Source organism: Grammomys surdaster, unplaced genomic scaffold, assembly GCF_004785775.1.
Source record: "Grammomys surdaster isolate TR1022 unplaced genomic scaffold, NIH_TR_1.0 193, whole genome shotgun sequence".
NCBI classification, from domain to species: domain Eukaryota; kingdom Metazoa; phylum Chordata; class Mammalia; order Rodentia; family Muridae; genus Grammomys; species Grammomys surdaster.
Genome location: NW_021604638.1, coordinates 11,669,527 through 11,774,668, shown reverse-complemented (window position 1 = coordinate 11,774,668; position 105,142 = coordinate 11,669,527). Strand labels below are relative to the sequence as shown.

The 105,142-nt window shown below is 46.3% G+C and overlaps 4 protein-coding genes across 7 annotated transcripts; 3 read left to right on the top strand and 1 right to left on the bottom strand.

Moving 5' to 3' along the window:
- The first annotated feature begins 7,720 nt into the window (after positions 1-7,720).
- Sgk2 (serum/glucocorticoid regulated kinase 2) lies at positions 7,721-30,985 on the top strand. 3 transcript variants are annotated; one of them, XM_028769594.1, is made up of 14 exons: positions 7,721-7,986; positions 12,329-12,572; positions 13,804-13,863; positions 14,362-14,411; positions 14,904-14,961; positions 15,126-15,209; positions 16,167-16,298; positions 18,240-18,352; positions 18,634-18,670; positions 19,690-19,776; positions 23,386-23,481; positions 24,357-24,512; positions 26,121-26,210; positions 29,795-30,985. In XM_028769594.1, exons 3-14 carry the CDS (start codon positions 13,828-13,830, stop codon positions 29,957-29,959), a joined length of 1,104 nt encoding a protein of 367 aa, XP_028625427.1. In that variant the 5' UTR covers positions 7,721-7,986; positions 12,329-12,572; positions 13,804-13,827; the 3' UTR covers positions 29,960-30,985. The 3 variants fall into 3 exon arrangements, with proteins under 3 accessions (XP_028625427.1, XP_028625428.1, XP_028625429.1); XM_028769595.1 differs by having other exon boundaries at positions 7,906-7,986; positions 16,170-16,298; XM_028769596.1 differs by lacking the exon at positions 24,357-24,512 and having other exon boundaries at positions 7,906-7,986.
- A 3,051-nt stretch (positions 30,986-34,036) lies between these two features.
- Ift52 (intraflagellar transport 52) lies at positions 34,037-59,125 on the top strand. 2 transcript variants are annotated; one of them, XM_028769738.1, is made up of 13 exons: positions 34,037-34,340; positions 36,040-36,164; positions 36,981-37,068; positions 38,033-38,162; positions 38,609-38,684; positions 41,207-41,278; positions 42,952-43,078; positions 44,252-44,341; positions 46,375-46,443; positions 49,529-49,683; positions 53,987-54,074; positions 55,752-55,860; positions 58,198-59,125. In XM_028769738.1, the coding sequence occupies exons 2-13, from the start codon at positions 36,046-36,048 to the stop codon at positions 58,353-58,355; spliced, it is 1,281 nt and encodes a 426-aa protein (XP_028625571.1). In that variant the 5' UTR covers positions 34,037-34,340; positions 36,040-36,045; the 3' UTR covers positions 58,356-59,125. The 2 variants fall into 2 exon arrangements, with proteins under 2 accessions (XP_028625571.1, XP_028625570.1); XM_028769737.1 differs by having other exon boundaries at positions 34,043-34,217.
- Positions 59,126-67,107: 7,982 nt separating this feature from the next.
- Mybl2 (MYB proto-oncogene like 2) lies at positions 67,108-92,523 on the top strand. The gene is made up of 14 exons (XM_028769721.1): positions 67,108-67,129; positions 71,113-71,206; positions 73,243-73,314; positions 74,765-74,857; positions 76,332-76,552; positions 80,392-80,551; positions 81,885-82,178; positions 83,628-84,053; positions 84,895-85,034; positions 86,921-87,020; positions 88,713-88,826; positions 89,630-89,719; positions 91,343-91,492; positions 92,010-92,523. The coding sequence occupies exons 1-14, from the start codon at positions 67,110-67,112 to the stop codon at positions 92,136-92,138; spliced, it is 2,103 nt and encodes a 700-aa protein (XP_028625554.1). The 5' UTR covers positions 67,108-67,109; the 3' UTR covers positions 92,139-92,523.
- A 3,857-nt stretch (positions 92,524-96,380) lies between these two features.
- Gtsf1l (gametocyte specific factor 1 like) lies at positions 96,381-97,195 on the bottom strand. Its single transcript, XM_028769486.1, has one exon. It carries the CDS (start codon positions 96,904-96,906, stop codon positions 96,451-96,453), a length of 456 nt encoding a protein of 151 aa, XP_028625319.1. The 5' UTR covers positions 96,907-97,195; the 3' UTR covers positions 96,381-96,450.
- Positions 97,196-105,142: the final 7,947 nt, after the last annotated feature.

The window sequence follows — 105,142 nt, the reverse complement described above, 5'->3', positions numbered from 1 at the left end:
CCAGAAGGAGGCCTTGAGTGGCCACTGTATGAATCAATAAGGGTGAACGAACCCCAAGTTACAATGAAGACATCAAAATTTTTGAGATGCCAGGACTTTGGGGTCTCCTCCAAGGAACGCTGCAGGTCTGGAGTAGAACTAGGCTAAGTTAGGTTATCTGGGTCCCAGGAGGCAGAGCGGGAGATGCGGGGTACTGAAGGCTCTGAGAGCCCAGGTAGTTCCACCAAGAGCTCCAGATGCCGGATGCGGAGCTTTGGGATTTGGTGTTAGCTGAGAGTGAGCTGTTTACTGGAGCGCTTGCCTAGCACACAGGAAGTAGAGCGCTTGCCTAGCACACGGAAGCCTGGGGTTGATCCCCAACACCCAGTGAGCCAGGCCTGGGGGTGTGCCTCCACAGTCCCAGCACTCAGGCCATTTTGCTACGTCGTGAGTAAGCCTGGGGGTATGCCTCCACAGTTCCAGCACTGAGGCCATTTTGCTACGCCGTGAGTTTGAGGTAGGTTCTCATGAAATGATATCTCTAAGGAGAAAAGAGAAAAAAAACTGTATAACTACATACCTGCTTGTCTTAAAATTGTAATCCAGAGAAAGATCCTGAGTTCAACTCCCAGCAACCACATGGTGGCTCACAACCATCTGTGATGGGATCCGATGCCCTCTCCTGGTGTGTCTGAAGACCACGACAGTGTACTCAAATATATAAAATAAACTTTTTTTTTTTTTTTTTTTTTTTTTTTTAGAAAAGTGTAATCAACTGGGGATGAGAGTTTCCTTGGTGGTTAAGAACCTGACTGTTCTTGCAAAGGACCCAGATTCAATTCCCAGCATGCACATGGCAGCTCCCAACTGTTTATACCTCCAGGTCTAGGTGAGCTGACACCTCCAGGCACCAGGCATGCACTCACCGTACAGATATACATGCCAGAAAAATCACTACATGGCACAGAGGTGTGTATGCTCAATAAATATCTGTTGAACAATTAAATCCGGGCTGGGAGATGACTCGGTCCGTAAAGTGCCTGCCTAGCAAGGTGAAGATCGAAGCTCAGATTCCTGGAAGCTTATCGGCCAGCTGGTCTAGCCTATTTGATGAGGACCTAAGGCCTCAGAACCAACACAGGATTTTTCTTTGACTATCCATCCCAGATATGTGCACCCATACACGTACAAATAAGCACACGCAGACACACATTTTTTAAAAAAATTAAAAGCATAAGCAGTAAGAACTCCTGGGGTCTAATAATGATGTTTTATATAAATAGTCAAGGCCAGAAAATTCAATGGTGCCTCCAATTTTAAAATTAGCGTGAAGCTTTCTGGTGTTGAAATGTCAACCTGGAGGACTCGACTTTATGGTTACCAGTCATACACAGTCATTGTAACCGTCTCATCAAAATCTTTAACTCCTTTGCTCTTTGCCCTTCCAAACCACGTGACTAAGAGAACACCAACCATGGAGCTATCCAAGAGCTCGACATCATCCTCTAGAGCAGGAATGTCCCAGACTGGACAGATTAGCGTCAAGGTGGACTGGTGGCCCCAGGCTTCTACAAATGGAACTCCCATGGCTATCAGGGACAGCTGCGCTTTAAGGGGCTTGGCCTCACTTCCCTTTACATGGTCCTAGAGCCTCCTCGCCATGACATTTCCCATCATCTCCTGTATGGCCTCCGCTATTGATGTCACAGGAAACAGAGCTTACTCCTCCCTGCCCCCATCTCTTTTCCTCCTCTTCTATCTCTGTGTAAAAGTTGATTCTTCTTCCTGGAAGCTAATCCTTGACCAGCTAGCTGCAATAAAAGAAACACTGACATGTAAGGAAAGGCTTTGGAACATTCCAATGTGATTGCAGAAATAAAATTTTAATACACGGGTCAAAAGATAAAGCACAGGACACTCTTAGAAAGAATATGGGATTAGAGGGTGCCTGCAATCCTGGTAGCCAGTGATCCTCACCCTCAGGAGGCAGAGGCAGGAAGATTGCACACGTTCAAGGATAGTCTGTCTCCAAGCACACAAAAACAATGAGATGAAAATAGAAAAAAATATTTGAAAATAGATGAGTCAAGCATTGAGTTTTATATTAATAAACTCGGAGCTGGAGCGATGGATCAGCAGTTAAGACACAGAGGACCTGTGTTCAAGCTCACAAGCATCTGTAACTAGTTCCAGAGCATCCGACACTCTCTTCTGGCCTCCTTGGGGCACCAGGTATGCATGTGGTACACAGACCTTCATGCAGGCAAAACATCCACACACACACACATAAAAAAATAAAACTAAGGAAAAAAGGAACTATTCTAGAATTGAGATCTGTTAGTGTCCAAACTGAAAGGTCACACTGAGAGTGTCAGGACAGGGAGCAATAGCATCCTGCAATACTGTAAAATATCAGGAATTAAAAGAAGATATATAAAAAGAAGATAGGAAAGCTTCCAGGGAGAATAAAGCTAAGGAATAATGTGAGTGATAACGTCATTGGGTTTCTCTCCAACAATTGCTGAAACAACAGTAGAACTGTATCTTAACTAGTTTAAAGGAGAAGAGATAATGGAGTAGTTAAGTGGGTAGGATGTGTGTCTATCTCTCAGGCACCCAAGTTATAGCTGTATACCCAAATGTATATCTAAGAGTATAGTTGTACCCAAGGTGAGGTTGTCAATCAATCACAAGGGCAGAAGAACATTGACAAGCATACAACTCTTCAGACTTTTACTCCTGTGCACCTGTCCTCATGCTCTTCATTAAAATTTGAAAGTAGCTGGCCAAGGTGGCACCTGCCTTTAATCCCAAGCACTTGGGAAGTAGAAGTAGGCAGAGCTCTGTGAGTTTGAGGCCAGCCTGGTTTACATAAAAAGTTTCATGCCTGCCAGAGTTACCTGGTAAGAACCTATCTCAAAGGCTCCCCACCTCAAAAAGGAGAAAGAGAGAAAAAATATGTAGGTTTTTTTTTTTTTGAAACAAGGTTTCTTTGTGTAGCTCTGGCTGTCCTGGAACTCACTCTGTGGACCAGGTTGGCCTTGAATTCACAGAGATCCATCTGCCTCTGCCTCCAGAGTCTCAAAAAACCAAAAAGATAATCTAGGTGATAATACATTAATAAAACATGAGAGAAACAAGTAATAATCTCAAATGACACAAAAAAGCATCTGACAAAATTCAACATTCTCTCATGAGAAAAATGTTCAGAAAAACATGAAGTAAACGTATACCATATGACAAAGGGAATCTGCACAGAGTCCACAGCAAGTACCACACTCGGTGAGGAAAGCCAAACGTTTCTGTCAAAGGTCAAGAACAAGACCAGGACTCCTGCTTTCTCCACTGCTATTCTGCCTCATAGTAGATGTTTCGGCTAGAGAAACTAGATAAGAAAAATAAATTTAAAAAATCCAAGTCAAAAAATAAGTAAAATTATGTTCAGAAATAATACGATCTTCTCTCCAGAAAAGTCCCAAATCAATGAACCCATTAGGCTGCAGAACTATCAAACTAGTTCATCGGAGAAAGAAGATCAACAGGCAAAAAACAGTTGCATTTTTATCCACCTGCAATGACCAGGCCAAAAATGTGTCAACATCTCACAGCTGTACTAATTATCCCACAGCAAAGCACAGAGGGAGCACTTTCCAAAGTCAGTGGCTCTTAATGTCACTCAGTTGCACATTAGGGATGGTTAGAATGGTAAATACCACCTAATATATATTTACCACTGTGAGGCCCAACCAACTCCATTTTTGAGAAGAAGCTCTGTTTTGTGCAAAGGAGCTAAACTCCAAGTTCAGGAAGAAAACTACAAAGGCCACTTGAGCAAACATCCTATGGCAACCTCCACCCTCCCTTAGCAACACCCAGTCAGGCTACAGCAGCAGGGCCAAGGTACATAGAGATAACCTAAGACATCCCGCAGAGAATAGATAACCTAGCCATCCTGTGTGTCAGGTGGGTTTGCCCCCATGTTTGGTTCCTGCAGATTACACCAGAAATGCAGCTTTTAAAATATTAACTTGCTGACCCGTATGGAAATTCTCCAAGCTTGCTGTAGCCACAATAAATACCGTGCACCCCTAGACTCAGACTGTCACCTCTGACCCACTGTGACAATGATAGTGAGAGTTCTTGCTCATTAGCTCGTAATAAAGACCCTTTTGTGTTTGCATCGGTGGTCTTTGGGGTCCCTGCGACTTGGGCATAACATCCACAATAAAGTAATTTCTGTATGTGAGTGTGGGTATGCACATGCCTCTTGGAGTGTGTGTCGGAAGGTCAGAGGACAGTCCTGGATGTCGATCCTCACCTTCCACCGTGTTTGAGATAGGATATCTCTTGTTCACCACTTTGTACACTGTACACTGTACACTGAACTAGCCGGCCTGGGAGCTTCTGGTTATCCAGTCTCCAGTTCAGCCTCCTAGTAGGGCCTCATTGGGATGACAGATACTTGAGTTACTTTATCCAGCTTTTACTTAGTTTGGGGGACCAGACCTGACTCCACAGGCTTATCAAGCCATGACCTCACCCATGGAGCCATCTCCCTGGTTCACAATAAGATAATTGGTAAGGGGAGTACATAGGCTCCATTGAGCAGGCATTATATGAAGGGAATGCATAGGCTCCATTGAGCAGGCTCTTAAACAAGAGAGGTACAGTGGTGGGAAAGGAAGAGCCAGGATGATACCAGACACTGTGTGTGACAAACAGGAGAATGAAAAGGACCAGAAAGGATGGGAAAGGTCTGAATAAACTGACTGACAAATTAAGAATATGCTATTTTTTTATCAGAATTATGTATGGTAATGCATAATTCTGGGTAAGGATGTTCGATATGTAGTCATGCACCACACAGTGATATCATGGTCAATAATTCTACCATAATTAGGACAATTGATCATATAACATTAACTCTAGTAACAAACACTATGTCTATCTTAGTTTATGGAGGATACTCTATGATCCTCATAGAAGAACATCTAATAATACACAGATCATATACCCATCATCAAGCAATCTGAGATATATGTATATTCTTTCTACGTATACATATATATATATATATATATATATATATATATATATATATATTCTGCACACATAGGCAATTTTTCAAGCCATTTATCTCAAGGGTTCTTCCTCTTCTTCCTCCTCCTCTTCCTCCTCCTCCTCTTCCTTCCTCCTCTTTTTCCTCTTCTTCTTCCCCCTCTTCTTCATCCTCTTCTTTTTTGTTTTTTTTTTTAGACAGGGTTTCTCTGTGCAGCCCTGGCTGTCCTAGAACTCACACTATAGATCAGAATACTCTCAAACTTGAGATCTGTCCACCAAAAGTAAGTTGGGAAGGAAGGACTTACTTCATCTTATACTTCCAGATAACAGTCCATCACTGAGGGAAGTCAGCAGAGATCATGAAGAAACACTCTTTTCTGGCTTGCTGCCCATGACTTCTGAAATCTTCTTACTTGTAACATTCAGGACCACTAGCTCAGGGGTGGCACCACCCATGATGAGCTAGACCTTCCTACATCAACCACTAGTCAAGACAATACCCACAGACTTGCCTAGAGGCCAAACTTATAGAGGCATTTTATCAGTTAAAATTTCCCCTTTTTAGATACATGTAGGTTTGTGTCCAATTGATAAAAAAAACAACCAGCAGCTGAAGCAACCATAGGTTAATTTGTGGAAAGAATCAGAAATATGTGTTTGGATGGAGAAAACCTAAACATTCATTCTCAGGAGCTGAGAGGAAACCACCTGATGACATACCGAACTAAAAGACAGAGGAAAAATATATGCCAATTATTTAGACACATGGGAGTGACCACTGCATGAGGTATGAGAAAGGAAGATATACTTCATTATTTCCCTAATAGGCCTGTTTTATTGTGTGTAAGCCTGCTCTCTCAAGAGTTCTGTTTCCAGCTCATGTGGGTTGCAGTTTTCTGGGCTGACTGGGTAGAAGTTTTCTGGACTTGTGTGTGAACATGTGGTTCACTCTGCCTGTGGATGGGTCTGCAGGCAGCCATAGTGGAGGGTGGAGAAGTCAAGCCAAAGGCCCAAGTATATCAAGTTAGGGAGAGTATTCATGGAGATACATCTGCACTGGTTCAGTGTCATGTGTCCTCGTCTTCGTCCCCAAGAAGATATCTTTTTGTTAAATTTATTTTCACTCTATTCATGGGAGTGTTTTGCATGTATGTAAGTGCACCAAGAAAAGAGTGTCCTCCAGAACTGAAGTTTCAGATGTTTGAAGCTGCCACATGGGTGCTGGGAACTGATCTTAGGTCTGTGTAAGAGCAGCCAGGGCTTTTAACCACTGAGCCATCCAGCCCCAAGAATGTATCTTTGACCTTTATACCCACACAACAGAGTTCATGCAAGAAGGAGGGAAGGGAAAGGAAGAAGGAAGGGAGCTGGGAGAAGGTGTGTACGGCAACACAGGAGAGATCTTGGCTATTTTCTACAGGTCACAGAGAAAGAAGGACAAGTTCGACCGTGGCGGGGAGCCATGTTGATTGTTATAGTAAGTTGGTAGATGGGTTAATAATTCCCAGTTATAGGACATACAGAACTGTTAGTAGAGGACCACAGCTGTTCTCTGAGGATCTTGTTTAAAGTATCATAAAATTAGTAACACCACAAATGCTCAATGACAAAGAACTGAGAAAGGATGGTGAACTAAGGCCACCTGAGGGCTCTGCAGGGCATGGGAGCAGTGGTTTTTATAAGGCACTAAGCTTGACCATTGAGTTGTTGGTGTTTTGTTTGGTTTGGTTTTTAAACAGAGTCGATGGTGACCAGCTGTGGAAGTCGCTTGTACAGAGTACTCCCTTAGCATATGCAGAGTGCTGGCTTTGATCTCCAGCATTACATAAATTCTGGACATGATAGTACTACCGGTAATCCCAGTACTTGAGAGGTAGAGTGGGGGAACCAGAAGTTTGAAATCGATCTCAGTTTTATAGAGAGTTCCAGGCCAACCTAGAATACGTGGCACACCGTTTTAAACAGAGTGAAATCAAACTCTAAACACTGAAATCAAAATCAAACACTGTAGAGAGGTCACTTGGAATATCTTGTTCCCACCTGCCCAGTTGCCTGACCCTGCCCCCTCCCTGAGGCAGAATGCCTGGCCTGGCAGCTTCTCATCATTCACAGAAAATTCCTTCAGTTGAAGCTGAGCCCGGTGTGGTGTCTGACCCTCAGGTTCCTAACATTCAGTTCAGGACCTCGACTCCACCCCATTCGCATTCTTCTCCTAACATAGTGTCAGGGTAGCTGAACCTTGGGTGGTTAGGCAGCAGCTCAATGCAAGAGAGAATGAGAGGTGTCTGGCAATCCAGCGAGACACTGCAGGAACCAGCTGCCTAGTCCCGAAAGCTATCAAGGAAGAAGGCTGTACGCAGAGCAGGCAGCCCTCCTCAAGGAAACGGTGTAAGGGAGTTGGAGGAAACAGGACTTTTTATTGTCCGTTCTCCATGTTCCAGAAAAGGGAAGTGACTCAGATGGTGGCGTCTGGGAGGGTTAAGTGGACAAGCCTAACTTCAGCTGGGCCATGGAAAGAGGGTGATTTCAAGAATGAAATCGTTAAAGTGTCTCAAGAGACTTAGGAGAGACTTCGTGGAGGCTCAGGAAGTCATGTAAGGCTCTGGGAGCTGGAGTCGTTTGCCCAAGGTCACACAGCTTAAGTTTGCAGTTTTTAACTGTTTGGAGGGTCCTCAGGGCACAGCTGTCTGGGAGCCAGTGGTGCAGTAACCATGGTGATTCAATCCAGCAGTTAATTAGTAACCAGAAGGTCCTGAAGTTGGCTCGCAGCTGGCAGGGCTAGGAGGCTGGACCTGTGCTGGTTTGAGAGTCAGGCGAGTGGGTGACAGGTCACTCCTACTTGGGAAGGTTGTAGGGTGAGTCAGGATTGGGTTTCAGGTCAGAAGGACGGTGCAGAGGGAGAGAGAATAATTCTTCAGGACCTGCGCTGGAACCTGGGGTTTCCAGGTGAGGAGCTTCCCTGTGTTTACTCTTGGTTTACAGCAGGATCTGATTTCTTCCAGCCTAGGCTAGATTCTTACCAAACTACACACCTTCTTTTTCATACTCTTCTCCCCCTTTTCCTCCCTAACTTCATCTCTCTGTTCCTTCTTTTCTTCTATCCAAGTTTTCTTCCTCCCTAACTCCTCTCCCCTTTCTGAAGTAAGAATTTTGGTTTCTTTAAAAACATAGGAATATCATAAGAATGTGTCTTCATTTTATTTTATTTTATTTTATTTTTGGTTTTTCGAGACATGGTTTCTCTGTGTAGCCCTGGCTGTCCTGAAACTCACTCTGTAGACCAGGCTAGCCTCGAACTCTCGAACTCAGAAATCCGCCTGCCTCTGCCTCCCAAGTGCTGAGATTAAAAAGGCGTGCGCCACCACCGCCCGGCTGTGTTTTCATTTTAATCCCGGGTGTGAGATGAGATTGTCCACAGCAGCTGACTATGATTTGCCTCATGCTCTAGCAGGGGCATGGTTTTGCCAGTTGCAGAGTTTCTTTTGTGACTGTGTGATGTTTGGAATTCTGGGGACTTTTCCAAGGATGCTAGGGCCCCAGAGGCTCTGTGCATTGTGTGTTGGTTCCTGTTGCTTGCTGCAGTTTGTCAAGTAGTTGTGCACAAAGAAGAAACAACAAGACGAAATTAGCTATCCTGACTGTGAAGATCAAACTTACCCCACGGAAGTCAATGCCCCAATCAACAGGAAGTAGTCTATAGAAAATGTCACCCCCGTTTTCCTTCTGTCCTTTTTTCTCTTCTTTCAAGTGTTGGGGTTGAAAGGGTGGAAGAAGAGGGGTGGAGAAGGGTGGAAGAGAAAAGAACCCACAAAGTAGAGTAAGTCTGGCTCTGGCTTTCTTCTCAGCCAACTGACTTCCTGATTTCTTCTTTCTTAATGAACCAGCCCATCGCAGACTCACTTCTCCCCTTTCATTTATTTCCATTTATAGCTGTCTAAACTCTTCTGGAGATTCTAGGCTGTGTGTTCTGGGGTCAGCTTGCCTGGGTTCAAACCCAATTTATATCATTTATTAACATGGCATCTCGCTCACATCATTTCTATATGCCTTGGTTTCCTCATTTAAACAGTGATGATAGGGCTGGGGGTGGAGCTTAGAGGCAGAGAACTTGGTTAGCAGTGCTGGATTCAATCTTCACACACGCACAAACACACACTTATACACAGGCACACACAGAGCATGGATGGTGATAGTTCCTATCCTATGGGGTTTGTGAGAACAAAAGAAGGCCAATCTAGCCCTTGAGCTAGGAAGGCAGGTAAATGACATTCCAATGGAGTGAAGGCAGGTTCAATGACAAGCAGATAGGAGGAGGGAACACTATACAAAGTTCTTAGAGGTGGAAAATACGAACCACGAATGGGTTAGGCAGGCAGGGCATGTGGGTTAGGGGATGTTCTCAAGAGAGAGAACTGTTGTTGTTCCTGCCTAGTTCATCATGCAGGCCTAGGGATGTTGAAGCAAGCCTACCAAACACGGCCAGAGGAAAGCAAGTATAAGCAGCAGCGGTGATGGGAGGGATCATACTAAGGGCTCATGGATAAGAGAAGGCCTGGTGACATTACTCCCTGGGTAAAGACACTTGCCACCAAGCCTGACGACCTGAGTTCAATCTCAGGGACCCTGGTGGTGGGAAAAGAGAATTGACTCCTGCAAGTTGTACACACACACACACACACACACACACACTGATTCCAATTTTGGTCAGGTTGTATCACAAGACAGTAATGCAGGATCAACTTGGCGGGAGTGGGGTAGGGTGGGTCTTAGTCAAGGGGACAGGGAGAGTGGGGAGTGAACATTCTGAAGGGCCGCTGAAGCTTGGTACTTTAGTAATTAAACAGTGACACTGTGAGAAATTTTCTGCAATAGTTCAAAAATAAAACCAAATAGCCTAACTTAACCACACTGCTCGTGGCTTCCTGCCTCTGTTCTAGCTATCCATACAAATACCTGTTGTCTTTTTTTTTCTCACTTTAATAAAATGATTGCCCCAGTGCACCCACCATTCTTAAAATGTGTTTTCTCCTTGAAAATCGTATCAGCTGTGTGACCCCATTTTGATCCGTGTAGGCATCTGTAGACAGAGGTTTGGGTGATATAATTTTTCATTTTCTATGTGTACCACGATCCATCGTTCCATTCCTTGACTCCATGAGTCAAATGTGTCATGAAAACCGCCTATATCTCAGGCCTGTTCTAGACGTAGAGAATTCAATTCCAGAAGAGTCTGCCTTCATGAGCAGATCCTCTAGTTTGAGCACTTGACCAGTGACACAGTTGGAGAGCAAAAGTGACAAGGAAACAAAGCCAGGGGACAGGACAGCTGCCATGGAGGGCTGGGGGTTTGCTCAGGTCTGCAGAGGCTCAGCACCGGAAGCCCTAAACCCCAGATAGACCAAGACAACCCATCACTTGACATCAGTCAACACAGGTGCCTCTGGGATCAAGGCCTCTGCCATGTTATTAGAAGTCAGCCATGTGATGTCTGGGGCCATTGAACTAGTTATGGGTGTAGGAAATAAATGGAGACCCAAGGACTGAGCCAGGGTTGAAGGAGAAGAGGAGGAGAGTTCAATGAGGGGACTGAGCCAGAAGGGACCACAGAACATCTCAGAGTAGAGTGGGTAAAGGGAGAGTGATAGGTAGATTGTCAAAGCCTCAGCTGGCTGAGCAATGAGGACACTGGTGTCACCATTGGCACATGAGTGGACAGTCATCCACTGTTCACTGATCTCTAAGGAGGTAGGATGAAACCTGAGATGAGCACAGGAACAGAACAGAAAAGGAGTGATCTGAGGAAGGCAGACGACTCTTCAGAGGAGTTTAATGAAGAAAGAGAGAAATGGAAATGGACGGTCAACCAGGATGCAAAGTGAGGAGCAGAGCTGGCATGTCTTGGGGTGTTCCTACGTGCCAAGTGGGGATACCTAAGCTGTCCTTGGCTTCTGCCCAGAGAAGACCCCATGGGGTTCTCGTTACTGAAATGTTCTTGGAAGGTCATGTGTTTTGTCAACACATCACCTTGCAGACTTGTGTATTGGTTCAACATTTCTACTGGTGGGAAAACAAAAGGCTTTAATACTGTTTACTGCAGTATTCTTGGGTCAACATCTCCAGGTCCCTTGAAGTGTAGAGTCTCTAAGAATATCTGACCCACCTACTCTCTGTCTGTTCTGTTCCCTCACCTAAACTGATTGAATAGCCACAGAAATCTCTAGAAGACAGTGTTGACATCATCCATTTCTTCCTTCCTCAGAACACCTGTCCACCCATCTTGATCCCTGTGAGGATCAGGACTCTGTGGGAACTTTATTGTCACACCTAACAGCAATACCTTTGTGAGCTCCTGGCATGTGAGCCCTCACACAGCAAAAGAGCTGTGAGTCAGCCAGGCCTGCTTTAGGGACAGTGGGCCAGAGCTCTTGAAGAGCCTGTGGGGAAGACCTAGGTGGTCAAGGGCTCAGTAGTCCAAATCAAAAGAGCCAGCTCCAGCTTTCCTGAAGCATCTACAGGATTTTTTCAGGTGGGTTGTTCTCCATGGCCATAGCTCAGGCAGGTCCCTGGACCTCTCCTCTAGATCACATAGTCTTAGATATGATGCCCAGATAGGCACCTGGTTCTAACAGATGGGAGATATATATGCACATATTTACACACACACACACACACATACACACACACACACACACACACACACACACAGAGAGAGAGAGAGAGAGAGAGAGAGAGAGAGAGAGAGAGAGAGAATGAATAAGGGAGAGAGCAAGATTATGCAACACACATCAATATGGACACAGACACACAGTCGCACAGTGGACCTATACATACATTTGGTTACATAGTCAATGTGCACATATTACTAGACACATTTCTTTTCTGAAGACAGACACATAGATGCTCAAAAGCAGACTCACACAAACATAGCAAATAGACTATATACACATATAAAAATAGATGCTGAGACATACTATACAGTGACACACTAAATATCTGGGGATACTCCATCCACTGCACACACAGCAAAACAATGATGAACTCAGCATAGGTGCACACACTCACATGCACACATGCTGTCACAGCAGCACACGTACACACACACACACACTGACACAAATATCTGAGTTCCGGGGCCACAGTGACACACCAGACACGACAAAGCACATCTATGCACAAAGCTCTCGCAGAGAGCACATACTCTGAGCTACACAGTTACACATACATTTCTTACAGTCCTTAGTGGTCTCCACGTTCTTCTGTGACTTCTGTGTAATCCTTCATTTCTTAGGGAGAAATGGTGACCCTGGGGGAACAGAGGTCTCCCGTCCCATCCTAAGAGCTGCTGGATCCTGTGTGACATCACCAGTTCCCTCACTTGTCACTGCTAGAAGCTCTGAGCTCTGTGCTGGGGGCACCAGGCACTAACACTTGGCTCTTGTTGGGAGAACAGAGAGAGTCTCTCTTGTCCACAGCCTGTGCTCTGCTCCAACTGCTGCGTCTCCCAGAGGCTCTGCTCTGCCCAGGCTGCATAGGTATGTGGGGCCTGGGGGGCCAGGGCCAGGCACAGGACCCATGGGGGACCACCTGGAGAGGGGTAGTAGTGTCACAGCCTGGTGTGCATCAGAGAGGCTGGAATGCACCCCCTCTGGTGGAATTAATTCTACAGCTGTATAGTTTGACAGTGCTGAACCGCTAGATCAGCCTAGCTGGGGCTGCCTTCCCCTGCCTTCCCCTGAAGCTACTTTCTCTGCTGGTGGTGGCCTCAGACCTGATGAAGTTTCTGGCCACAGGAACGGATTTCAGTGTCCCACCCAGTTACAAGAGTAGTGCCTCTAAGACCTTCCCTGGAAAGCCAGTGATCTAAGAGATACCATGCTATATAGCCCAGGTCCCACAGCAACCAAAACTGGGATCTTTTAGATGAACAATTTGCTCCTACCCCTGTGGGAGGGGTAGGGTCTTTGAGGTTCCCAGGCCCTGAACCAAATCCTAGGCAGTCAGCTACTTCCACTGTGCTGCCCACTGCTTCTACCATTTGACTTCATGTAGACACTGGCTACTCGGGGAATTCCATGATTCTGGTCCAAAGTCCCCAGTGCAGCTGTTGTTACTGGACACTGGAGAAAGTACAGGGGCCAGAAGGTTGTCTTCAACACAGAGCTTAGCCTGAGAGTACCCACAAGAATTCAGGATTGCCAACATGCTTAGGTGGGAGTCTGGAGAGCCCAGTCTACCTACAAAAGGTGGGACCCTAGAATGTCCTTTTCTAAATCAAGTGTGGTAACCCATTTCTGCATTCTCACCATCTGCAAGGCTAAGGCAGTTCTAGGCCAGCCTAGGATATATAGCAAGCTCAAGACCAGCATGGGCTCCAGCGTAAGACTCTGTCTAAAACAATAGAAAAACAAAACCACATAAGGCCTTTTAAAAGATTTCGGCTCCCTCACTGAGAAGTACAGAGAAGTACTCAGCTTTAGGCTTGCAAAGGTCCTTCCTGCTCTGGCCAACTTGAAGTTCTGGAATTTCTATGAACCACAAGGGTCTTCTTGTCCTTGGTGTCCCCAACCTTTGCAGAGACCACACCAGGCAGGGGCCACCCTATCTGTCCCTGTCTACCCCACTGAATTGTTTGGTGAGAAAGGCTGGGCTGGCAAATGTCGTTTGTCCTGACCATCCATGGACTGCTGGCCTTTGGGGTGAGAGATACTAAGGCTGTATTAGAAGGGCAAACTCCTGCACTCCTGTTCTTCCCTGTGTCCCCAGAGCCTACTTGATCACAGCTACAGAATGGCCTCTAGCCCAGTTGGAGTTCCTAGCCCACAGGTAAGTGGCCCTCCTCCCTATACCCAGCACCCTGCACCAGGGACTCACTTTCTCCCAAGGCTGAGGAAATCTGTAGAGATCCTGGCCAGCCTGTGAGTTCACTGGGATGGCCATTTGCAGGGAAAATTGAAGAGAGATTTAGCTGGGGGTTATAAGAAGTAGATTTGGTAAGAAAAAAATTATGACATTGTCTTTGAAAATACATAGGTTCAAGTCCCACCCTGGGTGCCTATAAGGCCTTGAGCAACAACTGTCTGGCTTCAGTTTTCTTTCTTTATAATTGTCATAATTTGTTAGGAGAAGCAAGTTTGACGTGAGTGATTAGATGGAAGAGTGGGTGGGCACAAGGGACAAAAAAAAACAAAAGAGGAATGGGGGGGATGGGGAGGGTGGGGGAGGGGATAAGCTAGTACTGATGTTGGCAGAACTGGGGCCTAGGTCAAAGGCAGGAGAGGGAGCTTGCCAATCTTCATTCCTTTTTTCTTTATATGTCTTCAGCCCTCTAGGGCCAATGGGAACATCAACCTGGGGCCGTCAGCCAACCCAAAGTGAGTTCTAGTTTTGAAGACAAAATTCCTTTGTCCCACGGCTGGTTCTCTTTAGAAGTAAAATCTAAGGTCTCCAGTGTACTCAAACCTTTGCCAGCTGGCCCAGAATCCCTCTTGCCCGACGTCCACTCACTTCATCTCTCATTAACTTCCCTGCTTTGACCCAGGTCGAGCCTTCTGCCTAGAATGGTCCCAAACAACTGCGCTGTCAGCAACTCTCCAGGCCCCTTCTCCAACTCTCGTGGTGGGGAGGGGGGTGGATGGGCAGACTGCCTTCTGCACCATGTATCTGATTTGTCTCTCCTGATATTAACTGGTCTGTGAGCTGGGCGGGTGTAGGGGGAGGTGTGTAAGGCTGAGTCTTTTAAGTTTCTTTGAGTTGTGAGACATGTTCTTTAGTGGCAAGGCCATGAGGCTCCTGCCTTTTCCCAGTTAACCAGAGTCCCGGCTTCCTGAGCTTCCAAATACTAATCCTTGTTCTTCTGTCTACAGTGCCCGACCCACAGACTTTGATTTCCTCAAAATCATTGGCAAAGGGAACTATGGGAAGGTAAGTAAGCACCAGGGGGAGGCTGGGGTCTCTCCCTCTGCAGCCTCCCCCCTGCTGTCTCCATTACTATATGTAAGCAAAAGTTTACGCACCTGGAGAATGGGTGTGGGGGCTGCCAGGGGAACCCCATCATCCCTGAAGTCTTGTGTATTTCCTTTTTTCAGGTCCTACTGGCCAAGCGCAAGTCAGACGGAGCCTTCTATGCAGTGAAGGTCCTGCAAAAGAAATCCATCTTAAAGAACAAGGAGGTACCAGAGCTCAGGAAAGCTCACTTCCCTTCCTGCTTCTTGATCTCCAGCCTAGGGAGGCTTCCCAAGATGGTCCCAACTCTGAGAGTTCTGGTGGAACAGCTCAGAAAGTCCAGCAGCATACAGGACCCTAACCTTTCTAGAGGGAGGCAGGCAGGCCAAACGATCTCCCTAGGAGCCCCAGGAGGATGAGAAGGCCTGTCGTTAAGAGGATCCTCTGGTGGACCAACTCTCTGCCCTCTCTAGGTATCAGGCTCCCAAGTACACACTGTGGGCTCACACCATGCCCTCTTCAAAGGTCCCTTCAGTCTAGCCAGCTTGGAAAGGAGGTCTCCCTGCATAGATGGCCTTGAATGGACCCTGACAGTAAATAGCACTCTGATAGTTTGAGAAATAAAGATGGCGTGTCCAAGGTCTAGGGAGATGGCTATGGCTCTCTGTGAAAACACAAGGACCCAAGTTTGATCCCCTTGGATGCACATAAAAAGTTAAGCATGGTAGCATGTCTCTCTAATCCCAGTACTGCGGAGGTAGGTCCAGTGAGACCCTGTCTCAAAGAATATGGTGGAGAGGGGCGGAGGGAGGCAGCTGTCATCAACAGCTTATAGATGCTCTTGGACACACACAAACACAGAGTGGGGAGGAGGGAGGGAGGCAGAGAGGCTGGGCTTTTCAGATGGATAAAATAGCAGGATCAAAGTCTGAGTCTTGCCATAGTATATGCTCTGCTTGTCACTCCAGGGCAGGGATTTCTGGAGTTACGCTAGTCTGAAGTGGCTGGGGTTGAGGCCCAAGACACTGACTTCTAAGTACGAGACAAGGAGGCTGGGGACAATTGAGAGCGCGTGTGGGCATTTGAACCCAGGCAAGGAGAAAGTCTAGGGCAGGACACTTCCATAAGCAAGGTCACCTGGAATATACCAAACTGTGACATGGACCCTGCCTGTGACTCCACAGCAGAGCCACATCATGGCAGAGCGAAACGTGCTGCTGAAGAACGTGAGGCACCCCTTCCTCGTGGGCCTGCGCTACTCCTTCCAGACCCCAGAGAAGCTCTACTTTGTGCTTGACTATGTCAATGGGGGAGAGGTGAGTGGACGGACAGTGGGGAGCTGTTCTCACACATGCCCACTGTGTACCCCGCTGCCCCCCTACAACAGACCCACTTGCTAGCCCAAGAAACAGAGGCTCAGCTCAGTAAGTTGCTTCTCAGACTCACTCTCATCGACTCCAGGAGAGGTCACTGCCGAGAGAAGCGCGTGGTCATTATTTCCAATTCTGCCATTTCCCACACCCAGGCCACAGGGTAGAGCTAACCCATCACTATCATTTCTTTAAAAATCTTACTTAGCTGGGCAATAGTGGCACATGCTTTTAATCCCAGCACTTGGGAGGCAGAGGCAGGTGGATTTCTGTGAGTTTGAGGCCAGCCTGGTCTACAGAGTGAGTTCCAGGATAACCAAGGCTACACAGAGAGACTTTGTCTTGAAAAACCAAATGGGAGAAAAAAGGGGAAAAAAGGAAAAAAGGAAAAATCTTATTTATTTCCATGTATATATATTGTATATGTGCATTTTTGTGTGCAGGACAAACATGAAAATGTGTGTGCATTTGCACATACAGGCCAGAGACTGATGTCAAAAGTCATTCCCAGGTTCTCTTTCCACTTTCTTCATCAAGTCAAGGTCTCTTGAGCAAACCCAGAGCTTGACATTGTAGCTAGTCTTCCAGTTTGTTCTGATGTTCCTTTGTCTCCATCTTTTAAGGCTGGAATTACAGCTAGGCAGCCACAGCCACATGGCATTTAAATTGGTTTCTGGGGATCTGGACTTGGGTCCTGTCTTAGAGTTTTACTGCTGGGAACAGACGCCATGACCAAGGCAACTCTTATAAGGACAGCATTTAATTGGTGTTGGCTTACAAGTTCAGAGGTTCAGTCCATTATCACCAAGATAGGAGCACGGCAGCATCCAGGCAGCCATGGTCAGGAGGAGGTGAGAGTTCTACATCTTCATCTGGAGGCTGCTAGCAGAATACTGGCTTCCAGGCAGCTAGGATGAGGGTCTTATAACCCACACCCACAGTGACACACCCACTCCAACAGGGCCACACCTAATCGTGCCACTCCCTGGGCCAAGCACATACAAACCATCCCAGGTCCTCATATTTGCATGGCAAGCACTTTAACCACTGAACCATCCCTCTATCCTGATGTCACTGCCTAAGTAGAGACCTGAGCCACTTGCTAACCCCAATACAGGGTAGGGACAAGCTGGGTACAATCTTGGTCTTTGCTTTGTCTCCCTGAACAAGGGGCAAGATTTAGTGGGGCTCTCCTCGGTTGTACCAGATTTCACCTGTAACCAAATGTTCTTCAGCCTGAGTCCAGCAAGGGAGGCTTCATCCTGCACACCCCTAAATGATGGCTTTGCAACGCACATAGCAGACCAAACAGGGAGATCTAAGCTGGGGTGTGTAATGTCCTAATGCGTGGATGGGAGAAAAGCACATTTTTTGCTGGGCGTGGTGCCTCACACCTGTAATCCCAACATGTGGGATACAGAGGTAGGAGGATTGTGAGTTCAAGGCTGGTCTTGGTTACATAGAGCCTACCCGCTGCCCTAACAGCTGCCTCCTACAACACACACACACAAAGTATGTCTTGAACTACCTGGTTTCAAGTCCCAGCTCTGCCAACTCTGAACCGTGGGACTTTAGACAAATCACTTAACTCCTCTTCTGACACAGGCATCACAGTAGAGATCTTGAAGACGGTCATGAGGATTAAATAAGAGGCATGAAGGGACCTGACTTGTAGCTTGGAACATAGTAGCTGATTAATTATGCTGATTGGAGCCATGGAAAGCCCAAGTGCCCGGAGGGGTGGAGTCAGCGTGCAATCTCTTGATTCAAGTACACTGCAGTTTAGAATAGAGCGAGTAGCCTGCACAGAAGAGAGGGTCTTGATGGCTCCTGTCTCGTGGACTGGGAGCTGGAATCCAGCCACCATCTCTCTCCCCTCTCTCCTAGCTCTTCTTCCATCTACAGCGGGAACGCAGGTTCCTGGAGCCCCGGGCCCGGTTCTACACTGCAGAGGTGGCGAGCGCCATTGGTTATCTTCACTCTCTCAACATCATCTACAGGTGAAGCCTGCTCTTGGCTCGTCATCAGTCCCAGAACCTTCTCGCTTCAACAGTCAGGGATTGTGTGGGCTGTGACGTTCCGGTGAACTTGGTCCTTTAATGGAGGAGGACCCTCCCCCTTTTTTGAAGCTTTTTTGAGACTGTCCTCTGTTTTTAGAGTTGAGCTAGCCTCCTTGGGTTTCCTTTATTCTCCTGTGGGAGCTTCCGTGAGTCGTTCTCCTGCTAGGACCAGAGTCCCCAATTCACTCAATTAAACGGCTGTTTTTTCTTATTTTCTGCAGAGACCTGAAGCCAGAAAACATTCTCTTGGACTGCCAGGTGTGTGAGGTGTGTGTGTGTGTGTGTGTGTGTGTGTGTGGTGTGTGAGGTATGTGAGGTGTGTGTGTGTGTGCATGTGTGTTTATACATGAAGCTCAAATCTGTGCTCTCTAAACATGGTCTGTGTACATTGGTACTTATGTGTTACATATGTATGCATATAGTAGCATTCATTTTTGTGTGTACATGTACATATGTGATCTTGTACATATGCATGTATAGACTCATGTGTATAGGAGTCTATGTGCATATGCACATATCAGTGCAGATATATACATATAGACATACACTTACACATATACATGATACACATCAAATGCATGATATATATCATACACATCAATCATACACATCAATCATATACATATACATATACATATACATATACATATACATATACATATACATATACATATACATATACATATACATATACAGAACTGGCACACTGTGGTTGCAAGAGAGGCCTCAACAAACCTCACCAGATTGGGGCCTAAGCAGGGATTGCTTTTTAGGATGGGAATAAACTGAGACAAAGAGATTTGGGTCTCCATGACCCTCAGCGCTCAGTTGCTGGAAGTGGATTGTCCTCTAGGGGGCAGCATAATGTTGGAAAAGAGTACAGTCCCAGCGGTACAGTGAAGATTAAGCATGGCAGCTCTGGGAGTCTGATAAGAGCCCCTCAGTATCTGTGGAGTCTGATAAGAGCCCCTCAGTATCTTTCTGCCTTCTCCATCCTCACACCCAGCTAGCACTGGTGGACATGTCAGATTCCAGCCCTCCATCAAGAGGACTGCTACCCAGTGAGAACATCCTGGAGTTGTCATTGTTGTAGGTACAGGCCTGAGTCATGACAAACTAGATCACAGACTGACATATCCCCGGCCTGTGCCCTGAGGTCTCCTGGAATCCAGGCCACGAACTCTGGGTCTGCATAAAGCACACAGTTTGTGTCTCCTCACCATACTCCACAGCCACTGCTGTGAAGTTTGAGTTTTGGCCACGTCTCTCACCCACAGGGTCATGTGGTACTGACAGACTTCGGCCTTTGCAAGGAATGTGTAGAGCCTGAGGAGACCACATCCACCTTCTGTGGCACCCCTGAGGTATGTGGATGATCTGTGGAGAAAGCAGACTGTGGATGGCTGAGGACACAGACACTAAACACAACCACCAAGCTCCAGCAGAGGGGCTTTATTTCATTCTCCCAAGCTCTTCCCTGAGCCAGTCCTGTGCCGAGTCTTCATTTCCTCAAGAGTATCAGGGAACCAGCTTTTGGGGACCCAGCTACCTCTGGCGAATTCAGCTGCTGCCCAATAGAAGTAAGTCAACTATGGCTGGATGTGGGGTTGCACACCTGCAATCCGAAGACTTGGGAAGTGGGGACAGGAAGACCTAGAGTTTGAAACCAGCCTCAGTTATATAGTAGGTTCCAAGTTAGCTGGGAACTTCGTGAAGCCAAAAACAAATACATGTAAACCTTATTTATTTATTGTGATGTTAGGGGTTGAACTCAGAGCCTCAGGAATGCTAGGAAACTATATATATTTAAAAAATAAAACCATGTGCTGGAGAGAGATGGCTCCGTGGTTGAGAGCAGTGGTTCCTCTTTCCAAAGAACCTGGGTTCAGTTTGCACGACAGCTACCAATTGTCTGTAACTCCAGGTCCAAAGGATCCAATGCCCTCTTCTGGACTCCAAGGGTATTGCATGTAATTGGTGCACGCAGAACACCCATACATAATTGAAATAAATCATATGTGTATGTATGTATGTATGTATGTATGTATGTATGTATGTATGTATGTATGTATAAAGACAGGGATGGAGAGATGTCTCAGCAGTTAAGAGGATTTGTTGCTCTTGCAAAGGATCAGGAATTGAGTCCTAGCACTGCCATGGCAGCTCACAGCCATCTGTAACTCCAATTCCAGACGATGTGACACCCTCTTTTGGCCTTTGTGGGCAGTACACACACATGTGGCACACAGACATACATGTAGGCAAAACACCCATACACATAAAATAAAATTTAATAAATAAGAAAAAAAAGACAGGAATAGTGTGTGATTTGATGGTAGAGCACTCGTCAAGGTCCTGGGTCAGATCCCCAGCACCTGTGACACACACACACAGGAAAAAGAGACAGGTAATGCTGGGGCATGTTGGCACATGCTGTTAATCCCAGCGTTTGAAAGGTGGATCTCTGTGAATTTGAGACCAGCCTGGACTACATAAGAAGTTCTAGGCCAGCCAGGTTACATATTTAAGACTTGTCTTGGTGTGTGTTTTGTGTAAGGAGAAATTGGTGAAACTAATTTTAATAATATATTTTATTTCACTCAATATGTCTCAAATATTCTCATTTTAATAAATACTCAGTATAAACTTGTTAGATAGGGCTGTCAAGATGGCTTAACATGTAAGGGCACTTTTTGCAAAGCATAAGGGCCTGAGTTCAATGCCCAGAACCCACATGGTAGAACTTAACTGATTGTTTGTTCTAAGTTGGTCCTCTGACCTTCCTATATATGTGTATGCGAACACACACACACACACACACAATGTAAAAAAATGTTGAAATAATGATTTTTTTCTGTCTTACAATTATCTAGTATATGAGAATAGTTTACATTTATATTCCATCTCAGCTGTGATTGGTCACATTTCAATAGACACAGATCTTGGTCCTCTGAAGAAGCAATTGTTTGATAGCCACATGTGACTAGTGGCTACTATATTGGATGGCACCTCTCCATAGGCCCAAGTCCTTGACCATGAGAGCCTGGCTTGAGAGCTAAGGTCAGGGTTTGGAAGTATTAAACATAAATCTACCTACTTTCAGAGATCCTAAGAGGTTAAAATGTGTGGATTTCTGTAATCCCCACCCTCACCCTCATTGATAAGGTGGGGTAGGGGGATTGTAAGACACTACCTCAAGATAATAATTAGGGCTACCTAGCATGTATGAGGCCTCGAGTTCGACCTCCAGGATCACAATCAATCAGTCAGTCAATCAATCAGTAAATATTGCATGTCTGAGCAGGAATTCCATGTTTATCTGACTTGCCTTGGATTTTAAAACCTTTCCTTGAATATCCACCAGTCTTGGATGTTGAATCTTGAACCAGGAGGGCCCCTGTAGCTTGAGCAGGCATCAGAAGGAGCAAAGGGTTGAGGCTGCAAAGTGGAGCTGCTCCTCTCTGTTCACTCTGGGACAGGACTTTAGAGCCTCCCTGTTTGTCTCCATCAGCCTGAAGAGTTGTTCCGGACCTTCAGATGGGGTCCTCCAGTTGGTACTCAGGGAGTTGATGGTCAGAAAACCTCTCCCAGCAGGAACCATTAGCTATGCTTGCACATGGGGTACCTACTTAATGAAATTGTCCCCTCCCCTCCAAAGCCTGACAACAGTCAGTCCTTTCTTGGGTACAACTAGCAATAGGGGGTGGGGGGGATATGAAATTGTAATTCATGTAGGAGATATTCCTTCTAGAAATGTCACTCCTGAAGTCTCAGGCACACAGACAAGAGTTTCCACTTTTGTTCCTGTGTCCCCAATAGGGACTCCATGTCCCTTTTTTTACTCTGTGTGTGTGTGTGTGTGTGTGTGTTTGTGTAGTATGCACACATATTCATGTGGCTATGGACAGGTTCATGTGCACATGGGTATAGAGACCAGTAGTTGATGTCAGATGTCTTCCCTAATCACTCTCCACATTATGTTTTTTGAGGCAATGTCCCAGATTGAACCTGGAGTCCATCTGTTTGGCCAGGCTAGTTGGCCAACAATCCAGGGATCTGCTTGTCTCTACCCCGACCCTATGCCATGTCACTGGAGCCATCTCACCCAGCTTGTATGTGACTGCTGGGGATTTGGATACAGGTCTTCACGCTTATACACCAAGCATATCTCCAGCTACCACTTTGATCATGTCTCCATTTAAGGATAAAGAAGCCAAAGATCTGACAGGTCAATTGCTTTCTAGACCCATACACTGAAGACAGCTCAGGGCTGTATGGTTCTCTTCCCTTCCATAGACCCATATAGTCCTTCAGGGTAGCTGTTTCTGTTGCTGGGACTCTGTTCCTTAGCAGCAAATAACTCCAGGCTAAGGGGTCAACAAGCCCTTGGGATGGGCAGAAACACAGCACTGCCTCAGTTTCTTTCCCTGTGCCATGCATGGCTCCCTGGCATGTCCCCATCAGTGGCCTGGAATGCACCCCTTTCTGACCCTCTCCCCAGCATTAATGTTTCCAGAACAAGGTGTGCCACATTCCTTTAGCTTTGTCCCTTTGTCCCCTGGATGCACTACAAGGTACTGCCAGGGCTTTCCCAGGCTTATGACACGGGTATCCTATAGGTGACCACATACCAATAAGAAGGAATGGCTGCTTCTTAACTGCAGGTCTGGCTTGGTGAGTAGATCACAGACAGGTTGTAGTTCCCTTTACCCCTTTGGCTGGTACTCTTGTGAGAGATACAACATGCATAACCATGCAGGGCAGTCTTGTCTGATTTCTGGTATGCCCCAGCGCGCAGCAAAGAGCCCATCACCAACCAGACCTCTAGTGAGCAAATACTGATGAGCACAGGAGAAGCTATGGCATTCTGATGGCAGGAACAACCCCTGCTGATGTTCTTCTTTGAGTTCCTTGTTTATAGAGAAACTGAGACTAGGGGGGTCCTCAAATAACTATACTTACTTCTTCAACAGTATCTGGCTCCAGAAGTGCTTCGTAAAGAGCCTTACGACCGAGCAGTGGACTGGTGGTGCTTAGGGGCAGTGCTCTACGAGATGCTGCATGGCCTGGTGAGTGGACAGATACGTCTACGGGGCACACGTGGCTCGGGAAGCTGAGGGTGGTCCTCGGTTTCTGTAGCTTACTCTAGCTTTGCATGGAGAATTTAACGAACTATCTGTCCACTCTGGGAGTAAAGATAAAGATGAGGCCAAAGAAAATATAAGGAATGTGTATCTGTATCTGTATATGTATCTGTATATGTATCTGTAAAATGTTATTTCAGCAGGTTCCATTTATAGCAGATCCTTTTTGCAGAGTATAGAGCTACTTTTATTGTACCAAGAGGGAAACTGGGGCTGAAAGATCACAGTGCTGATAGATTGAGAGCCACCCTGGACTGTACGCTTAGGAGGAAGCCTGTGAATACCTTCCTGAGGCTGGCTTTCCTCTGGGCTGGGTTCTCCAGCATGGCATGGTACTGCAGAAAGAGTCAGCTCTGAGTATGTAGAAGGACCAGTGGGTGGAGGAGCTGGAGGAAGAGCCAGGAGGGCTAGACTCTGAAGGTAGTTTAGAACCTTGCTCTTTTCTTAGCTCTGTGGTTTAATGGTCTTCTCTGATCTGGCAATTTGTAGCCTCGGACAGAAGAAGGCTGTGAGGCCAGGCAGAAATGAGGAAGATGAGGGTAGAATATTTAGTACACAGGTGGTCCGCAGACCTGCACGAGCCTCCCATGGATGGGGAGACCCTGTGACTTTCTCAGCAATCCTTTGTCCTGTGCTGGAAGCCTGGAGGTCCTTTCTCTCACTACCTGCCCCATGATCTGTGGCCCTGGACTCAGGCCTGGACAGATCCTCTGGGCTATCCAGCTTGCTCTAACATTCCATGAGACCCGTTTCCATGGCTTTCTGGCTGAGCCTCCAGCTTTTCTCCCTTCTCTCCCCAGCCCCCCTTCTTCAACACAGATGTGGCCCAGATGTATGAGAACATTTTGCATCAGCCACTACAGATCCCTGGAGGCCAGACAGTGGCTGCCTGTGACCTTCTGCAAGGTCTTCTCCACAAGGACCAGAGGCAGCGGCTGGGCTCCAAGGAAGACTTTGTAGGTGACCAAGCAGAAAAGCACTGGTCCCTTCCTGCAGAGACAGCTCAGAAGCATCTGGGGTGGAGTTGTCTTCTGCTGCTCTGTAGAGCATTTGCCTAGAAATTACCTTTCTGTCAGTTGAGTGCACGAACTCTCTCTGTCTCTGACATCTCTGTCTCTCTGTCTCTCTGTCTCTGTCTCTCTGAATCCTGTGGTATGAACAAGGAGGAGAATGGCAAGAAGCAGAGTGTGTTTGTTGAGTAGAGGAGTTGTATGATCTAAGTTTTCTAGAAGCTTCCTTCTGCTTCTGTGCAGAAAGACTGCACAGATATCTTGCTTTTTACAAATATCTGAGCAATTCACATTGCCAGACACCTGTTGGACACTTAAGATATGGATACAAATAATTCACTGAATTCCTAATCTGTTCCTTTGACCCATGCATATTTCTTTTTTTTAAAAAAAAAAAGACTAAGGCATCACTTTAAAGACAATCTTATTCATTACCCACTGTAAGATCATTTCAGGGCCAGCAAGATAGTTTGGGTGTAAGGTGTCTGCTATCAAGCCTGACACCCTGAGTTTAATCCCCAAGATCCACATGGTGGCAGAAGAGAACTGACTCCCCAAAGTTGTTCTCTGACCTCCACATGCAGCAAAAGCAGGCTGATCTAAAAAGTGAGTTCCAGGCTGACCATGGCTATATAGTAAGACCTGTCTCAAACAAGGAGGAAGTGACTGCAGCCCAGGCAGCCCCACCATCTAAAGAATAGGTTCCAGGACTGCCCCCCCCACCTTTATGGATAACACAGCTTTTGACCCATGTCTGGCATAGAGCATGGGTTTGTAAGTATTATATACACTAAACCATCTCCATGCCAGGAACTGTGATGTGTGAGAACATTTTGGCTATTTGCCTATCCATTCCTGCAGCCAATTTAAAGATCCAGACTTCCGTGACGATAGACCCCTTCCTTCCAAAGAGGTGTTTGCATCTTAGAACATGCCCATGACTCTTTATGCCACAACTCCGCTGTGCTCACATAAATCAAACCTCTGGGCGGCCATATTGACAGAAGGAGTTACAGAACTGTTCAGTGTGAAGTAAACAGAGGGAGGACCCTGCTGGAAGGGAAGGCGGGTTAGGAAAGAAGTGGAGACTCATGCCCAGGACTCACTCTTCATTTCTGGGTCTCTGGAAATCTGCGGTTCTTCTTGGGCCTTTAGTCCTCATGTCTTCGTCAGTGAGTGGCTTTGTTCTGTTTCTCTGGGTTTCATTCTGAACAATCAAGATGTAGTAATGTACGTGGAAGTGAGAGGCTGTCTTCAAGCGCCCCCGCCTGCCCTAGTCCTCTATAACCAGTTCCGCAGCCTTGGTCACGGAAATGCCGCCAGAGCCTGGAACAGAATGGGTGCTGAGATCTAACTGTGGAAGGCACCTGTGCTGTAGGGAAGAATTTGGGTTCAGATGATGTGGGAGGTGAGATGTCTGTTGACAGAATGCTGTCTTGGCTGAGCAGACTACCCAGAGCTGCAGAGGTCTATCTCGTTGGTGGCCAATAGTGGGTACCAGTTGGGGTGCAGCTATGGCAAGGACCGCTTCTGACCAGTGTCTTCTTCCTGCAGCTTGACATAAAGAACCACGTGTTCTTCAGTCCCATAAATTGGGACGATCTGTACCACAAGAGGCTGACCCCACCCTTCAACCCAAATGTGGTAAGCAATCGCAGGGTTCACTCCAGATTTTGGCTTCTAGATTCCCAGAATCTAGGCCAACTCTCTTTATACAGTTGGCAATGCTAAGGGTTGGAGAGTCTCAGTGATTCACCCAAGGCAGCAAGAACCAGAACTGGCCAGCTAGCACCAGTTTTGTGTGTATGTACAATTACATACATACATGCATGCATACATACATACATACATACATACACACATACACACATACACACACACACACATTTTTCGAGATGGGGTTTCTGTATGTAGCCCTGGCTCTCCTGAAATTGGCTATGTGCACCAAGCTAGCGTCAAAGTCAGAGATCCACCTGCCTCTGTCTCCCAAGCACTGGGATTAAAGGTGTGTGGCACCACTCCTTTTGTGTGATTATATTTAATTTAATGTTACATCAGAAATGAACATGAATTTGAGGAGTTGCAAAAGCAGGCAACTTCATGAAGATGACAGAGCAGTTGAGGGTGCCCATATAGGCTAAGTTGGCTTGCCCTCAGAGAGGAAGGATTACATATGCCAAGACCAACATCGGTGAGATTCTTTTTTTGGATTAAAGGTGTGTGCCACCACCGCCCGGCTATCAGCAGTCAGTGAGATTCTTGAAGGTAGGATTTACATACCACTGGGGTGTTTGAAAGCAACGGCTACTGCTGCCCTTGGCTGGCAATATAGGTGCGAATCTATGAGCACGTGCCTAAAATCTCTTACAAATACCATTTCCAAACACAAGCCTAGAACCAGCCCCCCGGGCCCCCCCCCCCCCCGGGGTTGCCCTTGGGACAAGTTCATCATCATTTAATGATGTCTGGATGCTTTCTCCCCTGGAGTTTTCTTTGCTGGGCTGTTTTCTTCTTTTTGATACTCAGTTTTGAAGTGCCAGTCTTGTTCACTTCTGAGAAGTCTGGCTCATCACTCAACCTGACTAACAGAGACTGCAGACTCCAGGGCTCACAGGAGGTCACCAGTCTGAGACACTGTTTGTTGGGGACTAGGTTCTAGCACCAAGTTCTTGATAAAAATGGTCAGATAGGCTATATAGTACAGGGTCCTGAGATGTTACTTCCTTTTTGGATATTGTTTTTTTGTCTTGGGAATGGAACCGAGCCTCACATACTAGGTAAGTACTCTGTCACTGAGTTACACGCCAGTTTTTTATTCTTGGGACTTAAAACGACAGTAAAGAGAGTATGGTGACAGTTTCATAAACATTTTATAATAAGAGAACAAAGAAAGTGATAAATCAAGGCACCCTTCAAACATTATGGTGGAGACATTAGGTAGGTGGGTTACAGCAAAATGGAGACGTCCCTGCCATAGGGCTTAGTGCCCCCTAAAGACATTCTTAGGGCCTTTTATACATTCCAAAGATTTTATCTGTTAGCCACAGGAGGCTAGGTCAGACACAGAGGTGGTTAAGGGATGCTGATAAGGGAGAGGAGTGGCTAATGATAGCCCATGGTAAATTGTAATTAGGCTCTAGACCTCCAACACTCCAACTTTTCCATAATTACCAAAGTTTTAATCAGTTAATCAGACCGATGGCAGGTGCAATTCCTTTCAGGAACGTTGGTTCACAAGAGGGAATGCTCACAGAATCCTAGAAAGAGATACAGGAAAATACAGTAATATATCAGCCTTCGAGCAAGACATTTGGGAGGACTCCTGGTCCTGGTATTACTGATGAGACCTTGTACACATTGTTTTAGTACCAGGTTCTTCATTTGTAGAAACTGGAAACTAATTGGTTGTCAAGAGCTACATAGCTAATGTTAGCCAAGGAAGATGAGAGGAATTCACATCCTGGTCCAGGAACTCTGAGGCTGGGCTGGACCACTGCACCCTGTGGCTCTTCTGAGAAGCTGGAAGCCATGGCTTCCTCAGTCCAGGACCTGCAAGCTAAAGCAGGTCTTCAGACCCTTCCACCACTTGTTCACCTGCTCATGTCAGATACCCCAGAGGCAGTGTCACCTCTACAGGAACACTAGTATTGTTTCACTCCTGCACTCTAAATGACAATCTTTGTAAAGATTTTATTTCTTTATTTTGATTGAGTACATATGTAGTACATGTGCAGGCCCGTATGGTGTAGAGACCAGAGGAGGCCAGAAGAGGGCATCAGATCCCCTGGGGTTGGAGTTACAGGTGGCTGTGTAGCTTTCGAGAGGGTGCTGGAAACCAAATTTAAATCCTCTGCAAGAGCATCAAGCACTCAACTGCTGAGCTATCTCTCCGGGCCCTGAACAAGCTTCTATCTGGTGCCTATGGGTTTTTCAGAGTATACCAGGCCAACATTTCTCTGTGGATCCTCAGTCTGTGGTTAGTAGTGAAACAGCTGGCGCTGATGGTCTGGAATTTATCACTTGTGGTTTTTTTCCTGAGTTCTCTTCACCTCCTTCAAACCAGTTCTGAGTTTGTGTGTATGGTGGCCTCAGAGTACCAAGAGAGACACCAAGATTTCAAGCCTGATTGGGCAGTCACATGACTAGCCCATGTTTAAAAGATAGAGGTATAGGGGCTGGAGAGATGGCTCAGCAGTTAAGCACTGCTCTTCCAGAGTTCCTGAGTTCAATTCCCAGCAACCACATGGTGGCTCACAACCATCTGTAATGGGGTCTGATGCCCTCTTCTGCTGTGTCCAAAGAGAGCAACAGTATACTCATATACATAAAATAAATAAATCTTTTTAAAAAGCTTACATGCACACGCGCGCACACACACGCGCGCGTGCACACACACACACATATATACATATACATATATACATATATATATATACATATACATACATACATACATTATATATATATATTTCTATCCCTGGAGTAGAAATGGAGAATCTATTATCATTTTTTTTGAGACAGGGTCTGACTATGTATTCCTGTCCCTGGCTGTCCTAGAACTCTTTATGTAGGTAGACTAGTAGACCAGGCTGGCCTGAAACACATAGAGAACCACCTGTCTCTGCCTCCCTAGTCCTAGGATTAAGGGGATTCAACACTATGGCCAGCATTGTGTCTTTTTAAAGACAGGATCTTATATACACCTGGATAACCTCAAACTTTCCTTGTAGCCAAGGATAACCCAGAAGTTCTGATTCCTCTGTCTCCCCTTCCCAAGAGCTGGGACTTTAAATGTGCATCACCATACTTAGTTTGTTATCATTTTTTTTTTTTTTTTGCCATTTCCTATATAGATCTCCCTCCAATGTAGCCTAGCAGCCCCAGTGTCTCTACCATCTTATCTTATTTTGTCTCTATTATCCAGGAATTTATCAGTCCCCTAAATGATCCTCCTGTCTCTCCTCTGTCATATGTGGTCCTTGAAAGCAGAGGTTCCCTCTGCTTTGTCCTCCATTGTTCCAAGTGCTGTGAGCTGAGCATATGGTAAGCATTTAGGAGGTATACACATGACTAATGGCTTGTCTGAGGATTGGTACGGAGCGTGAGACACTTCCTGTTAAATATGAAGGACCAGAAGGCACTGAGACCAGAAGGCCTGACACGCCTCCCAGTTCCGGGATCTTTAGCTGACTCTGATCCCTGCCTCTCTTCTCATCCCTGACTGACAGGAAGGACCCGCAGACTTGAAACACTTTGACCCAGAGTTCACCCAGGAAGCTGTGTCCAAATCCATTGGCTGCACCCCTGACACCATGGCCAGCAGTTCTGGGGCCTCAAGTGCATTCCTTGGATTTTCCTATGGACAGGATGATGATGACATCTTGGACTCTTGAGAAACAAGCACTTAGGAAGTCACCAAGCCCTGCTGGCACCTTCGGGAACTACCTTCTGCTGCACTAAGACACAATGAGTCCCAAAGAAGTAAGACACAGTGACTCAGAGAAGAGAGGAGTGTTTTCCATGACTCGAAAGAACAGTTCAGGGCTCAGGCTGGCTGGATAAGCTCCTAAGTCCCCAGCCTGCAGTTCTGACTTCTCTTGGTTTTTCATTTTTGTTTTGTTTGTTGTTGCTGAGGCAGTGACAATATATGCAAGAAAAGTAAAGAACATCTATTTGGGCTCACGATTTCAGAAGGTAAAGCCCATACTTGGCTCATCCATTGCTGTGATCTTCAGCCAAAGTTGAGTCACCTTGCTGGAAGGAGTGGCTTACCTTATGCCTGTCAGGAAGCAGAAACTGAAGTCTGGACTGGGAATACGATACCTTGAGATACTCCCAAGTGACCTACTCTCTTCAAGCAGGGCCTACCTCCTAGTTATCACCTCTCCAGGCTATAAAATTACAAATCTATGAATGGACTAAATTGCTGAGGAAGCCCGAGCCTCTCGCTGGATAGTGATCCAATCATGTATTAAAGGCTCTATCGGCTGAACACAAGAACCTTCAGAAGACACTTCACATCAGAACCGTGACAGCTTTGAATATTGAGCTTCCAGATCACAAAGTGGTTACTGGCCACTTTTGTGTTCCAAGCAAGAAAAAAGGAGGAACGGGACAGAAGTGGGTTGCTCAGAAGCCCTGTCTGGTAGTTTCCTTTAGTGTGTCATAAATCCTCCAGCTCTACTGGGATGGAGCCTGGGCATAACTCCCTCTCTTAGTAAAAGGGTTCAAATGCTGAGGGAAAGGGGAGAATGCTGTGTAGGTGACCAGCACCTCTTGGTATCTGAATTTTTATTTCAGTGTATAAATTGATGAAATGTAGTAAGCCTGACATGTGTTGCCTTCAGCTTCACATTGCTCTGTGTGGAGGGTGTCTTTGTTTCAGGTAGTATTAAATGCACTGGATATTTGTTACTGAGTATGGTTGCCTCAACACCTTTCAATATTCAAAGAATTCCCTACTTTTGAGCCTCTGTTGGAGGGTTGAGGAGGGGTGACAACCTCCATTTAGAATAGCAGGAAATGATAGATTCTGACTTCCTCATCCTCCTCTTAGCTCAAGTGAGACATTTGGTCCAGAGATGCATCTGTGCCATACCTGGGAACTCTGAGTTCCTCCTGGAGAAAGGTCCACAGTGCAGACTGTAGCAGCCAGTCCCTAGAAGCCTCCAGCTTTCCTTTGAAGATTTCAGTCTTTGACACGCTCCCTTCTTACTTAGTTGTCAGAGTCAGCCTCAGAGCGTGTCTCTTGGGCAAGCTGTAGAGTTAATGTTCTTATCTATTAGCAATCTTCATCCAAATGACCCTAAGGTAATAATTACTCCCCCTTCTTTTGCCAATGAAGAGACAAGGTCAGAGAAACTTCAACTGTGCTTAAAGGCCACACTACTATCACAGGCTGGGATTTTGAACTATGTTTGACCTAGGGCTCTACCTTGAAATCTTTGGGCAGATCTATTCCTCCCTCAGGCTGTTAGGACCAAGAAATAAGTCAACATTTCTCATGAGAGATGGGAATAGTGCACATGCCCTGAAAACCAGAGAGGCCAGGATGTGTGGATCTGTGAGTTCCGGGGCAGCCTCGTCTACAAAGTGAGTTCCAGGCAATCAGGGAGACACAATGAGACCATATCTCAAGAGAGAGAAAGAGAGAGAGAGAGAGAGAGAGAGAGAGAGAGAGAGACAGAATAAAGCAAGAATTGGCTAGAATAAACCAGAGAGTAATAAAGAAGGGTCTTGAAGATACCCTCACTCCTGACCTAGCCCTGATTATCAAGTTCATGTGCTTTATCTTAAGGTCAGAGTTGATTTTGGAGGCCAATATCCTGGCTAGCTACTAAGCTGTAGCTGTTCAAAATTCCTCATTTCAGAAGGTAGCCAGACTTGGGCATGTGATGTACGTTCAGGACACTGCCAGTGTGGGGTGAATTATTCTGCTTTGTTTCAGTTTCTTTTCCACTAGCTCCTGGCACATACTTCAGGGTAGCCTCATTAGCTGGCTGGATTGGGGACAATGGGAGGACTTTCTTTGAATCAGTGTTTGCTGGTGATTTTTACTGACTTTTCCTCTATACTTGGCCCCACTCCTTTCCTCTCAGTTTTGTTGCCTTTGTCCCCTGCCCTAGGAATTAAGAGGGGAGGCAAGACTGGGACACACAAAAACAAAAGAAAACATCAGTAACACTGTTCTGTTGGAGATCAAAGCTCAGTCAAGAATTACTATGAAGCTTTGATATGGAAAGGAACTGATTCTTATCTTACCCAGTATGGGTTAACTGCTAGAGGTGAGACACAAGAAGAGGACAAATCTTCTCTTTTACAGGATTGTGACTGTCCAAAACCTCAACATGCCATCAAAAGTCCACAATCAGCTGTTTTAAGATTGTAAAGTCACAGAATGCTTCACCAGGATAGAAAATGAAAATGAACAAGTATGGCATGAAATTGACTCTGTGTGTGTGTGTGTGTGTGTGAATATCCCATTATAAATTTGTATTTGTGGGGGCAGAAGAGATGGCTCAGGGGTTAAGAGTACTGGCTGTTCTTCCAGAGGTCCTGAGTTCAATTCCCAGTAACCACATGGTAGCTCTGGTACCCTCTTCTGGTGTGCAGTCTTACACATAGGCAGAGTACTGTATACATAGTAAATAAATCCTTTTAAAAATTGTATTTGGCTGGGCGGTGGTGGCGCACGCTCTTAATCCCAGTACTTGGGAGGCAGAGGCAGGCGGATTTCTGAGTTTGAGGCCAGCCTGGTCTACAGAGTGAGTTCCAGGACAGCCAGGACTATACAGAGAAACCCTGTCTCGAAAAAAAAAATTGTATTTGTATGTATGTGTGCATAAACATGTCATACAGTACTTGTGGAGGTCAGAGGACAATTTTCAGTTCTCTACTTCCATTATGTGGGACTCAGGGATTTAACCTGAGGTGTCAGACTTAGCCTTTTTTACCTGCTGAGCCACCTCAATTCCCCATCGAAATTCCATCTATATTCCTCATAATAAACCTTTAGAATCTATTCTCAATTTATGTGTAGAAAATACTCGTATTAAGCAGCAGATACAAGTCATTTTCAGAAACTGGACTTTGGAGCAGCTGACTCTAAAACCCTCAAACTCCTTCTGCAGAAATGCTCTAGGAGGCGCTCTCGTTCTGGTGTACTAACACTTCTAGTACACTTACTGTACAGAATGATCCTGTGATTTGCCCAAGTCCACATCGTGTTCCTTTGCATCCTTGATTGCACATTGTATTCAACTTTGCAGCACTCCTCTAGAAAAGTCCCTGGACTGGGAATGAACTCAATGGTACAGCTCACGATGTGGACGGCTCTGGATTTGATCTTCAGTGGGAGAGAAGAGATCGTTCTCCTTCACACGTTTCCCCACGTTCTAAACCATAGTTGTGAAAGTGCCAGACAAGTTGTGTATTCATATCCTAAACGCATACTGCTCTGTATTAAGACATAGATGAAAATCAAAACTGCTGGGCTTCTTACAAGTGCCTGCTCCAAGCTTTGAGGCTGTAGCCGCTTTGAATACAAATACACAGCTCTCTTGGTGACACGTAGGCGAATGCAAGCGTGTTTCCCGTTTCCATGGCAATCGTTTGCACAAACAAGTACCTCTTCCCGAAACGCTTCCTCAATTCCACAGTAGTATTACATTTCCGGCGAGTCACAACTCCCTACCCTAGTTTCTACTTCTAAATTTTTGTATGACCTGGCATTTCGGGTCTCCAGATCGCCATCCTGCAGGAGCCTGCCCAGAACCTGACCACCCTGCGCCTGCGTCCTGGCAAGGCCGGGGCGTGGCTTGACGCAGTAGTCCCCGCCCACAGGGAGGCCCGAGCTCGCGGCCTGGGGACCTACCACCTTTATCAGTCTTTAATAGCAGTTGCTAGTGAACGAATGGAATGGGATTCTTATTAAAAAGTGACTCCTTAAGCTTGGAGACACCTTTCACTGGGGGAATGGGCCAGCCCGGCGCTAGCCTACGGTCCTACACAACAGGCCACAGCGTCCCCAGCCAGCTGGCACCGCCCTTCTGTCTCTCTGTCGTCATCACGCCCGCGACGGAAGTTGCTTGGGGCCCGGAGCCACGCCTTCTCGGCGCGCGGCCTTGGATACCTGGCGGCCTCTGGCCTCAGGTAAGGAGAGGTCGGGTTGTGCGGGCCGCCTGGTCGTTGGGCTGGCTGGAGATGATGACGGCCTCGCTATGCCGCTCTGGAGACCCCTAGGCCAGCCTTGTGAGAATCCCGAGGTCGACAGAGGTAAACTGAGGGCGCGTAAATGGGCTAGGAACAGGTCCTGGAAATGATCTGGAATTTCTAGCTCCTCAGACTGCGCGACTTTGTCGTAGTCCTGCAGAGTAAGAAAAAAAACCCTGAACGAGGAGCCGTCAAGTCAGACTCAGCTATCATTGCATCCACGCTTGTTTTTTTTTTTTTCGTCACTCTGGCAAAATTTAGTTTACGTTGTTAGGTTATTGAAGAGAAAGTAAGAGAATGGTTGGACAGCGCTACCTAAATATTGTTTTAATATTCTTATTATTACTGATTTTTTAAGCCTTATCCTATCCTTAGGGAAACTCATTTCTAATTCTAATTGGACAGGACTCCAAATCTACTGCTGTCTCAGAAGGAGGTGGTAGTGCTAAACTAAAATAAAGAAGTGTATTCTTCTATTAAGAGCAATTCAATACTCAAGGAAGGTTATTCACTTTTCCCAGAAATCTGCCCCCACCCCAAATATGTCTCAAAAACAGAAAAATATAAATCTCAGTATTGTGTTGTTTGGGTTCTTTGTCACATAGAACTAATATAATAATAGTGTTATCATCACTAATGTGATCATTGAAATTTTCTAATAGGAAACTGGAGAAGGCAGGGTACTGCATATTGTATGTACACAAAATGAAAACAAGCATGTCCAAAGATGGATAGAACAGGAAAGTACAGCTCTGCTAGCTGGCTGTGGTGGCACACACCTTTAATCCCAGCTTGGTCTACAGAGAGAGTAACAGTGCTACACAGAGGAACACTTGAAAAAACAGAAGAAAGAAAGAAAGAAAGAAAGAGAGAGAGAGAAAGAAAGAAAGGGAGAAAGAAAGGGAGAAAGAAAGAAAGAAAGTAGATCTGTCATGTGATGAAGTCAACATGATGAAATGTTTTCAATGTCATTGAAGGGCTTAAGGCTGCAGCTTAGTTAATAGAATGTCTGCATGAGGCCCTGGATGTCTGGTCCTCAGAACAGAAAAAAAAAGTCATTTGAGAGGCAGTGGCATGGTGGCAATGTGCCACAGGTGGATCTCTGTGAGTTTGAGACCAGCTTGGTCTATATAATGAGTGTCAGGACAACCAGAGCTACATAGTGAAACCCTGTCTCAGATAGATAGATAGATAGATAGATAGGCAGATAGACAGAATTTTTAAATGAGTCTAGATAAATAGATAAAAATTTAAAAGTCTAGGAATCTTTTTAGTCTTTTATGAGCAAAGAAAATTTAAAAATTGTCATTAAGTTTATGATTTGTTAAATAGTTGTATTGTGTCCTTAAAACAGAATACTATGTAGTTATTTGGAAGAATTGGTTCATAGTAAAGGAAAGTTGTCATATATGCAGTGTGTTTCAGAGTAGTATTTATGGTAAGATCTTATTTTACAAAATAAACTAAGCTATGCCTAAAATAATGTAGAGAGGTATACCCTACAGTTGTCAGTAGCGAGCAATCCCAGTATACAACAGGAGGGTGATGGTAGGCAAAGTCATGAGAGTAGGCAGGTAGGAAAGCCAGAGGCACAGCCTGAGAGTTAAAACCCGACTCAGGCCACCTCTGGTAGGCCATTGGCTTTTCACTGTCAGCCTTTGAGAATCATTAGGGCTTAGAGATAGGTACAGCTGTGCGCCCTTCTCCAGCTTTAGAGGGCACTTTTAAATTACTGCTTCTTTGGTTTGTCTTTTATCATAAGGTAACCATGGAGAAGGAGCTGCGGAGTACCATTCTTTTCAATGCATACAAAAAGGAGGTGTTTACCACCAACACTGGCTACAAATCTTTGCAGAAAAGACTTCGGAGTAATTGGAAGATTCAGAGGTGATTGTGATTTTGGGCACTGCCTTCTGAGTGATAATAGTGGTCTGATGGTAGAACTCGTCAATAGTTTGAAGATTAGTCAGCATATTATTAAGTTGCCCCCAAGAGAAAAACAAGGATTCATCATAATTATGCATATATAATATTTTAAGATGTCAGATATTTTCTCCGTATTTTATATTTAACCTTAGCTAAGAGACAGAAATATTTTAAGTTTGTTTAACACTTAGCTTAGTGAAGGAAAAATGAGAGTTACATGAGAATGTCTGTTTTCAGACGTGCTTTCTTTAAATGTCTTGAACTAACACCCTCCACAGGCTACACAAGCACTCTACACTAAGTTAAAGCTTCACTCCTTAGTGGGTGGGGATTGGTTTGGTTCGGTTTTTTAATGAGTGAAAGCAGGTAGTTGTCTAAGTTGAGGTATGGCACATGCCTGTGGTCTCGGCACGTGGGGGGTAGCAGTGGATGGAGTAGGACTTCAAGGTTAGACTTGGCTCCATAGTGAGTTTGGGGCCAGTCTGGGATATGAGTCCCTGTCTTAAAATATAAATAAACTAATGGAAGAGTTGGTTGATTAGTATTTGGAAGACTTCTTTATACTTTCGTGGGGTTAACTTGAACTCCTTTGCTTATTGGGAGTTTCTGAGCATAGCCTGGATGCCTCCAGGGCAGGGTGAGGGGCTCTCACTTTGGAAGAGAGGCTGTTCTAAGATACTTTCTCCGCCTTTATGGTTCAATATAGTCAAGAGGCTACAGTAACTCAGAAATTGGCTTAAATTATGGCTCTAACTTATTCTTAAAATCACTTTTCAGCTTAAAAGATGAAATTACTTCTGAGAAGTTAATTGGGGTAAAACTATGGATCACAGCTGGACCACGGGAAAAATTTACTGCTGCCGAGGTAAGGAATATTCATACAGAAACCAAGAGAGAGGCTGGAGCAAGCAAGGGTCTGAAATCATGGATCTGAGTCTCCCTTCTACACCTGCTATGTTCCCTTAGAGTAGTCATCTCCCCTTTGTGGCGATGAACTGTGACTCCCCAGAGAGTACTATGCCCACGTGAAGGTGGTTAAGGGTCAGGCACACTTTGCCATAATTTACTCTGAACATAGGAAAACTGTGTATCCCAGTCTAGCCTCAAATCTGTGATCTTCCTCTGTCCACTTTTAAGTGCTGGAATTAACAGGTGTGCCCCACCATGCCCAGTGTACCTATGCATTTAAACCCATAATAAGAAAGGTGGCATTTGTTATATAGGCGGATGCTAGTCCTAAGTGTTGGGTCCTCTCTACAATGCTGGGAACCTTGTACCTGCCAGGCATGCACTCTACCACCTGCACTACATCCCCTTTGAGCATTTTAGAGCTTGAGTGCTCAAAGGAAAACTTGGAGGTAGATCTTTTGTTTTGTTTTTGATTTTGATTTTTCGAGACAGGGTCTCTCTGTTGTCCTGGAACTTGCTTATAGACCAAGTTGGTCTCAAACTCAGTGATCCACCTGCCTCTGCCTCTTAAGTGCTGGGATTGAAGGTGTGTGCCACCACCTTCTGGTTGTCTTTTGTTTTTTTGAGACGGGGTTTGTATACTTAACACTTTGATCCTGGAACGAACTCTGTTGACTAGCCTGGCCTTGAACTTAGAGAAGTCTACCTGCCTCTGGCCCCAGAATGCTGGAATTAAAGGCATGCAGTACCACACCTGGAAGAGATAGATCTCATATAGAGAGAAAATTTTATACTGTCCTATGACCATTTAAATGGCTAACAGATTTGAAGTGTTTATTTGTAGTTAAGGCCTTATTTATGATGTAGTTATTTTAACAAAAGTCTTTTGCCCGTAGTCATTGTTTTTTTCCTTCCCATAGTTTGAAGTCCTGAAGAAGTACCTTGACAATGGTGGGGATATCCTGGTGATGCTGGGAGAAGGGGGAGAATCCAGATTTGATACCAATATTAACTTTCTTCTAGAAGAATATGGAATCATGGTTAATAATGGTGATTACAATCTTACTACGTTTTATTTGTTTGTCCATGAGTATGCCATGTATACATATGGAGGTTGGAGGACAACGGGGTGGAGTTGGCTTTCTCCTTCCACCATGTGGATTTCAAGGTTCAATCTCAGACTTAGGCTCAGTCAGTAGCAAGCACCTTTACTCACTGAGCCATCTTTGGTTTGGTAATTATTATTTTAAACAAAGGTATTGATTGCCTGTTTAATATTTGTATTACAGCTCTTTTGACCTGCTGCTATAGTGGGGAGAACACTCTTGCCAGGGTGACATGGTTGACCGTCCTGAGCTCACTAGTAGACTGGACTTTTGATAACATGGAAGGGATTTGAACAGAGTTCTAGTTTCTTTTCATTTCAAAATTTGAAAGAATGTCTATGTCAAGCTTGCTTCTAATCTAAAATGTGTCTTCCTGTTTTGCCCCATAAGATGCTGTGGTTAGAAATGTATATTACAAGTATTTCCATCCTAAGGAAGCTCTGGTTTCAGACGGAGTGTTGAACAGGTAAGAGTGCTGAAGCCGAACACCCTGCACACACCACCTCACCGCCACACCTCTCTTCTTGGCCTTCTTGCTTTATTTATTTCTCTCTCTCTCTCTCTCTCTCTCTCTCTCTCTCTCTCTCTCTCTTTCTCTCTCTCTCTTTTTTGTTTTTTTGTTTTTTTTTGTTTTTGTTTTGTTTTGTTTTTTGAGACAGGGTTTCTCTGTGTAGCCCTGGCTATCCTGGAACTCACTCTGCTTTATTTATTTCTTATTCGTCCAATTATATTCTTCCAGCTTTGGGTACCTTCTCAGTTACCTTTGATCAGGGTACTTTCCACTCCAAGTAAAAGAAAAGCCCATCCAAGTGGGATGAAACCATGTGTGACTGGAAAGCCTGAAAGTAGGGTAGCCGTTCAGTACAGATTGACTGAAGGAGTCTCAGCATTAGGACCCAGTTCTCAGATTTGCACTCCTGTTTTCGGAGCTGAATATATTCGTTTGTTTGTCTGTTAAAGTCATTATCTTCCCCCTGCCCCCTTTAGAAAAGTTTTTTTTTTCCATATATAGCCCAGTCTGGCCTCAAACTTCCTGCCTTACCCTCCCAAGTGCTGGGATTACAAGTGTGTACTGCTTTAGTCAGATTCCAGCAGGTTTGAACAGTTCCTTCATTCATAACTACTGCCACACTGTCTAGAGAGAGAGCATGATATGATTTGGTCTCACTATTCCCTTAAGAGTAGTTCTAAGGTTTGCTGTTTGAGCCATCCTAGGCCCCATGCCCACTCCGCACTGACCCTGATTTCACCTTGTGGAGCCTGAGACAGAGTCAGCTTTCCCTGCTCTAGATCCTAACAGATGAGGGCTTTAGGAATAAGGAAGTGAGTATATGAGATGGCCATACCAGATGGCCCATGGGCTACTTCTTGTGTTGTAAGTTATTCGTTCCACACTTGAGCCTGCCATATTTAAGTACTCTGCTGACCCTGGTTATACAGTGTAGAATGTGGGTCTAGGATCTAGACCCTTTCCTCAGGACTCAGGATAGAGGACTGAGAGTATGGTTATACACACCTGTGATCCCCACACTTAGTATTCTAATAGAGAGGATTGGTGCAATTTTGACATCACCCTGGGCTAAATAGTGAGTACCAACCATGCTAACCAGTGCTACATGGAAAGACTTCCTTCTTCCCTTCCTTTCCTGTATTCATTCTTTGAGAATTTCATATACTGTCTTTTGATCATATGACCTCCCATTCCTCCCCCCAATTTGTCCCAGATCCACCCCATCTTGTCACACCTCCCAACTTTTTGTCCTCTCTTTTTTAAGATCCTATTTCTTTTTTTTTTTTTTTTTTTTGGTTTTTTTCTAGACAGGCTTTCTCTGTGTAGTCCTGGCTGTCCTGGAACTCACTCTGTAGACCAGGCTGGCCTCGAACTCAGAAATCCGCCTGCCTCTGCCTCCCAAGTGCTGGGATTAAAGGCGTGCGCCACCACCGCCCGGCAAGGTCCTATTTCTAAAGCACAAAAAAAGGAACTGAACTGAACATTTGTCTAGTTTTTTTCTTATTTTATATTTTTGAGTCACATAGCCCAAACTAGCTTTGAACTCCTGATCTTTCTGCTTCTCCCTCACACTCAAGTATTACTGTACCACCAGACCCTGTTTATGTGTTCCTAGGGGCGGAACCCAGGGCCCGGAACATGCTAGGCTCGCACTCTTCCAACTGGGCTATATCCCACCCTAGGCCTAGGTCTCTTGTTGTTACTTTCATTCTATTGGTTGGTCTATTTCTTTGTTTATTGAGACAGGATTTCTCTCAGTAGCCTTGGCTGTTCCTCAAACTCCCTTGCTCTGTAGACCCGGCTAGCTTCCAACTCAAAAGGATCTACCTGCCTCTTTCTGAGTGCTGAGATTAGAGATGTGCACCACCACTGCCCTAGTGTTGTGTTTGTTTGTTTGTTTGTTTGTTTGTTTTGATTCAGACCATTGTCTACCTGTGTACCCTTAGGTAGCCTAGAACTCACTCTGTAGGTCAGGTTTGACTGAAACTCACAGAGATCCATCTGCCTTTGCTTACCAAGTACTGGGAATAAAGGCCTGCACCATCATGCCTGGTTCAAGCCTAATTTCGTTTTTATTTCTTTTTTTTTTTTTTTTAGATTTATTTATTTATTTATTTATTTATTTATTTATTATATGTAAGTACACTGTCGCTGTCTTCAGACACCCATATGAGGGCATCAGATCTCATTGCAGATGGTTGTGAGCCACCATGTGGTTGCTGGGATTTGAACTCATGACCTCTAGAAGAGCAGTCAGTGCTCTTAACCGCTGAGCCATCTCACCAGCCCCCTCAAGCCTAATTTCTTAATGTTAATTTTTGCAAATATCTGAAAAGAATGTGGATTTGTGCTTTTATTTAATTTTTTAAAACTGCCAAAGTACGGAGTCCTTGTGTCTAGTTCACATATACTGCTAATGAAGGCAGTGTGAAGTCCCCCAACATTTTGCTTACTAGATTTTAATGTTTTTCTTTTAGAGAAATTAGCCGAGCTGCAGGAAAGGCTGTGCCTGGAGTCATTGATGAAGAAAACAGTGGAAACAATGCCCAGTGAGTGTTTCTGCCTCCCTGAGAGGAAGGCACTCACTCTCCCAAGAGTTAGTGTTTTCAAAATGAAGAGTTTTCTGCTTATAGAAGTATTTCTCACCAAAAGACCTCCAAAACCATCACCAAGAAAAACTGAATTGGGAGCTGGAGACATGGTTAAAAGTACATACAGTTCTTGCAGGCCCTAAGGTCGGTCGTTCTCAGCATCCATCTCAGGCAGCTCACAGTCACCTTAACTCAAGGAACCTGGAGCCTGCTCTGGACTGTGGGTACTGCACACACGCATATGCACAGTTAAAACCAAAAGAAAACTAGCTTTAATCCGTGATGATCTGATAGACGGTTATTTCAGTTTTCTTGTGCCTATTGAGACTTACTTTTTGACTGAGTATAAGGTCAGTTTTGGAGAAGGTTCCATGAGGTCCTGAGAAGAAGATATATTCTTTGGTGGGTTAAATGTTTTATAATCTGTTAGATCTATTTCAGCTATAGCAACTGTTAGTTCCCTTATTTCTGTTTAGTTTCTGTTTGGATGACCTGTTCATTTTGAGACTCAGGTTATTGAAATCTCCCACTATTACTGTGTGAGGTTCAATGCATGACTTAAGCTTTAGAATTTTTTTTTTAAACAAATATGGGTGCCCTTGCATTTGGGGTATAGATGTTAAGAATTGAAACATCATCTTGGTGGATTTTTCCTTTGATTGGTATTAAGTGTCTTTCCCCATCTCTTTTGATTAATTTTGGTTAGAAGTCTATTTTGTTAGATACTAGAATTGCTACACTAACTTGGTTCTTGGGTTTATTTGCTTGGAAAATCTTTTTCTAACCCTTACTCTGAGGTAATGTCTCTGGGTTGCCTTGTCTAGCCTTTATAATGGAGGTACCTAGTCTTACTGCAAGGTGATATGCTTGGTTGATCTTGAGAGGCTTACCCTTTTCTGAAGAGAAACAGAGGAGTGGATAGGGGAAGGACTGGGAGGAGAGGAGGGGGGGGAAAACTAAGGTTGGGATGTAAACAAAATAAAGCAAAGCCTCAACCCTTGGTATAACTTAAAAGGAAGCAAGGTAGTAATTCTACACTGAAATCTTTGTTCCTCTCTGAAGAGAATCATTGTATCTTATGAGGATGGAATTCAGATTTCTAGGTCTCCCCCCAATATAACGATATAAGTACTTTATTCTTTAAAATTTTTATTCTTTTAAATTCTTTTATTCTTTTAAATCAAATTGGCTACATTCTAGTTTATCTAAGTAGTGATAGAGGTAGCGGTAATTGTCCAACCTCACAGGTCTAATGTGTTGTCAGAACTTAGATTCAGACCTATGTAGGCTGCAGAGCCTATTTTTTTAATTTTTATTATTTTAGACAAAGCTTTGAGTAACAGGCTGGCCTAGAACCTGATATGTAGTGTGAGCTGGCCTCACAGTCTTTTTGTGTCAGGCCTTGAGTACTGGGATTTTTACTTACTGTGTGTGTGGGTGGGTAGACACATGTACACTTACTAGCACATGTGTGGAACTCAGAGAAGAGCTTGTCATTCTTAGTTCTCTTCTTCTGCTGTGTGGGTTCTGAGGATTGAACTCAGGATTAGTGTCAAGTGTCTTTACTTGCTGAGCCATCTCATGCTCCGAAAACCCACTGTGCAGTCACCTGGGTGTTTGCTTTCTTACAGGGCTCTCACCTTTGTCTACCCTTACGGCGCCACATTGAGCGTCATGAAGCCAGCAGTGGCTGTTCTGTCCACAGGCTCTGTCTGCTTCCCACTGAACAGACCCATTCTGGCTTTCTATCACTCAAAGGTATTGACTTTCTTAGATATGGGGTATTGTTAGGTTGTTGAAGTATAAAACCACTTTATGATGGGTACACAACTTTAATCCCAGCACCTGGGGGAAGAGGCAGATGGAGCTCTGTGAGGTGAGTTCCAGGCCAGCCAGCGGTACATAATGATGCCCTGATTTGAAAAGAAAAAACAACAAAATAGTCATATTTTTCCTGTGAAGCATTTGCTTTTAATGAGGTAGATGCTGGTCTGATTTCCCACTGAACATTTGGATTTATTTCTAATTATTTGTAATTATGATTACTGTATAAAATCTTTGTATGTTTTAGGTTGTTAGTTGCAGGGTTTTGGGTTTATTTTTTCTTTCTTTTTCCTTCCTTCCTTTTTTTTTTTTTTGCCTTTATATGTGTGTACAGTGTATATGGTATATGCGTGTGTGCATGCACATGCATGCATGTATCTGCATTTGTATGTGTGAATATGGGCATATGGATTCCATGGCACACAAATGGAGGTCAGCGGACAAGCTTGGAAGTTGGTCTTCATCTTGGAGTTTGTTTGAGACAGGGTTTCTTGTTTTGTTTCTGCTACGTATGCCAGGCTAGCTGGCTCTCACAGGCCCAAGGATTTTCTCTTCTCCACCTCCACAACCACGCAGGAGTGCTGTGGTTATGGACATGTGTGCTACCTCAGCTGGCTTTCTATGGGTTCTGAGGATTCAAACTCAGGTCTTCTTGCTCACACAAGCACTTTACCCCCAGTCTATCTCTCCAGCTTCGGTTGTGGATATTGATAATTTTAGTAGCAGTGTGATGAGAGACTCACTCACTGAAACCTAACCAACACTGGTAATCAGGTTTTCATATTCGTTGGAAAGGCAAAGATACTTTGTAGTATTGTAGGGGGTAGAGGGATGGTTCAGTAGTTAGGAGCACCTGCTGCTCTTACAGAGGCCTGTTTAGTTGTCAGAACCCACTTACAGGCTCACAGCTCACTTGGAAGCTCATACCTACCTGTGACTGCAGTTCCAGGGCTCTCATGCCCTCCTTGGCCTGCACAGACTCGTACATACACTTGTTGCACATGGTTCCTGTAGATGAGGCACTCGTGTACATAATTAAAAAATAAGTAACTCTTTACAAAGTGTGTTTTGGGATCTAAGTATCTAACATCACTCTGTCACCAACAGAACCAAGGTTTCGGGAAGCTGGCAGTGCTTGGCTCATGTCATATGTTCAGTGACCAATATTTAGATAAAGAAGAAAATAGCAAAATTATGGTAAGCTTTTCTCTTTCATCAGATTAATGCATACTATGTAAGTATGACTTCCACATCGTTGGAAAATCCTGAGAAGTATATTTGTTACTCGTTTACATGAGTGTGCTAAACACATTAGATGGTTGGCACTAAAAATACAGAGCTGAGTTAGCCATAGCCTTTGCTCTACAGAAGTTTACAGTGTGTCAGGAGAATGACATACGAAGAGTGAATGTAGAAAAAGGATTGATGAATTAGAGGTAGCTGACCCTGGGAGAGTGGTGAGGAAGTGGGAGGGCCCTGACAAGCTCAGGGATGTACTCCAGACAAGGTAAGCTTATCCCTGACTAGCTTACAATAAGTGAGACTCAGACTAGGGTTATTTTATTTGGCTTTGATATTACTGGGGGTAACCCTTAATTTACTCTTAACTGTAAGCCTGGCTACAGTGGTGTACCCCAGATACTTGCTGTTTCTCCTGGCGATGTGCTCAGGGTCTATCTCCCCTCTTGGTGGCTTCCTCCTCTCTTGTTATTCCTCTTTTCCCCTCCTCCAGCTAGGTCAGTCCAAACCCACCTACCTCTAGTCCCTCTAGTAGTTGGCTCCAGCCAATTTTATTTAACCAATAGTTGTAAATCAAGGAACAAGGTTTGCACAACAAAAGCTTGTAAACTTGAGACATCACTCAATAAAAGCTTGTAAATATGAGAAGTCACTCTTAGACCTAGACCTTTTGTATAGAATTTAGCATTACAATACATACCAATAGACAAGCCCTCTAGAGCTCTGGCTGGGTTTAATCTTGGTGTTGCTCAGACCCCTCTGTTGTGTGGAAGGTAGAAAGGGAGAGGCCAACCAGAGTCAGTCAGGCAGGCAAGGATGCCGACTGAATGAAGGTCTTCACTGGTGAGTGTAATAAGAGAGTTATGTGTAGGACTGATGACTGATAAGGAGCCAAGTGAGAGTGTAGCCTTGCTCTGTCAGTGTGGCTGAGGAGCTCACGGCTTGTGAGGATGATAATGGGGACACAAGCATTTAACTAGTATTCAAGACCTGAGCTCTGGAATTCTAGCAACTCACCTGCCAGAGGACGGTGTGTGCCCTGACTCTGGTAGTAGAATGAGCCCGTCTAGTCTTACATTAGTGGGAGGTGGACTAAGGGGTCTGCCTGGAGCTCCAGTGCCTTTCACTGTGTTCTGAAACCTAAATGCTTGTTTTTCAAAAGCTGGGTTTTTTCTGTATAATTATGATTCGTCATATCACAATTCCCAAAGATGAAAAGTGTGTTTTTAAAAGTTTAGATTGTCATCACAGAAAACAAAGGTTGCATTAGGATTGTGAACAGTTTAGGAAGTTCTGATTTGTTACATGGTAGAATGCTCTGAAGCAAATGATAAATGTCTGATAACCAAGGTTGCTTTAGACTGAAGAACACCTTTTAGCTGGCGTGCTCTTTTTGTCTATTTTATTGGGTTCTTACTATCTACCATGCTTCTAACTCTTCGCCCAAACCCCTTCCAACCTCCAATACTAGTTAGAAGAGAAAGAAGGTTAGAGGGGAAAGGGTGTATAGAACACTTTAGACTACTTCCTGTTGATTTAGGAGTGTCAGGTTCCTTGGGGCAAGTCCAATTTTCTTGTCAGGATATCTCCAGTTTCTTCCTGTTGTCTCTTTACTCATGCCCACTTGACAAACCACAGCAAGAGGAACCAGCAGCAGCAGCAGGAGCAGCTGCTGCCACAGGTCCTCTTGAGGTTCTCTGCTGCTGGCAAGCTCATACCCCTGTTAGTGCGTGAGACAATCATAACCACCTGATGTGAAGCAGCCTCTCATTCCAGACCTAGGATTAAAACAAACAAAAGAAAGTCTCACATACATAACAGGGTTTTTAAACCAAAATTCTCACTAGTTTCAAAAGATTTTATCAATAGAAGACTGAATCCCTTTTTGAATTCTAGTTGATTTTCTCCCCACCTTAATTATTTTGTCTAGCCTGACCTTCAGCATTCCCAAGTAGCCAGATATCTAACTATATTTATCATTTCAAATGCAGGACGTTGTGTTCCAGTGGCTTACAACAGGAGACATCCACCTAAACCAGATTGATGCTGAGGACCCAGAGGTAGGAGACTGAATCATAGAGGAATGAAATGGAAAATGGGGTCAGCTTCTTAGAACCACTTCCAAAGGAACAGAAAGATGACTCTTAACTCACTCCTAAGACAGTTGGAAGAGGGGCTGGAGAGATGGCTCAGAGGTTAAGAGCATTGACTGTTCTTCCAGAGGTCCTGAGTTCAATTCCCAGCATCTACATGTAGCTCACAACCATCTTTAATGGGATCTAATGCCTTCTTAAAATAAATAAATCTTAAAAAAAAAAAAAGGCAGTTGGAAGAAAGCGATGCCACGTGGGGAGTAAGTAGTTAATCATAGGGTTGATTGAGTGCTTCCGTATGAGCATCAGGAGATAACATTTGCTCTCTGGAGGGTGTTGCCAAGCCTGACAGCCTTATCAATCCCAGGATCTCCTGATGGAAGGAAACAGCCAGCTCCTACACATTGTCCACATTGTCCTCTTACTGCCACGTGCATGCCTTGGCACAAGTGTCCCCACCCATACAATAAATAAATAAAGTGCAAAATACATGTAAAAAGAGCAAGCTAGGATAGCTAGTCATCCTGGGAGCACTCTTTGATGTTTCTGTTTGGATGTCTAAGCCTTAAAAACTTTCTGAGCTAGGATTCATGGGAGGCCAGAGAAGTGGAAACAGATGGCTGGCCTCTTTGCACTCTCTGAACTGTGTGCTGGGATGCCTCATGGCTCAGGTAGCCTCCTTGTCGGTCCTCTCGCTCTGCGCACCATCCTATTAGAGACTAAGTCTCTAAAGCTGTCGTGTGTTGCTAGGAAGGACATTTCTCTGCTTATTTTTTGATTTAAAAAAAGTTGGAGAATTGTGAGAGGTCATTTTTTCCCTTTTTATTATTATTATTATTATTATTATATTATTATTTTTGTCTGGTTTTGATTTGCTTTGTTTAGGCTAGGTTTCATGGCCTTGGCTAGCCTGGAACTCAAAATGGAGACTAGGCTATCCTTGGATTCACAAAGAGTCACCTGGCTCTGCCTCTCAAGTACTGGTATTAAATTGGTCCTCCGGGAACAGGAAAAAAATAAAAGTGAATGTGTCTTATTATTCCTATAATGCTCAGGCAAATCTCCTGTGCTAAAGCTAAAGATTTTGTGAAACAGGTCTGGCTGTTTGGTTTGTTTGTTTGTTTCATGGTGGAGTTTCTTATATGCTAAGCATTCAATGTCTGAACCATCCTGTGGTCCTTCAGATGACCAGAGCTTTTCTTGTTCTTTATTTGAGTCGGAGTGTCCCTGTATGGTCTATGTTTGTCTTGAGCTCACAGCAGTCTTCCTGTCTCACTCTCCTGAGTGCTGAGATCACAAGCTGTACTTCCACATCTGGTTACATATAACATTTGGTTACATATAACATCTAATTACATATAGGGCTTTTTGTTTGTGGGCTTAACCCTGAGGCCAGCTAATTCTCCCACTCTCTGCAGTCATTAGCTGCTTGTAGTTCTTTGTCTAGGGATGGGACCTCGTAAGATTTGCCCCTTCCAAATTACCATGTCTATTGGTCTGGTCATTGTTCAAGTCTTGTTTAGGCTGCCACTTTGTTGAGGTACCAACAAAGTATAGCTTCTGTCATTTATGGAAGACAATCTCACAGCAGACTTCCAGGTCCTCTGACTCTTGCTACAGTGTCTTACAGTCTTCTGCTCTCTCTCTTCCTGGAGGTTCCCTGAGCCTTAGTGCAGTCTTGAGTGATGAGATAACAGGGATACATTAATAGGTAATGCATTCACGTAGTTCTGAGTTTAACAAACTCATACATGGTGAATAGCCTTCCTTCTGTCTTTGAACCAGGCTGTTTTATTATGTCCCTCAATTGACATCAACCATAATGTCCCATAGGTTCTTCAGAGTCAGTTGATACTTAGGTAAGTTCATCTATGTGTGCACTTTCCTTCCCTCATCTTTTATGCAAGTAATATTACATACACTGTATGTACACTATTTAACACCTATAAAAACTATTGGAGCTGGGCATGATGGCATATACCTGTGGTCTCAGCATTTGGGAGATGGAAGCAGATGGATCAGAACTTCAAGGTCAGCCTTGGTTAAGTAGTGAGTTCCCATATGTTCCTGCGCTACATGTGACCCCTGGAAACAAAATTAGCAGCAAAACTTATTCAGTGTTCTTTCTTAAAGGGCCTTCTATCTTTTAGTTTATTGAAGATTTACACTATTTTTCTTTGTGTATGTATATATGTATGTGTATGTGCTTGTGTATGTATGCATCTGTGTATGTCTATGTAGCACATATGCAGATGCCCAAGGAGGTCAGAAGAAGGCAATGGATCCTGTGGAGCTGGAGTAACAAGTGGTTGGGAGCCTCCTGACCTGGGTACTGGGAACCGAATTCCAGTCCTCTGAAAAGCTCTCAACGCTGAGCCGTGTTTTCCCTTGTTTCTACAGCACTGTATTTAACAGTGTCCGGTTGACATGGAGATCTAGAGTGGAGATTTAGATTCTCTTGGTCTTTTACCCATGTCAGCTCTGTTTCTGAGTAGTGCTGGAGGTATCCTTGGCTAGGGGAGAAGGACTGGGGTGTGATGTGCAAGAGGAGAGAGCAGACATGCCCAGATGCTGCTGGTGTGTATGTTGTAGTGGAAGTTTATGGGCTTTTTCTGATCACTTACAGTTTCTCACTGTAGTAAATAATAAAAGAGTTGTTCATTAAAATAACCTTAAGGAAAATTGTTTTTGACAAAGTTGAAGTGATTAAAAAGGATATTGATGGATAAAGGTGGAGATGAGTAAATTTGAGAGCAAGAGTTGATTGGAAAGAATTCAGGAAAGACCTTGATAGTAAAAGGGGACTAGTCACGTCAGCCTGGCTCCAGCTCTGTTCAACGGTGTGTGTAATTGGTGAGTTGGCCTCTGCCAGCCCAGTGAGCTTTGTGCCTTCTTCTGCATAAAGTGCCTGATGGAAGGTTCAGTTGTCAGTGATGACAAGTGGTGGGATCTCTTGGCAAGGAAATAGAAGTTCTGTAGCTGAGAAGGTAGATGCTTGACAGATTCAACTCCTGTTTACTTGTGCTGAAAGGAACTCTCTCTTGGCTTTTAGATTTCCGACTACACGATGGTACCAGACACAGCCACCCTTTCAGAGCAGCTCCGAGTGTGTCTTCAGGAGGGCGATGAGAACCCCCGTGACTTTACCACCCTCTTTGACCTGTCCATTTACCAGCTGGACACCACCTGCCTCCCCAAGGTCATCAAGTTAGTACTGAGGCTGCCTGGGCTGCACACTGCACTCCGCTCTGCTTGGCTTGAAAACCTGAGCCTGGCGATAGTAGTTAGGTCACACAGATGTAACAGGATGACATCCTCAGATCTGTGGAAGTCAGTAGGGAAATTGGTGTTGGGTGTATGGATGATGTCGGGTAACTGCTATTAATTACCATCTCCTGTGTTTCAGGATCTCTAGGACATTACAGGAACCGAGCCTTTCCCACTTTGCCAACAGCTTTTCTGTATAGAGTCCTGGGTTCCAGAAACATAGTACACAGATATGTGACTCCCCTTAGAAGCACTTAAACAGCCGGGCAGTGGTGGCACACGCCTTTAATCCTAGTACTTGGGAGGCAGAGGCAGACGGATTTCTGAGTTTGAGGCCAGCCTGGTCTACAGAGTGAGTTCCTGGACAGCCTGGGCTATAAGAGAAACCCTGTCTCGAAAAACCAAAAAAAAAAAAGAAGCACTTAAACATATCAGAGAGAGGGCTGAGGCTCTTGATGCTTGTCCATCACAGCCTATTAGGCACATGCTGGTGGCCTCTTTCCCCAGAAATCCTTTAAAGCTCAGCTACACTTCCTAGTCAGTCAGTAACAGACTGGTGCGTATAGTATGTACAGCTCGGGGCCAAAGCTCCCACCTATACCACCTAACACGTAAGGCTCTCAGTTCCATTCCTGATACTGAAAACCTATTGTGGCTCCTTTTGGAAATCAGATGGAGCATGCCCCTGTGCTAGAGGTCGCTTCTAGTTTCTAACAGGTCGGACCCCGGCCCTGAGTCAGCTGCTCCCTTGCCAGGACTTGTACAACATGGGAGAATTCCCAGGGCTTTGTTTACACAATGGAGCTTGCCCAGAATGCCCTATCCTGGACAGCACGAAGCCCAGCTTAGCAGACACAGGTTAAAGAAGCACTGTTGAGCAGGGTGTGCTATACAACCTGGAAATATCAGTGTGGGCTGTGGAGAGACTGAAAGAGATTGACTGAGTTCAAACTCAGCCCAAGCTACATAAGGAGAACGATCTTGCCTGTCTGTTTAAAAAAAGTCAGCATGGGAAGCTACTTCAAGCCTCTATACCTCTTGCTTCAGGAATTATGCCACAGTCTAGAAAGTGTCTTGAGGCCTAACTGAAAAGCGTTCAGTGACCCTGCACAGTCCAGGGTCACAACACATAGTGTGTAGGAGGCAGGTGCTCACCAGGAGTTACTTGTCTTCTCTCTGGGAATCTGTCCTTTTTTACTATACGTAACTGTGAGCTCATGCAACTCCTAGTCCAAGTTGACTTTTTTCCTTATTCTGTTCACTTAGTTGTTTTGAGACAGTGTCTGACTTATCTTGAACTTGTAATTCTCATTCCTAGGAAAGGCTCTCCCTCTGGCCCAGAGAATATGGAGGCAGTGATTGGTAGCAGTAGCTTGGCTGATCGCCTCACTCCTGCTGGAAGTTGTATGCTCACTGGCATTTACTTTTCTCACTTAATTGGAAAGGCCGCAGATATGTATCAAATGTTTATGTGGGGTGAGGTACAGAGTTGTCAAGTCTGTAATCACCACACTTATGAGGTTGAGGCAGGAGGATTACATGTTCAAGATAAGTCAGATTCTGTCTCAAAAAACCTAAATGATAGAAAAAGGAGAAAAGCCGGGCAGTGGTGGCGCACACCTTTAATCCCAGCACTTGGGAGGCAGAGACAGGGGATTTCTGAGTTCGAGGCCAGCGTGGTCTACAGAGTGAGTTCCAGGACAGCCAGGACTACACAGAGAAACCTTGTCTCGAAAAACCAAAAATAAATAAATAAATAAATAAATAAATAAATAAATAAATAAATAGAAAAAGGAGAAAAATTGGAGTTAGTTTGCAGAATTACCTTATAGTACAGAAGGACAGTGAAGGCAAAGCAGAAGCCATAGCAACCCCTTGAGCTTGGCCCTAGCATCTCTAATGCCCTCTTATGTTCTCTCTACCTCGCTGTGACAACAAAGGACTCTGAGCCCCTTCTGCCTAGTCCTTACTGCCTCTTAAAGCTTTTTTTTTTAATTAGAATTTACTTTGTACTTTAGGTTGGCCTGAACTTACAGTGTAGTTCAGGCTAGAATGATCTTTTTGCCATAGCCTTTTGGGTACTGGGTTTACAGTCATGGGCTACACATGCCTGAGTCAGCTTAGGATACTTTTCAAGATAACTTCCCACTCTCTCTTACTCAGGCTCCTCTGACCAGCCCTACTTCCAGCCCCCTTTCTGTGTGTCTATCCTTGATTTGTTTTTTCTTCATACTACTTATGGATACCTGGCTATTACCTGGTGTTCTGTGTACCGTCTGTCTCTTCTCTAAGACTGTAAGTCTTAAGCGAGCCTCCTTTGTCTCTTGTTGCCACAATGCTTGTGCCAGATCCACAGTAGACATGCAGTCAGTACTTGCTGAGGACAGTGAGCACACTGGAGTTTATATCCTTAGTGTGCTCACTCACCAGAAGCAGTTCATACTGGACTGCTGTCTCCAGTAGTGAAGACAAGTCCGGAAACACAGTGAGCTACAAGGGTCACAGTCCACATGGGGAAAAACCAAAGCCAGTTGGGATGAAATGTAAAAGGGAGTTCTTTCAGCTCAGACGGGACTTCAGCTTCCCAGAGAAGGGTCTTTAAAGATAACTCTAGAGAGTAACACTTTTACATTATTTTTTTCTTTGCATTACATTTTATTTTGTTTTGTATGTTTTAGTTTGGTTTCTGTTTCTGTGATAAACACATGTCTGGAAGCAGTTTGGAGAGGAAAGGGATTATTTAATCTTATATATCCAAGTCACTGAGGGAAGTCAGGGCAAGAGCTCAAGGAAGGAATTTGAAGCAGAAACCACAGAAGAATGCTTTTTCCTGGCTTGCTCCCTCTGACTCATGCTCAGCAAACTTGCTTTTAAAACTCTGGACAGTGCTCAGAGGCTGGCATCATCTGTGGTGGGCTGGGCCTTCCTATATCAATAGTAGTCAAGAAAATACCCGACAGTGTGGGGCTGTTAGCTTGAACATGTGGGCCTGGGTCCTGTTGGGCAGAGTTGTGATTCCAGAGTATCTGATGTCCCAGGCCGCTGGACACAGCTCAGGGGAGCAGAAGTGCAGAAATTTGACTGAGTTCCCTCCACGCAGTGCTGACGGGACACTGGGCTGAGAAACCGCTCGGAGCTCCCCCTGGGCGTGGAGTGATCTCAGCCTGAAAGTCCCATGGAGGCAGGGCTCCTGGTCTCAGTTCTGGGGTTCCTAGAGCCACGGTGAGGGGGAAAGAAGGCCCCAACAGCGCCCTGCAGGTCGGAGACTCTGTTACTGCACTTGCTTGGCTGGGTCGGCTAGCTTGGTTGAGTTAGCAAACCTCTGCAGCATCGGAACGCAGAGAAGTCCTCAGCAGGAGATTAGGTGGTGGCCTTCTCCACAGTTCCCCCTGGTGGGGCCCCAAAGACACGAGGAAGTCCATGGTTTTACAAGATTTATTGTCATAGTGGAAAGTAGATGAATCTGGCTGCACACCCCCCCTTTTGTCAGGGTGGGCCTGACTTAAATAGGGAGGGAGGAAGGTCTGGGAAGGAATACTTAATTGGCTACGCCCTCTGGCCTTCAGGTATCTCGTTAATATGGAAATCTCTTGAGGCTGAGGCCTGTAGTCATGTCCTCTACCTGTGGAGGGGCTGGTAGGGGCGTTGCCCTCCGTGACTGAAAGGTTCAGATCAATGGAGCCTGGAGTCTGAGAGCGTTGCGAGATATGTCCCTCGCAGGCATGGACACCTGTTGGGTCTCCAGCCATCTCCATCCAGTGCTCTACCAGAAACCAAGCCATTCTTTCACAGTCCCACACCACAGGCGTGTGTAATGAAGGCAGTTCTTCAACTGAGGCTCCTTCTTCCCACATGGCATGGTGTGTGTGTGTGTGTGTGTGTGCGCGTGCGCGCGCACATGTGTGTGAGTGCACATATGGACAGAGGACAGCTTACAGGAGTCAGTTCTCTCTTTCTACAATGTAGGTTCTGGGAATCAAACTCAGGTCATTAAGCTTGGTGGCAAGTTTTTTACCTGTTGAGCCATCTCACCAGCTCAGAACAGATGTTTTGTTTTGCTTTCTGGAAGCACTGAGACTTCGCATATGTTGGGCATATGCTCTGCTACTGAGCTATTTGCCCTTTAGGTGACACACTTTGTATTTTTCTGCATAGTGTTGATGCGTCTACAGTGTGAGCAGTTACCTGTGCTTTACCAGTGTCTTACCTTTATTCCCATGTCTTTGTCTTTTTATTAACCCAGGGCTCACGAGGAACTCAATGTGAAACATGAGCCACTTCAGCTCGTCCAGCCTCAGTTTGAGATGCCGCTGCCAGCCCTTCAGCCTGCGGTGAGTAACCGTGTCCCAGAGCTTCACTGCTTGCCCTCCCTGTGGATACTTGTCTGTACTATGCATGGCACCCTCATGGAGTTCCAGTGCACGACCTGTAAGCACACTCAGACACCACATCTGTTAGCGTTCTATATGGCTCCATGTGGGAGAGTGCCCGAGGAGTCAGAGCATGGGCTTTTGTGGCTATCGAACGTTTCCATCTTGAGGGCGTGGGGATGGAAGGCATATGAGACTGCCTGAGTGCCCTAGTCACTTTTCTATTGCTGTGAAGAAACACTATGACCAAAGCAACTTATGAAAGAAAGCATTTCAGTGGGAGCTTGCTAAGTTTCAGAAGGTGAGTCCATGACCATCATGGTAAGGAGTGGCAGCATGCAAGCAGGCATGACATTGGAGCAGCAGCTGAGAGCTTCTATCTGATCCCCAAGTAGGAGGCAGAGAGAGCACAAGACTAGGCCTGGTGTGGGCTTTTGAAACCTCAGAGCCAACCCTCAGTGACATACCTCCTCCAACAAGGGCATACCTCCTAATCCTTCCCAACATAGTTCCACCAGTTAAGGACCCGGGATACAAATACATGAGCCTATGGTTGCCATTCTTGTTCAAACCACTATACTGGGTAATGAATGAGGCAGAAAGTCTTTGAGATGTCTTCCCAGACATTGGGCACTCAGATCCTTAGTTTGATTTTAACAGCCTGGGGGCAGCCACAGTATGACTTGCTGAGGAGACAGGAACAACCATGTTCACTCTAAAGGACACTGATGACAGACCAAAAACATGATTCCACCCAAGTCTACTTTAGTAAACCAGTGAGTTATTTTAAATTGGTTACTTACATGAACATGGTGAAGAGTTCTTCACAGGAGGACGGGGAAAGGGTAACGTGTCAGCGAGCTGCATCACCAAAAAGCCCAGCCCCAGCGTAAGTGAATACTCAGGAAAGCTGCATTGGAGTGTCCTGCCCAAGGAAGTTCCACCTGAGAGTGACACCCACCTTTCCCCACAATGTATTGCTTGGTTAACCTCCAGATAGATTAGTGAGTCTTGTAACTTTGTGAGCTTCCTACACCTTATGTTTCCTAACTCCTATGAGTCTTTGTTTTCCTTTCTTGGGGTAATGTTTCAGTTGAGAAGCAACAGCTACAGAACAGCAGCCATGTGTATAGCATTTTGCAACTTTTGAGTACAGCATTAACTGAACATTCGCTATCTTTCCCTGTCCCCATACATTCTGGGGTCTGTTTGTTTTGTTTGTTCATTTTTTTGGGGGGAGGGGTTGTTTGTTTTTCTGAACCTTGTATCTATGTGTGTGTGTGTGTGTGTGTGTGTGTGTGTGTGTGTGTGTGTGTGTGTATCAAGGTCCTGTCTCAGAACAAAGGCATGAGTACACAGGAACAGGTTGTGACATCACTGCACAACCCTCAGTGCCAGGCTTGGCTGAGTTCATGGCACTGTTACAGTGCCTTGGTCAGTTTAGTGTTGTGGTTAAAGCTGGCTCTCCTTGGTTGCTTACTGGAGACTCAGCCATACTTGGTGTGGGGCTAATGGATGAAGCGATGGAGCTACGGTGGCTCCTGCCAGGGAACGGGCTCAGTCAGCCTGTCATTGCTCGTGCTCTTGCCACTGCTAGGCTCTGAGAGACTCTTGGCTGAAAGACTGCATTTCCCCTAGGTCTTCCCTCCGAGTTTCCGGGAGTTGCCGCCCCCTCCCCTAGAGCTGTTTGATCTAGATGAAACATTCTCTTCTGAGAAGGCACGGCTTGCTCAGATCACCAACAAGTGTAAGTACTGGCCAGCTACATTGTTTCTCTTAGGAATTTTATTTACTACAAATAAATTGTGACTTGCTGCTTAACAGTGGTTCCTGGAGAACTGAGTCTGGGTAGATGGATAAAGCCAAACATGTCTTCATTTGCATGTGAATTTGGTCCTCTGAGGTTAGTTCATCTAGAACATTCGAGCATAGTGCAGAAAACTGAAGTGTTACTTTTGACCCCCTAGCATCTTAGTTCTGATGGACTAAGTGTGGAAATTGAATACTAACCCTGGTGTCTACCTTGCAGACCTGGGTCATTGGTTACAGGAACATGTAGATTAGGAAGATTCACAGGCTGCCTAGATGGCTCAGCAGGTAAAGGAGCAGAGAAAACCAGATTACCTGAATTTCAGTCCTGGAACCCACTTACAGGTGAAAGGAGAGAACCAACTCTATAAAGTTGTCCTCTGACCTCCGCATGTGTGCCACATACAAACCACTGCCCCAGCACACACACAGGTAGTAATAATAAAACAATTAAGTATTCTTTTAAGAAACAAGAACAGAAAAAGGAGTCAGGGCCAAAAGACTTCCATAGGCTTCAAATTGGAGTGTCTTCCTGCCTGTTGACCCTCCTGATATGATCTGCTTCTAACACAGCAGATAGGCCTGCCCCTAAATGGCAAGAGACATAAAATTAACCATTCACTGCAAGCAGTGGCCCTACTCCTAAAAACAGAATTTAAGAAAAAACACGAGCATACACAGATGGCGTTATTATTTTAAAAATACAGTGAGCTGTACATTACAATGATGTCTTTAATCCCAGCACTCAGGAGGCAGAGGCATTCAGATCTGTGAGTTCCAGGACAGTCAGAACCATGTGAGAGACCTCATCCCTCAAAACAAAAAAAAGTAACGAAATTGGGAATAGCCTTCATGGCAACTAGCAAAGGAAGGATAGTCACTTGTCTCAAGTTTAACCTGTGGCCTGGAGCTTAGTTAACAACAGCTCACATAATCCAGCACTCAGGAGGCTGAGACAGGAGGATCACTGAGTTCAAGGCCAGCCTTGACTACAGTGTGCTGTGCTATCTCAAGAAGAACAGTGCTGACTGTACATCTTAGATACAGGACTGCTAGGAATGGCTTTATAGAAGACCATTGTTGTGACAGGTAAGTTTTTCTTTGTGTTTTTCTAATTTTAGGGGCTGGGATGAGTGTTGAGATGGGTTCACATAGTCAGGCTGACCTTGAACTCAGTATGTAGCTGAGACTGACTTTGAACTCCTGACTCTCCCGTGTCCATCTCCCATCAGGCCCTGCTTCTTTTTGGTTTTTTTGAAACAGGGTTTTGCAAAGTACTGTAAACTGGCTCTTGAAACTCAGCTGGTGCCGGGCGGTGGTGGCGCACGCCTTTAGTCCCAGCACTTGGGAGGCAGAGGCAGATGGATTTCTAAGTTCGAGACCAGCCTGGTCTACAGAGTGAGTTCCAGGACAGCCAGGACTACACAGAGAAACTCTGTCTCAAAAAATCAAAAAAAAAAAAAAAAAAAAAAAAAGAAAAAGAAACTCAGCTAGTTACTTCAGCTGGCCTCAAATTCATGACATGCCTATTTTAGCCTCTCAAATGTTGTGAGGACAGACGTGAGCCACCTTGTGTCATGCCCTGCTGTTCTCTGATAATGTACGTAACTGGTGGGGTTTTGCTTCTGTTTGCTAAGGATTGAATTCACAACTTTACTTTTCTCTAGTAGTCTTATGGTCAATGTTACTGGAGATTGGACCCCAGCACTGCACTGCAGTGCTCTACCACTAAAACATGTCCCCAGTCTTATTTTTCTTTTATTTGCCAGAGTCTTCCTGTGTCACCTAGGCTGGTGTCAAATTTGTAATTCTCTTCCCCCAGCCTGGGATTCTGGGTATGTACCACCATGGTTGGCATAAATGTTACTTTAAACTTTGTATATGACCTTTCCACAGTGGCCTTTATATTTAGAACCTGGTACCTTGAATCCCTTTGGTTGCTGCTCTGCTTTGTGGTGTACAGTGCTTGATTTGGGGAGTGGGAAAGCTAGAATAGACCAGGCTGGACATATTGACTCACTCCTGTAATCCCAGCACTCAGTGAACTTGTCAAAGGCAGGAAGACTGTTATAAGTTTGAGGCCAGTCTGGGCTATGACATGAGACTGTCTCACTGAAGAATGATAAAATATGCCACCTTTGTCCATATCAGCACATCTGTGATGACATCATTGTAGGAAGAGCTGAGTAGTGAGCAGAAGGGAACACTTCAAACGTGATGTCTGACTTCTGGAAAGAGTGGAAGTTAAGGGTTAACCGGACTGTTCTGTGTTTAGGTACTGATGAAGACCTGGAATTCTATGTCAGGAAGTGTGGTGACATTCTTGGAGTAACAAGTAAACTTCCAAAGGATCAACAGGATGCCAAACATATCCTTGAACACATCTTCTTCCAAGTGGTGGAGTTCAAGAAACTGAACCAGGAGGCCCACTGAGGTGGCAGCCCTTCAGGTGATGTCACCCACTGTTCGCAACATTCATTAGTTCTTCAGTGCTTACTAAGTGTCTCCCAGATGAACAACAGATGATGATCCTTCGAGAATGGAACTTCTGTTCTAACTGGAGGGTTACAACAAATAGTAGGAAAGTATGTAAGCAAACACTTAGATGTCAGAGGATGGTAAGTGCTGTGGTGTAGAAACACTAGAGCCAGGCCGGAGGGATGTAGTCAGCCAGCATTCAGCAGAGTGAGCAGCGTTGGCTCAGTGCACGTTGATGAAAGCCTGCTGTGCTGTTTGTGTCAGAGCCTTCAGCGGCACTTGTGTGACACATGGTTGCTGTGGCAGTGGGCAGAATCTGTCCTGGAGTTGTCAGAACTACATCCTGGGCTTAGAATCAGCCTTCAGGCCAGCTAATCCCCACTTATCCCAGCTAATGGTGATTCTGAATGTCGAATTAATGTTCAAAATACCAAAGAGTTCCTGTTTCAGGCTCTGAACTGAAATAAAATAAAATTCTGTTTCCTGTCTCATCCTGGAACATGATATTGATGTGACTGAAATGACATTCCGGAACTTCTGAGGACTGTAAAGCACCTCCTGCCCACTGAGCTCTGGGGTTTGAATTCTTCCTTCTCACGAAAGTCTCTGTACTTGTTTTTCTCTAACGCTGTGGAAGGTTTGCCCATCCTCTGTAGTGCCCAGATGGAAGAGATGATTCATTTGCTTAAATTAAATCTGTGATTGAACTTTTGTAATTTATAAAACGGTCTGTCATTGATATCTTTTTTTCTCATTTCTGCTCAAGGTTTGAATCTCTTATTGAAGATACACCTAATGCTTGAGCTTGTTAATCCTGTGCAGACTTCTGGGCTGGTTCAAAGTCAGAGGAGAGCCTAGTAGGAAGTAGCTGCTCGAGCTAAAGTTGACCTCGTGAACTAATTTGAAACAGTACAAAACAAGGCACATGTGTGGTACATGCCTTTCATCCCAGGACATTTTGAGAGCCAAGCATGATAGCATATGATTGTAGTCCCAGCATTTGAGAGACTGAGGCAGGAGAATAGCCAGCTTGAACTATGAAGACCTTGTTTCAAAAAGCAAAAAGTGGGGCTAGAGAGATGGCTCAGTGGTTAAGAGCACTGGCTGTTCTTACCAGGATTCCAGTTCCAAGCACTCAAATGGTGGCTATCCATAACTCCATTTCAGGGTGATCTGTCTCCCTCTTCTGGTCTTCATGGATATGGGGCACGCATCTGCTGCACATATCTACATGTAGGAAAAACACACAAAATAAAATAAATCTAACAAAATTAAGCACATGGGGAACAGTTCAGGTGTTAACGTGTACAACAGATGTGATAATGATATATAATGGGATACTCAAGAGACAAGAATTTTTATACTAATCTGTACCCCATCCTCTATTGCCTTAAATTGAGAACCAGTGTGGCTCGTGTCTGCAGCCAAGCACTGAGGTAAAGGCTAAGGAAAAGGATTGCTGAAGGTTTAGAGGATCCTGTCATACCAAGTTAATGTCAGGATAGCCTGGGCCATGTTACACACCCCTGACTCAAATCAAAGGAATCCATAAGCTACCTCTAAGTACCAGCTAGTACAGTATAGCACCCCTGTATTCATAGCTGCTTGGGAGGCTGAAGCAGGAGGATCTAGGCTGGACCGAGGACATAAAGAAGAAACCCTACTCCACAGCAACAAAACCACACAATGTCCAAGCTTCAGAGGGCTGTTTAAAACTCTGTTCTTAGAGTTTTTCATGTGCCTTACAGAAATTTGGGAAGTGTTGTTTGTTTGGCTGCTTGTTTATTTGTTTGTGTTTTTGGTTTTTTTGAGACATTGTTTCTCTGTGTAGCCTTGGCCACACTGGGACTCCCTCTGTAGACCAGACTGGCCTCAAACTCAGAGATTCATCTGCCTCTTCCTCCCAAGTGCTGAGATTAAAGGGCTCTGACCACTGCCTGACTGGTTTTGTTTGTTTGGCTGTTTTTGTTTTTGTTTGCTTGTTTGTTTTGGCTACTGGGTTTCTGGATGTATTGGCATGTGCCTTTAATCCTAGCACCCCGGAGGCTGAGGCAGGCAGATCTCTGAGTTTGGGGCCAGTCTGGTCTTAATAACTAGTTCTAGGATAGTCAGGGCTACACAGAGAAACCCTGTCTTGAAAAAAAAGTTTTAAATTATTTTATGTGTGTACAAGTTTTACCTGCATGTATTGAGTGTGCACTATGTCTGTGCCTAGTACCAGTGGATCCAGAAGAAGGCACCAGGTCTCCTGAAACTGAAATTAACTACAGTTATATGTCACTAAACTCCAGTTGAGTTTTTTTTTTTTTTTTATCTTTATAGAACATTTTTAAAAAAATTTTATTGGTTATTTTATTTATTTTCATTTCAAATGTTATCCCTCACCGGGCGGTGGTGGCGCACGCCTTTAATCCCAGCACTTGACTTGGGAGGCAGAGGCAGGCGAATTTCTGAGTTCGAGGCCAGCCTGGTCTACAGAGTAAGTTCCAGGACAGCCAGCAGGGCTACACAGAGAAACCCTATCTCAAAAAACAAACAAACAAACAAACAAAAAACAAAAAAAAACAAATGTTATCCCTCTTCCCAGTTTCTCCTTCACACCCCCCCCCATCCAATCCCCCTCCCCTGGTGTAGTTTTTAATTTAAAAAATTAACAATATAAGTCTTGAGCAGTGAACTGTAGGGTTTAAGGGGAAAGAACTCCACCCTCTTCAGCCATCCGGCTGCCCTCTTTGCAACCAGTGTTACCATAAATAGAAATACATGTTTTAACTTTACAAACAGGGACAAATCTGCGTGTTAAAACTTGCAATGCTGGGAACTAGGACTCCCACTGCAGAGCGGGATCAGTTTGACGTGTCGGCCGCTAGGGGCCGCCAGCTCCGCCGAGCCACACCCTCAAGCTGACTAGATTGACAGGCGAAGTCAGCGCTGGGAAAGAGCCACTCTGCTGCAGGTCTTCAGGCTCTTCCGGTGAGTCTGGTGAGACCCCTAGAGTGATGCAAACGGAGAAAACTTACTGTGTCCCACTGAGAGCCTCTCCTCTCCCCTTCAGCCGTCGCTTTTGTAAGTGGGATCGCAGTTCCTGGAGTTTTATACAAATGGCAGCGATCATCCTGTTCTCTGTGGCTTCTTCCAGCATAATTATTTCAAAATCAACTTCTATCTGTAATTTGTTTACCCAGTCAGTTGTTGAGAGTTTGAAGTGTCTTCAGTTTGGGTCTGTTGTTAATATATATGTGAACGTCTTTGTGGGCATATACATTTATTTTTTTGAAGGCTTGGTCATACAATAGGTATATAGATGTAAGGTTTCCCTTCCTGTTTTGGAGGAGGAGTTTTGTCTTGGTTGGGTTTGTTTGCTTGCTTTGCGGTTTTTGAGAGTTTCACTATAGAATCCAGGGTAATCAGGAATTTACCATGTAGAACAAGCAGGGCTCAAACTTTCAGTGATGTTCCTGCTTCTGCCTCTGGTTGCAGGTTTATGTGAGTAATTGAGATCACGCAAAGGCCTTCATGCCTATCCAGTGAGCACAATACCAAGATTCTTCCCACCCCATCCCCCAGTCCCCAACTCTTGCTTTGTAGGCCCACCATTAGATCTTTAGCAACCTTGCCTCTACCTCCTGAGTGCCGGGATTACAGTCCTGTGCTTCTCTTAGGGTTTCATTGCTAAAAAGAGACACCATGACCAAGGCAACTCTTTTTTTTTTTTTTTTTTTTCCCTCGGGACAGGGTTTCTCTGTGTAGCCCTGGCCGTCCTGGAACTCATTCTAGACCAGGCTGGCCTCGAACTCAGAAATCCGCCTGCCTCTGCCTCCCAAGTGCTGGGATTAAAGGGGTGCGCCACCACTGCCCAGCTCTTCCTTCCTTCCTTCCTTCCTTCCTTCCTTCCTTCCTTCCTTCCTCCCTCCCTCCCTCCCTCCCTCCCTCCCTCCCTCCCTCCCTTCCTTTCTTCCTTCTTTCCTTCCTTCCTTCTTTTTCCTGACAGAATTTCACTAATTAGCTCTAGGTGGCTTCACTTCACAACCCTCTTGCCTCCCAAGTGCTAGGATTACATGAGTCTATCAGTATTTCATGACCTTTTCCTGGGGAGACTAGAATGTCCATTTACCCCAGACAGGGTACCAACAGACTAAAGTAAGGATTCCCCCAGAGTGCATTTTGAAGAACCAGTGAATTTATTGGGCTGACTTGCAGAACACACTGGAACATGGAGCCCCTCCCACCCCCACCTCAGCTATGAAGATGGAGTTCCCCTTGAATTAACACAATGAGGACATGCTATGTCTTCCAGCCTGAGTCTACAAGAAGACTTGGTAGACAACTGGGAGGGAGATATAGGAAAGAGGTTGGGATCTCAGGGGAGGGGTTAATGAGGGCCCCCCCCCCATCTTTCTATGAGAGTCATCAACAGGCCATTGAGGGACACTTCAAAGTAGTCAAAGCTCTGATGAAGTTATTAAGGGCTGTTGAGACTTGGAGTGCAGCCTTCTAAGATAACCACCATGCTTCTTTTAAGGATCTGATGATGTAGTCTTGGCTGGCTTAGAACTTGCTATGTAGACCAGGCTATCCTGGAATGCTTGTCCCTGCCTTGTGAGTGCTTTGTTACAGGTATGTGCTATTATGCTCAGCCTTTTTCTTTTCCTTCCTTCTTTTCTTTCTTTTGTTCCTCCTTTCTCTCCTCGTTCTGTTTTTGATGCTGTTGATACTGCTAGAGATTGTTTGTACCTAGAGGCTCATGGGTGCTACACAAGGGAGAACCTCCGAGTTACATTATTAGCCCTCTTTTTACTTTTTGAAAGATTTCACTAAGTTGCCCAGGCTGGCTTTGAACTTGTTATCCTCCTGTCTCAACTTCCTAAGAAGCTAGGATTCCAGATCTGTGTCATGTCCAGCTTTTAAGCGTCTTTTGTGCTTTTGGTCTTTTGTGCTTTTTTGGTGCAGTTTGCAGTGAGAGCCAGTAGGGTTTGTAGATGGTCAAGACTGATTTGAAAGGAGTCAAGAACGGTGTTAAAGTCTTGCCCGTCTCTAGGACTCCTCCTCACCTGCCCTACTTTTGGTCCTTTGCTCTCTCCTATGCACCTTCCCCTCTCCCCTCTTTACCTTTTGATTCAGGTTCTCCCTATCTAACCCGTGCTAGACAGGGAGATGCTTGGATTCTCTGTTCTTCTGCCTTAGCCTTCCAGAGTGCTGAAATCTCAGGCATGCACACCACTACTTCAAAGAGAATTATCTTTTGGTTTGGGGTACAGGGTCTCCTTGTCTCTTAGTCTGGCCTGGAACTCACACTATAGTGAAGGCTGGTCTTGAATTTGGTATTCTCCTGCCTCAGCCTTCCAAGTACAGTGATTAGACTTGTGACACCACACCTTGCATAGATTTTAAAATCTTTCTCCTTCCTGCTCTGTAGTGGGTGTTCTTTGTCACTCTCTACATTGCCCACCTTGCAAATTCCCAAACAACCTAACTCTAAAGAGCTGAAAGTGATCCGATTTGGGGGGGGGGGGGGAGTGCACACAGCTTCCTTCTACCAGCCCAGTAAATAGGTGATCAGTGCAATTTACTGAATGGCTTTTGTCTCAGTTTGTTTACTGGGTTGAGCATGTAGCTTATTTATAGGTTGGTTGCCTGGCAGGCTGAGTCTGAAGTGCAGCCCTACAAGAGCAAAGCAAAACCAAAACAAAAGTCACTCAGTAGATGGATACTGTGACTCTGGACAGAAAGGCAGGCTATCCTATTTATTACCACCAGTCAATAATTTTGTGTCCTTCTTGTTGCTAGTCCAAGTGTATTATTTTAACAAGGTTTGATCTTTGTCTTCTCAACAAAGGAATAGCCTTGAGTTTGGAGCCCGGGGTGGGACAGATAATTGAATGTATAAATGGCTCCAGCCTTTCCATCCCAGGACAGTACATTCAGACCCCCTCCCCCCAGCAATTCCGAATGTGTGTTATCTACTATGAGCCGTGAGACCACTCCCAGGTAGGATAGCACCTGGTTTCTGGGAATGCTCTCCCCTGGGGTTATGTGTTGATATGCTGATAACTAGAGGACGCCCTTGTGGAGGTCACCAGATTCCTTGTGACACTGGAGTGACCTTGCTGTGCCCCAACACTGATCTCCAGGCTCCTCTAGCTCTGGTGTCCTGATTAACTGGCTCCAGTTCCAGGTCCCAGGTGGACGCCACATCAGCTCACTGCATTTTGCCTTGGGCACATATATTGTGTAAATTTCTAGGTCTTGCTTTTGCTCAAAAGGAGATTGGTAATCTAAATGAGTGTGTGCAGCCTGCAGAGCAGCTTCTCCGACCTCTGAGGACAAATGTGAAGACAGGTGGATTCAGAATATAATCATAGGACCAGCAGAAGAGCTACATGTGTTAAGAGTAAGGCACGAGGCCGGGCGGTGGTGGCGCACGCCTTTAATCCCAGCACTTGACTTGGGAGGCAGAGGCAGGCGGATTTCTGAGTTCGAGGCCAGCCTGGTCTACAGAGTGAGTTCCAGGACAGCCAGGGCTACACAGAGAAACCCTGTCTCGAAAAAACGAAGAAAAAAAAAAAAAGAGTAGGGCATGTAGGACACCTTAGGTCCAACCTCAGCAACAAAAGCCACTCAACAGTGATATAATACTTATGTGCCTTATACATATTCATATACTTGTAGTGCTTAGAGTTAAAGGTTTGTACCACAGTACACCAAAAGAAAGTGTCGGAGAAAGTAATCTCCCACTTCATCAGCCTCACTGGCGTGCTTTGACATGGTTCTTCTGTAGAAACTGTAGACTAGGAAATAACTTTGCAAGGCAGTCCTTTTGTAAAAGAAATTTACATTTGTAAAGGAAATCTACTATAGCCTGCATTCGGTACTAGAAATGAGGGCTGCTGCCAATAACTTTCTTTTAACTGGGAGAGTTTTATATGCATGACAAGACCACTCATCTGCCATTATAATTCCTTTCCTTATCCCCAAGTAGCTAGTATCACCACCATCCCGACCGAAGTCCTAGGACCCCACTCCTTTTTGTACTTCAGGAAGCGTCAAACATCTGAGCCTTTGTATGACTTCGGTATTTTACGGGACTCCAACGGATGTGCAAGTAGTTAAACATGAGTTTTCTCTCGTTAGTCTACTTCTTATCCATTTAATTTGCAAACAAGCCAAAGACACCCTTTCCTTACTATAAACTCTAGAACTACAGTTTGGGAAGGTCAGTGCCTCAGTTTCTCCATCTGCTCTCAAGTAATAATACTAGCATATAACTCACTGGATTGTTATGAAGATCAAAGATTTTCATGAACTGTTTTTGTAGATGAGGAAACAGACATGGAGAAGTTTGATAATCTGAGATACTGGAACTAGGGAAGGTAGGCTGGGAATCAACCCCTAGGAAATCTGGTTGTAAAGCACACTAGCAGTGAAAAGCAAATGTCCATATGAATTCCTTTGAAGGGAGAGGGCTTGGGGAGAGCCTTGCATTAAACCTAGTGGAAACTTGTAGCTTTTAAATCTTCATTCTGCTGTAGTAAATGAAGTTTTCAGAGTTGCACGGTTGAAAGGTGGCCAGCAGATTTTGGAAAGGGATCTGAGGCCTGAGCCTAAAGGATGTTTGGCTGGGGCTCTTCCAGGCTCCTGTCCTTCCAGGAAGTCCCAGTAAGATGACACTCAGTATTTAGTAGTAAATGACAACCTAAAACAGACAACCCTTGCCATCAGAAATTGAACTTAAGCCAACAAACCTTCACCCAGGGCTTTCTACACTTCCTAGGAAGTGGAGCTGGAATTCCGGGATGCTCAGCTGGGGAAATGCACACAGCAGCAAGCAGATGGGCAAGAGACCCTAGTGGGGGAAGATGTGGGGAGTTTCTCGTCCAAATAAAGGCCCAAACAAAAGTTGGGAGGCTAAACTTTGCCTCTCTTGGCTCGGCCGTGGCGATCTGGAAGGACTTTACAATATGGAGTAACAAAGCTTTCACTTTGAAAGAAGAGAGAGAAGAGAGGTTTAAGTTTGGTGAGAGAAATGTTGCAATTTTGAGCTGCGTCTCTCTGAGGCAACTGAAGAAACAAGAAGACTTGCAAAGGAAAAGGTGCAACCCCAGTCAAAGGGAGCATGTAGGCTCTAGGGACAGTGCCTTGGACCGTCCCAAGCAGACAATTTGGGCGGAAAGTTTCTCCCATTCAGTTTTTCAGTCTTTGCTGTGTGTGTTGCTCGGGGTCTATCTAAGATCCATACAGAGCCGTGCCTCGCGCCTCATTGAATCCCAAGGTAGGTGTGTCTGGGCATAGTAGATTCCCAACTACTGGAGCATCTGCCCTGCTAGACTGGCACATTCGGTCTCTGCCCTCCACTCCTTCCCTCCCTTGGGCTCCGCCCCTCCCGTTGACTCCTCCTAGGGCTCCGGCGCGCGGGCTCCGCCCCTCGTCTCTTGTTCGGCTCGTCCCTTCCGTATGCTCCGCCCCCGCGCTCGCGCGCCAGGGCCGGGCGGCGCCGACGCACTTGGCGGGAGATAGGAAAGTGGTTCAGTGCGCTCCCTAGGCAGCTGCAGTTCCTGGGAACGTGCGACAAGCCCTGCAGACTCGCTGACGCCTCAGAATACCGCCTGGGGCCCGGAGCGGCCGGAGCAACTTGAATCCTGACCCCGGCCCGGCTCCCGCTCCGGGCTCGGCCGGCGGGCGTAAAGGCGCGGCGGGGTCCGGGCCGGGGGGATGTCTCGGCGGACGCGCTGGTGAGAGGCTGGGGCGCGCGGGGTTTCTCGCCCTTGGGTCTGTCTCCTTGGGTCAGCAAGTGTGAGATGGGGACCCCCGGGAGAAATGCACCCCGCGCCGCCCGATGCAGGGGCGCGCGCCACGTTAAGAGGCTCTAGGGACCCCTCGCTCGGTTCCCGGGCCTCCTGGGCCCGGGAGCCTGAAAGCGCGGGTTCCCCCTCTAGACCCGGTCCCGGCCCTGGGTGAGGTCCATCGTCTCCCGCCTAATTGCAGGGTGGGGAAGGAAGGTTGTTGCCCGCGGTGTCAGCTAGAGGCCCTTTACTGGGTAGGGAGAATGTCTCCCCTTGTCGCAGCAAGTGGAAGGCAGAAGTCTGGGAGACACTAGTCGTTCAAGAGTGGCTCGAATTTGCTGACGTTCTTTTCTTGTTAGCATTCGGGGAAGCACAAAGCCCCTGGGCCCTCCGCGGGATGTGAGATGGGGGATTCGTTGTCTCCTGGGGATTCGCGGCCGGTTCGGTTTGGTTTCAGAAGCCCTCTTCCCTGTCCCACGCTAGACTAAATGGTGTGCAACGAAACCGCTCTGCCAGCAGCCGCTGGGCCAAAGGCAGGAACTGGGTTTCCCTCTTAGTTCCCTAGAGGTTAGGTGGCTGGGTCAAGTCTGGAACTTTGGTGTACACCTGTGTGTCCGGGGCCTAATCGCGGGGCTTTCCAGCCTTTCTAAGGCGTGGGATAATTGGGTTCTGCTGTGTTCCTTCTGGGTCTTTCCGATTCAGAACGCCTTACCCGTGTCTTCAGAAGGCCGAACCTGGCTTAGGATGAGGATAAGGAACAGAGAGATGCCTGCTTGCTTACTTGCAGAGTTCTTCGTGGCTGGGTTGGGTATTGGTTGGGTCCGTGAGCGCTGATCAGGGTGGTTTCCCATGCCCCAGTTTCTAGGGCAGTCCAGTGGCCAGGAAGAACATCTGGAAATACTACTCCGAGAGCTCCGGGCTCACTGGAGAGGGACCCTTTTGTGAAGCGTGGGCTCTGTGCCCCTGCATCCTCAGGAGACTCGCTTCTTTCTCTGCCACATGGTGTTAACTCCCTGTACCCCAGTGGCCCACTTCCCTCTTGGCCTCTGACTCACCTTTCCCTGGAGCATAGCCCAGAACGTACAAGAGCAAGAGAAAGGGTGTGTGTGTATACAGAAGTGTGACTTTTCTTTAAACAACACACTGGCCTCTGCTTTTTCATGCTATGGCTACTAGGGAGGTTAGGATGTTAAAGTGTGGAGCATGATGTGGCATAATCTTTGTCGGCCTCACTTTTCACATCTGTTAAATGGAGCCCTTGAGAATGTGCAAGAAGGCCAGTGAATGATGGATACTCCCATCTGTTTAATAGTGTGACCACGCCGGGTGGCAAGACACACCTTTAAGCCCAGCACTCAGGCAGGCGAATCTGAGGTCAAGAAACAGCATGGTTTATAGAATGAGTTCCAGGGCAACCAAGGCTACATAGAGAAACCTAGTCTCAAAGAACCACCATCCCCCAAATAGTGTCACCGTCACATAGCACTGAGGCCTCAAAGCTCTCTGTTACACAGATACTTTTTTTCCTAGGACATTGGCTGAGCCTTTAATAGAATCTGGGCCTTGTGCTGGGTTTTGGAGAAGCAAACTTAACTGTTAATACTTAGTAGATTTTGCCTCCTGCTTTACATTGGTAGGTGGTTCGTGCATTGGGACAGCAGTGACAGAACAAGTCTGCTTTCCAGGTCCTGTGACATGGGTTGCTAGGTTTAGAAACTTCTTTTCGTTTTCCTTAGGATTTCTGGAATTGTTTAGTAGGCAGCATCTTTGCAAGTGTTCATTCATTCACAAATCCACTCCTTCCCTGGGCAAATATTTCTTTAGGCCTTTTCTGTGCCAAATTCCAGGATGTGAAGGTGGAGCTGACCTTTGTGGGTGCTGTCAAGACCAGAGGTTGGGGCTGAGGTCAGGGCCTGGCTTTCCAAAGTGCTCTGGGTGTGTAGGAGTGACTTGGAGGCTGTGCTGAGTGTGAGGGAGGATGGGAAGGGGTGTGCAGACACCAGGGGCACCAAGTGTAGCCTGTCCTGCTCATTTGAAAATCTCTACTTTTCCCAGTTACATATGACTAACTAGCCTTTAGTATTTGCTAGAGGTGACTCAGTTCAGGTCCTGGGGAAGGATTAACCAAGTTCTGTGAATAACTGATTGTTTTCCTTTCTCCCTTCCTTAGTTATGTATTTGTGTGTGGTTATGTGCACTTGTGTAGGTGGCGACAGAGGCCAGAGTCGCTGGATCCTCCTGGAGCTGGGAGGTTATGGGAAAGGGTGCTGGAGGTTAAATTTGGGTTCTCAAGAGCAGAATGTTCCTTAGGGGAGCCAGCTCTCCAGTCCCTAACCAGCATTCTTAGAGCTTCATAGTATGATCTCCTTTCTCAAAGCTTTAAACTAGGTAATAGATATTGGTAGCAGTTAAAGTATTCCATGTTAGCCAGGTGGTAGTGGAGTATTCTTTTAATTAATCCCAGCAGGGAGACAGAGGCAGACAGATCTCTGAGTCTATGGGTTGAGTTCCAGGATAGCCAGGGCTACTCTGAGACACTCTCTCGAAAAACGTCTATGTTAGTTTCTTTAAAAGCCTCTGGACCTCACATGATTGTATTCTGAGTTTTTTTGCTCTCCATGAATTGTGCCCACGTGAAGGCAAGGATTCGAAAGGGACAGGCAAGAATAAATGAAGTTAGGCTCGGTGTGGTGGAATATGCCTTTAATTCAGATAAAAAGAATGAGCACACTTAGTGCAGGTTCGCTTCCCAGGACCCACCCGCTGGCTTACAATCATCTGGAACTCCAGTTCTAGGGAATCAGGCCCCCTATTCTAGCTCTGCATACACCAGACATAGATGTGGTGCACAGATATACATGCAGGCAGAACACTCATACACATAAGTCTTAAAAAAAAAGAAGCTAATGCCCAATGTAAGTTTGTTATTGAGAAGAAAAAAGTGGGAATATGGCTTTGAATATCACTTTTCATCTGTGTTGAGATAGGCCTGCTTCTAGCTCATGCTGGCCTTGAATTTGCAGCAGATCTGTCCCAGCCTCCAGAGTCATCTTCTGGTCTATTCAAATATGGCCCAGCTGCCCAGCCAAATACCACAGTCTTTGTGAAGTGTTTGGTTTTTGTGTTTGCGGTGAGGTAGAGGTTAGAAGCCAGGGCTCTGTGCATGCTGGGCAATTTTATCTCAAAAATAAAGTGATGAGAAGGAAAATACAGCCAGGCATGGTGGCCTAAATTTAAAATTGCAAAGTATAATCATAGAGATTAAAGTAGAATTACCTTGATTTTAAGGCCAGCCTTCATAACAAGACTCTGCCTCAACAAATATACATATACATACATACATATGTACATATATACATACATACATATATACATACATAGGCTTCAGCAGGGCAGATGGCTCAGCAGGTAAAGGTGCTGGGCTGCACACACAGACATACCAATAAATAAATGTGATTTTTAAATCCCATAAACCCATTTCATTGGGAAGAAAACAGAAAGCAGAGGCTGGGCATGATGGGGCATGCCTTTAATACCAGTACTGGCAGTAAGATCTGAGTTCGCGGCCAGTCTGGACTACACAGCAAGTTCTGGGACAGCCAGGAGAGAGACATTACATAGACTCTCAAAAAAGAAACAAAAAAACAGAAGATAAAATTCTACCTATGTGTTTTGGCTTTTTGAGACAGGGCTTGTCTGGGCTTGAATTGATTATGTAGTTAGGAGGACCTTGAACCCTTATTTCTGCCACTTGCATGCTAGATTACCAGTATGGGCTGTCATACCCAGCCTGTACCTACCTTTTTGTACAAGTAGAAAAGAAAGGCCTGCCTCCTCAAACTTTCCTAGAGATGACTTGCCCCTGGCCACACGCTACCATCCCCAGGTAAAGGTGTGTAAACATACTGGTGACCTTTTGCTTGCTTCCTCAGCGAGGAGCTGGATGAGTTACACTACCAGGACACGGACTCGGACCTCCTAGAGCAGAGAGACAACAAGTGTAAGGTCAAATGGACCCATGAAGAGGTGAGCCTCGATGCTTCATGGGCCTTGGGAGGAGGGGGAAAATGGTGGGGGGTAGGGGGTGGGGGGGCAGGCTGGTCAGCCAGCTGCATGTCTGATGTTCCCATAGGTGAAAAAGCTGATGGGCCATCTACTTCTCCTCAGAGATGCTCGGGCTCTGAGATCTGAGGATTGGGGGTTACTCCTCGGGCCTCGGGCCCTCAGTCTCTTTATGTGCCTCTTGCCCTCTTAGTGCGCTTCCTGCTGTTATAGCCTAATTCCAGAGACTAGGTAGCTTATCAAAAAATACAGGTTTATTCATCTAATTGGAAGGCATTCTTACCAATGGGGACTGTGTTCCCAGGCAGTGTGGAACCTCGTGCTGAAAGGGGGATACACAAGAGGCAGTACCCAACTGGCTTAAGTCACAGACTTATTCTCAAGATGCTAACCCATTAATCCATGCGTTGATAATCTATATTGAGGGCAGAGACTGTGATTTAAAACACCTCCAACCCTCCTTGGAATACCTCATCATATTGCACAGAGTACATTAAATTTAAACATGGCGGGGGTGGGGGGTCATTTGCCCAAGTACTGTTGGCAGCAAGGAAGCTAAATCTGTGTCCTTGTTTGTTTTTTTTTTTTTCCCCCCCTGAGGTTACTTTTTAAAAGAAATAGTTTTATTATTTTATATGCGTGAGTATTTTTGCCTGCATGTATGTAGGTGCACCACTTGTGTGTCTGGTGTCAGAGGCCAGAAGAGGAGGCCAGGTCGTCTGGAATTGGAGTTACAGATGTTTGTAAGCTGCATTGTGGGTGCTGGGAACTGAGCCTATGAGGGAGTGGCCGTGCTCCTAACCACTGAGCTAGCTCTCCAGCCCCTTTTAATTAATTTCATGTATTATTTTTGGGTGAGAGAGGGCTGGTGTGTGCCACAAGTTTTTCTTTGTTTTTATTACATGTGTGTGTGTGTGTGTGTGCGCGCATGCGTGCGCGTGCGCGCGTGTGCTCATGTTAGTGCTTGAACATGCCAATGCCTTGGGAAAACTTTGGGGGGGTCGGTTCTCTCCCGTTTGGGTTCTGGGGATTGAACTCCAAGGGGGTTGTCAGGCTTAGCCAGTACCCTTACCCACTGAACAATTTCTTTGGGTCTTTTTGTTTTGAGACAGGGTTTCTTGCCATGCTGGGCAGGCCTATTGTTATGCAGCTGAGGCTGATCTTGAGTTTCTTTGTTTTTTTAAAGATATATTTATTTAATGTGTATGAGTACACTGTAGCTGTCTTCAGACACACCAGAAGAGGGCATCGGATCCCATTACAGATGGCTGTGAGCCACCATGTGGTTGCTCCGGAAGAGCAGTCAGTGCTCTTAACCGTTGAGCCATCTCTCTGGCCCTGATGTTGAGTTTCTTATTTTCCCTGAAGTAGGTGCTGGAAATGATGCACAGTGCACACCAGGCAAGCGCTCTAGCGGCTTGTTTGTGAGATTTGGTTGATTTGATTTGAGGTGGATCTCTTGTATCCCAGGGTGCACTGGAATGCTAGCTAGTTGTATACTTTAGGATAGCCTCTGTCTACTGCAGAGGAGTAGATGGAGCTCCCTTGCTTGGCTGTTGTTTTCTGAAAGGTTCCCACTCTATGGCTGCTTTTGGATACTTTGTTACCTTGATCCTAAGTGCTGATAGAGTCCTGAATCACTCTTACCGGCCTATCAGCATCAATCCTCTCCAGCCATATCCTCTTCCCTCCTTTTTCCCCAGTTTAGCTATGTTTTTTTTTTCTTTTCTTTCTTTTTTTTTTTTTTGAAGAGGCTTCACCATAGCTCCCAGCATATCCTCCAGCACAGAGTGGCTCAACTTCTGTTTGCCTGGGGCTTTGATTGGCATCTGCCTCCCTTCAAGCAATTTTGTGGCTGCCTGCCACTGTGACTAACACCTGACACTTAGTAAGCACTCAGTTCCTGAGTCATGTATGAATATGGCTGTTATCATGGTGTCTCTAAGACCCTCCACACATGTGAGCTAAGCCAAGCCCGGTGTCTTTCTTAACGTTGGCAGGATGAGCAATTGAGGGCCCTGGTGAGGCAGTTTGGACAGCAGGACTGGAAGTTCCTGGCCAGTCACTTTCCTGTAAGTATTGCCCCTCCCCCAGGGCAAGGGTCTGGGGTGGTCCCTTGAGCTGTGTCTACAAAGCTTAGATGAGGTGAGGCTGGGAGGCCAGGCTTCCTGCGCACGCCTTTAAACCCGCCACTTGGGGAGGCAGAGGCAGGTGGATCTCTGAGTTCTAGGCTAACCTGGTCTGCAGAGTGAGTTCCTAGAGAGCCAGGGCTACACAGAGAAATCTTATAGTCAAACCAATTTATGCTTATTCCTAACTAGCTTACAATTAAACGAGACTCAGACTATGATTTTTTTATTTGGCTTTGACAATTACTGGGGGATAACCCCTAATCTACTCTTCTAACTGCTGGCCTGATTACCTCCCCAGTGGTGGACCCCAGATACTTGTTTTTCCTGGCTATGTGCTCATGATTTCTCTCCCCTCATAGAGGCTTCTTTTTCCTCCTTCTCTTTCTCCTCCTCCTCTTCTCCCTCTCCCTCCCCCTCCCTTACCCCTTTTTCCCTTCCTCCTTCCCCTTCCCCCTCTTCCTCTTTCCTCCCTCCTCCCTCCCCTCCCCCCTCTAACCAGGATACTCCCAACCCACTGACCTCTAATCCCTCCAGTAATTGGCTCCAGCCAATTTTATTTAACCAGTAGAAGGTTTGCACAACAAAAGCTTGTACACTCATAGGCCTTGAGCTTCCTATAGAATTTAGCATTGCAATACGTAGATAGCAATAGCCCAAACCTCAACAGAACCCTGTTTTGAAAAACCAAAAAGAAAAGCAAACAAAACAAGAAAGCAGCCAGGGAGCCAATCTCATGTAGTTGCTTTAGCAAGTCCTTAGTCTACTGCCTAAAGGCACGTTTGCTTTTCTTTCTGCAAGTCAGGAGCAGCTGGGTACTTAGTTCTGGGCTTTAAACTTGAACCAAGGGGAAGCATCCTTTGAGCAGAGGCTCCTACAGGGGTTGTAGTGCCACTACACTAACATTCAAAGCCCCCTGTGGATAAGAGCGCCCTCTACACACCCTCCCCAGCACTGCAAGACACCCGGAAAGGCTGGAGTGTACAAGGCTGCCGTTGGCTGCCAGAAGTTCCATGGGCATCTTCTTGGGCAGAATCGTCCTCTTCTTTCTGCCCTTCTGCCTTTCTTCCTTATAACTTGAACTCTTTAAAGACCAAAGAGTTCTTTCCATGAAGAAAGGAGGGATAACTTTCCACAAAACTTTCATAGACTCTGAGATAGTGCACCTCACACATCAGAGGATTGGAGGTCCCTTTCCACAGGGCCCGAGTTCATCCTTTAAAGTGAAGCAGAAATCCTGTACTCCTGTTCTAGTGTGTCGGCCTCTGTTGTGTAGTGGGCGAATGGCACAGGACACAGCTACCTAAGGTGTGCTTGTACCCTGTTCCCTGAGCTCAGGGCTCAACCAGAGTGCAATCTTCTGGTCTTAGCATTCTTTCTGTTCCTGCTCTAGAACCGCACAGATCAGCAATGCCAGTACCGGTGGCTAAGAGTTTTGAATCCAGACCTGGTTAAGGGACCATGGACCAAAGAGGAAGATCAGAAGGTAAGTGCTGGCAAAGGGGCTGCATACACAGTGGGCTTGCAGTGAGTCTGAACATCCCTGTACCACCCAGCGTCTTCAGGGACTTGTGTGCGTATGTGTTTGTGTTGTGAGAGAGGCCAGCTTTGTATCTTGGCTGGTCTCGTATTCATGCTATAACATAAGCTGACCTCGAGCTCGGGGTGCTCCTCAAACCCTAGCCTTCTAAGTGCCGGGCTGAGTGGCCACCTTGCCCCATGGATTATCCAGACAGCTGTTTGTTGTTGGGTTTTTTTGTTTTGTTTTGTTTTTCTGAGATAGTTTCTCTGTGTAGCTTTGGCTGTCCTGGAATACACTCTGTAGACCAGGCTGGCCTTGAACTGCCTCCCAAGTGCCAGGAGCCACCACCATCTGGTGAAACTCCGCAGCTTTTAACTGGTAACCATACCTGCCACATAGAACATGGAAAGGTAATGAATGGGTGGTCCACATGCGGGGCTTGCTTAGCCAGTGGCAGCGGCCATGGAGTTAGGATAATGTGATAGACGCGGTGATAAAGGTTATACCACTCGACCATAAAACTCAGATAACGGCTTCCCATGACACCTACTGCATGTGGGCAAAGCTCTGCCACTGAGCTACACTTCTCCTCTAATCCCTTTCTCTAGGACCTTTTTCTATTTGAAACAGGGTCTCATGTAGCTTGGGCTAGCCTTAGACTTGCTTGTAGCCAAAGCTCACCTTAAACTCCTGCTTGCACAGGATTTTGCCACATTTGACATCTCAATGCCATACTTCCGTAGGCCTGTTGAGGTGGTTATTTGTGTTATAGGTGGCTAAATCAAGGCACAGAGAGGGGTTGACATTCCCCAAACTGTAATGACCCTGGGCTGCTTTTTTTTTTTTTTTTTTTTTTCGAGACAGGGTTTTTCTTTATAGCCCGGGCTGTCCTAGAACTCACTCTGTAGATCAGGCTGGACTCGAACTCAGAAATTCGACTGCCTCTGCCTCCCAAGTGCTGGGATTAAAGGCGTGCCCACCACTGCCTGGCACTGGGCTGCTTTTCTGGTGTTTCTTTAGCTATACAGAAATGAAATAGAATATTTCCACACAAAAATACCTTTTTCCATAAGTATCTACTCTTGCCTGGTTTGGCTGTGTGCACATGAGAATATGTGTATATCAAAAATCAAGAGGGGAGCTGGGCCAGGTGGTGGTGGCCAATTCAGGAGGCAGAGGCAGGCAGAGCTCTGTGAGTTCCGGAACAGCGTGTCCTGAGCAAGGGAGCCTTCTTAAGAGGTGATTGAAATCTAGTTCTGGTTAGCCAATACTTTAGGCTGTACGCTCTTGATTTGACATACCATGGCCTATGTGTGATTGGGGCTGATCTCTCAGACTTGTAGTACTATAACTCCTGCAAAGTGAGACCCACATGGATATCTAGGTATCTTAGTGAAGGCCATGGAGGGGCTGGTCCTTTACTGATGTTCTCTTTAAGGTCATTGAGCTGGTCAAGAAGTACGGCACCAAACAGTGGACGCTGATTGCCAAGCACCTGAAGGGCCGGCTGGGGAAGCAGTGCCGTGAGCGCTGGCACAACCACCTCAACCCTGAGGTGAAAAAGTCCTGCTGGACCGAGGAGGAAGATCGAATAATCTGTGAGGCCCATAAAGTGCTGGGTAACCGCTGGGCTGAGATCGCCAAGATGCTGCCAGGAAGGTGAGCTCTATCTCCTGGTAGGTAGGTGTACCTGGCTGCTGGCTGCTAGGGTAGTGAGCTATCTCCTGGTAGGTAGGTACACCAGGGTGCTGTTCCAGGAGGTGAGGCCCATACTTGTGATAAAGGAATGTCCCAGAGTACTGTGATCAGCCCCCTATGTTCTTTAACATTCAACCAGCTAGTCTTCTGGAGACAGGCATTAAAAGGAAGTAGGTCCCCAGGAATGACCTGTCTAAAGAGACGGCACAAGGAGGTCTGCTTGTACCCTGTTAGAGGGAATATGATAAAAACACCACTTTCTGTCCCAGACTGGTGTTGAACCCAGGCTAGCTTTGAACTTGTGACCTTGGCTTCACAAGTGGTGTTTTTTTTTTGTTTTGTTTTTTTGTTTGTTTGTTTGTTTGTTTGTTTTTCGAGACAGGGTTTCTCTGTGTAGTCCTGGCTGTCCTGGAACTCACTTTGTAGACCAAGCTGGCCTCGAACTCAGAAATCCGCCTGCCTCTGCCTCCCAAGTGCTGGGATTAAAGGCATGTACCACCACTGCCCGGTGTTACTTTATTTTTTATCTGTATGAGTGTTTTGCCTGCTTGTGTGTCTGTATGTACCATGTGCGTGCCTAAGGAGGCCAGAAGAGGGTACTGGATGCCCCGGGACTAGAATTAACAGTTGTGAGCTGGTCTGTGGGTTCTGGGAATCAAATCAAGATCCTCTGGAAGAGCAGTTGTTGCTGTTAGCTGCTTCTGGGCCATCGGTCTTCTCATCCACTGTGATGGTTTCCATTTTGGTTTTCAGCCGAGGAGGATTTAGCTTCCTGGGACTCTGACCCTCCTTACCCCCCTGTGCCCAGGTTATATCCTCTTGTTCCAGTTTCCTTTCTGTTGCTGTGATAAAACTCTTCTCCTAAAGCATGTTGGGGAGGGAAGGGTTTGCACTTCCAGGTCACAGTTAATGACTGAGGGATAAAGCAAGAACTTGAAACTAGAACCAAGGAGGGGACCCTGCTTGCTGGCTGGTTCTTAGCTCACTTGCACACTCACAGTTAGCAAACTGTTTTGGAGACAGGATCTTTATTTACATGGCCGTAACTATACTGCTGTAACTAGGCTGGCCTTGATCTCATAGGAATCCTCCTGCCTCTGCCTCTCAAGTGCTGGGATTAAAGGCGTGCACCATGGCCTCCCAATTGACTCCAAGTCATTAAAATGAACTAGATGCTGGTCCAGGTGTTGGTAGTGCACACCTTTCCCCCAGTACCTGGGAGGCAGAGGATCTCTGAGTTCAAGGCCAGCCTCATCTATATAGAGAGTTCCAAGACAGCCAGGGTTACACAGAGAGCCCTGTCTCAGGGGCAAAAAGAAAGCTAACTAGGATATTATAACCCATGACCCTAGTCGTTGGTTAGGACAACAGAACTCATTTACTAGTATTGTCTCTGGTTTTACTTTCTTCTTATCTGGCTTTTCTTTCTAAGTGTTTCCTCCTTCACAGTTTTTTTTTTTTAAATACAGTTTTATTAAAGATTAAGAGAAAAACATAGTTCAGGGTAGGTGGAAATTCCAGCACCCACTAGGAGATGGAGAAAAAGCCATGCCCTTTTAAGTTAGTGGTGGAATAGAAGAAGCTTATTAAGAAAGATAAAAGCTGGCAGTGGTGGCGCACACCTTAATACCAGCACTTGAGAGGCAGAGGCAGACATCTCTGAGTTAGAGACCAGCCTTGTCTGCAGACTGAGTTCCCAGGTAGCCAGGGCTACACAGAGAAACCTTCTTGAAAAACAGGGTGACGGTTGGGGGAAGGGAGAGAAACAGGGTTGGAGAGATGGTTCAGTATAACTTGCTGCTCCGGATCAGTTCCCAGCAGCCCTCTGTAACTCACTTCTGGGGATTCTTTGTCCTCTTCTGGCCTCTGCATGCACTGCTTGTGTTTACTCCCTAGATAATGCGTGTAGGTGGAACGCCGATCCTTTGTGCTTGTGACTGACATTGCTTGTCTCTCACTGTTAGAATGACTCCTCCTCCCACCCATTTCTTTTTCTTTTTTGTTTACTCCTTGTTTTAGTGGAACAAACCCTTCATTAGCATCCTGAGCTCAGGCCTCAATTTTATCTCCCATTTAATAGATGATTTGAGTAACTGTAGGGCTTGAGAATAGTTTTTGTTCAGAATATTGAGAGCATTGTGATGTCTTCATCTTTTCCTGTTCCCTCTTTGATTTCACTTCCTGGGAAATTTCTTGTTTTTTTGTATTTTTTGTTTTTTTTTTTTTTTTTTTTTTTTTATCCTTCCAATCCTTTGGAAATTATTTTGACTAAGAAGTTTTGTTTTCTAAATTCTCTTTTGGACAAAGTTCCTAATGTATGTTTGCAACTGCTGAAACGACCAAAAGACCTTCTGTGCCTGTGTGTGTGTTTGTCTGGTGCAGTGGTTCCAAGCCTCTGGGTCATGACCCCTTTTGAAGGTCAAATGACAAACACACAGATATTTACACTACAATTTATAACAGTAGCAAAACTACAGTTAGGAAGTAGCGATCAAAGTGACTTTATGGTTGGGGGGGTCACTGCAGCGGTAGGGAAGTTGAGAACCACTGGCTGTGTGATTATTTCTCTTTGCTAACCCATCCCTATTGGTTAATTCCAGAGGTTTGCTTTGAAGGAATGCTGATCTCGGATGCCCCTTTGCAGTTAGGAAGCAGTCAGGGAACATGGTTTGGAACCATGCACACTGATGGAACTTATCTGTAGATGGCCTTTATTGCCGTTTGGTATCCACAGGCCCTGTGGGAGGACATTCTAAGAGCTAATACCTTTTCTCTGGAGTTAATAATCATTTCCCCAGAGGCAGATAATTCCTTAGAGAGCACTGTTGCTGGACTCTCAGGGTAGGTAGAAGGGGTCTTTGGATCTCACCTCCAGGGTACAGATTTTCATGGAACCCCAGTTTCTGACCTGTGTTGTGGCCACAGTTACTGGGTTATTTCTTTGTAAAGAGGAAACCTGTCTGGAGGTGAGGGTCAGGAGCTGGAGGTTGGACAGCTGCTGTGCTCCTCATTCTAATCCTAGAGTTCTGGGAGGAGCCTTGGGATGAATTGGTTCTTACTAGAATCCTCCTGTAAGGTCAATTTGGTTTGAACTCCTAGTCTCCTGGGCTGGCTGTTGCTTGCCAGACTGTTTCCATCTTCTGGTAACTTCTATAGTCTCAGTGCTGCCACTTCCTTCCCAGTGTTCTTGCTCTTACTATGCCTTTGCTCTCTTCTTTTGTTTCCAGTCTTTCCTCTGTTGTTGCAGTGTAGTCCTGGGAGAAGAGTAGAGAGAAAGGCAGATGCTAAGTGTCGCCTGAGTCTGAGAGATGTCTGTTTTCATGTGGTAAACCCCAGTGTGTAATCTTTGGGGGCCTCCCTTGATGCTTGGTTGGAAACTCAGAACCCCATCTGTGGGGCTTGATTGGCTTTGAGCATGTCAGTAGCCTTACCTCCCTCGGCAGTCACCTTGGTTGCTTGGCAGTCCTGAGCCATCCCTCCGCCTTCCGTTCTCACAGCTACTGGGCTCTGGCCACAGCCTTGTGTGCCCCTGTAGTCAGACCCACCGGCTCTCCATGATTTCTCAAGGCTTTCTCCAGATCTGGATCCGTCCAGCTTATATTCAGTCCTGCCTTGAGTTCCACACTTGCTTATTTCATGGAGATAGGAGGAAATTCACTAAACCATAGAGCGCCAACCAGCGAGACATAAGGCATTGTAGAGCTGGACAATGCCTTCTGGCCTTCCCTTACAGATGTGGGGATGAGCTGCAGCGGGGTGGGAGAAGCTGCATGTCAGAGGCCTTGGGTTTCTCCCCACAGGACAGACAATGCTGTGAAGAATCACTGGAACTCCACCATCAAAAGGAAAGTAGACACGGGAGGTTTCCCGAACGAGTCCAGAGACTGCAAGCCCGTCTACTTGCTCTTGGAACTTGAGGACAAGGATCAACACCAGAGTGTCCAGCCTGTGGAAGGCCAGGTGAGTGGGCAGCCTTGGGGCTCAGTCTCAGCCTCTATCCCAGGGGGGTTGATTTGCCTTAGTTCCTGGTCATCTGACCCTGTCTCTCCAAGAACTTCACCAGAGCCACTCACCCATTTCTGCCCTAGGATCTGAGTGTGACCAGCACATTTCTAGAGCTTTCCTTGTGACAGACTAGCCCTAGTTTTCCTACAGGAGAAGAGAGCGGTATGATGGGTAACTCTAAGGACTGGCAGGGGAGGGGTTCTCAGCCTCTGTCCTCTCAGTGACTGTCTGTCAACCTGCCCATGTGGAGGTCAGAGGACAGCTTGTTCGTGGTGACTTAAATTTTCTTTCATTCGTGTGTGTGTCTGTGTGTGTGTGTGTCTGTGTGTGTGTCTGTGTGTGTGTGTGTAGTCTTTTGAGACAGGCTCTTTTTATGTAGAAGTAGTGGGATTAAAGGCAGGCACCACTAAGGCCAATGTAGGAGTTGGTTCTCTCCTGCCATAGGTTATGGGAACTGAACTCTGCAAGAGTAGTAAAGTATTCTTAATTGCTGAGTGATCTCTCTCTATAGCTTCCTGTTTGCCATTTTTAAAAAATACAGATTTATTGAGATAAAAAAATATCTTGTCGTTCGGCATATATTCTGAATTATGATAATTCTATAAAAGCACATTGGTGCATTTCTAGCTGCTTAACCGCCACCATAAGTAACGTTTCCACATTAGCGTCTACCCAAAATCCTTTATTCCCTGAATGGATGCTTCCTGCTTCGGCTTGTATTTCCTACGATATGGGCAGTCACTTACACACTCATGACATGTTTATTTCTAAATCAGGGACTTCCGCATCGATCCTGAACCTTGTGGGGAGAAGGACCTGTTTTTTTTTTTTTTTAAAGTATGTGTGCACACATGCAGAAATCAGGACAGAGTCTATTTTCTCTTATGGATTAAGCTGAGATCATCAGTCCAGCTGCAAGCACCTTTGCTTGCTGAGCCACTTTTAGCCCACAGTGTTGTGAAGGTCACCATGTAACTTCTGGTAACCTTCCTGCCTTGGCCTTCTAGGTCTAGGACAGTAAACAAGTGCTGTGCCCAGCATTGGTTCCAGGGCCTCCGTCTCCTCCATAGTCTGTTCCATTTTGTTAATGATAGTGTCTTTATGCATGTCTCATTAGCCTCTGTCATGATACTAATGTTTTTAAGTGTTGAGTTCAGTTGGAATGTCTCTCAACTTCTGTTCATATGAGCCTCATTGATATTTGATTTGGGTTTTGTGTCTTTAGCTACAAACTGAAGCACAGTTAATATTTCAACAAAAGTATATGGTGTGCCCTTGCATCTGACAGGGAAGTCTCCTGAGCAGCTGGCCGCTGGCGCCCTCTACTGTGAAGGAAGAGGAGAACAGCGAGGAGGAGGCTGCCCTAGCTGCTGCTTACATTAAGGAGCCCGCCTGTGAGCCTGTCCCCGCTGACCTGGGAGAAGTGCACACCCCAGAGCCCCCAGAATCCCTCAAGCGGGAATACCAGGAGGGCTCCTCCCCAGAAACGAGCCTGCCCTACAAATGGGTGGTAGAGGCAGCAAACCTCCTCATCCCGGCTGTGGGGTCCAGCCTCTCTGAAGCTCTGGACTTGATCGAGTCGGTATGTTGATCCCAGCAGGTACACAGCAAGTAACACTTACCTTGTGAACTGTGCCCCTCCCCCACCCTCCTAGCATTTATTGAATGGTGGGCGCTGCCCAGCTCTGAGCAAGCTGGGGACACCAGCGAGGTCATTGCAGTCTTTACCCTCCATCATGAAGTGGGTGAAAAGGCTTCCCAGAAAAGGGCTGAATTGGCATTATGTAGTCAGATCTCACTGGAGAGGAGCCCGGAAGTGCCAGGAGTCTGGAGCAACAAGAGGGTTTGGCTGCACAGCAAGGCCATGGCGCTGTGGGTTGTGTTCCCTGTGTGGATTTTCCTGAGGAGACAAACACATACCTGTTTACCCCAGATCAGTGGTACTGGGAGCAGATAAAAGAAGCAGCTACACACTGGTCTAGCATGGCTGACTAATGAAATCCTTGGAGATACCTGCAGGATTGTGGGTGACAGGAAGACTTCCGCATGACCAGAAGAGTGACAGACTCATAAAGGCGGTCTCCCTGGAGCTTCCTGCCCAACACGCCCAGGGAAGAATCTTTTTCACCAGCAGTTATTTACTTAGGATCCTAGGGAGGGGCCCTGTGGCTCCTGGAACTTTCCTCTAGGAGGGAATGTGTCATTTCTGAGAAAATAGCTAAACAATGACCTTGCCTGTGGGTAGAGCCACTCCTTTTGGTGTGACCTTCTGCTTTAGGCCTTATCAGCCAGGAGTCCCTATGTCTAACTCTTCCAAGGTGAAGATCAGGGAAAGAAGCACAAAACCTGCTCTCTGTCCCCTCCAGCCTCCTCCCAGGCACTGCTGCTGGATATGCTCCCTACCACCAAGATGCCTTCAGTCTCCAAGACCTCTGATCTCTGAGGTCAGCCCAGATGCCAGATAGTTTCCAGTCTTAGGAATAAACGGCCCCTGGCTCCGGCAAGTCCCCACAGCCACAACTCGAAACTGGGCTCTGGATCTACTCAGGGTCACATTTCCAGGATCAAAGTGGAACCTTCTGTTTCCAGGGAGCTTTGGATAAAGAGAAGACGTGTGGTTCCCATTTGTTCTTAGGAGCTTAGGGTGGGTTCCTTAGTGTGAAGGTGGAGAAAGGAGCTAGTGAGGTGGCTCAGCGGATAGAGGTGCTCACCACCGAGCCTGGCCATCTGAATTCAATCCTCAGGACCCACGAGGTAGGAGAGACTTAACTCCTTACACTAGCACATAAATTTATGTAATGAATTGACATAAGCCAGCAAAGCCATGTTTTCTCAGCCAGTTGCTATGGGGACTGTAAAGCTGTTGATGGGCAAGCATCCCATTCGAGTTTCAGTATAATACCTAGGACACTGAGGAAATGAAGGTAGACAGTAGTTAACAGTAGTGACTAAGTGGGTAAGGGATCAAATTTGGCACTGGTCTTTTACGTTCTACTGTATTAGGGGGACCTTTAACCTCCCTTTCTGGCAGGACCCTGATGCTTGGTGTGACCTGAGTAAATTTGATCTTCCTGAAGAACCGTCTGCAGATGGCAGTGTCAACAGCAGCCCAGTGCAGCCCCAGACATCACAGCAGCAGCAGCAGCAAGAGGAGGCACTGTCATCCCACCAGGCCGCCACACCAGGGCCCAGTGTGACTGAGTATCGTCTTGATGGCCACACTATTTCAGACCTGAGCCGGAGCAGCCGGGGAGAGCTGATCCCCATTTCCCCTAGCACTGAGTTTGGGGGCTCGGGCTTTGGCACACCTCCCTCAGTGCTCAAGCGACAGAAGAAACGGCGTGTGGCCCTGTCGCCTGTCACAGAGAACAGTGCCAGCCTGTCCTTCCTGGACTCCTGTAACAGCCTCACCCCGAAGAGCACACCTGTCAAAACCCTCCCCTTCTCTCCTTCCCAGGTGTGTGGGCACCTCTGCCTACCTTGGCTTCCATATAGAAACATCTCGCGCCCAGCGAGGGCCTGGCACAGGTACTCACTACATAATCGGTATCCACTGATTATCTCCCTGTGCTCGGTGCTCGAAGCCAGTGGTGAACAGAACCAGAGCTGGCCCTGCCCTGTTGGAGCTAAGGCTCTGGTCTGCGGAGCCAGCTGAGTGGTCACGTGAAGAAGGAAGGGGCTGTGGGGCTGGCAGCGGGGCTGCCTAACATCAGTAGTCACTTGTGGAAGTGACAGAAGGAAGGACAGCCTTATTCGGGCTTCAGGTCCAAGGTATAGTCCACCAGGGCAAGGAACTCGGAGTGGCAGGAGCTGAAACAGCTGGTTACTACAGCCGGCCAAGAGGGAGAATGAGGTCTCTTTGGCTTCCTTTTCCCTTGTTACTTAGTGTAAGAACCCAGGCTGTGGACAGGCACTGCCCATATTAGGGTGGGTTATTCCACCTCATTTAACTAACCTAGAAAAATCCTTGCAGACACGCTGAGGTTTGTTCCCATGGTGACTGTAAACACCATCAAGTTGATAACTAGGGACCCAGGAGGACTTTTAGTGGTAGAATAGTGGCTTGCATTGAGAAAGCTGAAAGGCCTCTCTGGAGACTAACAGAAAGACACAGGGGCTGAGTCATGTTTGTTGAAAGAAGTCTTTGCTGGTGTCCAACAGGTCAGGACAAGAGGTGGAGACCTTACAGAGCAAGCAGCCATAGAGAGGGGTGTCTAAGGAGCTGCCTCTTCTTCTCTCTGGCCTCATGAATGCTTACAAAGGTCACTGTGTCACATGTCCTCTCTCTTCCCTGGCAGTTTCTGAACTTCTGGAACAAACAGGATACCTTGGAGCTGGAGAGCCCCTCACTGACGTCCACTCCAGTGTGCAGCCAAAAAGTGGTAGTCACCACACCCCTGCACAGGGATAAGACACCCCTGCACCAGAAATATCCATCGTGAGTGCTATAAGGCCACCGCCCGTCCTGGACGACGGAGACGCACTCTGGTCCTGGAGGGCGGCTGCCATGCCCCACTGCCCGCCCCCCCCCCCTCGCCGCCCCTTGTCTAAAGGAGCTGGGTTCTTAAACTTCCTTGCCCCTCAGTTTTTTTTAGTCTTTAACCTGATAGTCCTGGATCTCAGAAACTTAAAACTACCACAGAAATCCTCCTCTTTTCTCTCCATGGATGAGCATCAAGTATGGGCCAGGCGAGTTTGAACCGTAATGTGCTCCTGGTGTCCCTCAGACTCAGGAGGAGCTTAGAGCACAGCAGTGTGTCTATCCTTAGCCTGCTGTGAAGAGGGATGTCCAAGTGTCCCCACTTCCTCTGGTGGCATATAAAGTACTGCGTCCATGAGGGTGCTGTCAGTATTCATTGGTTTGCTGTGAAACATTGTAGTCTGTCTGTCCGAGGCACTGTTTTCAGAGATTGTGCACAACAGAACAAGATGACTTTAGAAACAATTTATTAATCCATTGCTTAGCAGTCACTCAGTCTGAAATAGATTTTGTGAGAACTACTGTTCTTACATTCAAATGAGAATCCTGGACTTTTCATTTAAGCCCTTTAATGAGGATGCTGAACCACAGTATAGTGGGCCTGGCCTTCTGCCCAGTCACAAGACAGAGGCCTGTGTTGTCAATTGTACTGCTGGATTTTATTTACATTCTGTTCTGTGGGTGTAGCTCAGTTATTTAGAAGTGGGTCCTTTAAAGGATCTATTAAGAGGACAGAGCAGCCTGGGCTTGGTGATGCATGCTTTTAATCCCATTTGGACCTCTATGAGTTCAAGGCCAGCCCAATCTTCATAGCAAGTTTCAGGCCTACCAAAGCTGCATAGTGAACCTCCATCTCAAGAAAGGATAGCACTCATCTAGTGCAGCCAAGGGCCCGTGAGTCGCCTGTTGTCTCTAGTTTTTCTGAGTATTGGGCCTAGGTGGTTCCCTTACCTGACTGCACAGGATAGTATGTTGCTGAGAGTACTTTGAAGGGCCTGCTGTGCTGGTGGCATCACCTGACCCACATCACCTGACCAGCCAGCCCTTCCTCTCAGGCACGCCTCCTCATTCTAGTTCCCTGTGTGTGGAATGGATCCTTTGTCTCTGCAGCTCAGTGTCTGCTAGGCTCCGCCTGGGTGCCCCTCCCTGTTTTGTGGCTAGGAGATAGATAACTGGATTAGCCATGGACTCGCCTCGTTTTTCTTGGGGTTCACTTTCCCCAGTTCCCCCATCTCCTCAGTACCACTGCTCATCTGTCTCTTTTGCTGCTGAGAGGGTATATCTGGTTCTTGTTGCATTTTCTCCAGAAGTTGAAGCTTTTCACTTTATTTTTAAATGCAGAAAGGGACCAAGGGAGGAGCTGCCAAAGCTTGGAGGTAGAAGCAAGCCCTTGTGTATAGCCATGGCTCTTCAGTTGGGAAGGGACAGAGTGAGAACATAGCGGGGCCCATGGCAAACGTGCTCGTACCACATTTCTGCCTCCACCATGAAATGTGAAAGGACTTATGGAGTTCATGACCTCCTAACACTGTTCTGTAGAGAGGGCATACAGGCTGTGGTCTTCCCAGGCCTGCCCTTCTCTGGGAAGTCCCAAATCTGTACTCTGATGGGGCCATACCCTGCGTTATTGTTCTGATCTCCTCCCCGCTCTTCCTGTCCTTTCTTTGAGGATAGCCCTTCCTCTGGGCCCCTGACTTAGACTTGTGCAGGAAGACAGGGAGGCACCTTTGGACCAGTGTGACACTGGTCCCGTAGGAGTGTCTATGGGGGAGCAGTGCTCATGACCTGGAAAGTGAGAGTTTGCTCTGTCCTCTTGCTGAGCCGCTGCCTCTGGCCTGTGGCAGGTTTGTAACCCCGGATCAGAAGTACTCCATGGACAACACTCCCCATACGCCAACTCCGTTCAAGAATGCCCTGGAGAAATATGGACCACTGAAGCCCCTGGTATGTGCCATGATTGCTGGGAGTCTCTGGGAAGAATTCATCTAACATGGGTTGATGAGCCCCGTTCTATCTGGGCGCTCTATGTCCTAGCAAGGTACAGTTTCTGCTTGTCACCTCATCTGCATTCCCTGAGTCCCTTCAGCACCAGGCAGGTAGACACTGGCTGGTAGGTAGTTGGGGTAATGGTGTCTTGGACAGGGGATATAGACACGCTAACGAAAGAGTTTAAAGAAAAGGGTCAAGACATGCATGGCAACACACGCCTGGTCATACCAGTACTTGGCTGGTGGAGGAGGTAGGCAGATCAAAAGTTCAAGGTCATCCTCTTCGGCCTACCAAGTTAGAGGCTAGCCTGACCAACATGAGACCCTATTTTTAAGAAAAGGCTGGAAGCCAGATATGGAGGCCTGTGTATATAATCCAGCACTTGGGATGCTTGAGGGAAGGAGATGATGAGCCAGTCTTCACAGTGTGGGGAGGAGGGATGGGAGGGCTCAGCAGAGGTTAACTCCAGCTAAGTGGGGTTTTGGACGGTTACATGTGGCAGAGTTGCAAACACTAGTTGATGCTGCTGTTTTCTGTTGGGAGTAGAGATGCTCTCTGCTGAACTAGAAGGTTGGAGATTGCCTGTCATGCTTGTTCTTGGTAGCTGTAGTTCATGCTCAGGGGCTCCTTGTATGACATCTTAAGTGTCACCATGACCCTGGAGCTCCTGAGCCTGAGCGATGGAAATGGACACCCTTGTGTCCCAGTTAGTGGGGAACAAAGAAGGAGCGTGGGCTTTCGGTGTCTTTAGGTTCTTTGGTTTTTTGAGGTAGCTTTTGTCTACGAAGCCTAGTGACTTAGGTTTCTGTTGCTTTGATAAAAAAACATAGTGACCAAAAACAACCTAAGAAAGATTGGGTTTATTACAGCTTACAGTTGTTAAAGTCCGTCACTGAGGGAACCCAGGGAAGGAACCTGGAGGCAGGAACTGATGCAGAGGCCATGGAGGAGTGCTGTATAGTCACTTGCTCAGTTGTTTTCTTATACACTTCTGGACCACCTGCCCAAGCGGGGCACAGCGACACAGGGCCCTCCCACATCAATCTCTAGTCAGGAAGATGCCCCCATAGATTTGCCTACAGCTGTCTCATTGGGAGCATCTTTGCCTCCGCTGAGGTTCCCTCTTCTCTCAGATGACTCTAGTTTGTACCAAGCTAATGGAAAACTAACCAGCACACCTAGACTGTCCCTGAACTTGCCCGGGGCTGATTCATCCACCTTGGCATCACAAATGTTGAGATCATAGAAGGTGCTGTCCGAAATTCCTAGGTTCAAGGGAAGCTTCTGCCTCCACAATGATTAGCCGGGACTTGGCGGGAGGCTAGGCTCAAGAATCTGGACTCTAATGACCGCTATAGTCTGGGTCGGGGTCTTGGTATGAGCCTTGGTCCTACTCTGTGGACATGATAATTGCTGTACAGGACTATGGGGGTGCAAAGCTGCTCTTGTGAGCGGGTAGGCCTTCAGGGTTAAGATCTTTATCCATTTGTCCGAGGCAGGAGACAGTTCATGGTTATGAGCAATGCATGTTAGTTAGTCCTCCTCACATGGGCTCTCTTGGCTTGCCTAGTACTGCTTACCTCTCTTAGACCTACACAGCCTGCCGCCTGAGTGGGCCTCCTGCGCTCACCCTCGCTCTGTCCACAGCCCCAGACTCCACACCTGGAGGAGGACTTGAAGGAAGTGCTCCGTTCCGAGGCTGGCCTAGAGCTCATCATTGAGGATGACATGAGGCCAGAGAAGCAGAAGAGAAAGCCCGGGGTAAGTGGCTGGGGGCTGGAGACCCTCACCTTTCTGCCCTTGCAGTTTACATAGTGAGTCAGACCCAAGGGCAGGAGGACCCATGAAGTGCCGTACATGACTGCTTGTTCCAAAGAGGACTCTGGCTTCTCACTTGGGTCCTCATGTACTTTGAATGATGCAGCCCTTCATCCAGCTTTTGTGACTGGGTGTCCTGAAGTGAGCCTGACTGTGTGTGGTCGGTGCAGTAGTGGTCAGGTGAGAGCAGTGCTCAGTGGATGGAGAAAGGCATGCAGCACACACCTCATGGCTGGCTGAATCCCTGTGGGAGGAAAGGCAGTAGACGGGGACAGACCCCAAGGGGTCCTTTCAGGAGGCAGTCAGAGTTGAGTGTCTCAGCCATGAGTTCAGTGTGGCAGTGAGGCCTGGATCACGGGCTGCCCGGGGAGGCCCCAGACTCAGGGTGAGCTTCCTTCCCATTGCACCGTCTCTAGCATTTCTATCTACAAGTGAGTGACACTTAGACTTGCTCTGTGTTTCTGTGGTTTATTCTAGACTGCTCTAAGGAGGGATGATAGTTAAAGCTAGCTAGGCAGTGAGGCTGGGAAGGACCCAGAGTGTCTGGCAGAGTAAGGTCCACCTGGGTGTGAATCTAATATAGCCGAGGGCTCCTCATCTTCCCATATCCTTGGAGCAGAGCTGCTAGCTAGGCCTTGGAAGTTCCTTGGAAGTTCAAAATTCCTGACTCTGACTGTGGCCACTGAGGCGCTGGCCGTGGGGACCTGATTGCTGATTCCGACTGTGATTTCCTTCTGAATCCTCAGCTTCGGCGGAGCCCTATCAAGAAGGTCCGGAAGTCTCTGGCTCTTGACATCATGGATGAAGAAGGGAACCTGCCCAAAACTCTGCCCTTGGTAAGGGGCTGACAGAGGCCTCACAGGTTCTCAGGAACCTTCTGCCTTTGGAATAATGGAGGGGACACTTCAGGTGGAGTGGGTTCTGGTTCTTCAGCTGGGCTCAGTGTTGGGAAGATTGGCAGGAGATGCTGGGCCTGGACACCTAGCCTGAGCTTCACTAAGCACTTCTGATATCTTCCCTAGGTTTTATTTGGCAGGAGTTATATTGCTAGACTGCTATGGGCCCCCAACACCATCCCTCTCACTGAGGGTCAGCCATGTGTGCCCCCAAGCACAGCCTGTGGTTGAGGCATAACCCTAAATGGGTCTGTCTGTCTGGTCTGTAGGTCAGCCTTGCTCTGGGCATAGAAGTCACGCTGCCTTTCAGAGCCCAGACGCAGCTGATGGGACGTATGTGGCCTGGCTTGACTAAAACGTTGATGACATGGCTGTTCTCTGATATGGTTAAAGGGGAGGTTTTTAGTATATATGAGAAGAAGAACAGCCCTGGGAGGTATCGGGAGTCCAGAGCAGAGAGAGAAGGACTGGACATGAACAGCAGACTAGACATGGCCAGGGCCTCCAGCTATGCGAGTGTGGGGAGAAGAGCAGGTGAAGAGAAGAGAAACCATGGTGAGCATAGCAGGGTTCTAAGGAGGATGAGGAGTTGCCAGGAGGGAGCTGGAAGAGTTTAGGTGTGGGTGGGGTGTGGGTGGGGAGATAGGGAGGACAGAGATGCTTTGAAAAGCTTTGGAATGTGTGACAGGTACTTGAGATACTGAGGGAGCCTGGAGGCCATCATAGACTGATAGGTACGCCGCCTATCTGTCCCTTCAGCCAGAGGGACAGAAAAAGACTTCCTTTTGTAGAAGGGAACAGGCTTCACAAATTCCTCAGGAAAGCTGGCTCTTATCTAACTACCAGAAATCCTTCTGTGGTCCAGGCTGAGCTCTTTTAGAGTCTGGGGAATCAGAGTTTCCTTCCTTTGGACCTGCCACCGGTAGAGAGGGTTTGTGGGTAGGAGGATGAATGAAGAATATGAATTGCTAAACAGATCTTAGTAGGATTGTATCCTGTGTCCTGTGTCCTTCTAGAAGAACTTTTGTCCAGGGAACACGGCCAGGTAGGGGACTTTCTCCCTTCATTCAAACCTTTGGCTATCTCTACTTGAAGTACTATTTTTTTTTAAAGCAGTACTGGGCATTGAGCCTACGCCCTCACCCACCCACTGTGGGCATGAGCTCTGCTGTGGAACTAGGTGTGGGAAGTAGTTGGCCTGTGCCCCCAGCCCCAGGTGGGACCTTAGGAAGGCCAACAATCACTGAGCAGAGCCAGCAGGGAGTGCTTATGGACCCACATCATCTCCCGCTTGGTGCTTACGGCATTGCTGGGCTCTGAAATGAGCAGTTCACAGATATTCCTTTAATCCTTTAAGCAAAAAGATTAAGGGAGCTCATCTAAACTTCCGTATCTGAAAGAAACTGAAGCTTAGAGAGGTACATCCTGCTCCAGATCCCAGCAGCTCAGGGCCCAGGGTGGTGCCAAGATACCTGGTTGTATTGGTTTTGTTATGGGTTTTTTTTCCCCCCTCCTTGCAAGGATCTTGTGGCAAAGTAGTGACTAACCCTGTTTTGATTTCAGACAACCGGTATCCTAGCCAGCTCCTCTGGCTTCACCTCGACAGGTATCAAAGAGGATAACAGCCTGCTCAACCAGGGTTTCCTACAGGCCAAACCCGAGAAGGTTGTGGCTGCCCCAAAGCCCAGGAGCCACATTCCAGCCCCTGCCCCTGTGAGTGCAGTAAACAGGTCCCATTGCCTGCCCTTTCACCCCCCAGGGCCTGACTTCTGCCAATTTCCTTTGACTGTCTGCCCCATTGACTTAACTTTTACAATCTTAGCCCAAACCTACTTCCTACAGGAAGCCATTCCTGACCTCACTGGAGAGATGCCCCCAGCCTCATTTCCTTCCTGAGGCCTGGGCTCAACCGTCAGTAGGTCATTATCTGTGTTAGGTTTGTTTATTGCTCTATTCCTGACAGAGCTGGACTGGGCCTTGCATCCCAGTGCCTTCATCTGCTTGGCTGGCTCCTTGGGATCTGCCTCCCTTTTCTTGTTCCAGCCTCCTGCTTTGCTTTACTGTTAAAGCCCAAAGATGAGGAGGCATGGCTTCCCTGGGTCTGCCAAGAAAATAAAGGAAACACAGGCTGGCTTCCAGCATTGAGAAGGAGGGTCCTAGAAACGTCTCTGCTCTTACTAGTCAGGACCACTTAAGTTTGTACAGAGCTAACCCTCTCACTTCCTCTCAGATGACCCGTGCCTGGAAGACGGTGGCCTGTGGGGGCACCAAAGACCAGCTCTTCATGCAAGAGAAAGCCCGGCAGCTCCTGGGCCGCCTGAAGTCCAACCACACATCTCGGACCCTCATTCTGTCCTGAGGGGCTTGGAGGACACAAGCCAGCTCTCTCATGTTTACAGGGGAAGGGTGTGGGTAAGGTGTGCATTGAAGTGACATTAAGTGACCAGCTTCAGGAAGTCTTCTGCCAGCCTCTCAGACTACTCAGGTGGCAGAAGTCACATGGTAAACCCTTCCTCCAGGTCTAGCTTTGGGAAGTTCCTGGTGCTAATAGAACAAAGTCCCACTCCTGGGCCTGCCCATCCTCCACTCAGTAGTACCGCAGGAGCCCTGTCAGTGTCTCCCAGGCTCTCATCCAGCCTGGCCTCGTCCTGGACTCCTGCTTAGGATGGGGGGGGGGCTGTGGCTAAGGGCTGCTCCTTTCCTCATCTGTGGTACACTGTCTCCACAATAAAACACCATTCTCCCTATGCAGCTCTGACTCTGCCCTCTGAGTCTTCACGTGCCTCGACGGCTTTCTCCTGACACGTAGGCATGTACACCATTGTCCTTGGGTACAGCTTTGCCCAGTGAGTATCTCTGCTGGGTAGGAGGACGAAGATGGTCTCTGAGAAGCTGTTGGAATGGTGCTTTGCTTTCATGTGTCAGGGTCATACCATACTTGGCTTGGGCCATGGGTGGCTCTTAGGGCTTCCAAGGAGCAGCTGCCCTAAGTTGAGCCAGCCCTTAATAAAGAGAGAGCTGGCAGACCTTTCAACTCTGGCCAATGTGCAGAAGGCTGCCCAGCCCCTGGATTCTATATCCTGAGTTGGTGGCAACAATTGCCCGTGCTGTTTCCTTCTTTGGAGTCAGTGGGTAGAGCATGGCCCATAGCTGGTGATCAGTTACAAGCCTGAAAAGGGGGAAGTGTTTTCAGTAGCCTGCCTGGGTGCTCTTGGGGGTTAGATGAACCTATGGAAGGCCTCTACTTAGTCCTGGTTGCAAGGGAGACTTGAGGCAAATCCTCTCCAACAGGACAACAGCTGGAGACAGGATTGAGCTAGCACACCAGAGTCCAGACACTGTCCTGCTCTTATGCAAAGGATGCATAGGCAGGCTCTGCTCTCCTGCTCTGCCACCTACAGCCTCCTTGTCTGAGCCCATTCTCACTGAGCTGCACCTGCCTCACCCCTGGCTTGTTAGTTTTGTCAATATGACTAAGAGGCGACTTAGAGTAGCCACACTGGTGTGTGGTCTGTGCTGGAGAAGGCACGGAGGGGTGAGGCTGTCAAGCAAAGGATAAAGGCCTACCAGGCCTTCTGGTGCCTACCAGGCTTTCCTGCAGTCTGGGCTCTTCACTGGTGCTGCCACCTGCATTTAGGGTGGCTCTTTTAAACCTGGAATCTCTTTGCGGACACACCCAAATGTGTTTCTTGTCATCCAAGTTGGCAATAAAGAATAAAAATTGTAGTGTCTATGCCTCTCTCTGACTTCCTCTTTCTGCTTCCTTGGGGAAGAGGCCTGAACTGCCTTATCGCCAGTTTCCCACCAAGACTCTGGAGTGTCATGGCTGCCTGCTGTTGTCCAGAAACAGGTCTGTCTAAAGGCTTTCAAGAGTAGCCCAGTCCTTTGGAAGTCTGGCTGTGCTGATGAGCTAGCTTAGGAGAGAGACCTCAGGCCATCTATACCCGGTGCTGTTTCCTATCTCTGGTTCGGTTCTCAGGAACTATCCAGAGGCAGCCCACTGTGGATGGGGGGACCCATTATCGGTCACTTATGATCTCGATGCAAGTGACCTGGGAGGGACCTCAGAGTTGTGCTGAAGCTTTGCAGCTGGATCCATCCAAAGTTGATGTTTCCTAGGCTAATGTGCTGAACTGGTGCTGGGAGCAGAGTGTGACTAGGAGTAGGAACAGTCTGAAGGTTGGACAGGGTTGACCCAGCAAGATCCAAATGATAGCCTGTACATAACAGGGTCCCAAGGTGAGGATGGGAAACTGAGGCTCTGGGAGGTGGAGGGTTAGGGAGTGTTCCCTAAGGGGCTCAGCCTCACCTGGAAGAACCCAGACCAGCTGTCACAAACTGAGGAGGCACTGAGGCAGGCCTAAGCAACTGTTAATGGCTAGAACCTGGGTTTATTGTGAGACTGCCTGAAGAGTGGCTTGGACGGCTGAACACCACCATTACTCTTGTTAGCACTGAGGGGAAAGTTCCCTGGACTGAATTTGCTTAGTCCTTTTTACAAGCCTGAGCGCTCTACTCATGAACAGCTGATGGAAACTTCTCATACCCAGCATTGGATGGTGACAGAGCTGGGACTTAGTCAACACCAGCCTGTGCAGAGGCCATTAGATTCTTCCGAGCTTAACTGATCTTAAACTTTCTGCTCGAATGATCATGTAGTGAATTCTCAAAACTTCACTCTGCTCCTCCTCCCCACTCCCCCAATATTAGCAGGAAGAATGGCTGTTTTAAGTCATTACCAAACTCCAGACTTCCTTTGGATTTCACCAGGTTTTTTGTTTTGTCTCCTGTTTCTGTATTCTACCCAGGATGTCGTGTGGCATTTAGCATGTGTATCTAAACTCCATTATGGAAGACTTCAACTTTATATAAAAGTAGGCCATAGACATAGCAAAATGATAATGTGTGTGTGTAAAGCCATGGGTTTGGTCCTTAGCACCAAATATACATGAGAAAACGCTGGAATGGATTTATATAAGAGATGAAAGTAAAATTTGTTATCAATGACTAATCTCAACCTACACTAGACTTCTTTTCCTGACCTTATACAACTCTTCCGTTCACTGCTTCCCCTAGCTTCCCACGTGGCTGCTCTTTAAATTCTTGTTATTAGGAGCTGGGGAGATGGCTGTCGGTGGTTCAAGACACTTGCTGTTCCAGAGGACCCTGTAACTCCAGCTCCAGCGGAGTTACCTGGCATACATTCACACACATAGACACAAGAATAAAAATCTTAAAATATTATTGGATATGTGTTGGGGGGGGCAGCTTCTCACTGTTCACACGGAGGTCGGAGGACATGTGGAATTGATTTTCTTCCCACCTTTATGTTCTAGAGTTTGAGATCAGATCAGCAGGCTTGTCTCCCTAACTCACCTGAATAATTGTGCCAAACGTCACACACCCAGAACCTTCTGTCACTGGAGAGAGGAGCAACTTTATGGAAACAACTGAAGAGGCGAGTGTGTTGTGGGGTGTAAGTTATGCTTAAAAAAAAAAAAAAAGATTGCTTCCTAAACTGGGTGTGGTGGGGCACCTGTGATCCCAGCAGAAACAGGAAGCTATTTCTAAGTTCAAGGCCAAATGATTTGGTATTTGGTTAGTTCTAGGCAAACTACACAGTAAAACTATGTCTCTAAAGATTTCTTACGAATTTACAGAAAACCAACCGGGTGACAGTAGCCATGAACGCTCTTAATCCCAGCACTTGGGAGGCAGAGGCAGGTGGATCTTGGTGAGTTTAAGGACAGCCTGGTCTACAGAGTGAATCCCAGGACAGCCAGGGCTACATAGAAAAACTCGTCTTGAAAAACAAAGCAGAAATAACTTACTGAAAACCTATGTTTGCCTTTTGACACACTGTTAAAACCAGGTAACAACATGAGTGAATGAGATGCTGCCCCACCCCTTGGTTACCTCATTGTCCTCCCTTGAGGGAGCTGGTATTAAGTTTTAAGGAGGAAGCAGTTTCTATAAGGATCAATTTAAACATCCCTGAACTCCTATTGTATCTTGTGTATGCCTTGAAAACAAGCACAGAAAATGGTGTGCTATAATGTAGATCCTCCCCCCCCACAGGCTTGCTTTTTATCAGTTAAACTCTGGTTGGCAATCTAGATCCCACTAGCCAAATCTAGCCAGCTGCTTGTTTATGTAGACAGTTGTATTCCAACACTGTCTTGGATGTTATCTCTGTCTGTTTTAATGCTGTAGAACCAAGTAGCTGGTTCTACTTACAGACTGAACAAGATGTCAGGCTTTTCAGATCTGTAGACTTGCTACACCTGGTTCGGGACGGTACCTTGTCATTTGTAAAGCTGCAACATAGTTTCCTTAGTTAGGCCCTCCCTATTGGGTAAGTCAGTGCTGCACTAAATACCACCTCACCCTTGTACTCAACCCCATTTTCTGCGTGTGGCTGTCTGTGCAGGATGATGTTTTAGATGTAGAATTACTTATCAAAGCTTGTGGGTGTTAAGCATTTTCATAGCTACTGTTAAGTGTTCCCTGTGGAAGTTGGTTGAACTTTCTCAGCTCTGTTCTAAACCCCGCCTCCACCGCAGACTAAGCCTTTAGGAACAACCAGCATAGCTCAGACGGTTACTTTGCAGGTTTTTATTCAGATGAGATTCGGGGATCCATCCACGCATTTAAGAGCCCTCTTCCTCCTGCTAGAAGTTTGCCTTCCTGGTCCTAGTCTGAGGATCTTCTGGGCATTGGTCTCCTCCCCGAGACTCTTGGGTGTCACTTTCACAAACAAGTTTTTGGGGAACAAAACTCTTAAGGACGAACATTGGGTGACAGTTGGCGCTGTCAACATTCCAAATATCAGGGTTGGAAAGCCAACGGACCTCTGGTGTGTCCTCGTTCTGCGGCTGTGGGAGACTGACTTGCAGAGGGCCTAAAGTGTCCTCTTCCTCCAGGGAGCTTCTGTTGTCACAGGTAGCTTCATGTTCAGCCAGCTTTCTGATGGGGACCACATGGCAGGCGTTGTACTTACAGCTGGCCATCTTTTTGGCTTTCTTGGGATTCTTCTTCCTGCATGACGCCAGGTGGTACTGGAATCTGCTGAGTGGGATTCGGTGGTGTGGGTTATAAGGACAAATTTCTATGGATTCTGGCTCCATGGGTAGTTGACTTGAAGCCGGGTGTCCTGCTGCTGTAAGTGTAAGTGGTACACCTCGAAAGGAAAAGCCTCTTCCTAAGAAAGATCGTGCTGTCTTCTTCCAGGCTTTGGCTCTTGGGGCTCTGGAGGGAAATTCTTACTCTTCAAGTTCTGTCAGCAATAGCTATGCAGAGAAAGCCAGAAAACGGCCACCAGAGACGTTAACTCAGGCAGATACAAGAGCCCAAAATAGTAGCTTCCAAGGAGGTGAAATTAGCAGGTTATAATGACGCTTTGACTCGAAGGGCTGAGATACCCTGTGTTGTCAAGGAACAGAATGGGTGGTCACAATGGGCAGCTTATGACATCAGGAACAGACTGTCCACCGAATGGGGGAGTGGCTTGAGGAAAGCTGCTATTCAGATTTGTTTATGACACAGACCCAGCCACTGGCAGCTTCTGACTTCATTAGCATAATTAAACCCCTGATTCATATTCAGTTTACTTCATGCGGTCTTTCAAAAACATCTTTTTTATGTCATGTGTTTGTTTTTGGGTTTTTTTTTTGGTTTTTCAAGACAGGGTTTCTCTGTGTAGCCCTGGCTGTCCTGGAACTCACTCTGTAGACCAGGCTAGCCTCGAACTCAGAAATCCGCCTGCCTCTGCCTCCCAAGTGCTGGGATTAAAGGCGTGCGCCACCACTGTCCGGCCTTAGTTTCTCTTTTTGGTTCATCTTTTCTCCATGTACCTACCTGTCTGTCTGTCTATCTATCTATCTATCTATCTATCATCATCATCTATTCAATCTACTAAGTCACCTATCTATCCTATCTGCTAGGTCACTTTATGTATGTATGTATGTATGTATGTATGTATGTATGTATGCATGTATGTATGTATGTATGTTTGTATGTATGATCTGTCTACCTATCAATCATCTGTCCAATCTTCTAGGTCATTTCCTATATGTATATATATATGTATGACTGTATGATTCTGTCCATCCATCCATCATCCATCCATCCATCCATCCATCCATCCATCCATCCATCCTTCTATCCATCCAATCTGCTAAGCCACTTCTTAGTACAGGCAGTGGCAAACTTAGAATCCTCTTGCCGCACCCTCCCACATGCTACACCTTCTGCGCGTGCAGCACGCCGGGCGTCATTCCTTTAAGTCATCATTTTAAGTACACAGTGTTAAAGGAAGATTCCCACTCCTTCCCCAGTCTGTACATTTTCCAATTGCTTACTAATTACAAATTGAAGTACCCATGGGTGATTTACCATTTTTTTTCATTGGTTTTTTTTTTTTTAATTTTGTGTGTGTTCTTCCTGCATGTGTGCAAGTGCACCGTGTGTGTACCTGGAGCTGGTAGAAGCCGGAAGAGGGTTCTGGATCTTCTAGAACTAGAGTTATAAACAGCTGTAAGTCACCATGCAGGTGCTGGGAACTCAACGTGGGTCATCTGGAAGAGCAGCAAGTACTCTTAACCACTGAGACACCTCTCCAGTCCACGATTCATCAAACTTTAAAGTTACTACTTGACCCTTTCTGGATCATGTGAAGCTTTCTTTTAAGCCCCCTCCCTCCCTCCCTTCCTCCTTCCCTTCCTCCCTTTTAGTGCTAGAGACTAAACCTAAGGTCCTACACTCGCTAGCCAAGCCCTCTACCACTGAACTAAGTCCTCAAGCTCTTCCCTGCATTTTAAACCTGGTTTTATTACTATTATTATTTAGGAAGCTGACTTAGGATTTTATAAAGATACTTTGGAGGACTGTAGTACAACTAACATAAGCTTATCCCCAACTAGCTTACAAATAAATGAGACTTAGACTATGGTTATTTTATTCGGCTATGACAGTCGCTGGAGGTAACTCCTAATCTGCATTTCTTTTTTTTTTTTTTTTTTTTTGGTTTTGGTTTTTCGAGACAGGGTTTCTCTGTGTAGCCCTGGCTGTCCTGGAACTCACTCTGTAGACCAGGCTAGCCTCGAACTCTCGAACTCAGAAATCCGCCTGCCTCTGCCTCCCAAGTGCTGGGATTAAAGGCGTGCGCCACCACCCCCGGCCCTAATCTGCATTTCTAACTGTTGGCCTGGCTACCTCCCCAGTGGTGTTCCCCAGATACCTGCTGTTTCTCCTGGCCAAGTGCTCATGGTCCATCTCCTCTCATGGTGCCTTCTCTCTCTCCTTGTGGTCTCTTCTCTCTCCCTCTCAGGTCTCCACCCCCAACCGGGTAGCTCCAAACCCACCTGCCTCTAATCCCCCCAGTAATTGTCTGTAGCTATTTTTTATTTAATCAGTAGTTTGAAGTAAGGAAGAAGGTTTGCACAACCAAAGCTGGTAACCGTGAGAATTCACTCCTAGGCCTAGACCTTCAGGGACAGAATTTAGCATTGTATTACACAGCAACAGACTTACCCTCAACAGAAGACTGGAGAGATTGCTCAGTAGTTAAGAGCACTGCTGTTCTTTCAGAGGATGGCAGTTCAGGTCCAGCACCCTCATGATAGCTCACAAATGTCTCTTACACTAGTCTAAGCGGAGCTTGCTGCCCTCTTCTGGCCTCTGTGGCCTCCTGCATGCATGTGTGTTTCTCAAAAGGGTCAGAGAAAACAAGGACTTCTATCTACAAGGATGGAACCAGCTCCTGAAAGGAGAGCTACTTAACTGATCTAAAGGCCCCCTGGACCTCGCTGCTTCCATCATTTTGTATTGTTGAGATTTCTTTCCATTTCTCCTCTTGTGAGTGCTGGGAATCGAACCAGAGTCCTTTCTAAGAACAAATGCTCTAACCACTGGGCCAACTTTCCAGCAACTTCCTCCACCTTACTCTTGAATAGTGTTTTCACTGACTTGTAATGAGTTACATCCTCTTTTTCTCTTGAGCTTAATCCAGTTTTTATCATTTTGCATGGAGTTGAGGGTCCAGCTCAGGTACTTACAATTTTGCGTGTGTGCATGTGTGTGTGTGTGCATGCGCGATCTCGAACACCTATGGATCCAGCTGATTATTGCAGGCACTACCCACAGTACTCACCTCCTTTGAGCTAGGATCTTTCTCTGGCCTGGTGCTCACCTGTTAGGCTAGATTGGCTGGCCAGCAAGTCTCCACCTCCCAGCTCTGGGATTATAAGCAGGCACTATCATGTCCTGTGGCTTTTTCTCCTGGATTCCAGGGACTGAGCTTGGATCCTCAGGCTTGTGAGGCCAGAACGTCACATGAGCTATCTCCAAGCCTTTTTTTAACTTGTTAGAAGGTAATCTATTTCTTTTTCTATGTCTGTCTTAGAGTTTTTATTGTTGTTTTTTTCAGTCTAATCTTTTTATTGAGGTGAGATATTTCTCTTCCTTCTGTTATTTCTTTTTGTGTGTTTACTACTGAGATTTAGACCCACTGCCGTATGTAAGCTGGGCAAACACTATGCAATGGAAGTTCTGGCCTCAAACTGGTTTTCATTGTTGAATTTGAGGAAGAGTTTTGCTAAATTATCCAGGCTGGACTTGAACTTGCTTCTGGCTCAGCCTCCAGCGTGCCTGAGATTAGCAGGCCTGGCTTGGTGGTGCTTTCTCTCTCTCATTCTTTTTCTGTTTTTGGAACACACGAATGGGCCATGAATGAAGCTGTCTGTGTGAGATTTCAGGGACCTTGTGAGAAAACTCCCAGTAAATACGACAAGAGTCTTGTAAGCTCTGACCCTCTATAACATGGATTGTTCTAGGCATGTGCTTGTGTGCCCCTCCCAGGTGTAAGACTAGGAGTGGATTTCACATTACCCATCACCTTACCCGCTCTCCCAGGTTCACGATGCCAATAGACCAGTAACACCCTGTACTTATTTATTCCGCTTCTTGAACCTGGGTGTGGCTATCTTGTGTTGGGTTTGGAAAACATTCAGCCACTCCTCAAATGCTGCTTCTGCCTCCTTCTCTCTACCCGCAACCCCCACTGAGGACCCTAGTGCTGCACTCACTAATCTGAGCATCTCATACCTGCTTCTGAGTATGTCCTGTGCGATAAACTATAATTTCCTCTGATCTGTGCTTTGGTTCACTGTTTCTTCTGCAGTGACAGATCTGTTGCCAGATGCCCCTGCTGTTTCTTTTATGAGAGTGTATTGCGCATGTGTGTACACTTTTGTGTGGGTGTGCCTGTCTGAACAGAGGCTACAGGATGGCACTGGGCGTCTTCTTCAGTCACTCTTCAGCTTATTTTTTTAAAGCAAGACAAGGTTTCTCAGTGAAACTGGTGCTCACTGGGTTTTTTTAACCTTTAAAATTTTTTTTTATATTGATGGGTGTACTGGCTGCATGTATGTCTGTATAGACTGTACATGTATGTAGCAGTACCCTTGGAGGCTAGAACAGAGCACTGGATACCTCAAACTGCAGTCATAGGTGGTTGTGAGCCATCGTGTGGGTGTTGGGTATTGACCTAGGGTCCTCGAAGAGCAGCCAATGCTCTTAGCCACCAAGAATTCCCTTCACTCTTCCATAGGCTTAGATAGTTGAGCAGTTGGTTCCCACTGGTGACACTTTTGGGGTGTACTGTCTGGTTTTATGTTAACTTGACATGAATTAGCTAGTGTCATGAGGAAGGAACCTCAACTGAAAAAATACCCCTATAAGATCCAGCTGTAGGGCATTTTCTTTCTTAATTAGGGATCAGTGAGGCAGGGTCCGGCGCATTGTGGGTGGGGCCACCCCTGGGCTGGTGGTCCCGGGTTCTAGCAAACCATCTGAAGCAAGCCAGTAAGCAGCACCTCCATGGCCTCTGCATTGGCTCCTGCCTCCAGGTTCCTGGCCTGTTTGAGTTCCTGTCCTGACTTCCTTCTACTACGAACAGTACAGTGGAAGTCTAAGCTGAATAAACCCTTTCCTCCCTAATTTGCTTTGGGCATGGTATTTCATTGCAGTAATAGACACCCTAACTAAGATAGGGTGTATGGGTTTTTTTGTTGTTGTTGGTTGTTTTGTTTTTGTTTTGTTTGTTTGTTTGTTTGTTTTGGTTTTTTGAGACAGGGTTTCTCTGTGTAGTCCTGGTTGTCCTGGAATTCACTCTGTAGACCAGGCTGGCTTCAAACTCAGAAACCCGCCTGCCTCTGCCTCCCAAGTGCTGGGATTAAAGGGGTGTGCCACCACTGCCCAGCCGGGTGTATGGTTATTTAAATGAGAAGGTTCCTCTATAAGCTCAGATATTTGAATACTTAGTTCTCATTTGGCAGCACTGTGTGGGTGGATTTAAGAGTAGGTTTTGGGTAGGTTTATGACTTTACTTCTGGTCATTGTGTTTTATCACTGAAACACAAAAGTAATGAATACGTATCTGCCTCTGCTCAGCACTGGTATTATAGGAGCCCATGTCCAGCTTTGTGGGTGCTGGAATCAAAACTGGGGGCCTGATACTTGTGCAGCAAGCACTTTACCCACTGAGCAGTGTAATTTGGGTGTTTACAGTTTGTGTGTCTAGGGCTCTGGTTGTTCTTCTAGTCGGTCACACTGCCTTGAATAGTTTCTTGCTCTAAGCAGGCAGAGCAAGATGTTTGCCATTTCATTTCGTAAAGCTTGACAAGCTGAGTTGATTAAAAACTGTGTTTGAAGCCTGTGGACCTACCTGTTTTTATATTTTGGCTTGAAGGAGAGAGGATCCTATTAGTTTAAGCTAACCTTGAACTGGCAATCCTCCTGCCTCAGCCTTCTAAGCTAAGCACTGGGATTATAGATGTGTGCCAACATTGCCAGGTAACTAGTTTTATTTAGTAGCTTAGTGTTCATTATCTTTGGAAAAATTCTTCGTAGGGCAAATTTAGTTTGCCCAAAGTATAAGATAGATGTGTCCTCCTGGAGAAGCTTGGCATGTAGTGATATAGCACCCGGGACTGCTACAGTGCCAGGACCACCTCCACCAAAGTCACAGCCTCCTTAGTTGACAAGCTTCTATACCTCACAGAGACTGGCCTAAGGGCATAAGCCTGCAAGCATGGCTCTCAGTTTTGCCCTCCTTAATCTCGTAGCTCAGCCACTACCCTCGGAAGCCTTCCAAAGTCTCGTTGGGTGGAAAGAAACGTTCAGATGCTTCCTATATCCATGAAGTCAGAGCTCTTGGTACCTCGGCCGAACATGGGAGACATTCCTTCCTTTGGGGGTGAGGGTGGGGGTGGGGATTCCCTCTACTGTTCCACTTGCACCGAACAGGGCAGAGCTGAAGTCCAAATTACACATAATTCTACCTCCTGCTCCCAAGTGCTGAGATGATGATGATAAGAGTCATATTGTTGTTGGTGTTAGTGTGAGTGCATGCGTGTGCATGAGATGGCGGGGGAAGAGGAGGGAGAGAGAGAACACAGCAGAGGCAGGTGGAGCCCAGGGTCTTATGCCAGTGCTACGCCAACTAAACTTCATCCCAGTCCCTATAAGGAGTTTTGGTTCTCTGACATTCTGGTCAGGTCTCTGCTTTTAGGTTTGCACCTACAAAGGACCCCCGAGGCTGGAGAGGTGGCTCAGTGGTTAAGCTCACAGCTGCCTGTCTTTGCAGTTTCAGATCTAATGCCGCCTTCTGGTCTCGACAAAGCACTGCATGCACACGAGTCTTGAGCTTCTTACAGGAGCCGAGTGGCAGTAGAAAGACCATATTCTCGATAGTCACGTAACTCATAAAGAAGCACAGAAGTAAATGACAGGTGCTTTATATTAATGCCTTCACACGATGCAATTCTAAACAACAACCTTGGGAGCTCTACTTTCTGGGCTTTGCTGTCATTTTGGACCAAGTCTCTGCTTGTTATTTTTCTTCTAAAAAGGAGGCAGGGCACGGCTATCTTCAAGGATCTGTATTTCCAGGTCAGGCGTCAATAAACTATGGCCTGTGGCCTGAATCCAGATATTCTCTTGTAAATCAAGTGTGAAATCTTGAAACCTCACCAAACCTACTTGTTTACATAGCATCTACTGGCTCCCGGGACTTATTTGAGTAGTTTGGACAGTCCAGATGTTTGCCGGCTGGCCTGTTCTAGAGCTTGCCACGCCAGTACTTGCTGAATTTTGTAATCAGCATGAGTTCTTTCCAAATCCCTTATCAATGATGGCTCAGAAGCAGACTAATTGCTCAGGTTTAAATCCTCCTGCCCACTGCTTAAGTACTTTGTGCCTTGGGCAAGGGGCATGTGCACATGTGTGTGTGCATGACGTATACATGGCACCTTGAATTTTCTAATCTCTATCAGTGATTTTTTTTTTCAGTTAGTTTAGTAGTTTTCTTTATGTTGGATTTTATAGTGGTTAATATTAACTTGATAGGATCTAGAATCCTATAGGGACTGCCTAAATATGGTCTGTACTATCCCATGGGGCGACATTCCAGGCTGAGTGAAAAGGAGACACAATATGCACCATAGAAGTCATCCCTCTCTGCTTCCTGACTGCAGACTTGGTGTGACCACCCTGAATCCCTCAAACTTTGAGCCAACATAAACTCTTCATCCCTTGAGCTGCTTTTGTCTGGCACTTTTGTTACAGCATGAGACACATGACTGATACATACTTGTTATTTAAATTACTATTCAGGGCCTAGTAGGTTTGTACTTCTTTGTGGTCCATTTTAGTTGTGAGCCTAGCCTTTAAAGGCCGAGCCATCTCTCTAGTCCCTTTGTGGTCCATTTTAAATGACAGTTACTCATATCCTTCCACGTCTTGGCCATGGTGTTTGGCTCCCATGGGACTTTGAACTCATTGTCGCTGGCTCCATTGTGAGGGCAGTTGAGCATGGTGGCCGTGCTTTTACCTTTTGTAGGGGGAGGGCACAGCACCATGACCTCCACTGGCCTCATAGAAGGACATGGGAGTGGGAAGCCAGGCTTAGACACAGGAATCCAGAGAAGGTAGTTCACATTATCCTTATACCACCAGGTAACATCAGGACAGGCAGGGTCAGGCTGGTAAGTGCAGAGATTAAAGTAGCAATGTAAGGTTCACCACGGCATGGTAGTAAAACTTGTTGAGGCAGGTGCCTGGGTTATAGCTACAAGGGGCTCTGCATGTTGCTATCAAGAGGGTCTTAGGCTTATTGGGCCTCTAGCCGTTCATGCTTCCGTCTAGAAAGAGATGGGCATGTGGTGAGCCATGCACTAGCTCTGTGTGTGTGTGCTTTATATGTGTGACGTATGTATGCGTGTGAGTAGGTGTAGAGGCTCAAAGAGGTATTAAGGCCTTAAGATGCTCTGCCATATTCCTAAGATCTTTCAGTGAGCCCAGAGC

Coding starts and splice junctions, on each gene's coding strand:
- Ift52 (XM_028769738.1), top strand. CDS start 36,046: ATGGAGAAGGAGCTGCGGAGTACCATTCTTTTCAATGCATACAAAAAG. Junction 44,342..46,374: donor AAGAAAATAGCAAAATTATG/GTAAGCTTTTCT, acceptor TTTCAAATGCAG/GACGTTGTGTTCCAGTGGCT. Junction 54,075..55,751: donor TGCCAGCCCTTCAGCCTGCG/GTGAGTAACCGT, acceptor CATTTCCCCTAG/GTCTTCCCTCCGAGTTTCCG.
- Gtsf1l (XM_028769486.1), bottom strand. CDS start 96,906: ATGGAGCCAGAATCCATAGAAATTTGTCCTTATAACCCACACCACCGA.
- Mybl2 (XM_028769721.1), top strand. CDS start 67,110: ATGTCTCGGCGGACGCGCTG. Junction 73,315..74,764: donor TCCTGGCCAGTCACTTTCCT/GTAAGTATTGCC, acceptor TTCCTGCTCTAG/AACCGCACAGATCAGCAATG. Junction 89,720..91,342: donor TGCCCAAAACTCTGCCCTTG/GTAAGGGGCTGA, acceptor TTTTGATTTCAG/ACAACCGGTATCCTAGCCAG.
- Sgk2 (XM_028769594.1), top strand. CDS start 13,828: ATGGCCTCTAGCCCAGTTGGAGTTCCTAGCCCACAG. Junction 14,412..14,903: donor GGGCCGTCAGCCAACCCAAA/GTGAGTTCTAGT, acceptor TTCTGTCTACAG/TGCCCGACCCACAGACTTTG. Junction 18,671..19,689: donor ACATTCTCTTGGACTGCCAG/GTGTGTGAGGTG, acceptor TCTCACCCACAG/GGTCATGTGGTACTGACAGA.